Source organism: Catharus ustulatus, chromosome 2 (assembly GCF_009819885.2).
Source record: "Catharus ustulatus isolate bCatUst1 chromosome 2, bCatUst1.pri.v2, whole genome shotgun sequence".
NCBI classification, from domain to species: domain Eukaryota; kingdom Metazoa; phylum Chordata; class Aves; order Passeriformes; family Turdidae; genus Catharus; species Catharus ustulatus.
In genome coordinates this window covers 117,070,260-117,214,438 of record NC_046222.1, presented here as the reverse complement: position 1 = coordinate 117,214,438, position 144,179 = coordinate 117,070,260, and the positions used below count along the sequence as shown (strand labels likewise).

The 144,179-nt window shown below is 40.4% G+C and overlaps 2 protein-coding genes across 4 annotated transcripts; one reads left to right on the top strand and one right to left on the bottom strand.

Annotated features, from left to right (window-relative positions):
* The first annotated feature begins 13,929 nt into the window (after positions 1–13,929).
* RPL8 (ribosomal protein L8) lies at positions 13,930–17,561 on the top strand. The gene is made up of 6 exons (XM_033052028.1): positions 13,930–14,008; positions 14,164–14,307; positions 15,712–15,853; positions 16,016–16,234; positions 17,001–17,116; positions 17,362–17,561. Exons 2-6 carry the CDS (start codon positions 14,170–14,172, stop codon positions 17,518–17,520), a joined length of 774 nt encoding a protein of 257 aa, XP_032907919.1. The 5' UTR covers positions 13,930–14,008; positions 14,164–14,169; the 3' UTR covers positions 17,521–17,561.
* Positions 17,562–27,043: 9,482 nt separating this feature from the next.
* On the bottom strand, positions 27,044–121,828 carry USP9X (ubiquitin specific peptidase 9 X-linked). Of its 3 annotated transcripts, none has more exons than XM_033083869.2 (45): positions 121,522–121,828; positions 97,875–98,128; positions 94,162–94,307; positions 93,780–93,859; positions 89,708–89,820; positions 89,157–89,375; positions 87,955–88,070; positions 87,454–87,705; positions 87,238–87,376; positions 85,522–85,674; positions 82,626–82,730; positions 80,959–81,165; positions 80,029–80,165; positions 74,764–74,897; positions 70,735–70,822; positions 68,783–69,125; positions 67,276–67,371; positions 65,163–65,374; positions 63,413–63,653; positions 63,054–63,203; positions 62,832–62,952; positions 62,236–62,366; positions 61,696–61,974; positions 58,483–58,608; positions 56,336–56,461; positions 53,535–53,701; positions 50,166–50,274; positions 49,424–49,570; positions 49,160–49,306; positions 48,151–48,373; positions 45,673–45,893; positions 45,080–45,270; positions 44,491–44,664; positions 42,477–42,618; positions 41,563–42,313; positions 40,951–41,074; positions 39,519–39,744; positions 38,293–38,422; positions 36,507–36,692; positions 34,616–34,836; positions 33,481–33,569; positions 31,214–31,370; positions 30,610–30,822; positions 30,072–30,167; positions 27,044–28,632 (listed from the first exon to the last, which is right to left on the bottom strand). In XM_033083869.2, exons 2-45 carry the CDS (start codon positions 97,968–97,970, stop codon positions 28,498–28,500), a joined length of 7,659 nt encoding a protein of 2,552 aa, XP_032939760.1. In that variant the 5' UTR covers positions 97,971–98,128; positions 121,522–121,828; the 3' UTR covers positions 27,044–28,497. The 3 variants fall into 3 exon arrangements, with proteins under 3 accessions (XP_032939760.1, XP_032939768.1, XP_032939776.1); XM_033083877.2 differs by having other exon boundaries at positions 48,166–48,373; XM_033083885.2 differs by lacking the exon at positions 58,483–58,608.
* Between the last annotated feature and the right edge of the window lie 22,351 nt (positions 121,829–144,179).

The window sequence follows — 144,179 nt, the reverse complement described above, 5'->3', positions numbered from 1 at the left end:
TAAGGTGTTTTGAGCCTTGAACCAGCTTGTGCCTGGTAGTATTAATAACCCAGGCCAGGGAATGTTTATGTAGCACTGAGCACCATGGCAGCCCTTAGTAAATAATGAAATAAATCCAAGGCTTTGTTTCTGTTTAAATACTGTGCTTGCCTTCTGTGGATACAGACCTGGATCCTGCTCAACAACCTCATTCGGGTGAAACTGGATATTGCACCACTGTTATTCCAGCTCTAATGCATGGCAACTGTACAGACAATGCACTGCCTAATGAAGAACTCAGAGTCCCCCATCTAAATGCTTTTATAAAAAGCCAAAATCCATGGAACCTGCACTAAAAATATCCAGCAGGATTCTTAATTTTTGATATAAATTTATGGAGAAAAGGTAAGAAGCAATTAAGTCCAAATCAACAACTGCAGCATATAAAGACCATTAGGGTCCAAATTCACTGCTCCATTCCAGAATTCCAGACATGCACTGAAAATGCCAGGGCTGGGAAGTTACTCTGGCTGCTGAGGAGGGGATGCCCAAGCATATGAGAACCAACATAGAGTTAGAAATGTGAAGAAAACCCACATTATTTAACTGCTTTAAAGCACTGAGCAGAGAAAAACTGGGAAGACCAGAGTCATTGCATTCTGTGATCTTGGCCTTCCAGACCACACACAGGTGCAGAGGCCAAGGGGGACTGTGCTGTAGAGAGGAGCTGTGTGTTTCCCTTCAGAACAGCCTGGAAGCTGCTCAGGAATCCCAGCACTTAGGACATGTCTCAGGGAAGTCATTCAGCGGTCGTATGTTTTTAATAGAAGCATTTAAAATAATTCCAAGATTGAGGCGTGTACAAGTTAAACTTTGAGTAGAAGCTGAAGAACAAATAGAGCTGTGCTAAATTGGTTTCTGGTACAGCCTGACAATATATTCAAGATGCTACCTAATCCCAAGTGATCTCATAAAAAGTAATCTCCTACCAGCAAGTCAGTCTTAAATTTGTAGGTGAGGTTACTACAGTCTCATCCTGATTGAATCTTTTTTTCATTAGGAATTGCCAAAGTCAAGAAATTCTTTATGGCTAAATTAATCATATTTTATGTGTGATATCTGTAATTATTTTGTATATAAAGAAATATAATCCCTATAAATGCCTAACCAGCATTTATTGTGGAATAATAACACTTATATTAATCAAAATATTAATACTATTTGTCCGTTACTTCATTAATGCAAAGTAAGCTGCACTAAGGGGCCCTGAGATGGGCCAAAATATAAGAAAGGACAAAATTCAACTCCAACAACCAGTGAACAAGGAGTTAAGATTCTAGAAACTGAAGCCTCTACAAATCCAGAGTCAAAAGCCTCAGCCAGTTCTGGAATGGAAATTAAAGGCTGCTTCTACCACCAGGAAATGACAGCAGCCAGGGGAAAATGGGAAGGGATAAAGGAACAGTGAGATGAAAGACAAAGGCTAAAGGACCACCAGGGTGAAAGGTGAATTCACCATCTTCAAATGAAGGCTGAATGCCCTGTGAGTCCTGCCAGTCCATCAGGAGGGGTGAGGTCAGCAGAGCCATTGGTCACAGTCGTGCAGGAGCCCAAGCAGAACAGTCTGGGCAGTTTGGGATGTGTAACTGGAGCTCTGTGTGCTGCCTGTTCATACCACAGCTGTGGCAGAGCCCAGGGCTGCTGGGCCAGCCAGGGGCTGCAGAGCAGTGCCCTGTGCCAGTGAGGGGCTGCAGAGCAGTGCCCTGTGCCAATGAGGGGCTGCAGAGCAGTGCTCTGTGCCACTGAGGGGCTGCAGAGCAGTGCCCTGTGACAATGAGGGGCTGCAGAGCAGTGCCCTGTGCCAGTGAGGGGCTGCAGAGCAGTGCCCTGTGCCAGCCAGGGGCTGCAGAGCAGTGCCCTGTGCCAGCCAGGGGCTGCAGAGCAGTGCTCTGTGCCACTGAGGGGCTGCAAAGCAGTGCCCTGTGCCAGTGAGGGGCTGCAGAGCAGTGCCCTGTGCCAGCCAGGGGCTGCAGAGCAGTGCCCTGTGCCAGTGAGGGGCTGCAGAGCAGTGCCCTGTGCCAGCAGGGAATTCTGCAGCTTGTGCTCCGAGCAGAGCATCACCCATGTGTCTGCCCCCCAGAGCCCAGCAGCCAGGCAGCCTCTGTGGGGTATTTGTGGGGTATTTGTGGGCAGCAGTGTGGAGCTGAAGGTGATGTCTGAGCAGAAATCTCTGGAAGAGGGAAAGGCAGATGCCGCTTTGCATGTCTGGGCTGGTGTGAATTCATCAGGCTCTGGGTTTGAACAGGAGCCAGATACAGCGTACAAGTAACTCCTGTTTGCTGTGCCTGACCTAAATCCAAGTGTTGCTTTGTCAGGTTTTAGCCAACACGTGTTCTGTTTGCCTCCTGTGTGGTAAGGCTGCTGGAGCCTGGGTGTTAGCGCTGGGAGCCTGATGATTCAATCACAAAGTATGAGGGCTGTCCTGCAGCAGCAGGGAGGAAGTGGGGACACGGAGCCTTGCTCTGTGTTTTGTGGTGGTCAAAGGTTTCAGTTCACATCGAGAGAATTCTTATCTGGAAAGTTTCAAAGGGCTAAATATAGACCAACCTCACACGTTAGATGGCAGTGAGTCTGTGAGCAACTCACTTCCCTGCTAACAGTGCTCATGGGGATATAATGCCTTGTTTGGTTGTTTGGTTGTTTATTAAATAGTCGTTTTTCAGGATCGACATCAATCGGAGCCCAGCCCTGCAACTCCACTGCTTCCCATTCCTTGGCAATGGGTCCCCCAGCCAGAACACACAGCCAGCACAAGTGCTGCAGCTGCCCCTGAATCCTTCATCCTCACTCTCTCTGGCCCGGGGGAAGACAGGAGTATTACACAAGAGGTCTTGGGGTGGTAAGATAAACATCTGCTATTTGAGACTCTGCCTTCAACCACCACATTGCCATGAATGACATGTTTTCAGCAGCAGGAAGACAGGAGTTACTCAATAGGAAGACTGAAGACTGCCAGCTCTTCTGAGATTCCTGCCTCTGGCTGGGGCGTGAGGGAAGTCCTCAGGCAGGATCTCTGTGTGAACACCAGATCCCACTCACTGCAGACAGCCATGTCCAGGCTGAACAGAGCAAATGCACTCTACCCACAGATGATCCCAAGGTGCTTTCCTCAGTGGAGGGACAGCCTTGGTGTTGAAGGCAGAGAGGGTGAAGGTGTCTTCAGTGAGAAGACTACACCCAAGTGAGATTGTGTAAATCCACTGCTGTGTAAATCCACTAGGGCCCCAGTCACTGGATGTGAGATTTTTCCAGGCAGTGAAGACAAAGATCCATATTTGAACTCTAACCAAACAAGCAATTAAATAAAAAATAAGCAGTAATGAAAAAGAAAGTTTGCTTACAGGAGGTTTCAAGAGGACATGACAAAAGTGAATTTATGAGAACACAGAATAGTCTACACCTATAAGCAGTTTTCAGCTTTAATGAGGACAGCAGTGCTGCCCTGCTGGGAGGTTTCCAGTGCCCTGAGTGCATAACAGCCCTTAGGAGCCCAATCTGGGACCCCCATCCCAGCACCTTCTGGCCTGGGAGCACCACACTTGGCTCTGGAGCATGGCAGGGACAGCACTGCCCATCTGCTGTGCAGAGCACCCTGCTCCCACTGCTTCCTGATATTATCTAAAAGAATAAAATCAGAATCATCTCAAAAGCAGAGACTCTATGAATGCTGTCATACTTGCAAAGCAAAATTAGAATTAGTGCTGCTGCAGAATGACAGACGTGGAATGATATGCCAAAAACTAATTCTTGAAAGAAAGGAAATAAGTGCCTCCAGTACCTGAACCAAGATCTCAGCATACAATGGCACAGGAGGAGAGGCTGTACAAAATCTTTGGCTATTTAACCACTTGTGCGTGTTCCTGTGGGAAGGGAAATGACAGATTCGTTTTCCTGTGGAGGATTCATTAGTATGCTGTGATTGGTGAGTCAGTATTTTTAGCTTAGTGAGATCAAGATGTATTGTGGTTTAGGCCTCAGAAGTTACTAACTATGGGTAACAAATTAAAAAGGGGGGGAAAAAAGAAAAAAAAAGAGTGTGTTAGGAACAGAAGAGTGATTTTCCAAGCTCTTTTATGAACCATCCTCCTCACTTGTTTAGCATTAAGTACTTATTAACTCCATTTCGGGAAGGTGGTGATTAAACTGGGTCAAATGGAAGTGATTAGCTTGGATTATCCCTGTCATGGAAAAATTCACTGGAAGATCTAAGAGGGAGGAAATTGCCACACAGATCCCAGCAAGTTCTGCTGGAAGGTGGATGGATTTGCTTTTCTGCCTGCAAAAGAGCTTTGGCCCACACAGGATCCCTCTAGATGCCTCAGACTTCCTTTAAATGAAATTGTTTTAACCTTGGAAAGTTCCTCAGGATTGGTTTGTCCCAGCATTGCTCCCACTTGTGTGTGTCACCCCAGGTTCACCTGTGCTGAATTTTGGAAGCATCCCTGGAGACACTAAACCTACCTTTCCTCAGGGGTCTTTAAAGAAAAAAATCCTTTCACTTCTGGTGCTAAAAATTACTAAGGAAATGTTCAGATGGGCAAGGAATAATAATAATAATAATAACAACAATAATGACAATAATTAATACTCTGCAAGGCCAGCACCAGGGTCCAAAATGGAGAAGATAAACCTTGTACTTGAGACTGGGTTGAGAATTGGGCAGACACCTTGGCAAGCCTCTCTCTGCACAGCCTCCTCCATTATGTGACCCTGCCACAGAGAAACAAATATTTTGTGACTGCCACAATTACTAAGAAATGAAGAGTATTTTATTGCAGGGATTGATACACAGAGTTTCCTGCTGGCCAAGGGGTTGTTTCCTCCTGGTGACATCTCCCAGTGCTCCCTGCATGCCTGGGTTTAATGAGGTTTTCAGCTGGCACCATTTCCTCAATCCCTCTGCCACAGCCCTTCAGGCTCAGGTTCTGTGACCTCTGGTGCTGTCCCAGAACTGCCCTGGGGAGCCAGGGCTGAGTGCTCTGTGTGTGCACAAACCAGCGTGTGTGTGCACCAGCGTGTGCTGTGCTCACAGCTGTGTTTGCTTTGTGTTGTGTATAGAAGAAAAGAGGATTATTTATGATCTAATCATGATGAGTTCCCCAAGCAAAACATTTTCTGCTCTGATTTATTGCTCACTTTAGGCCTGCCCCCAAGCATTGTTCTTATATTTGGAGCCAATCACATTTTTTTTCCCATTTGGAAATGGAAATCCTAAATGTAATGGCATATTTAATGAAAAAACCCTGACAGTTGCTTGGAGGGAGGAGGAATTTAACTTTTCTATTTTCCCATTTTATGTTTGTTTTCTTTCTCACCTCTTTCCTTTTATTCTTTGTCTTATCTCTAAAAAAAAAGGAAGGAAACCCACTATTTGGAGAGGTAGGAGCAAGGTTTTGTCCTCATTTTCAGTTAAGAGATTAGAAAAGTTCAAAAGTTTTACCCAGAAAAAGTCCACATGAAAAGTACCTGTCATTTTCTGATTAGCACTGTGATACTATTGATCAAAAGTATCCAGCCACCAAACCTCTGTAAATTAAACATGCTTGTGCACTATATGGAGCCAGCATTTCTTGGCAACTACAAAAGAAATGCTTTTTCTTTTTTAATTCAGGGAGCTTTACAAAGCTTATGCAAGTGGCCTCAGAGCCTGGGTTTCTTTTTATCTCACAAATATCAAAAAAGAGAGGTTCCCCACCCCCAGCCTTCTTTTGCTAAAGGACTTCTCGGAGGACCAACAAAATCAAATTAGTTTTGTAGGCTGCACTTAGAAGATAGAGGAGAATGCAGATTTTTAACAAATTGAGCTTTTCTCCCATGTGTTTCTCAGGAGTTTTGATTCAATCAATCTCAGAAGAGTTTTTACACAGTCTGAATAAAAATTATTTTTAAATCTATTTTTAAACTTTTCTCCCTTCCTCCATTTTCAATTCCCTTCAGTAGCTCAGAATTCCTTTCTGTTTTGAGGCATGAAATCCCTTTAGCTCTATTGCCTACACAGCAAAGGAGAAGAACAAAGCAAGACAATATGAAAAAGAAAACACACACCCTGAAAAAATAATTAAATTTTCTTTCTTCAAAAACCTTATCCATCATTAAGCCATAAGAAGACAACAACAACAAATTATTACCAAAACATACACTTTTTCCCTGTCTTGTGGGTCACATCCATCAAGCAAGAGAGAATCCTGTGCTATTGTGTTTGGTTGCTAAGATGGATGCACAAACTGCCCTGGCTGTAGCCTCCAGGAGTGTTGTCACCAAACAAATGTTGCCATTAAAGTGTTGGTAGGAGGTCCATTAGGAAACAGAAGAGAAAAAAGAGAAAAACTTTTTTTTTTTTTTTTTTTTTTTTTTTTTTTTGGGGGGGGGGTTGTTGCGTGGGAAAACCAACTAATAGCTAAATCTGGAAGTACAGCTGGGTGCTCTTAAATTAGAAATCTTTAGGAGGTCTCCCACACATCCCTGCAAGTTTGCTCAAGAGTTGTGCATTGCTGCAGATATGTTTCACCTCCTCCAGCTTTTCTGTTTCTTGCTAAGCTTCTCCATGGCTTTAAGCCTCTCTCAGTTAAATCTCCAATGTCTCTCTGGCCAGGGTCTCACATCTCTTCCATCTCTCCTTCCAATTCTCTTAGTTCCTTGGTATGGTTTCAATACTGTATCTCAGCTGCTCAAGAGGACAGAAAATTGGCTCGGCAGATTTCTCCCCTTCTCCATCAGCTGCCCCTGTTGTTTATCCCATTAAGAAAAAAAATAAACTCATCCAGATGTATGAGTAAAAAACCACTTATTTTCTTACCCATTCTCTTGCATTACTCTTCCCTGCAGGCAATTTTATTGTTTCACAATACAGGCAGAAGGTAATTTTCCTACAAACAGTGTTGCTTGGCCCTGAATCTGGTGGATTGTCAATTTTCCCCTGTTTGCAGCTGAGAATAATTTTTCAGAAGAGATGTCATACTCCAGTCTGAGAAGACCAGCACGGGGTTTGAGCTCTGCTTTGCAAGGACTCGAGCACAAAAGGCAAAGACTCCAACTCACACCTAGCCCTGGGTCTGAAACCCACACAACTCAATACTTGTAAGCAATGGAATTATCTCACCAGAGAGGTGGGCACTTTTCCAGGATCAGTGATTAGATTAATGTATCAGGGATATAGAAGAGAAGTAGTTCCCCTCTTACGGACAATGCACAAAGCAATTTTCTATAAAAAATGTGAATACTTACCACGCTTACTGTGCAGGCTTTGCGGCTGCTGCACCCAGGGAATTATTATTACCGCGTTTAGTGGGAGGAAAAGAATAACAAGAAAGGAATAATAATCAATTACTGTTCTTCAGTGCTAAGGCTAGAATGAATCTTGGTTTGAAGCTAAAATAAAGAATTCTTGTGCTCATTGTTTCGGGAAAGAACCGCAGAAATCAGAGGCTTTGGGCTCAGGGCCTCTAGAGGTCACCAGAACCTAATTAATGTGAGCTGAGCCCGTCTGTGAAGCTCAAATTGCTTTGTTTTGATTGGGATTTTCCAGCTCTGCGGCTCCGGGTCTCCCCTCTCCCGAGGAATCCAGGCTGTCGCTAGCCGGGAATAGCAGGACCCGCCTGCAGAGCCATTCCCTGCTGGAGAGCTGGGCTGGGCAGACCCAGCTCCGTTTGGGGACAGTCACAGAATTGCCTTTTTCCCTCTGCACGCTGATTTTATCCCGTGATAAATCCCTGGCACAGCCTGAGTCTTGTGCCCCCGGGCAGTGTCTCTGCCTCGCTGTGCCAGCCCAGGGAATTCCAGGGGTATTCCCAAAGCCAGGATGTGAAAACAATGACTCCAAAGGGAGCCCGCGGCTTGGGCACTTGGCAGCGATTCTCCCTCCTAAATCCCGTGCTAATGCCGATCTGCAAGCACAGGAAACCCTGTGAGGAGCGTGGTTTCCTTCCAGGCCAGCCCGGGCTGTATTTCCAGAGAAGGTTTAGAGCTGCAGTTATGATGAAGTGGTTGCCATGCGGTCAGGGACCTCATCTGCTTCATGCGAGAGCAGGAGGGAAAGCTCAAGCAATTTCCCTGGAACTCCCTGCAGGGTTTAGGAATGAGGCAGGCTAGGGAGCTTGGGACACTTGAGGGAGACTCTTTATTTCAGGACAGCAAACGGGAGCTGAACCTTTCAGATAAATTCCTCTGGAGAGGGCAGAGGTGTTTATTTTGGGAGCAGTCAGTGGAACGGAGGCCTGTGGTGTCTCTGGAGAGGGATTTTTCTCTCTGGAAGGCCAGGAGTTGAATGCAGATGAGTGGCCTGAGGGTGATATGATCCTCCTGCTGCGAGGGGATCCTCACAAAGGGCTCCTTTGCCTTTAGACACTGGACACCGCAGGACATTTCCTCGGAATCCAAGGAGTTTTTCTGGATGCAGAGCAGGACATGAGGCTTTGCCCCCTCAGCAGTACAGGAGCTCCTGTCTGTGGCCCGTCCCTTGCCTCAGAGGCAGCAGGAGATTCCCCTGCTCTGCAGTAATAGGATCTCCCCGAGGGTGTTTGCTGGGATTAGCAGGTGTGTTATTTTTGCAGTCTGGAACTGTGATGGTGCAGCTTGGCAGGAGTCCACGTGTCAGTTCCTAATCCCAGACAAGGCCCTGAGAGGTCAGTAAGATCATAAACAGAGGTAAGTGCCCACCTAAAGGAGGTCAGGATTATATTCCTAGTAGCAACCATTCCCAGAGAGAAAACACAGCCATGCTTTATTTCCTTCCCTTTGAAAAGATGCACAGAGTTCAGGACTTCCCTTCTCAGTTCCCTTTCAAGGTGGGGTCCTAGAGAAACCTTGCTGTTCCTTCCCCTTTTCCAAACAGCAATCTCATCACAATTTCTTGGTGCCTGCCATCTGTTGCAAGCAGAACACCACCCCTTTTGCTATTTACAGTGCAATTAACCTTCAGCAAATTACCTTGTGACTGTCATGAACGGATTAATTAAGGCAACACACCCTTGACTTGTTCCCACCGTGCATTTACGTGGGTGCACCCACGGCTCTACCAAAGCCCTTCCAGAATCAGGGGAGCAGTTTTTATCCTTTCTCTACTATCCCAGCAAATCTGCCAGCCAGGGGAGATGTTTGAGGGATGGGTTCCAGCAGCCACAGCGCCATGGAGGTAGCTGTAGGAACAGAAGACCTGGCCTTGCCCAGCAGCACGGGTGCTTCCCCACTGCCCAGTGTTACTGCCCTGGAATAAGGATGTGGGGCCATGGCTCAGCCAGCTCAGCTCAGAGCTGTAGCAGAAGCAGCCAAAGGCTGGATCTGCTGCCAAAATATCAGGCTGTGATGTGCTGCAGCCGTGCTTTGGAAGCACACCCTATTTTGCCTAGCACTATCAGGCTTCCATGTGGATTCCTTTGCCTGGGAGGCATGTGAGGCCAAGGCTTCCGGAGAGCCTCAGACTCCTGGTCTGTGCAGATGTGCAGGATGTGTCTGGGTTATCCATACAACCCTGTGCTTGCTCCAGGCTTGGAGAATCCTCAGGGAGAAAAGCAAATTCTCCCAGCTCCAGCACAGCCTGATTACTGGTAGAAAAATAGGCTTTGGCCAGAGAATTCCAGCACAGTGGCCCTGCCTCTGCTCCTCTTCCCAGCAGCTCTAACTCCTGGCAGAGAGGCAGCAAGACTGGTAAAGGCTGTAATGTCTTAAAGCAAAGCAGCTTCTTGTTGTTTAATCCCAGATGGCAACTAAGTACCAGCAGCTGCTCCTTCACTCGCCCACCTCCTGCTTCTGTGGGATGGGGAGGGGAATTGAAAACAGGCAAAACTCGTGGGTTGAGATAAGAACAGTCCAATACTTGAAAAAAAAATTTTAAATAATGACAGCAATAATAGGAAAAAGAGAGATGAATAAACCCCACGACAGATAGGTGATGCACAGTACACAGTACTGTCCCTGAGCAGTGGTCAGCGCCTCCCAGCCAACTCCCCCCACGAGTTGGCCACGTGTTGGACACAACACTGTGGTGAGGAATATCCCTTTGGGCAGCTTGGATCAGCTATCCTGGCCATGCTCCCTCACAGCTCCTCACTGGCAGAGCACAAGGCACTGAAAAGTCCTGGATTTAGAGTAAGCACTACTTAACACACTGATATTTTAGTTGTTGCTGTCAATATTGTTCTCATATTGAATCCAAAACACAGCACTGTACCAGCTAATGGGAAGAAAATTAACTCTATTCCAGCCAAAAGAGGATAAAAGTGCCAGAGATTATGTCCTGAAGGCAAAAATCTCAGGGCTCAAAGCTGCAGAGAACAGCTGCTGCACAGCAGTGCAGAGGGTGGGCAGTGCAGGGAACACCTGCATTGCTTTTGTTCTGCCATCAGCAGCCCCATGACTCACACTGTCTTACCCAGCATGGGCTTGTCCTGCTGTAGCTCTGGCACTGCCACTTCCTCCTCATGCTGAGGAATATCCCACAGATTGGAGCTGGGAGCTGACATCAGCCCAGGGACTGGGGCCTCTTTTCAAACCACAGCACCATCTCCACTCCCCAAAGTTTAAGAGAATTCTGATCACTGGTAGTGCTCAACACTCGTATTTCTTTGTCACTGAGATTCTTAGGGAATGGCACACAGCCACACTGTTCTGACAAACCTGAGCAGTATTTTTAAATTGCCATCCAATGTAAACCACTTGCTTGCATTTCTTTGGATCCAATAATTTTGAAGGCACAGCTAAAGTAAATAATTAACCTTATTTTGAGCTCAGTCTGTGTTTGGGTGGGCCAGGTAATACAATGTTGTTATTCCTTGATAATGAAAGTGCTAACTAATGTTGTTGTCTCTTATAAAAGAAGAAATCAGTTATTAAATTAGGTGTACATTATCATGAATGCAGTTCTGTCATCTCTTTGCATTTCTTCTCTGATTTTTAAGTGCCATCTAGGCTGGAAAACTTGGAGGCTTTCAGGGCTTTGCATTCATGTGTGCATCCTAAGGAATCTTGAGTGCACAGAGACCTAGATGCATGCTATCCCCAGCCTCCTCCAGTTTTCTCTGATGGAAAAATACTTAAGAGTCAGCTTGGATGATACCAGCACTGGGGCCCTGGGCAGCAGCATGCTCTGATCCCGAGGTGTGCAGAAACACAGCCTGTGGTGACACAAATCGGTGACAACCACTCAGCACTGCTGGAGGAAAGGCTGAAACAGCCTCTGATGTGACGATGGTGAACTCGAACTCTTCTGGAACAGATATTTTCACCCACATTCAGGATACCCAAAAAGCTGCTAGGGAGGAGTTAAGGACGGTCCCAGTTCCAGCCTTACCCTCGGTGTTGCAGCAGTACCTGGGCAGGGAGGCAGCTGCCCAAGCCACGATAGAATCAGGAGGCTGCAGCCTCACAGATGATGGCAGCAGTGTGAAGACTGCACCACGAATTAAATAACAATAAAATGAAAACAAAGTATAGTTGATACAGGATAATTAAACTGATGAATGTACTAAGTCATTACACAACTACTTCTTAAGTGACTGCTAAGTCCTTACTAAGAACATGACAGAGGAGTGACCAATGTAATTTGCTGGGTTTATATTGGGAAATTCAAGTAGTTCCTTAGAGATCTGTCTCTTGTCATATTTAGCAGCAAAAACTAACCAGACTCCTGCTGCCACAGGAACTATAAATCAAAGTCTGGAGATGTTCCTACTCAATGTGAATGTAAACTCCATGTAAACCAAAGCAAGTGGCAGTTTGCCATCCTGCACTGAGCTGTCACATGGGGCCCAGGACAAGCAGCTGTCACCCTGTCTGTGTGAGGAACAGTGACCTCCAGCAGATGGCCAGGGGGACTCCTGGCCGTGCTAATCCCTTTACCTGAGCAGGCTGAATCTGACAAGGATCCCAGCTCTGATCTTGGCATCAAGGGTTTTCACATCTTATGGGAGGGTGAGTTCCACCAGTCCCAGGAGTACCACGGTGGGAAAGCACCTATCAAGATGTGGGGGATGTGTAGGTTCTTCAGCTGAAGGAGAGGAGCAATGGCATGTGTGGGGCTGATGAGCTTTTCCTCATTTCTAATGAGTCAGATAAGGTTAAATAGTCCATCTTCAGTGAATTGGGTCATCAGCAGTGACCTGTTCTGGAAAAGTGGCCTCTGATGCAGAAAACCTGGTGGGCTGTTAAAGAAGTTAAGGCACTTTTCATTTCCCCTTCCAGGGTGTAGCACAAGTTGATTAGGAGCACTAAGACGATTACCTTTGCTTTGCTGTATCTCTCAATTATGCCCTAATTAATATTGATTAAAATCTGGCAAAGGCAGCTTAAAGCACCTGCAGGGTTTTTATCTTCACTTACTTCTTCACCCAAAACCTACAGCTCTTAAACTGCATTATTACAGGTCCAGCTGTAAGTGTGATGTAGGAGCCTCCTCCTGCAAACTGCATCTTTGGTCCAGCTAACTAAGGAAGGATTTGGCATGGCAGCTCTGAGCTCCTTTGAGTTATTTATGTGAGATCCCAAGAGAGTCCAAGGCTGTCAGTCCCCAGGGGTTTAAACTAAATGCCTCTCCCCCTGTACTGGGCACTGGGGAGGTCACACCTCGAGTGCTGTGTTCCATTCTGGGCCCCTCAGATCAGGAAGGACATTGAGGGGCTGGAGTGATACCAGAGAAGGGCAGCAGAGCTGGGGAAGGGTCTGGAGCACAAGTCCTGTGAGGAGAGGCTGAGAGAGCTGGGAATGTTTAGCCTGGAGAAAAGGAGGCTCAGGGGTGACCTTATTGCTTTCTACAACTCCCTGACAGGGAGGGTGCAGCCAGGTGGGGAATAGTTTCTTCTCCCAGGTAACCCGTGATGGGGGAGAGGACATAAAGCTGCTCCAGGGAAGGTTTAGGTTGGACAGTAGGAAGGATTTCTTCACTGGAGGTATGATTAGATATTGGAATGGGCTGCCCAGGGAGGCGGTGCAGTCACTGTCCCTGAGGTGTTTATGGAAAGGCTGGAGGTGGCACTCAGTGCCAGGGTCTGGGTGACACGGTGGTGATCAGTCACAGGTTGGACTCGATGATCTCAGAGGGCTTTTCCAGCATAATCCAATCTGTGATTGTGTGCAGAAAGCCATGGAGAAGTGGAGCCGTGAACTCTGAACCCCCTCCTCTCCCCTTCCTCCCTGGCCCCTCGGAGTGTGTCAAGGAGCATTTAAGACACAGAGAAGCAGGTCCTGGACCACCGGGATGGGAACTGCCTGGGATGGGAACTGCCCCGGGATCAGAACTGCCTGGGATGGGAACTGTCCCGGGATGGGCACTAGGAACTGCTGGGATGGGAACTGTCCCGGGATAGGAACTGCCCCGGGATGGGACTGCCTGGGATGGGAACTGGGAACTGCTGGGATGGGAATCACCCCTTGACGGGAACTGTCCCGGTTCCCGCCTGGATCGGGACCTGCGGGTCTGGAGCGAGGGGAAAACAGCCCCGTTCCCTGCGGGGCTCCTCGTGGAAGCACGCTGCTCTGAGACAGCATCACTACTGTGTAATAGTTTAAATTATCTATTTTCTACTTATGTATATGTTTTGTTTATGTTATCTACTGAAACACATGCTGAGTGTTTCAGACTGGCGTTTGTTTGCCGCCGCTTTTCATTACAATGAAAATGAAAATTACGAAATGAAGCTGTGAGAATCTAGGGAACTTTGCGAGCGCAGCTTTTGTTTGTTTTTCTTTATGCAGTCAGTGCGCTGCCGCGCATTCCGCGGTCACGCCCCAGTTCCAGCCCCTGGCACACCCGCCCTTCCTGTCCCGATCGCTGAGCGCTGCCCTTTGTCCAGACCGGCTCCCCCGCTCCCCGCTGCGCCTCTCGCCGTGCCCGCCCCTCCCGGGGCTCTCCCGGTGTCCCGGGGAGTAGACAGCGGAACCGGAAGCTCCGCCATTTTCTGTGTGACGTCACCACGCCGGAAGCTCCTCGGCGCGCCCGTGACGTCAGCTCTTCCTTCTTTCCCGGGGAGGCCGGAGCCAGGTAGGAGTGTTTCGGCCGCGGTCGTGATGCCGATCGCGATCCGCCGCCATCCGCGCCCGGGCGGCCGCGGGAAGGGGCAGGGCGGGGATGGCGCAGGGACGGAGTGTCGCTACGCGTGTCGCGGGTGTCGCTGAGCTGTCCCCGTGTCCCCGCAGGGCGCCATGGGTCGTGTCATCCGCGGGCAGAGGAAAGGCGCGGGCTCCGTGTTCCGTGCCCACGTGAAGCACAGGAAGGGCCCGGCCAAGCTGCGCGCCGTGGACTTCGCCGAGCGGCACGGCTACATCAAGGGCATCGTCAAGGTATGGGCGGCCCAGGGGGTGCCAGCAGTGCCCGCAGCCCTTTGGCTGGCCCTTATCCCGTCTGAGTTCAGGTTTCTCTAGTCTTAAATAAACCATATTCCTTGAAAAGTTAAACTGTTTTAGGTTTGTGAGAACATCTCAACGGAGATGCTCCGTTGAACTGCTGGCACCCTTAGCCAGCAGTTGGATTTTCTGCTGGAGCTTTGCTAAAAGTAGCAGTGCCACCGTGGTTTTATGTTACCTAATAATTCCCTGTGCCTGGGGAATCATGGCTGGGGAGTTTCCCAGGTAGCTGATTGCATATTAAAAAAATAAATCTTTAAAATGCCAAGAGATGCCATCATTTTAGTCTTGAGCAGAGGAGGAAGGCAGTACCTGTATTTGGGGTGTGGTGGTGGTTCAGGGGTGCTGCAGGTACTTCTGGAGTCAGGGACTTTGGAGTGCCAACAGGTTGGATGCTCTGAGCAGCCCTTCAGCATTCTACAGCCCCGTCATGTTCAGGATGTAGAGAGAATTTTCTGCACCCTCACCGAATTGAGATGATGATAGAACTTGGTGATACATAGGGGATTTGGCCAGGAGGGTTGAAAAATCATCAGTAATGGACACCAAGAGTTTGTGAGCTCTCCTGGAAGGCAGAAACACCTTCAAGGTGTGTCAGTCACTTGTCTGTAGTCTGTAATGTCATGGTTGGGTATCTTAATCCCAGTGTGCTTCAGGAACAGAATGGAAATGTTTTTCCAAGTGTAAAAGAAACAACAAATCTGTGCTTCCTTATTTAGGAGCTTCAAACACTGTGTTTTACCTGATTGCAGAATGTTAGAAATGCTTCCATCCCAAGGAAACATGGACAAGTCCCTGCTTTTGCCCTGCTCTGTGGTTGGGCAAAGTGAAGGTGGATTTCTTAGCATGGAGAGACTGGATACCTGCAGAATGTCAGGAGTAAAACTGTTCAGATGCGATTAGCTACAAGCAGCACACTTAACCAGGCGTTATTTTGTGATCAGTGAATGATTTGGGTTGGAAGGGACCTTAAAGCTCATCCAGTTCCAATCCCCTTGCCATGGGCAGGGACACCTCCCACTATCCCAGCTTGCTCCAAGCCCTGTCCAGCCTGGCTATGGACACTTCCAGGGATGGAGCACTCACAGCTTCCCTGGGCAGTCTGTGCCAGGGCCCCCCACCACACTCAGGGAGGAATTTTCTCTGACAGGATGGGATGTAGGTACTGGAGCTTGTACGGTATCAAATGTGAATCTTGAGCTCGCTCACTCTGGGGAGACCCAGATCCCCCTGAGAAGTGTCTGGCTGAGAATCATCCCAGGGTAACCATCCCCCATTTTTCGAGGCTCTGGAATTCCTGCAGAGGCCATGTCCCCCCTAAAGCAGCTCTGCATCCCCCAGGACATCATCCATGACCCCGGGCGAGGCGCTCCGCTGGCCAAGATTGCCTTCCGCGACCCGTACCGCTTCAAGAAACGCACGGAGCTGTTCATTGCCGCCGAGGGCATCCACACCGGGCAGTTCGTGTACTGCGGCAAGAAAGGTGGGGCTGGGCTGGGCTGGGCTGGGCTGGGCTGGGGGTGTCCCAGCTCCTGGGCCTTGGGATGCTGGAGTACAGACCCCTGCTGCCTCCCATGTTCAGCAGGGCTGTAACCCCAGCCCAGGGCCCCCAGTGAAGCTGTGGCTGCTCTGTGTCTCTTTGCAGCCCAGCTGAACATCGGGAATGTTCTGCCCGTGGGCACCATGCCCGAGGGCACCATCGTGTGCTGCCTGGAGGAGAAGCCCGGTGACCGCGGGAAGCTGGCGCGCGCCTCCGGGAACTACGCCACCGTCATCTCCCACAACCCCGAAACCAAGAAAACCAGAGTGAAGCTGCCCTCAGGCTCCAAGAAAGTAATTTCTTCTGCAAACAGGGCTGTTGTGGGTAAGGAGCAATCACTGAACTTGTCACTGGGCTTCTTGTCACTGAATCTTCCAAGCAAGGCCCCAGTTTTAATAACATGTGTGCAAGCTGGACAGTCTGTGCTCAGGTGGCTGACTTGTATTTTACACCTGCATTACTTCTGTATGTTGCTAACCTGAATTTGTAGAAGGTTTGACCTAGTGGGAGGACAGACAAGTAGATGCTTCTTGTCCTCAGGCTGTAATGGAATTGCTCAGCCTGTAAAATCTGCAGTCCTTGGGGAGGGACTTGCATGGAAAGTGGCATTTTGATTTCCTGCTTTTGGTAGGCTGAGGCAGCCTGTTTGTGTCAGGTGTGTGGAGTGTTCTGGGGGTCTGACAGGGAATGACAAAACCACTGCCAAGAAGCAGAGGCTGCACCAGGTTTGTTGTGCACCTGCTGGCAGCTGAGATGGCTGCTGGTAACACTTGCCTGCCTCTGCATGGAAGACACCAAAGTGAGTAATGTGCTGCTTTACTCCTGTAAAATTGACTCAGTAAATCATGAAACAAGTGGGTATTTGACCTCAAAATTCTTCACAGTCCACTGAGCTCTTTCAATTTTCACTTGAAAATCCTGACGTTGCTCAGGAAGTCATGGCAGTAATCATGGCAGTGCTTTATCAATCCCGTGTGTACTGAATCGGAGAGAAGGCTGTAGCTGAGCTCTGATGTCACTGTTGGTGTTGGCTTTCCTGTGTCCTGTGTGTGCTCTGTTTGGGTGTCACCACTGCTGCCGTTCCCTGCAGGAATCGTGGCTGGTGGAGGCCGCATTGACAAGCCCATCCTGAAGGCCGGCCGTGCCTACCACAAGTACAAGGCCAAGAGGAACTGCTGGCCGCGTGTCCGTGGTGTGGCCATGAACGTGAGTCTGCTTGGAGTCATCCCTGTCCCCTTTGACAATTCAGAAAAGATTTGTGGGATATTGGGACAAGCCTGGGGTACATCCGGGAGGAAAGCTTCCCAGATAAATGTGCAGCCACAGGGTGAATTAGCAGCACTTGATGGTGAAAAGTGAAGTAGTTATTTCTCTGTCCCCTTCTGTCTGTTCATTCGTGTTGACCATCAGTTTCTGTGGTTACATGGCTGTCTTGCTTTCCCCCTGCACAGCCCGTGGAGCATCCCTTCGGAGGAGGCAACCACCAGCACATCGGGAAGCCCTCGACCATCCGCAGGGACGCTCCCGCCGGACGCAAGGTCGGGCTCATCGCCGCGCGCCGCACGGGGCGGCTGCGGGGCACAAAGACTGTGCAGGAGAAGGAGAACTGAGCTCCCACCCTGGGGGCCACACAATAAATTTGTACAACAGAGCTCGTGTGGAGTTCCTAGTGTCTGCTGCTGCAGTGGGGATAAAACTGGGTGATGTTCAACGCTGGAAGTTGTGAGTGGAGAGTCGGGGTGTTTTCCCCTTGCCTTGGAGAGCAGGGATTGTCTCAGGCAGCACTTGCAGTCTGTGAGCTGGTCCTGTGGGCTGGAGTGGATCTCTGTGGCTGCTCTTGTGTCCTGGTGTGATGTTCATGTTGGCCTGGTTCCATGGAAGCTGAGCCTGACAAAGCAATCAAGTAATCCCATGGTTAAACTTGGGAGTCTGGCTGAAAGGATGCTCAGTTTTCTAAGTTCATAACCTCTTCTGTTTTCATCTTTTGAGGGCTTGGGGGAAGCCTGAGAGTTGCAGAACTTAGGAAGTATTTCAGCTGCTCTCTGCAAGGTTTGGGTCTGTCAGGCTGGAGCCAAATGAAAGGTGCCTGAAAATGTGAGGTAATCACACAGACTGCCCCTTGTATTAGTTTTTGGGAAGGGCAGACAGCTTCAAACATGTCCTCTTTGCAGGTTGGTCACGATGGGATAATCCGAGGTGCTGCAGTAACTGGGCAGCAGCACTAACGTCCACTAGGAAGTTGTGTTCTCCATAAGAACAGCTGTCCTGTGAAAAGCCAGCTTTTGTAAGGGAATGGGAAAAGCAACGGGGCTGCCTCTGCTGCTGCTCCAGGCTCTGACAGTCCCCACCCCTGGGGGTGTTCACAGCCACAGGGTCAGTGCACCAAGTCCATGAGTGGGAAATAATTAATACAAATTGTTACAAATAAATAAGTACCATATTACAGGGTTTAATGCAGCTCCAAACACATTTAATGTAAACATACAGGGTGCAATGCCAGAAGTCTCTAACTTCACACAGTTGTATGAGGATTTGAAAGATTTTTTTCTCCACCAAACTCCAGTTGTAACTACTCTTCCAGTACAGTCTCCTGTTACCACTATGCACATGGAACTTGAAAAAGCCACCCTGATCCTAACAAATGACCAGCAGACTCAAATGGCAAAATGCTCCTCCAGCCCCAACATCTCCAGTGCTGAAATTCTGTGAAAAGAAACATGAGGGAAGGAGGAGTAAGATAAGGCAAATAAAAAATGAAACCTAAAGAAACAAACCTTGAATTAAAAATTTAGGCAAACTGAAATATATTTTCCAAACCAAAGGTCTAATTTAAGCTGTAGGATAGAGGTGAATTCCAGTTTACAAGGGAAGTTAAGAAAATTAACAAAATAATAAGAATAAAAAATACCAGTAAAACTATACAGGTGACTCCCTAACAAGTTTAACTTCAGGCTGGGAGGATCTGTGAAAGCATTGAACAGAAAATTAAAACGGGGCTGAAGTTAAGGCAGTCACTGTCCTCTGCATGGGCTGAGCATCAGGCAGCGGCTTCAGCTGAGCAGAGGCTGCCTCCAAATCTGCACTGCAGAAATCAAAAATTAAACAGGCCATGGACACTGCAGAGCAGCAGGAGCTGGGGAGCTGCTGACCACAGGAAAGCACAAACCTGGCTGTGAGGGTGTCCTGGTTTGATTGAAGCAGCTCCAACACAAAAACACGCCCAAATGTAAATAAAGCAAAATAAACACAAACCACCTTCAGTAGAAAGCACACAGTTCCTTCTGTGGTCTTGCCCTTCTACCCCACAACTCATTGTATGGAATCACAAGCTGGTTTGGGGTTGAAAGAACACGAATATCATCTAGTTCCAAATCCCATGCTGTGGGAGTAATTATGTAATGTGTTGTAATTATGCTTTAAATGTGTATCATAATCAGCAACCTCCTGCTCAAACCACCTGTTTTAGCAGCATGACAGAATACCCAGTCGATTTGCTTATATGGTTTATATCCAGGATACTTCATGGAGGAGCATCTCAATTCCCAGCCCTAATACTGTACAGAAGACATGAGCTACTATAGATGCAGTCAAAAACCAAAGACATATTTGTTACTAAAACAATAATAATGATGATGATTATTATATTATTATGAAATAATAATCATTAATAATGATTATATTATCACATAATGATTAGCATAGTTACAGAAATATTGAAATTAAGCAAACTGTTTTAAAGATGTTAATTCCTGCAGAATTCACAGTATAAAGCTTTGTTTGCTAAAAGAAAAAAAAAAATTAAAAATTTTAAAACAAGGTATGTACCAGTGAAGCACTAAAGCCTTCCTTTAGAAGGGCTTCAAATTTCCATCTACTCAAAGACCAAACAGCGTTTTCTTTACACGTTTTAAAGCACAAAGTGCTACCTAAACATAGACAGGTATCACAAATTCCCTCCCCAGGACAGAACCCTCATTAACATCACTGTCCCCTTCCAACACCTCTGCACCCAGAGGGTCACTGTCACTGCCCTGGGCTTTCCACAGCACCATCTCCCATCCTGACTGCCCAGCCTTGAGAAACCAGAAAGGAGCAGTCCTGGAGGATCCACAGCCTGGTACACACTGGTGCAGGCAGGGAAGAACTGCAGGAGGAGATGGAAGGAAACAGTGTGAGGTAAAAAAAAGGCCAGAGCAAACCCAAGGGAATTTCTGCAAAAAGAAGAGAGGGAAGCAAGCAAGATAATGATCCTGACTATTACGCTGAAGTTACCAGGTAAGTATCTATCAAATCCAAGGGAAATGCTTAGGGCTGTATTTTCAGCTAATATAAAAACCTCAGGAGCCCAAATTCTAAAAGATTTCAGGGAGTCAGGTGATCAATAAATCATTACAGCCTCCACAAAAGTTAAATTTAAAAATGGCTTTTTTTTTGTCCTGTGGCATTAACAAATTATCAGAGAGAAATGTGAGAACAGAAACATTCGTGGGAGTTGTTTTACATTTTTGCTGTGTTCATCAAAAGCTTTCTTCTCCCAGTTTACAGCAACCCCCCACCCCCAATGATCTGTTAGGATACATCCAAAGTGTATCCTAAATTCTCAGTTTTGCCACCATGTTGATGTCCAGAGAGTTCACACTCACGTCCACTCAGATGGTTGAACATACCAAGGATAAACTGGTGTTACAGAATCACAGAACTGCCAGGGTTGGAGGGACCTCTGGAGATCACCCAGTCCATCCCCCTGCCAGGGTACAGGAATGCATCCAAGTGGGTTTCGAATGTCTCCAAAGGGGGAGACTCCACAGCTGTTCCAGAGCTGTTCCTACTTCACTGTAAAGATCTTCCTCATGCCAAGCTGGAACCTCTTGTGTCACCTGCTTCCATAATGTTTTTTTTTTTTCATTTAATGTTAGTACCAAAAATTCCCAGAAATTTGCCAGTGTTTTCCACTTCCATTTGCATATCTTCAAGAGTAAATTTGGAGAACCAGAGGTTTCCAGTAGCTCTCCATTGCACCCACCTCACATTCCTTTGGGAGATGCCCTGGCTCTGGCAGGCACAGCCCAGGTCACAGCAGCTCCCCAGCAGCTGCAGCGGCTCCTCTCGGCCTGGAATGTGTCAGGACATCTGTCCTGGAGCAGCTGCCACTCCCAGAGCCTCTGGCCCTCACAGGCACAAAGGTGATACCAGAATTCCCAGTTTGTCTCCAGCCACTGCAGCACCATCCAACCAGTCTGTGGGTGCTACAGGAGGTGCAAAGGCAGCAGCAAACCTGGATCAACTCGAGGACACCCCAGCTTTATTTCCCTGTCTTCATCACAGCCAGTCTCCTCCACCAGCAACTTGGTTATATTGTATTTTAATAAATTCAACACAAGAGGCCTCCACTAGCCCGTTCTTCAATTAAGTCCACATTTTATTTATGGTTTGCTGTTGGTACTTCAATCAGATTTATATATACATAATCTAAAACCTACATCAAAACCATGTTGACTGCTCTGAAGACCGAGAGAAGTGACACGATTGAAGTTTTCTTCCACAGCTCTATGGTAAGTCTACATTCCCACAGCAGGTTTTTGGTTCAGGTTGCAGAAGTGTTCAGAAAGCCAATGCCAGGTCTCTCAGACTCGGAGTGGAAGGGTTACAGTTCTCTTTCAGCATTTCAGTCTTACACACAACCACAGTAGCAATCAGTAACATTTTTTTGTTCTAGATAAACACCTGGGTTGACCTGCAGAATCCTGGCTTTTCACATTCCCACATCTCTCCCTTCCTAAACCCTCACCAACACAGCTGGAAAACCAAGTCCCTCCCTGTAATTGCTGCATTATTTGAACATTAATTGTGAGAGGATTTGATGCTACTTCACATGGGAGGCAGCACGAGAGGCTGAGGAGAAAGTGTGTGTGAGTCCTCACGGTGCCACCTGAAAAACACAGGGACCTCAAACGATTCCATTTATCCCCAGGGAGGCAGGGACTGCCCGTGCCTGCCCAGCAAACAGCCCCAGCAGGGATTTGTGCACCTCAGCCTGGCCAGGGCAGCTCTCACTCGGCCGGAGCCGCCGGCAATGAACGACAAGAGGTAGAAAATATTCACAGAAGTAGCTTGCGAAGGCCCTCGCTCAGCACACTCCCTGACTTTATTTGCTCAGAGGATTAGACTTGGTACAGATCTTAGAGAAGAAGAATAGAAAATGCTTTACATGCTACTTAATCTGAAGTTCCTGCTCGGAACAGTTCTGTGCCCGGGGTGCAGGACCTGTGGTGCAGGACAGGTCCCACCAGGAAGGCTCACGAGCTGCTGCACAGGGCTGTGTGGGGCCAGGCAAAGCACATTTCCAGTTCCCCAGGGATTTCACACAGCATGACCTCTCCCTTCAGCACAATATTCCCATTTCTGCTATTTCACCTGTCCTTAGTCACGCACAGGGCAGGCAGATAGAATTGGTGAGTATCAGTAAGTCCTGAAGAACTGATCTTCACATTTCTAAGCTTTGGAATTTGCTTCCAGAAGACCTTCTGAGGACTTTAAAGCACCTACCAGATATTTAAATACAATCAAGTATATTAAGTGTCCAAGTTTTCAATCAGCCTTCTTTTCCAGAGTAGATTCCAGCAAAACCTACTGTTTTTATTCACCTGTAGAATAATGGTTCCATACAGAAAATTAAGGGAAAAAATACCCCAAACAACAACCAACCAAAGAAACCCAATAAGCTACAAGCTATTAGAATTCCAGACTGCCATCAGTAGCACAAAGCTTTCCTATCCCACATAAATGAGAAGATTTAAGAGATGACAAAGCCCACCTGGTCAAGGCTGTGGTTGCTGCTACTGCACTGTGAAAGGCTCCAGGCTGCCTGGCAAATGTGGGGTTTTTTGGGGTTTTTGTTGCAGCAGCAAACAGCAGGACAGTGGGTGTAGGTAAAAACAGGAGGTAAACAACCATCATGGCAAGTGAAGGGATTTGATTCCAAGAAAATACAAAAATATTGAATATAAAAATGATCCTTGCAATCCAGAGTGAAAAACTCTGTAAAAAAGAATCACAAGAAATGATGGACAGGAATTTAAGAGTGAGGGACAAGAACTGAGCAGCATTTCAATAAATAAAGCTACAAAAAAGGCCAATACCTTTAAAAGCTGCACCTACAGAGGTATCACTACAGCAAAGGAACAGGACTGCTCACTTAATGGCTCAGGTGAAACCACACTTGGAAAGCATTCTTCCAGCCCTGGGCATTGTATGAAAACAGCAACAGCACATCACCACAACAGAAATGTGGATCAGGGAACAGCTTATAGGAGAAAACCAAACATTTAAAGGTTTTGCTCTGGTGTAGATTAAAGGGGACATCACTGCAAATGCAGACTGTGCAGCTCACACCACTTTGGGCAAAATACACCAACTTACTGGAACAGCACTTGCAAATTAAGAACAATTAACATTATCAGACATTTTGAATACTACAGAAACAGAGAAGGGAGCGATCTTATTTTCCTGCACTGGATGTTTTGCTATGGTCAGATTGTGGATGAAGTCATAGAACCTTTTTCCTCTTGTTTTTGTTACTCAAGGTTATCTAATGGTTAAGAACTAGAAGACATTTTTTGCACATTATTTTGATCACTGAACAATGACCCTGTCATTTCAGAATTGTGCTGATATGATTTAAGGCTATATTAAATTCTTCCAAGGAAACAGCCTGTAGGTCAGTTTTATTATCAAAAAAGTGGGTTCAAGGAGGTCTAAAGCTAAAAAATACAGAGTTGGGTACTTAAAAATCTGATGGAAAGTTAGCCCTTATTCAGGAGTGTTTTTTCTCCTTCAGAAACTGGTTCCCCTAGTGCTTGTTTTGATTTGTCTGCAAACAAGAGCTCTGCCTTCTGTGCCACCCACTGACTGAGCTGGCTTGACCCCAATGCATCAGCAACTTCCACTCTTACAGTGCTGAAATCCATGAATCCACCACAACTTCATCAGAAGATCGGAGTGCAGGATGGGGATGTCTGAATTTAATGGCTGGACTCTCTTGTCAACACACTTCAGACACAGCCTACCCCAAAACAGCCACTGTAGGGGTGGGACTGTGCACTTGGTCTTGTGAAAAAATGACACAGGAATGGTCACTGGACACAAAACCAGCCCAGGGGAGACTTTTATACCTTAGAAATAACAGGAAATTTATGGTAAGAACATTAGGAAGTTCCAGTGTGAAAAGCAAAAGTTCTTGGGCTTGGTTAAAGCCCTTCCTCCAGTCTGGAACAGAAGGCAAGTCTCAGCCAAATGACTGTGCTGGCATAGCAACCCACACAAGGCAGGGACAGGGACACCCTGGAATGGCACAGAGGGCACACACACATCACTCTGATCCCAGCTGCCAGCAGGAGAAAATGCACTGAGCTCTAGAGAGGTTTGGTGTCATCTCCCTCACCAGAACAGAAGGGGAGCAGGAATCTGCAGGAGGAAGCAGCTGGGATCCTCTCACTTGGCCTTCTGCCACTGCAGCTCCTCGGTGCAGCGCTCGGTTTGCACAGGACACTTCTACTGCTCCCAGAACACCTCTTCTGTCTGGCTCTAGCCAAGGCAGGTGCAGACTTTACTCCCAAGACCTCATGGCTGTGGCAAAGTGGCATCATGAACATGATGGAGAGCATGAAGAGTAAGACAGCCAAAATCACTGTTGTCCTGATTATGCTGTGCTGGAGCAGAGCCACAAATGGGAAATTCCCACACCTGTGCTAAGAAATGTGAGGTTGGCATCTGCATCTCACCTTCCCAAAAATAAAGGTGTGTCCTTCATCACAGGGGAGAGAATTTGCTTTCAATGTGGATTTGAAAGTGTGGGCTAACAAGGTTTAACTAAGATATTTAAATGCTTAATTTACTTAATTTACTCTGCAAATTTCCCAACATGCCACTTCTTCCTCTAATTTATACAGTCTGTCTTTAGCTTTCATTTTTAGTTAAATCCATTGCACTGAAAGTTTCCCTGCAATGCCCAGTAACTGGAACTCACAGCAACACAAACATGGAGCCACTTTACCCTGACACAGTTCATCAGCCTATTCATTTCTGGCAAAAGACTTAAGAGGTAGACAAAATTTATTGAAACCAAAAATGAAGTAAATTGCTACAGCAGCCAATTTTTGCCCATTTTAACTTTGGCAGAATGGCTAATCTCATTCTCTCCTGGATCTCAGGAAATATACAGGAAGTTTTGGAACCGTGTTTTTTCATTATACATATGCTAAAACACACAAGCTAGGCACAACAGAGTGGCTGAGAAGGCATAATAGCAAATATAACACAAATCTCTCATGTTGTCTAAAGTTTCACTCAAAAAAAAAAAAAAAAAGAAATGTCAATGGGGAAATTTAATTTCTTTCTGGCTCAATTTCAGCAAGATACACAAGCTTGAAAAACAGAACTCAAATTTTCAGAGCTGGTAGTCAGCAGGGAAAATAATGTGAAAAATTCCAAGTCAAGCAGAGTCCTGTTCTGCTTGTCCATTCCCAAAGTTCAGGTCCTGCAGGACAAACAAGCTTTGACTGAACCCTGAGCCATCTCCTTCTTGTCAAAGGGGTAACACAGGTGCAGGTGACCAACTCTGTGACCAAAACATAGTACATTTACTGATACACAAACAGTGACTCAATTCTTTTTATATATGGCTGTACTATTTTTAACACTGACAGTAGCAAGTGTTAAAAGCTTAATTTAGTCACTAAACAACCACAATCCAAATGTACAAGATGGAGAAATTCTGCTCAGTAAGGTTATGGATTTTCCCCCAAGGTCAAACTAAACACTAACCCCGACTCAACATCACCTATGGATTTTCAGTTTCTATGTATTCCATATTACACTGCCAGGAACATGAGGAATTGCTTTACTATTTATTGGTTCATTTTATGGAAGACCAGAGATTCCCTAGAAACTGTTCTAAACAGAAAACAGGACTGAAATCAGTAATGGGGGAATTAAATCTTTAGGCACTTTGAGGGCTACTGCTTTAGAGTGTGCCATCACCAACGAGGTATCACCAGGTGCATCGCCTGAAAGTCACCTGCCAAAATGCTGCGACAGAAACGTGCATATCAAACTTTTTGCTTGTACAATATTTGTTAAGAAGTACAATTCAAAATGGTTTTGCCCAGAGTGAAGAAAACATTGCACCTTACACTGGAGCTGCCTGTTTAAAAAGCAACAGCTGCAGCAAACAAGATGGGTTTATCCTTCTTCATGTCACAAAGATGCACAGTATCCTCAGTTTGCTGCCTGGAAAACAACTGCCACTGCAGCCATTCCCAATTCTGGGGCAGGGCTGGGTATGGCTGGAGAAAGCCACAGCCTTAAAGTGTCACAGGTTTGACATGTCTCTACAATCATTGCACTATTAAAAGCAAACACATTTGGCAAGGCTGAACTAGCACATTATATATTTTACCTATATAGTACAAAATACGTAATAATCGCCTCTGAGATAACTTGTTTAACAATTACTGGTCCAAATAAATATTTCAACTTGAGAACTCAGGGTAGAATTTTTTTAGTTAAAACCTCCAACAAGCATCCCCAAACATAAATGGGAACACGTTATCCAAATTTACTAAATCCAGGTAAAATGGTATTACTAAAAAACTATGAAAAAAATCTGAAATAACTTGAGCACTAGGAAAAACATGGAAGCATAAAAGTGATCATCGCTACACAGCATATTCAAAAATCTTCTGTGTCCCTCCCTTGTTACACTAAATGCCTAAGAATGCACTTGGACTGAATTTTCCATTGCTCATTTCAAAACTACAGACCTTTAATTTGATAAGCAGCTTTGTTTCTATCAACTCATTTGTAAAAAACACCATCAAGCTTGTGCTCTTAAATATATATATGTATATATAAAAACATACAAAAAGTACAAGATAAATCACATTAAGAAACTTTTACAGTGTAATTGTCCTGATTATTTTATTCTTGAGGGCCAAATTTTTTTTTTGTGCACAGAATCTCAATGTGACTGTTGTTCCAGAATTCAGCATAGTGCCACTGCACAGAATTCACCTTTCTGTGCAGTCCATTAAAAAACAAAACCCCAAAAAACAACACACACCACAGGACAAAACATTCTTCTTAAATCAAATTCTATTTGTGAATTCAGCAAAATAATTTCTATAAAATAAAACAGCAAAATATTTAAATAGTATAGGGTGGGCTGTATCTGTTTTGCAGGGGTATTTGGTTTTTAGACAGGTTCCAAAAAAATTACACACATTCAAGTTACCAATTTTCATTTAAATACAGTATTTACTGATGCGTTTCTTTAAGTCTTTAAACAAATGTTTATTCTGGAATAGAGATACCTCAGAATTGTATTTGACTAACCAGTAGTTTCTTTTATATTTAAACCCTGCTTCTAATGTTAAGATTTTCTGTATAATGGATAAAGAGCTAAGACAATTCTCGCTTTCAAGTAGAACTGTGAACGAGCAGAAAACCAGCAAGTTAACTTGGTGCAGTGGCACTCACAAGTACTCTGTGATTTTGTTGACTTCCACTTCACTGGGATGCAGTAGAAGGAAAGTGTTAGAAGTTTATCTAATAAGCTCTACCAAAGAAACAAAACAAGCACACCAAATACAGTCTATTATGCTCCAGGCATCCTGGCATAGCAAATTTTTGCATATTTGTTTTAAATCTTTTAAATTCCTATTACTGAAAACTAAGTGTTCTTTATCCCACCCAGAGAGAGAACTGTCAAACATCAGATGTGAGGAACATATGTGAAACTGAAAACCACTTGTTTGTCACATTTTCCCTCCCCATTTTATAGTCTAGGTGTAAGAAGAAAAAGTTCTGAGCAATACAGTTGTCACATTGGGACAACTGCTGTCACTTTTTTTTTTTTTCCCCTCATTGGCTACACTAACTTGGTGTGAAGCCATGCTAAATGTTACAGCATAACTATAGCTTCAAAGTGATTAACCTAATACCAGAATGAAAAAGGCAATGAAAAAAGATCTAGAAACAATGTTACATCACCAATTTTCCACATCAACCAAATAATTAAAAGGTTACCAGCCATTACGTTGCTCATAGTAAAATCGACTCCAGTGGCAAAGAATTAACATGAAACTATTTTTGTGGTTGACATGGATAGGCTTTTTCGTAAAGGAGTTGATCCAACTGCCGTGAGGCAGGCAACACTGGTTGCAGAGCGCAGCAGATATATCAAGAAATTATTTTTTTGTTTTTGTAGATCTGTGAGTCTCATCAAGACAAAAAAAAATGTTTCTTGCTCAAGAATTAACAGTCAAACATTAATATACTATATACACCTTTGCCATTTACACATTAGCATCAGGCCATTTATTACAAAACACTATACACTTTCCACTGCAGGCGGGTTATATATTGACAGCAATTTTCTGCAGATAAGACAGTGAATAGACTCTCCACTCCATGTTGATTAGGAATAGTTTTTCTAGTTTTAAATATTAGCCAGACACAGAGAAAAGTTGGACTGTAAGGCCTGGGTGCACAGTCTTGATGGAGCAAGTTAATTGATTATGTGCATTTCACTAATCTTTTGTCTGAGGCGGGGAAACTTCTTCACTGCCTTCGTAGTTTTCTTGTGCTCGTTGGCCAGTTCGCTGAGGGTTGTTCATATGATGTGCTGCCGGGCCCGTATATGGCTGTCCATGCACGTGGTTATTCTGCAACAAAGCACACACATTTCAAAGGGATTTAAACCTCTGGGCTGTCTCCTGACTCCCTGCTTCCCACTCAGACCACTGGGAAGTCTCAAGCACACCAACTTCTAGGGTACCTACAGCAGCATGAACACACAACCCAGCTGCTTCATTCCTCTGATTCACGCCTTTCACTTACCTTGCCGATTAACACACAAAGGAAACAAATTTCAACTTGTAAAGATAAAAGCATCAGTTGAAACACTAATCTCAGATTTTGAATCACAAACAGTTACATGCAAAGCAAAAGCAGCAAGAAAGGAAAAAAGGAGACCAAGAGAGGTTGCCTATGTGCTGCCACAATAAACTGTGCATGTATTTTATTAACAGATTCAACTAGCTTGACTTCCTTCTCTAAAACAATGGAAAAAGCAAACCTGTGTTTATGCAGCATACTTTAATTTTTAAGGGGGAAATCTCAATGTTACAGAACTGAATGAAATCTAGACCAGCAGCTTTCTGCAAATGCTCCACCCCAATTAAAAAAGTCATAAACAGATCTGGCAAACAAAACCATCTTATTTATCTACTGTTCTGCAGAGTTTGTGGAGAAACCAAGGGTTTGAGGATTGTGTGTGTGTTAGTGAGAAATGCTATCTCTTGCAAGAAAGTGAACACATGACAAGGACAATGGTGAGGTTACAGAATGTGTCTGAACTTGGAAGCTCAGGAAGGAGTGGGAAAATCTGCATGACTTACCAACTGCTCTGCTGAGAACATCAAGTAAGGAAAGCAAGATGGAGGGGAAAATGGATTTGGGCAGGAAAGGAAATTAAATTAGCAGACTTGGAATATACAGAATGAATTGGAACAAAAAAATGGCAACTAACTGAGGGATCTAATAATTTAGTCAATTTAATAAGAACACCCTGGTTATGATTTCTTCCAGATCTGGCTTTCCACTGGAAAGTATCAACAAAGCAGCCATTTAACATAAAAACAGATTTGGATTTTATATGTACTTAAGATTTAGAGATCAGTGTTCATAGCATGAGTTAAATGGCAACACAGCCATTTGCTTTTTTTCCAAGAGCCTTACAGTTATCCAAATTCAGGCCTTGAGACTTGATTTTATATTTGAAAACAAGAAAGCAACTCACAAAATATTATCAACATCAATAAATACTACAGAATGAAATTCAGTATGCACTAGGCTGTGATGGCATCAATCCCTCTGCTCTTTCTGTGGATGATTAATCCCTGATCTGATAAAATTCTCATCTGAAGCTCTGATAGTGAAACTGCTCCTGGTGTAATGGAGGTGTACCTTTATCTTTATTCCTCCAAACATGGTATTTGACAATAATATGCTTCTGGTTAAATGTCTATAATTTAAGTCACCACAAATGCTAAAAAAAGCAAACCTGAAACTCGGAATAAATAGTTCAATTGAGAACTTTTACCTGTTGATACTGGGAACCAGGTGAATGGGGGTACAGCGGGGCATCTTCAGGTGGAGAAGACTCATGTTCATCTGGGGCATCAGGATCATCTGGTTCCTAAAGTATGAAACAGCCAATTTAATTTACTTTTTAAAAACATATTACAATTATTCTAGCCTGAACCAGTCCTATGTGCAAATGATTGTTTCAGACATGCTAGAGTAATGTTTTAGACATTTAGAGAAAAATTCCACCCCATCCTGTCACCTATAGCTTGTATTGTACTAAATAAAAATCCCCTCTATCAACATAATACTGAAAGTACAGACCCATTCACAATCTACTTCAAAAGGACAATTTCAATTTTGTATTGTTAATTCTTTAAGTGACAGGTGTCTATAGGAACAGCAATAAAATCTGAAAAGTAAAAATATAAATCCATACTCATAAAGGAACAATTAAATGTATTACCTCTTAAATGAGTGTAGACTGTTGCTAAGGTTAATTATTTACAGAAGCACTTTACTCAGTTTCTTAATTGCAAATATTAATTCTTTACCTCCTCTGGGCAGAGTTCACAAGCCTTTGCAAGAGTCATTCTAGCACTGTGTGACCTCTCTAGGAAGTAGCCATTTGATGTCTCATTGCTCTGTATTGGTGGAGACCAATTATTGTAGGTGTATTGGGGATTGCCAGTGTAGGGTCTACGCTCCAGCTCATCTCCAAGCCATTCCACTGCCCAGGTCCATTTTCTCTTCAAATCTCCATTGCTCTGCAGATGAAAAATGAACAATTCACAATTATTTCTGCTGTTGTTGAAAACAGAAGTATTTTTCCTTTCCTGTACATCAGTTGTCAGAGACCACCAACTTATCTGCTGCTGTTTAAACGAATCACAAATATCTTTTTTTTCCCCAAAGAAAACTTCAAGTTTGAAATTAAGTCTGCATATTTGCAGCTGCATCATAGCTGCAAATGAGTGTGAATTTAACCAGATTGCTTTCAATCCCTTATAATTATTTTCTCATACAGAAGGTTTGAATGAGATGTCCCTGAAAGCTGTAATTTAATCAAGGTGTTAAAAACTGAAAAATGGTGGGTTTTGGTTTTTTTAAACACAGAAGTGGGAAAAAAGCAGCAAGAAACAGAATAAAAGGTATCACCTGAAGGATCTGGTAAGCTACAGGGCAGTTCCCAAAGAGAGCTACCATGCACTTTATACACTGGTAAGCTCTTTTCTGATAATGATTCTTCGAGCGCTGAATGGTGTCAAAGAGTCCATCCCTGTCATCTGGGATTCCCTTAAGTGCATTGTGAATCCTAGAAAAAAACAAACCAAAACAATGACAAAACTTAAGTGTCAAAGAGTTTTAGCATTTGAATTAAGGGTCTATATACAATGTAATTACAAAAGGGATGGTTGATGTTCTGATTTCTGGTGTTTTTTTAATATCAGAAAATTAACCTGACATGCTGTATATATAACTTAGTTTAAAAATTACTAAACATGCTATAAATTTTTCTGAACAATATAAATAAAAAATGCAAGTGTGATTAATTCTAGTCACAGTAATCAACTTTAACAGTTTAATTTTATTACTGAAGTGTCTACTGCATTTACAAATCAGCCCTGTTAACCCAGTAGGTCCTTACAGAATTGGAACAGTGAAATCCTCAACCGAGTGGTTACTTACACTCATTTGTGCTGCTCAAAGACACCCTTTTACATGCAGCTCCTCTGAAGGGGAATGAATGGTACTTATCTGTGCATGGGATAAGGAACTTGGGCATTCCCTGGAACTAAGTCCAGTAGCTGTGCCTTCTGCTCCTGAACAGGGCAGAAGAATTAATTGCTACCCTGAAACTGTGCAAAAACTGAGAACTGACATACTTTTGGCTTTGAAAAAAATCACAGGGGGCACAGAACTGGTGTCTCATAGAGCTACACTTATGGTAGAGAAAGCAACTGCCCTCTCTCCTCACAGCCCAGGCTCAATCTGTGAAGCAATGATGAGCTTTAGTTCAGTTAATTTAATTTAATGGCACTTGTACCATTCCAAACTTGGTACTCGAACCTGTCAAATCAAGAGAAATTTAACAGAGTGTGTCTGATGCCAAGGGCCAGCAGCAGTGATCTTTCAGCACCAGAGGACAAATTGCCCCAAGGGATGTACATTGTCCAAGGTCAGATTAGACTCATTTTCCAGGAATTACAAGACACCATCTACAATGGACAATTTCACTGTTTTTGTGGTGGTTTGCTGGGTACAGTGCTGCTCCTGACACTGCAATGGAACATGGAGTGATGTACTTCTCCAGGGAAGCCACACCACAACATTACACCTCCTTCATACCATGCTATTCCAAATACAGCATTATCCTCAACAACAACTTCCATGATTTCCCACCTGCAGTTCAACCCTAAAAATCCATTATTTTACTTCATATGTATTAGAGTATGCCCATCCTCCAGAATTCTGTGGACTTACCTCATGGAATTATTTGTTTATCAAGAAGATAATATAAACTAACTGCATTATATATGCATAGGAAATCCCATAAAGAAAATTACAAAATCCCTACAACTCAGTCATCATATCTTGCAGTGTGGTTAAGCCAGACCACCATCTCCTTTGAGTCCCTCCTAAAATAAGCCCAGGCAATTGGTAACATCTGAAATGAGCAGTCTGCTTCCACACCTAAGGACAGGAATCTGCTCCCATACCCAAAAAGTCTGCTCTCACTAAAAGTATTTGAAATGTCCTATAAGACACAGTAGGAAATGATGCAGTAAATCCCACACTACCTGTAACTGCTTATTATGAAACAGTGACATTTTGCAACACTGACAGGTAGCACATTGATGACATTTGTGTTATCTCACCTACTACTTTTGTATTAAATTTCTGAAAAATTCTCACAAATAGTATTTGCAGTAATTACAATTTTTAATAATCTTCAAAAGCCTTATTCTGTAGGTTTTAAACTGGATTAATATGTAATACACTGAAGCTACAATAGGTAGAGAATACCCATATGTGAAGTATTCTTTTCTGCCACATTCATACTTTATGCCTGTCTTGGTACCACTCCTACATCTGATGTGCTCCTGAGCAAGCCCAGGCTGTCCCTGACCCACCTCAAGGGGATGTTTCTATGAATCAATCTGAGCACTTCACAGGGAAGATCAATTGAGGTTAACCTAAACAGCACATTCTCTTGTATGTGACTTCAGGAGAAATCCTGGCTTTATAGCAAACTTCTCAATAGTAAGGAAGGTGAAAAATTGTGCTTATCTCAGAATTTCAAATAAAAACACAAAAAATTGCTTTATTTGTGAATTTTGATTTAATACCTATTGAAAACAAACCTATTGAAAGGACTAGCAATAGAACAATATTGAATTGTAAAAGGACAGGTAAATACTGACCTGTGAGTTTGCCAAGAGTCCTCAATTAACAGGATTTGCAGAAGCAGATCCAAATAAGGTCGAAGCTCGTATGTGTATGAATATGCAACCTAAAAAGTGAAGATGTCGAGAACACAAGAAAGCATTCCTTGAGGCAGGCAGCTTACACAGTGAAATACAAGAACACAATTCATTTGAAGTTTAATGTAACTCAAAGGATATTTCAAGATACAATACTTCTTTTCTAGAAAGCGTTGGCTGTGCAGGAATTTTGAGGGCTACAATTTTGTTTAATTTTTGTTTTTAAATACAGTCAGTTCTGTAAAGAATAAAATGTTTATGACTTTCTGACAGTTTATCTTAAGCCTGAAGCATGATATGATGAAGAAAATACCTTAAAACACCTTTAGAAAAGCAAAATTTAGTAATGGTTCTTTTCACTGATATTGCTACTTTTAGGCAGCGTGTACAAAGGCTGTCTTCACAAGTTATCCTAAAATGTAAAATACGCGGCTAACAAAGTGTCAATAAAGTGATTTTTATTATGATTCTTTCAAGTGTCAAAGAAAGGGACATTGAAAAATGTGATGTTACATGAAAAACATGAAAAAAAGTGCAAATATAAAGATGGGCTAACTGAAGTAAAGAACTTTATTTGGAGTGGAAAGTGTAACTGACCTTACAGAGATTAAAATGAAAAGACAGTATCAAAGACTCTTTGCTGAGTCTAAAGCAAAGTATGTTCCGAGGACTTGCAAAAAAAACCCTTACAAACATACTTGAAATAAATGCAAGGGAGATGTCAGGAAATTATTCCAACTTCCTATGTCATATAAAATCTCTTTTATGGATAATGACAGAAAGCTTTAGCAGATGCTCTTGAAATACACAAAGACCACCTTGCTGTACTTTCCACCCTTAACACATAATTCCTGATGTGTTAAAGGCTGATTGCTTCCCTAAATTCATAAAGCACTTCCCACAGCACTCCAATGTGATGTACAGATCTAAGACTGTAAATACTGACAGAGGATGCCATCTTGAGGAAAGTTTATTTATCAAGCACCTGTTCAGTATTTAATAAAACATTCTTCCATAGAAATGCAGAATCATTCATGTTTTTATTCCCATCTTTCTCCTAGCTTTTTATTTTTACCTGCCAAAGTAGTTCACTGAGGACTGTGGAAGAGAACTGAGGATTCTCCCAACAGCAGAAACGAAGCAACTTGATGGTCTCTTCAGAGTTGCTGCAATCTTCAATAATTTTCTTTACATAACTAGTTCTCACAAACAGAATGTCTGCTACGTTCTGCTGAAGTGCCATTATAGGTTGAGATAAATTAGGATCACCATAAGGGTTGGCAAGTGGAGGATTACCTGGAACAAAGAGTTACTAGAGATTAAAAGGTGCTGAAGTACCTTCAGTGCATACACTTCAAAATACAAACTGGAGTAACTCATCAAAAAACATAGATGGGGAAAAAAACACAAGCCCTCCTTAGCAGCTGACTTTCTTTAGAAAAAAATAGTATGAAATAACTTAATTTTTATGTTTGTGAAGCTTGACACTTGCTGCCTTAGAGAGCTACTTCTCCCTCTCTGACAAGATTATGCAGTGACAATCAAAGCAGAACAGCTGGAGACATGTTCACATGCAAGAAGAGAAATCATTGAGATTCAAAGAGAAATCCTTATCTCCTGCATTTATCTACTTCACTGCTTATGTAACACAGCCCAAGTCATATTTTAAGGACACAATATCTGTTTACTTCACAAGACAATGCAAAAGTGTGTGGGGGAACATCTATGTTAGAACAGTCCCATCTGAATCTCTGGAGTGCAGAGAATAAATATACTTTTGTAATTAATGTATCTTATTTAGTTAGCTTCATTTTGTGTAGTGAAAGAATGTTGATTTGCTCCTGATGTTCCTAAATTTAGCAGTGTTTTGAATCATCGTTTGAAGATGCCCAGAAGACTAGGGAAAACTTTTCTAGCTTCATAAGCTAAAGCAAAACATCACTTTTTTATGCAAATAGTAATCATAATTAGCAGTCAAAAGTAAAGTTCATATAAATAATCTTTTTTAGTACAATATTATGAATATAGTAAATATACAACTATTTTTCACTGGCAGAGTATCTTTGCACTTTAGGCTTCAAGTAATGCACTGGAAAAAAACCCCAACCAAAACTGCCACATGATTCTGAAGCTTATTACAGCACAGTAAAATTTTCAGTTCATTAATCTCACTATAGCATTGTCTAGCCTATTGACTTTATAGCCTGACACATCAAGCTGTAATGAGTTTGCCATTAAATAGCTTCTCTACAGATTTCTAATTAGGTTTTCTAAAATATGCTTAGCAGAATGTGTACAGACACAGGCTATAAAGTCCACATGGCCCAATACCCTGTCACCATTCCTCAAAAATAACTGCACTCTATTCAGCTACTGGAAATGTTAACGATTTACATTGTGGTTAATCAATTTCTACCTGATGCTTTATCTTTTATAAATTGAAGTGCTGGCTTCTGTTTGCTGTGTTGAGTGTGAATGAGCATCAAATCCTATTCAAGAGCTACCCAAAACAATGCAATATGTCTTCAGTGGTAAGTACTAACAGTTATCTCAAAACCTGCTGGGGTGTTTTTCCTGTACAGATTATTTCCGTAGTCTATTTTTTGATCACTTACTCAGGATAAAAACACCTTTGGACAACTCTTGACAATGGGCTTAAACTATTCTAAAAGCATTACTATTTTGTAATGAACAGTCTCCTACTTTACTAATTATTTCCCTACATTTTGAAGGAATATGCCAAGCAGCATAAAATACAGAACAGATTTCTGTCTTGGTCTTTTAGTATAACAAGTTAGTTTTGCTTATGACAAACAGACTTGTTTCTTTAAATAAAAGGAGCTGCTAAACATAAAAGGAAAACATGTTTCCAGCTGATTCACTTTATAAAAAATAGCTAAACATGCACAAAAAGACATTTACTGATTCAGTCAGAGGAACTAAAACAAAGTTTAAATTCACTGTACCATTGATAGAAGACTGCATCCGCGATGAGACGTTGCAACAGCGGATCAGCTGTGACACCACCGTGTACAGCTTCCCCAGCTCAGCATACTGGTATTTAATTGGAGGGCCTGGACCTTCATCCAGAGCCACAAGCATGAAGGTTGCAGGAACATTTAGTTTCAGAAGTTGTGTCTTCTCTGCAACACCTTTATGGGGCAGGGAGGAAACAAAAAAATCTTGTTTCTGGCACTGAAAATATTTTTAGACTTTTAAAAAAGAAAAATAACAAGAGTTTACATGACTTGCAACTTTTTCCTTCTTGATTCCATTAAATCCTCATTTATGCCCTCCAGGGAAAAAATAATCAAATCAATAAAGATGCACAAGAAAATCATATACAGATGAAAAATCACATAGAAAGAGAGTTGTAAATTACTGCAATTTCTTCACAGTTCTCACTGGCACTTAAGCAGTGCACAAGCAACATCTGTGTTAACAGCAAAGCCTCAGAGAAGTCTTTCAGACAATAAATGAATCCTTTTATTGTGAGGCCCAAAATAGAAAAAACAACTCCACAATGTATTTTGTTATTTTTCTACCATGTTCTAGATACATCCATCACAAACTCGAGACACTTTTAACTGTGCCACAATGTAATAAATGTAAATTAAGTGACAAAATAAATAAGAAAACCTGCAAAACCCCAACCAATCAAAACATCCAAACCTACACCTGCAAGAATACCTTGCACATGCTATGCAAGTACTCACCAGGAAATTCACTACGTCGCTTCTTGCATTCTGTTTCTTATTTTGCTTAAAAGTAATTATTTTTCACACATTTCCAAGTCGTTTCTTATTCTGAAATACAACTAGACCTTACCTTCCATCTTTCTGATAAGGAGGAGTATAAGTGCTTTTTTAATGGCATTTTGTCTGATTATGCTAGATAGTTTTATAGTTGCATCCTCTGTAGAACTGACCTCTTGCTTTGATGTAAACAATCTACTATTAGATTTCTCAAAATGTCAGACAATTTAATCTCTTTCACATAATGCAGGAATGATGCTACTGTGGTTTTTGTTGGATGAACTGTACATCCATACAGAAGCCTTCAGGTAACAGTAGTAAAACAAGGACAACTGCTTATTTTGTGTTAGTATTTTCAGGTTTATCTCTGCAGGGTAGATTGTGATAACGATCAGACCCACAAATAAATTTATATTTTCCCATCCGGCCTCTGAGTGCTCTCCTACTCAGAACTGCACTGACTATAAAAAGCTAGCAAAGAAGAAAAGAGAAGTTGGAGCAGAAGAATTGCATCTCTCTTCTCTGCCACGACACTAATTCTACTCTGGAGTCATGACACACACCTGCCAGACAGAGAATGCTTTGGTAGGCAAAGTATATGAAAGCAACATACATCACAGGTGTAATTAAATTAACACAATTGTCTAGATTAATTTTAGAGACAGGAAATTACATTCCTTTAAAATTGTCTACTTATGCATGAGCTGATAAACAGCAACAGTGAAGTATTTAATAAAATTTCACCCCCACCCTCTCTCAGCAGGACACTGTTTTACTGCTCCAAGCTTCTCATGTTTATCTTCCATGGATGATAGGAAGACTGAAACCCCAAACTCCAAAGAGGAAGAAACAGATGCGAGGGAGCATTTAGATGACATACAACTATAACAATCTGCCTAAGGATGGAAAACTGGATCCTCCTGCTGTTATCTCTGTAACTGGATCATCAATAAAGCCCCAGTTTATTACAGTTCATCAGAAAAAGCAATTTGCTTACCTAGATTGGCATACATCACAAACAGATTGAAATACTGCTGCAAGTGGCGCCCGTGTTCGGATACTTCCCTTCTTAGAAGATTCAGTACCGCCCTCAGTAAGTGATCACTCAAACTTAAGTTATCGTAAGCCTACAGAAAGAAACAAGTTCTACTGTTAGTAGCTGAATCTATCATATCTTTATTTAGTTTCTACTTTTTACTATGACAGAAAACAGAACTGGTTAGAAGGTATGGGATTTATGCAAGTTCCAAAGTACCAGCATCTGGTCAGTCTTCTGTATCTTACACAGAGCAAAAGACACAGACAGGAAGCAAGACTCCCATCACTCACTACCATGTCAGTCAAAGAAATTAGCAGTTACAGAAACTTTTAACTGGGCTTTTTTTTCCAATAGCAGATAGGTTTCAATACTCAAGAAACACACATGCAATTCCACTGTTAACTTTGTAGCTTTGTTAACTTGTAGACTAAGACAACCAAATCACCTCTACAGGTGTATTTCAAATATCTTGCAGTACAGAACATTTCCTAAGCCTGTGGAGATTTAACTGAATTCTTAACAAATTCTTTTGCTGGACACAGTAGTGAAAACATTCTGAGAAGGTAAGTGGGACCACGTAAGCAAAGACATTAAAACATGACAAAGCAAAGGCTCAAAAATGTTGATCTTTTTAAATAGAGTCCAAATAAAACCACTGTTATCACAAGTATCACAATAAGATGTAGACTTTTTTGTTATTTCTTGTCAATTCCAAGTGTGTGAAATCACAATTCACTGTCTACTCCTACACTAAGTTACAATTCTTGACAATTTTACTGTTGCAAGATACATGGGATTAAAACCTAGGGAGCTCCTGCAGGTTTTCAGTTTAGTGTGTTTGTTTGTTTGTGGGGGTTTGTTTGTTTTACTGTTGTGAATAAAAACAAGGGTTCACTTCCCTAGACATTACTTCACTAAAATAACCACTGCTTTTTTTGCATATTTCACACTCCCAGCTCAAAGGTGCCACTGAGCCTTCACAGAGATTTACAAATGAGGGGAAACTGAACCCTTGACAGCAGCTCTCTAACTGGTTGCGTTACACCCAATTTCATAGCGCAAAATGGGTCATACAGCTTTATAGCCAACACTGATGCATCTGCTCCAGAGTTACTTTACATTAAATGCTTATAGTGAGAAAGTAAGAATAAGTTTCAAAAGCTTTTCATCAGAAAATTGAATACCTGACTGGAAGGTCCAGGAGAGGCAAAAGGTGATTGACATGGTCCGTCTTGCAAAGAAAAATGTGCAATAAATACTATAAGTTTTGCAAATGCACCCCTCACTTCTGCACTGGGGCATTCCAGGAGATACTCAGAGAAGCGGTTTGAAACATTAAAAAGGACATTGTGTGCAAACCAAAAGCGTACATTCTTGCTGTGACGGAGCAGGATGCACAGGGCATCATACCTGAAACAGGAGATGACACAGTTATGACCAAATGCAGACATTAGTGAATTTTGGCAGACAAGTTCTCTGACAGAGTTTGAAAAAAATATGTGTTAAAGGTGATCCCCAAACATTTTTGTTCATAAAATTATTCTAACCAGGTAATTTGTAGTTCTTATAGTGATACTCTTATGAGCAATCAGAAATGGAAGATGTCCTTCAATTAAAAAGCTAACATTTAACTGTAGCATTTTACTTCTATCACCTGTAAGAATTAAGATAGCATTGCACCCCCTAACTACTCCTCAATGTAGGTCCCGTTTCAGCAGCCACCATCCTCTCTGTACTGGAACTGGGGAGAGGGTGAGCAGCAGAGAGCACACATGGATTTCATAAGCTGTGTATACAACACATAACTCACTATGTAACCTAACAAGAACTTACAGTCTCATTTAGAGATCTTTAAAAAAACCCACAAAATGAAAAACCAATACCCAAAGACTAAAACATGTATTTCAGAGAGGGTCTTGTGTTACTCTGTCCTTTCACCAGGAATATTTGAATTCTTCTTGATCTCTTAAATTAAAATGAGTAACTTAAGCTACCCTGGAAGCTGCTGCTGGGTGTATGAATCTGCCATTACTACACAACTACTTAAAAGTTCCTGGTAAACTACTGGTCATGAATACCAGATTTTCTCTCCAATTTGACCAGTACTAACCCACACTAGGGAGAGGTCGCTAGCAGAGAATAACCCAGTTGAAGGACTAAAACAAGTAAGATGGGACTGTTTGTCACAATGTGGATTTGAATTACAGGCCCCATAGTAATGTACATAAAGTACTCTGCCAACAGTGTCTCAGAGACTATATACATTTCATAAACAGAATTCAAAATTAAGCTGTAAAAATGGTTTGTAAAGAACATTGTTTAAAACTACTAAAACAATGCAAAAACCATTCTGAATTTGTCAGAAAACTTAACCTGTTAGTGCTACTGACAGCTTCCATTCTTTTATTCTTTTTGAAAGACAGAGTTAAGCTCTGTTTCAAAATGAAATTTGAAGCTATTCAGATCAGCAGGATATTTTAAGGCTCAAATTCTTCCCAGTACTTTCTATTCAAATTTTCCCCCCTTTTCACGTGCATCTTCACCATGTAACTAAATGGTATCTTTTAAGAGACATCAAACTTCCAAAATTGTAATTGTTGTTAAAAAACAAAATACCAATCACTAGCAGGGCCACGGACTATTTTCTTTGTATGAAATCCTGTGGTGAAGAGAAATCTAGCAGCAAGCTGAATACTAATCATAGTTATTTCTTCTGCTTCAGGCAACAGATGATCTTGTCCTAAAGAAAAATCAGAATACTCACATGTAGACAAAGTAAAAGCAATTTTTAATAATTTAAATTATTTCAGATTACTGTTTTGCCTCACATGATGTTTCAATTTTAGAAGAAACTTGATCAAAAAGCCTCTAGCTTCTATATTGTATCATATGAAAATGTAAGCTTTAATACAGGTACCTGGAGGCTAACGTGCATCTTTTACAAATTCAACATCTCACCTTTGAGAGCCCTCAAACTCAAGCACTTGATTTACAACAGCAACTGAGTAATAACTGAGAGTTTATCAAAGTATTTTTTGCTATATATTCTGGCAAGTTATCACTGATGAACAACTCAACAAGAAGTGTTGAACTGCAGAAGTCCAGAAGGACAAGAGTATTCAAAGCAGGACACACCAAATTTTTGCTGGCTTGATAAATCCTTGGCCACACAAACCAAAACTCTTCTTGCAAGAAACGAATCCATAATTATCACACTACCATACTAACCTGGAGGAGGGTTTAGGTAGACACTATTACAAGTAAGCAACTTCTTGATGAACTGGAAATATTCCAGGCTGTACTGCATCCGATTGTGCATGAACTGCACGTTCTGCTTCCGCACACTTCGCTCGATGGCTGAGGGCATTTTAATCTGGTGGGGTTTAGTGGTGATAGCAATCTCTGAAATATATTTAATTAGTTCATTGTCTTTGTCTATCGTGTCCATGCGTTCATAAAAAAGAATGTAAGCATTCCACCACCTCTTCTGGCGCCTGTAGGACATTCGCTTCATCATGTGATCAAACACTTCGCCCATGTACTCTCCCCCAAAACACTGATTTTTCATCTCTTCATCGTCATCCATTTTACACTCTGTCACATCTCCATCATCAAATTTGTACCACCGGTTCTTCTCACCATCTCCACCATTCCTCTGGATAATGTAAGAGTAGTAATGTCCGCCGCTGGCCTGGCCGCTGTGCACGAGTACACCCACGAGTCTGTATTTTGTGCTCCCAGAGTGTTCATTCTCTGACTGCTCATTTTGTATTATCTGATTTTCAGGGTTCACGTCATCCCCTTCCAATTTTGCTACACCTGCCACTGTGTAAGGCTCCATGTCCAGTTCTCGTGGAAATTCAAAATAATCATTGAATTTGATTGCACATTCCCTTTCCCAGTCATAATCAAATCGTTTCAACTGGATTGCAAGAACTGGAGGCAACTTCTTAATCAGCAAGCGTTTCACTGTATCCACCTAAAAAACAACATGAACAGTTACCAGCTCTCAAATTTCCATTCATATTCTCTCTCCAAATACCAAACGGAGGAATAAAAGGATGACTTTTCTCCCCAAACATGTACTTATACAACTGTAACATCACAGTTGTACACAAATTTAATATATAAGGAATCATTACCTTTTTGTTGCATTTTTCACAATGATATGCATTTGCACCTTCCAATAAATCTCCTTTGACGTACTGTTCCAAAGAATCAAGAAGGTTTTGGTGATTCCTTATATCTACATTCAGAGTTGTGAAGGATTCCTCACACTCATACCTAGCAATGAACAGGTAAATGTATGAGAAAGGCAGGAATGTGTTCAACTTTTTATGTTTTACATGTGCTACAGTGTGTGAGCAGTGAAAGAACTGAATTCTTTTTTACTGCAGTTTTCCTACAGTAACTTTACAGTATCTGTACATTGTATTTTTATGGCCAGGAATTAGACTGATAAACACAAATACTGTAATCACACCTAAAGACAATAGGTGAATATAGATGCCAATTCAGCTAAAAAAACAAACAAAAAGCCTTTTTATTTTCTGTCTAAAAGACCCTGAATCACCACCTTCATAAAACCTCTTTGAATGTTTATGGCTGGCTTTGACACTGGGTTCTAAATACAATCAACAAATAAATCTCTAGCAGTGAACCAGCAATGCTTGAGAGACAACCAGTTGATACATCCTGGAAGCAATTTTTTGTTTTTAAAGATAAAGAAGTAATGAATAAATTTTAAAAGCCGCATCCATTCCAGTGTGACACTGAAAGGCTTGTTTCCCTGATAAGCAATCAAGCATTCAAAGGTTGAATAAGTAAATATTTAGAAACACTTCAACCAACAGCAATATTCATTCATCCAATAAATAACTTATTAAAAAATATAGAAAGGCTGTTAATTTGCTACACACAAATCCACAGTTCAACTACTATCAGTTTTCTCCTCCCTGAACTACAACCAGGGTAACATTTTTATTAATAAGTAATATTATGCAAATTCAGTAGAGTTTGAAAAACACAGAAAATACTTCAGGATAGTACATATTATCAGGAACCAATGGTAACTCACATTGATTCTGGTCTGGATCTGCCACTTAATTACCCATTGTATATAAAGTAAAATCAGTAAAATTGCAGTACTTCAACTCACTTCTAGTCACTCATTGTAACCTATGAAATCTGAGATGTTCAGTTTACAAATTCTCCTTATTCATACATGAGGGTAATTGAAGTTGAAAGATTACCACAATAAAATCCATTCGTATCATTTTCTCCAGTACTTTAATTGCTAACTGAAGCTAAAGGAAATGGTCAGCTTTCAAAATAAAGAGAATTTGCAATGGCAATGTACAAAGACATGTATGGCTAAAGAAACCCACATGATCTAAACAGTAAGAAGGCCAACTGATAGTGACAGAAATATACACAATAATAAAAAAAAGCCAAATGCCAAAAAGAGTAATTTTATCATTAGGCCACCCTGAATTTTGCATGCAATTTTAACCATCCATTGCAAAAAGAGAGATAGACTAAGAAGTCTGGGTAATTACAACTTCACAATACTGAGTTCTATTTCTTCATTAACAACCATAATTGAAACAGTGAGCTACAGACCTGCAGTCTGATTTGGCATGGGCTGGTTTCTTACATACCTTCTACAAAGCTGAATTTCACTATTCACATTTAAAGTTAACTACAAATACGGCAGAAACTTTAAGAAAAAGATTATCTTTCTACACCACTGTCCTTAATTACAGGTTACATGGTGAGTATGAACAGTTTTACTCATTGGAACTGAAGATTCCTACTTGGCTCAGCTCTAAATACACATTATTGAAAACCAAAGATAGCAACAATTGCTGGCCAGGTATTAAAATCTTGTACATTGCATTTGGTTCCTATAATTGTTTTCACTTTTAATATGAAAAAGCATGATCTTTTCCTGCCTTGATCAATACACAATGCTTCACATACAATCTGTGAAGTAGAAGCAATAATGATTAAGTACTTGTAGACAAATGAATGTTCAGTTGTAGAAAAAATAAGGTAGCACAATCTATTAGCTTAAAAAAACCCCACAAAAAGCCCACTCTTGAGTCTAATTACTTTTATAAGGACACAAACAAGATTAAAATCTTGAACACTTACCGATGTGGGCATCCTTGACAAATCTTCTGATCAGCAAAGGACCCTCCTAAAACTTTACTTAACATTGCTGGATGGCCCAAAGCTTTTAAAGCTTCATCTAAACTGTCCACCAAAGAATTAAAAAATTCTAAAGCATCATGTTGTTCACGTAGATTTACAGGTTCACCCCAGAGTCTGAAAATGAAAGCACATTTTATCAAATATTTTTTGTTTTGCTCACCAAAAATTTCTTTTGGAAAAAAATTTTACTCAAGCTTCTAACCCCTCCTCAAAGAGCCAAACTACTGTTTTTTGATGTACTACATGACCTGTTGTTCTATCCCTGACACTTTCTGGTAAGTAAAAACAAACTCTTGTGTACAACTTCATACTTAATTCAAAGTCTCACTATAAAAAACTGCTACAAAGAACCACCCTGCTTTATTAAACTTTAGGTTATTAACAGACATCTACAGAATGGTGAAAAGGCAGATAAAGCTGCACAACTTCTGTTAATTTACACTTTACATCATTGCCATTCTACTATGATTAGTTTTTTTGCACTTCAGGGATCCAGTGAACAAACATCATTACTCAATTTTCTACTTACCTAAACTGTTTCCAAAACCCTCTTGGTACATAGTACTGTAGCCTGGAAGCTGCTAAATGGCCAAAAATTACTTGGAGATGCCTCAAAACTCCAATATTGTACTCTTTTCTATCTTCAGTTTTGCTCAGTGCTGGTTTATCTTCAAACTGATGAGGATAACCAAACACATCATCTCGTGGGTCAACATTGCTCTGAAAAGTAGAAAATTTGCACAATTCACTTTCATATGTAGCCATCTTACAGTTAGTTTTATCCCATCCCATTAGTTTAATTTGACAAACTAAGGTGTTTCATACTCAGCTGAAAACCCAAATACTGTCTTTGTTTGCATTAACAGTTGTGGTGGCAGAAATAGGATGCAGTACTTTCCAGTAGAATTGCCTGAGGAGGAATTCTGTAAACCCTGCCACGTGGATTTTCTGAAGTGCCCCTCTGGCAGTGAATCTATTCAAGTATGAAATATTATCCTATTTTCCCCACAGATTACCAGTGGAAATCAAAGTAATTGATTTGCAACTGAAATTTATCATAACCTTTTAATAAAAAATGAATTACAATTTTAAGATTAGGTAATTTTATATAATTAAATTTACCTCATTGTCCTGCTTTTCATCCCCAGACATGTCATCATCTACATCACTGCCTGTGCCTTCAATTGCAAGAATCCCATTCCTGATGGCTGGAATCATGTACAGCTGCTGAATGACAGAATTCATGTAACAAGTGGCACCAGCATTTTTCAGTCCCACAAATCCCTTTGGCGGTCGAGGCCCAACAGGTGGCAGATACTCCCATTCTGTGAGCGCTTCACAAGCTAAGAGAAAACAGCAGAATGGGGTCAGGGAACTGTTTTGTTATAAAATAAAGAGGCCATCAATGCAGTACAAAGGGCAGTTACATAAAATTATTATTAGTCTGTATCATACTGCAATTTAATACAAAACAATGTTCCATCAGAAAACTTAATTGCTGAAATTAACACAACTTCTATGAAGGAGAGTTCTCTCTGTAATATTAATGTTGTAACATTTTCTTCTACTGCATAACTAAAGAGGAGGTCAGGCAAAAATTTAGTCTATTTATATATGAAACAGAAGTCTTGCCTCAATACCAGTAAGCTTCTTAGCTGAAGAATTCAGTTGAATGAATATAGACTATATAATGAATTTATAAGCCTTTCAAAAATTTACAATCCTTCAAAAAATTCTAGTATTTCAATTAAGCCTCACTTTTTCTTGCCAGGATGGGAAACAGTTTCAGTAAATGCTATCTATATAACTTGATATATATTTTCTCCTCCTGAGTCTCCTCTCTCAGGTCTGTCACATCTCTTGAAGAACATTTATGATCGCCTAAGCTAACCTGTTTTTCTACAGTTTTAACACAAAAAATTATGACAGAAAACAGCATGCATATTTATTTACAAGCAGATTTGGTATATAAATCCCAGAGCATGCACAGTTCATACATGTGTTCTCTCTTAGCACAGAGATCTGGTGTTCTATTGTGCTTATCAAACACCTGAATGGAAGGGAATGCCATGAAATCCCCCTAATTGTGAGGTGATAAGAAATACACTACTTCCCAACAGAAAAGGGTGAAGAAAGAAGGATGAGGCAGAGGGGGAAACAGTAAAAGCTGCCCTTTTAATTTATTCATCTGAGATGGAACTGAACAGGAAGAGACTGCAAAACCTCAAATGACTCACTGATAGCACCATTCAAGCAATGGTGGTGGCAAAACTACTCTGAGAGGTAGTGGACAATTTCCCCTTTTGGATACTATTTTAGTTGCTTATAGTTTTGCTAAACTCTGTGAGTTTAAACATGTGTTAAATCACACAATGGTTTGGGTTGGAAGGACTTTTAAAAACCATCTAGTTCAACCCCCTGCCATGGGCCAGGATATCCTCCACTAGACCAGACAGCTCAGGGTCCCATCCAACCTGCCCTGGAACACTTCCTGGGATGAGGCATCCACAACTGGGCAATCTGTTCCAGTGTCTCAGCATTCTCATAGTGAAGAATTTCTTCCTTGTGTCCAATCCAAATCTATTCTCAGTTTAAAATCATTGCCTCTTGTCCTGTAACTACAGGCCCTGGCACAAAACTTTTTCTCCATCTTCCTTACAAGCCACGTTTGTAATGAAGGTCACAATAAGGTACCACTGGAGTCTTCCCTTCTCCAGGCTGAACAACCCCAACTCTCCCAGCCTTTCTCACCATATGAGCTTGGGTTTCCTTGGTTTGATGGTGTTTGGATTTTGTTTGGTGGTTGTTGATTTTTTTTTCCTTTCCCTGTTAATATTACAGCAGAATGGTTCCAGTGTCCCTTTAGGGCTGGATAAAATATGCTATGAAATGTTTCTTTATGACAACAATAATCTGTGCTAAAAACAAGTCTTTGCCATCCTTGTGAAAATTAGCCCAAGTTTCACTTGACTATTGGCTTCTGAAGCACTAACATTTGCAAGTTTTTGAACAGACTGCAATCACTAGAATCTTTCTCCACTGAGAGGGAGAAAATTCTTTCAGTGCAGAACTGTGCTGAGACAAGGCCAAAATGGAGCCTGAAAAAGGACTATGACAAGCAGAGAATGAGTTCAGAACTAAAAAGAGAAGCGGGACAGAGGACCTGTGTCTGTGTGTGACAATGATGACAAATCAGGTGAGACTGGTTCTAAAACTAAGCTGAAGATACCTGGTGAGGCTCTGGGATTGGTTAGCAAGAGCCTGAAATGATGAGACAGAAGATACAGACAGAATGAGGTTCCTGGGAGCTGGTATGGACAAAGGAGAGCAGTCAGAGATTGGGACAGGAAGGGTCAGGCTGTGCAAGTGACTGGGGCTGGAATTTAGATGTGACCATGGAATGCAAGTCAGTACATTTACTGCATAAAGAAAAACAAATAAAGGCTACGCTGGCAAACTGATTTTGCAACATTAAAAGCAGCCACAAACAAACCATGAACTCAAAAACTCAGTATGTGGTTCAGTGGATAATACAGACAAGACCTACACGTGATATATACATTAAAGAGTAGAAAATAGATAATTTAAAGTATTACATACTAGTGATTGCTGTACCTATGTAATACATTTCAGTCAACGTGTCTACTATCTGCTTGAGATTTCGCACACATCCAACTGCTAGTGCAACGAGGAGCTCAAAGCCAGCATTAATAGTAGCTGGTGAACTACAGACTGGTATGGCCTGCTCAGCAGGCAATTCTCCATTTCTCATGTATTGTAGATAAACATTGGATGCTGGAAAGATGAAATCATCTATCAACTCCTGAAAAAAAGACAATAAATCACCTGTTACCATGGCATTATTTTGTAAGAGAGTAAGGGTTATTACATAAATGAATGTCTGAGAACCAGAGAGGTACTTAAAAAAAAACAAATCCAAGAGTAAAAAATGAGACCAATAATGAGCTTTTAAATTTAGAACAGAAGAACTCCATTCTAAAGTGGTTCCCTGCAAACCCACCCCCCCCACTGAAAGTTAAAAATAAATCTGTAGTTCTTGATCGGTAAAAAATTTATTTTGCACAACCAGTATTATCTACAAAGTTCTTTATCAATTAGTGCTGAAAAACCAATACTCCTGCTCTGTAATATCAGAGATACAAAGAAAACATGTGTTATTAAGGAGACACTCAGATGTGATGCATTTGTTCCAACCTGCCCTAAGCATTAATAACACTAATTAAGAACATGTGCAGGGGGGGAATGAAGGAAAGCAATCCTGTACAGGACTATCCTGTATCTAGCTCACTGTCTTTGTGTGATGTTTGTCAAGTACTGGAATACAGTAAGAACAAGAATGTTAAATACACTTTATGAATGAAGCATGCAATTTAAAAAACTATTTTAAAAGAAAACATTAAGCTCCAATCAAAAGCATTTTTATGGATACAGCCCACAAGATGTGAAGCCTCTTTTTACTTATTTATAGGTAAAACAAGTAACAACAAAACCCCAAAAATTCACACACCCCCCCAAAAAACCCCCCAAGATCGTAAAACATCACAAAGATAAAAAAATCCCCTCCAGAGATCAAAAAACTCGAACTTACTTTAATGAGATTAGCACCTCCTTTTTCACAACCAATATGGTATTTCTTCTCAGGTGTCTGGAACGCTAACAATTCTTTCGTTACTCCAAGGTGACCCTCTAAGATTGTTTCTTCAACACCTGTTTCTCCCGTTCTTTTTACTTCATCCTGCCGTTTAAGAGAAAGGTAGGTACTCCAAATAGCAAACATTAAGCTCAGAACTGCAGTTTACAACAAAGCAACAAAAAACCTAATTATCAGGAATAAACTGATCCTGTAACTTACCCTGATTCTCTTAAGCCAGTCAATCTCATTATTGAGAAGAACTTCAGCATTGGGTACATTAATATTACTGTTGTAAGCATAATTAAGAAGATGTCTTAAGAGGGTGAAGTAGTCTCCAGAATGCTTAGCTCTCTCTCTTGCAGTGCTCTGTGTAATCCAAAAGCAAATGAAAATTTATACATGCTTCTACTTACAGTGCAACACCAACGCATTTCCCCTAAATCTCAGAGTAAACATAAAAGAAAACAAGTCTAACATAATTTTTAACCTTTTAGAAGTTTAAAATTGTATTTAGCTGCTAATGAATGACTTCTCAACTATTTCAGTAGCAATTTCTACACCTGAATGGGAAAAAGAAAAACAAACCAAAACTTTTGATCAAATGTTCAAGAGAGCCATGAGCATGGGGAGCTGAAAAGCCCTGGCAAAACCAATAGGAGAAGGCACTAATTGTAGGTATCTCTCTAATCTGCCAAGGATTTTTACTTAAAGGTTAGTAATCACCAAAGAGTAAATCCAGACATTAAAGCCTATTGTTCATGTTCTTATCAGAAAATGCAAGAGTCCCTTTTCCCGTGATCCAGCTCAAATGGAAATCACCTATGCTGCTTGCCTGTAGGTCATAAGCAATCTATATTTTAGTGAATGTTATTAATAGCAATTTGTATTTTCTTGCAGGTATTTTGTCCTTTTACTTTTTACAGACATGCCCATACTGAAGAATTAATCCCTGAAAACTTACCCCTAGAACAGTAAACAGCAGGGTAATGAAGAAAAGGAGAGGTCTCTGTCCCATGCAACATCTGGTAGCCATTAAAAAGAATTGCTCCTGTGCCATCTGACGAACAGTTCTGGAAATAATTTAATAGAAACATTAAATTCAATCTCCCTATCCAAACAGAACATTAATTAAATTTGTGTTTATCTCCTTAATGCCATTTTCTAAAATTGAACATAATGTAAGAAACAGGAATAGTTTAATTATTCACTACCCATTGTATTATTTCTCCTTGCAGTGAAATTTCAGATGCATGAATTATATTACAAAACCTGTTCCACAAATCAAATATTTAAAGGTAAAAGAAAAAGAAACTTAGAAACACCTAACCACTACACCTTTGCAACTGACAGCAAATATTGCATAACACAACAATTTGCAATCCTAAATACTCTTTTTTTCCTAATCAAGCACCAGTTGTACCTGGTAAGACAAACCAGAACTACTCCAGTAAAACTGCTTTTATGTGTCACTGCAGCAGTTTGCTGAGCATCTTTGAAGTGATCAAAATTTATCATTAGTAAGATGTGAGACATGATGACCCTCCTGAAAACTCAAGTGGCTATAATTAAAGGAAATTTTCCAACTCAGAACTTAATTTAATCACTAGAACAATGTAGGAATGGATAAGCTTCAGTTTAAAAAAATAATACTTAAGGCTAATTATTTTCTTTCAAGTTGTAGGATTAATTATCTGAGCATTATGCCTTGTAAAAACTGTTAGGAACAACTCTTTTTGTGTGGGAAGAGACTACAAATGAATGCTGAATTAATGATTTCATGAAAGTATCTCAACATATGAAAATCTGAGTTTTGCAGTGAGTTCTGCAGGGTCTGGTGGCTGTCTTCATTTTGTGCCCACGAAGTCAGGGTGGAAAGCAGAGCAAAGAATCCCATTTCCTTCAGAGCTTTTTCATGTGTGGTTAACTGTGGTTTCAAAGCCACATAAGGATGACCTTGAGGTCAGAGCAAAGATGCACCTGGCTGAGCACCCATCTCTGCTACCATGCACAAAGCAAAGTGCACAAGAAGAAGGAATCATGCAGTGAGACCTCTCCAGAATGTTCTCTCAGCTCCTAACAATCTGTGCTTCGAGTACCAAGAGCAGTATTTCAAAACCCTCACTGGACAAGTTCATGAAAGAACCCCTCAAACCATTTCCAAACTGAAGGTTTGCCTGGTTAAATGCTATGCTCGACAAGGTCTTACACAAAGAAACACAGCTCTCCATTTGTTCTCCCTTTGCTACTTCTGATTTTTAAGGGTCTCTGCAGTATTCTCCTTGCACCATTCATCTCTCAGAATGAAGTGCCCCCAGCTATTCAGCTGTTCCTCAGATGGAACTCATTGCAGAGCTCTGATCTCCCTTGTCACCCTTCTCTGATCTTTGCGAGTTCTCCTACTCTGCTCTGAGTTGCAGCAGACTGTGGAGTGGGGCTGGTCTATTTTGTTCTTAACAATAATTGATATTTTATGGGGTCTGATTGCTGAGCCAACGTTTTTGCAGAACAGCTCACAGAAAGTTATTTTAAGACACAATCCCTCAATTGCTTGGGACACATTATACAGATACTCCTCAGGTCTGTGTACTTGAAGGCAGAATGAAATAGATAAAGGTGATATTTTCCTACAGTGAGAAATGTGACCAATGTGACAGCCTCACACTATTATGCTTCTGAGGAGTGTGCAGTGTTTGAACACAAGTATCCCATTTCTGTGAAGTTGTAACCATCTAAGAGCTCTTAAGAAATCATGAGAGGAATGCAGCTGCCTGAGCACAGGCATCTCATGCTGTTTGACACATGATGACAGCACAGAGCTGGCACACAGGACATGAGCTGCACAATGAACTCACACTCAGCAGGAGGAACACCTGGAGGTCAAGCACCTCCCTTAAGGCTGGCCACCTGAATCCTGTCCTGGAGAGCCCCAGGACACAGGTTTCTGTTCAGTTAATAGAAAGTCTTTTCAATGGGTGTAAGTGCCATTGCTTTACACCAGCACAAAGAATTTTAATGTATTTAGGCCACATACATGTGGCCACCAAACACTTTACAGAAATCAACAGAATACTTCCAGAATTATTTAGGACTAACTGTTCAGCTATCTTCTCTTAACTAAGCCAGTCTTGCATTCAGAGGACAACACCATAAAATCAATTACCTTGTAGGAGAAAAACTGTTCTAACATTTAGCATTAAACATTTTGCAGTCTCAGTTTTTGTTTCTCAATTTAGAGGTAGCATGGTTATGCTCAGAGGAAACAGAAGCCCCAGTCAAACTCTAAAACTCTAAAAAACAAACATCTGATCTTTTCTAGAAAGATCCTATTTGTGAGATCTGAACTTGGTCATCTTCTTTGTCTTTTATGGTGCACCAAAAATATTTTCTCTACATGCATATTTCTGTTCACATTGTCCTCTGATTGAGCATAGGAGATTTGAGAACAATAGTTGTGGAAAGATATTCAGAGTTCTGTCTGGTATTTGCTAAACTTTCTCTGAACTGCAAACACTGATTTGTTTCCACATTAATTCAGAACAGAAACTTTTTAGCAGCTTAGTTCAGCTTCACCATCTTCATTTACACAGCAGTCTTCTGTTTCCACTCATGTTTATGCTATTCTATCATGTAACAATGAACACTTGCACCATTCTAAGTGAGATTATCATATTTATCACAGGTTTTACAGGCATATAAGAGAAAAAAGCTCAGTCATAGGTTCTTGTACTGACAGTATGAACCACTTTTCCTTACAATGAGTGATACAAGCAAGCTTCAATGAAACTGAAAATTCAACACCCTTTACCACAGGCTGTAAACTAATAAAGTTTGTGGTATAACACTCCACAGTTTCACCCATGTGTGTCAAGAGTTCACTGTAAAGAGATGCTCTGATGATACTATTGATCCTTTTGTTAAAGCAAATATCCCTAAACATAAGACTTTTCAACCTGTTTATCTAAAAAAGTAAAAAACTCCAAAACACAAATTCTGACCCCATTAATCCCAGAGTACCATAATCTGACTCCCTTTGAAACGTACTGAAAGGCTTAAGACACTACTAATTCTGGATCTCTGTAATTTCTCAATTAAAAGTTAGAATATTCATGAAACAACAGTATCTTAAAACAATAAAATTAACTCTTTAGTAACAGATCAAAACACTGGCAACAAAGTTTAATAACACATAACAACTTTCCACTAGGATGGTTTCTGAAAACACCCACCCCAATACTTCACAGCACAATTTCAGATGGGCTGAAGCCATGGTTCTGCATTAGGTTTTATATTAATTTTGAATTATAAAATAATAGATGTGACCAAAACTTACTTGCTGTGACAGTGCAATAGTAAATCAATAATAAATGTCTGCCACGCCTTCTCTTTACTGAGTGCATCCAGTGCTGTTGGAATCAAAGCAAAGCACAGGGTCATCACCTCTAGTGCTTCACAGCAAACTTGTTCATCTTCCATGTCTGGTTCATTTCCTGCATTTGTCTGTGAAAACAAACAAGAGTGCACGAAGTGGGTACAGAAAACAATCCCAAGAAACCCAACTGGCTCCAAGGTATATCACTAAACACAAACACAAACCACAGCTTTGTACACTAAGTGATATCACTGCCAAGTATTTTATGCACCCAGATCCAAGTCAAAGCACTGTGTGGGATGACTTGAGGATTGTACTTCTCAAAGGAGGATTGCAAGAGTGAACTTAGGGAAACAGAAGTTCAATAGGAAACTTGTAGGCAACAGTTACACCAGCTAGTAGTGTTGGGAGTTTTTCTTGGTTTGAATCTGGGGTTTTGTTTGTTTGCGATTTTGTTCTATCTTTACCACTCAAACGATAGCATTTAAAGCTTGGAAAACTCTCACTGCTTTGTTAAAGTGAGAAAGGCCAAAGTGCTGTATAATTAATTCATCAGTGCAGTTTTACAAGGTTTTGACACTCACAACTTATTTGACCAAAAGTTTTTTAATACTGCTAGAATTTATTAATCACTTTGCTATTTTTCAGAAACATGAAAGAGTTGTTCAAGTTTTAAACATTGCTGTGGTGATTTTTGACACAGAAAATAATATTACCTCTAATTGGTACATACATTACTTCTTAAACTGAACATTTGAATTAATTGAGTTGATTTTGGTACATTTTTTCAAAATAAATACTTTGAGAATAATGGTAAACCCTCTCCTTCATCTAGAAGTAATTGTGTTCAAGAAATTTAAAAAAAAACTGAATATGAGCAGGTCTCAATTTGTCATTTATAAATCACGAGTCCAGGTTAGCCACATTAACTAGAGGCATTAAATATTTGTTTTACATATGGAAAGGTATCAAGATTAATTAGGCAGAAAGAAGGGATTACAACACAGAAGACAGAACTAATTGTGAACAGGCCAAAATATGCCTCACTCTGGCAACAAACACTACTTTGTCTATGCACAACAACTAAAAAATCAGAGGCAGTCACTGCACTGCAGCAGGAGGATGTGGCAGTTCTGACACAACTCAAGATCAGAAAGCAAATGCAGAATGCCTTCAGCAAGTCCAGAACTGCACCTGCTCTGCACTGAAACCCTGGTTCCAAAGGAAAGTTATTTCTGCACAGTTGCAGGGACCCAGGAGAAAGGCAAAATGCATTTTATACTCAATGAAGTACTTCTCTGCACTCAGGCACCCAGAGCCAGGGGGTCTGTACATTGTTTTATTCAATCTTTATAAAGCCATCATAAAAATTGCTTCCTATGATCTATAACCAGATATGGTTCTCATAAACTGTGTCTTCCATGATAGTCCTCTACTTGGATACTCTCCTCTCTTTTAGTGTTATAATAACAAAGTGTACTTTATTTCCCCCTCTTGTTACTTCTGCAATTCCCTCCTCTTTTGAATTTCCATTTTTCCCCCTTTAATTTTTATTTCCCTTTTGCAATAGCCACCACTTGTTACAAATGTCCATGTAAGTGTCAATATGAAAAAAAAGAAAAAAAAACAAAAATGAAAACCCCAGAAAATCATATGAAAAATGATCAGTAATGCACAGCTTAAATTTCACCTCTCTTAAAACTTCCACTACCTCAAAGTATTTTTTCAGAACTACATAATTTTTACCCAGAAAAATGTTAATTAAGTCCATTTAGGTCTGTTTTCTTTCAGGTATACTTTCTCTTGTGCACGACTGCTCTTAAAGCATCTGATGTATAGATATAAGAGCTTACCATCATGTGCCTGGACTGTCACATGAACTAAACCATGTTCTATACGCAAGTATCACCCAAAACCACCCCCAAACCCCAATTTATTTCAGGAAGAACTCATGCTCACAGCAGTAGAAGCAGATGCCACTATAACTATAACCCTATGAAAGCTAATGGAGAGGTGTTTATTTTGCTGTAGTAAATAGCCTTCTTTCAACTGATCATCTAAACTCAACAGCAAATACACCAAGAATTAAACCTCCCTACATATTCCTTTTCCTTTTACTCAGGCTAGTATTGATGAGTACTAAACCTGGGTTTTAAGACAAAAAAAGGAAGATGGTTTTTTAAAATCACTATCAAAATACAGATATAATTGTAGATAACATTACTTAAACACAAGGTGTGTGATAATGTACTGACACAAAACTCTCAACTCCTAACTAGCTGTGTAAACCACATGTGAAGCAATGAATAAAAGAAGAAAAGCCATACAGAATTAACAATTTCATCTTTTTTTCCCATGCTTCTCACATCACTCTGCACTTCTTTCTCATTCTAGACTGCACATATGCTTTGAATCACTTCTGTAGAACAGACCTTTTAAGTTTGAAGACTTAGACAAATTAGCATTGCAGGAAATGCTTATTCCTTATTTAGATGCAGAAGCTAACAGGGCTGAAAACATGTTACAGCAGTTACAGAACTGGTGCATTTTTGAAATGACACCAGATTCAATGTACAATTCAACAATTACTGAGAAAAGGAATTTGGAACAGAAAATTAAGCTCTGTTATGGCAATGACATGTACTAGATTCTGAAATACATCACTGTATCCACATAAAAGCTCATCACACTCTAAACCTAACCAACATCCCCTTTTGTACAGAAACAATTTTACAGAAAAGCAGTTGTTCAGGGATTCTTACCTTTTCATAGATTTTACTAATTTCCTCATTCGAGCTGAAAACCAGCTGAACTGACCCACAACCTGATGCCCAAACAATTTTTTGCACTGCCCTGATAACACAGATGTCAGGGATGTATTTTGAAGCCTGAAAAAAAGAGAAATTAACTAAAGCAACATTAAAATACAGCTGCAAATAACATTACAATGGATTCTAAATTCCCACAAATGTATTTCACAGAAAATTTAAGATTTAAAATGTTAAAGATTTTTTTCTCTTAAATAGAAAACAGATGATGTACCTTGAAGAGTATTTATACTTCACTTATGTAAAATTCCATTTTTTAAAGTAGGATGTAGGCAACTCTGATTCTAAGGCTTAGTAGAAACTACCAATTTCAATGCTAAAAGCTTCTTTATTTAGGGAAAAAACCCAAGAAACCACCAAGCACTCATCTGGAAGGCAGCCAGACTCTTAAGCAATGTAAAACCTGAACTTATTTTAGGGTTTCTCCCCATGGTGTGCCAGCTGATAGCCAGCTTGAACACACTGATGTTATCAAGGATGTGATCATTATATGAAGGGATTGCTTCATGTTCAAGACACAGAGGGTTGAACATGAATAAGAACACAGCTCATGTATTTAATGAATGCACAGTCACTCTTCAGTACTTTGTGCATGGTCTGAGTTAACATCCAGTAGTTTTTACTGATATACACACATTACAAAACATACTAGAACTGCTATTATTCATGGTTCATGTCAATTTCAAAAAAAAAAAAAATTACCAAACTTATCTGAAGTCTATATGCAAAACAGAATGGTCCAAAAAATAGGTAATCTCTAAAAAGCAAATGGCAGACAGTTCTCAAGGATTTCAAGTTTCATTTTTCTAATGCTCAGACAATGAAAAAAGGGGACTCTAAGAAGCTGAGCTGGTTAAGTATCTGCATCAGGAAACCTGAACAATGTGCATTCTTGTACTGACATGAACATTAACAGTATTTACAAGAAAAATAAAAGGCATTTTATCTTTGTCACAAGCAAAGCAACCTTACAGCAACAGTTCTACAAGAAAAGTAACAGGGTTTTATTTACCTCATTGTAGTTTCAAAATCTTAAATATCACCATTTTTTAAAAAGGTGAATGATTCCTCTCTGGCCTATGGAAACTATGTCACATAAATTATTTAAAAAATTGTGACATCATTTGAAAAGAGTCTTTTCATCAAAACATGAAAAGGATAAAAAACCTTTCAAAGGCAAATGACAATACATATGAAATTTAGATCTACAGCAGTATTCATAATTTCAGAAAATTACAGACAAATCCTCCACAGCAATACTGTAAAACACATTCAGATTATGTTTGCATTGATGTGTTTGGTGAAAGAAAAATAGTTTGTTTATTTATTTATTAGCAGGCCTCTAAGAAAGACAAAGGCAGAATTTAAAAACCTTTCCTCACATCTCACTTCAAAAGATATTTCTTCTATAGAAGAAATTTGATTAAGTCAGAGTTCAATTGGCTGATTTTACACCTATGGATGTAAAGCCACCACTGATGGAAGGCAGATGGCTCAGTCTTGCAGTGCAGCACATTGTGCTTTCTTTACACACTGCCCTTTGTTCTCAAGGGATAGTGCACTTGTCAACACCAAGATGGGAATACAATAATATCTTCTATCTAGATACCTCAGAAATATTTTGGATAGTTTTGCAGATATGCTATACAGTACAGAAACACTGCATTTATGGCTTCCACCCTGGAAACCGAGGGATCCAGAAGCACATGGAAGAGGAAGATAAAGCAGTTGTGATTTTAGCTCCTGGTGAATTCAGCTGAATTCACTAACGTGTTCACTAACATGACTCCTGATTCCAGATCCAAACGGGCTTTGGCCACACCACACACATAAGACCACTATGTTTGCAAAGCACATTGTTTAGCTTTAGCCTTACTGAAGTTTTCATTTGTGTCATTAAATGCATCTTCAATATATAAAGATACACTGGCAATGATTTGAGATTTTTCTCTTTTATATGACCATTACCTAAAACATTTTAAAAGGAAAACCTGTGTCTCACAAAGCAACAAATTCAAGGATTAAGAAAATAGAAAAGATGCTATAAGGAAAAAGATGATACAAGAAAGGAATTCACCAACCTCATCAGATATTTGCTGTGCAAGACGTATTGCTACATTTCTCAGCATGCACTCTGAAGTTGGATTAGGAATGTTTTGTAGGGCATTTTGTAGCACCACTGCCTGGTCATGCGTAGCCTGGTTTATCTGGAAGAAAGTATTTCTCATACTTACTTTTACATGGGAAAAAAGAGCAAAAAGATATGAAGAGCTAAAGTTACTTGGAAAGGTTTGGTAGAAGTAGGTAAGATCTTGGAAGGAAAACTACTTAGTGCAAAGGCCAACATAAATAAACCTCATTTTCAAACAGATACCATCACATCTGAAGACACTATGCTGCAGTGTGTGATCACAGAGTACAAGTAGTTAAAAGGAAAGGCACTTGCTCAAAACTTAGCAGGTTTGGGGGCTTGTTTATGGATCAGACTACTTCAAGTTAATAGAATTGTTTTCTGTTACAATGTCTCCTTCCCTTTCAGTAGATGCGGGAAAGAAAGGGTTTGGTAAAACACTGGATCTCCCTCTGGATTAGACAAGAGTGCCCAGACAGAATACAGCTGCAGTTTTTATTATACTGAAGTACATTTTAAACATTTGATTAAAGTTACTCTCAAAGAATTCTATTCTAAATTATCCCTCCTGTTTTTTGTAATATTTTCAAAACAGAAACAGCAAGACAAGTTTTTATCTTTTTTTTGTATTGGTTTGAGCATAGACCCCTCTCTCCTTAGTCAGCCAGAAATTCATAATTTTGACAAAACCTGAAATGGTTGTTTCCTTCTCACAAACAAAAGATGGTGTGCTGTGGCTACAAGTTAAAACAGAAGAGTTTCTTCATTTTCGTGTACCAGTTTGTTCAAAAAGCCCATCTCAAATGCTGCTCAAAAGACACACTGTGAGGCTGCTGTGTAAGGTCTAGTACTGGTCACTTCCCTTGTTTTGTCAGTTTGATTCAGGGAGCAAAGTTACAGAGCCTCCACTGAAGACTAACAGAGCTTCCACAGTCAGCTACTGGATGGAAGTGATCAACAGCAATGTATCTGAGGTAAATCAGTTCTGTGTACCAGAACACTGCATTTAACATTATTAATTCAACCTTCTATGAAAACAAGGAAGAAAGTAGTAATTTTAAAGGTACTAGTGACAGCAACAGACCAGTAACTGAAAAATTACAGACACAAAACCTTGGCTGCCTCCTTCTCTCACATACTGATGGAAAGCCAAGACAGAAAGTTATGTTTTGGTACTTATGCTTTAGGTAAGAGAAATGAAAGGTTTTAACAAATCTCACCTGCATCCCAGGGGAATAAAAAATACCAAAGTCCTTCAAAGAGGATGATGGTGACAGCAAGAACCACCATGTTTTTTCCAACAAATCAGTTATTATTAAATCAGATGTTTCCAACTCTAAATAGTGAAAGTCAGCAATTGTGGACAAATGTCACTACCTCCTAAGAACAGCCTAAGACTGTTTCAAACAATACTTCCAGACTCAACTGATGCAATGTGTGCTCCAAACTGGCCTTTAAGTAACTATTGTAAGAAAACAGGGCAGTAAAACTCAGCCATTTTAAACAGACAAAAGACAGGGTAGAAAACATGTCTGCCTTAATATATTCCTATTATACTCTAACATAAGACATAAAAAGGAATCTTCACTTCATTGTAATCATTAAGAGTTCAGATTTACTTGAAAAAGAATTAATTATGTATCTTCCAAGAGATGGCAGCTAACCAGAACAGAGATTTAAGGAGAATGTATTTCTCTGATTCAGAGATGGATCTGGGTGAACACTATGGAATGAAGTGCTCTGAAGTGGGGCTCTCTTTGTGTTTCTGAATATAGGTTGACAGATGTAGCAACTATTTGGGATGGAACCTCACAAATAGGGAATTCCCATTTACCACAGAATATGCTGAGTTGGAAGGGCCCCACAAGGATCATCAAGTCCTACTCCTGGCACAGCACAGAACCATCCCCAGGAGTCACACCATGTGCTTGAGAGCATTGTCCAAACACTCCTTGAGCTCTGTCAGGCTGGTGCTGTGACCACTGCCCTGGGGAGCCTGTTCAGTGCTCAACTCCCCTCTGGGGGAAGAACTTTTTCCTGATACCCAACCCAAACCTGCCCTGACACACCTTCAGGCCGTTCCCTCAGTGCTGTCACTGTCACTCAGAGCAGAGATCAGTGCCTGCCCCTCTGCCCCTCACCAGGAAGTTGTGACTGTACTGAGGTCTCCCCTCAGTCTCCTCCAGGTTGAACAGACCCAGTGCCCTCAGCTTCCCCTCAAGGCCCTTCACCAGCCCTGTTGCCTTCCCTTGGATGGCCTTTAAGAGCTTCATATCCTTCTTATACTGTGGTGCCCAAAACTGCCCCCAGCACACAAGGTGAGGCTGACGCAACCCACAGCAGAGTGGGACAATCTCCTCCCTTGCCCAGCTGGCCATGCTGGGCCTGATGTCCCTCAGGACAGGGATGTCCCTCCTGGCTGCCAGGGCACTGCTGGCTCATATTCAACTGGCCATCAAAGGAGGACAGCCAGGTCCCTTTCTGTGTCACCATTTTCCAGCATCTCATTCCTCAGTCCACCCATCGTAGGTGCAGAATCTGGCACTAGCCCTTATTGAACTCCATACAGCTCGTGATTGCCCAATCCTCTAATTTGCTGAAATCTTTGCAGGGCCTCCCTGCCCTCCAGGGAATCAAGCTCCTCTCAGTTCTGTATTATCTGCAAATCTGCTCAGCATCTCTTCCAGTCCTGCATCCAGGTCATTTATGAACATGTTGAGCACAGGACTGAGGATGGAGCCTTGCACAACCCTACCTGTGACAGATCACCAGTCAGATGTCACCACCCATTGTAACCCTCTGTGCCCAACCTGTGAGCCAGCTGCTCACACATCACATGGTGTGTTTATCCTGTTGTGGGGTGGACATTTTGCCCAGAAGGATAAATAGAGTTAAAAAGGAGAAATTACCTGTACTGACAATCATGCAAACCACTGAAATTCATATACAGATACACCTAACTTTTTACAGTCACCAATAAAGAGGATTTGTTTAGTAAGTTGATTTCTTTTTTAGAATTGCAAAATATCGTCTGAAAGAACTGTGAGTTCTTGATATGCAACACACTCAAAGAATAGACTACCAATGAAAAGTTAAGAGATGGCTCCACACATTATAAAACACAGAGCAGATTGCTATTTGCAGCAAGGAAGATTTATATTACCGGTGAAATTGTACTTGTGCCTTCCACAACTGGCTGACAAGCTTCTGCCACAGCTCGAACATGGCCATATCCAATTGCTGTTAGCAACAATTTGGCTATTTTTAGAGCATTAAGGTAGGCACCCCTTCGAGTTTCCATATCTGCATTTGGCAGGAAGTTATTTCTGGTCAGCATGCTCAGCACAAGAGGCAAACCACCACTTTTCAGGAAGTTGTACTGGAAGTCACTGGCATCTTCTCCCAGAGGTGCACTGGCAGGCATTAACAAGGCATAAACTACCTGTAGAAGAAAACAGAGAGTTATCTAATGGAAACGCACCAGCTTGAATATAGATGACTGAACATGAGATTTTTTAGCAATACTACATAAGCATTGCTTTGATAGCACTGGTCATACACATGTTTATTCCAGAAAAATAGTTAAGTATTTTCAATTGTTAATTTCAAACCGGAACTTGATCTTAGGCTTCCATAATGTTACATGGAGGATTGCCACAGAGAAAATTGACAATTTTTAAAGAGTAGGCAAAGCATCACAAACCTCTGTTAGGTACAGCACTTGTGAGGCAGAAGGACCAAAGAACAGAGAATCAAGGGATGGACTAAGGCTGCTTTCCCCTAGCTTTGCATGATCTAAACAAATTGCTCTTAGTTTCTCGACCGTAGTGTTATCTGCAATAAAAACACAACTTATAAGCATTTTGCAGCAAAGTTACTACATAACAAGCCAGTACTATTTACAATTATAAATCTGAAAAAAATGAAGTGTATCAGAACAGTTGCAAAAACTTACAGACAAATTCAGACTAGAGTGTCCTCCAATGATTATTACAGTCAAAAGTGATCCTATTAAAGCAGTTCTACAAAACCACTTTAAAATACAATGCTCCCCATTTTCACTACACTATGGCACTCAACCCCAGTACCAACTGCAAACCATGCAACTTCACACAACAGACAAGAAATAACTACTTGGGAATCTTTTACAGCTCTAATTAGGATAACTGTAATGAATTGCAGTATCAATAAACTACTAGAAAGTAAAAAATACTCCCCTGTCTTCACTTTTATGTATCAGGTGAGAAATTATTATACAGCATATTACAAGATAAAAAAAAGGACAAAGCTAAGTTTTACCTGGTGGCATGAGCTTCATAAGAACACGAGCTCCATCTCTAAGAGGTGGCATATTTAGACTACTGCCCAAGTCTGCAACTTGCCAAAGAAAAGAGATGTACCGAGGATGCAGTGACATGATCTTAAAATAAGCAAATAAAAAAAAAAGACATATAAAAATTGTTAGCCGAAGATAAAGTGTAAAAAAACTTGTTTAAACTGTTAATTTCAGAAAATGCTTACCACTCCAGGCAAACAGCTTTCAACTTCTGGATTTGGACCATCACTGTAGTGATTGCCGTGGTTGCCCGGAGAACCAGTTGAAGAGTCAGAAGAACTATCTGGACTTGAGGGCATATTAGAATTTATCTGTGTAAGCTTAGCTGTAATTAGCTGAAAAACACAATCATAGTTTTAATACTCTCCAAAAATTAAGATTCTTTACCAAATAAGCATCTTAAATAATGTTAATGGCATAATATAAGAAGAAAGAATGGAATTACTTCACAAAAATAAATGATGCCATGCATGGCATTTTTCAAGCATTTACAAAAGGGAAGGAACATCTGAATTGATGTAAACACCCAGCCCGCCAAACTCACCGTTTTATCTTTGAGATTCAGCTGCCCAATTAATTTTCTGTCATCTGCAGGATCTACCAGCTCACCCCCAATGAACAGCTCTACTTTTGTGTGTGCACTGTTGGCTTTAATGCGATTGAGGATGCAACGCCGCACTTGGCCAATCGTGTCATTGGTGTGAGACCAAATATCCAAATCTTCCACCTGCCGGCCTTGGTTTGGAAAACGAACTACAAGTGTGATATGTTTACCACGGAAAGCTCTGAAAAGAAACAAACCAGCAAAAGTTATTTTTTGCTCTCATTAAATAAATTCTTTTCCTTCCTTTTTAAGCAGGAGGTATTTCACATCAAATCTTTACATGGCATTCTCCAGTGTAAGATTTTGTGAAAGACCCAGCAACTATGGCAACAACACAAACAGAATCTTTCAAGAAGCCACACTCAATACAAATGCATTAATCATATGGTCAAATTTACAGTCAAGTTACTGACAGAGATTTTAGAAGTCTCTTATAAAGTTTTAGATCTTTTCGCTATCTTGTAACTTCCTGATCAAAATGTGCAAAGCTTAATCAGATTGGCAATGACATTTTGCTCTTTTAGAAAAGCAACTCAAGCTTCAAATACACCAAGATGAGAAAAAGCCATCAGGCTGCCGAGCCTTAATGCCTTCTGTCAAAAGCTGTTTTAAGTTTTATACTAGAATTCCAGTTTTTAAAATCACAATTGTTTTAAAAAGGTTAAAGTGGTCAAAAAAGGAAGAAACGGTTTCACATTAGCAGTGATCACACACCCCACAATGGCAGGGAGCTCATTAGGAAAGATGTGCCCAGATAAGCCCAACAAACTAATCCCATGTAACAAAAGGCAAAACTCCTCATAAAGCTCCTTGCTAACAAGGCCTGTGAAAGATTAGTCTAATCAAACAAGCAGCCCATACAAAAAAAGATATACCCACAATCAACAAGAAAACTTTGTTAGGACTAATCAATCAATCACAATCAATATATGCAGTAAAAAACCTGTAGCAACTGCAAATTACTGACAAATCATAAAGAAACAGCAATTGCTTCAATTTTTTTGGAAAAAAAGCGCATTTAAAGTAAGTGGATGAAAAACCTCCACTGTGTTTGAAAATATGTTAGTTGCATCATAAATCCACAGAGACTCCAAGGATTTAAGATTAAGATTTCACTCAAGGACAAGTATAAGAAGAGTGAAAGTATACAGAAAATAAATATACTTCAAAGTACTGCGCTCTTCTTCCCCTTCCTGTGAGGAGCTTACAGAATGTTTCACTTAGAGATAATTAAAAATTAAACCTAGTAAAGTAAGATTGAGATCTCTGTGAACAATTCAGGAAAGTGAATACATACATTTACAGCATGGTTTTGTATAATAAGACTGTAAGAAACAAAAAAGCTTTGCCAATGCTAACGTAAGGAACAGTACTGCTTTTAATTAATTATCTGAAATAAAGAACTATATCCAAAACAACTGAGCCTCAAGGTACCTTGTGCTAGTTACAGAAAAAAACACCAAGGTCACTCTTAGACCTGCTGTCCCTTTCATATATACTTGTATTTGCCTGATCTTTCATTTTTAAGAAAAAACACCAGTACCATGTATTAGCAAAGAAAAGGGAATTCCAAGATGCCATGAAACAATTTCCTGACTAGAAACCATTCAGAATGCAAAAATCCCAAGGATAATAGTAGTATTTTAGTTTAACAGAAATCAAAATCATGATACTGCTTTTTCACACATACCTTGACATAGGTAGAATAGTTCTCTCTTCGTGGTAATCACTGTCACATTCATTTATATACTCCCTTAAAACAGTCAGCACTCTCACCATCCTTATTGCTTCTTGTCTTGCACAGTTGATACTGTCTTTATCTCCATCCAACACACATAATGTATCATAGGAGGCTTTTAGACGATCAAAACAGGACTGAATGAAGTCTTCATGAATCACTACCTAATTACATTAAGAAATTGGTGTAATTACAAGACCTATTAGAATCCATCTTTTCAGAAGGATGACCAAATGGTAGAGAAAAAAAATCCCCCAAACCAAAACAGGTAAATTACTCAATAAAGCTGTTTTATTCCAGTAACTCCCATCAATAAATAGCTCTGATTTAGTGTGCACTTCAATAATCTCACGTCATCAGTAGCTATGACCATATTATATGCAAACAGAAAAAGTGAAAGTTTGGACAGAGAACACTGAACTGGACTTTCACTTTCTCCTCTTCTCAGACTATGCTAAAGAATTCTTGTGTGCATGTAAATCCAACACTTCTGGAAGTGTCAGAGCTAAGCATGTGCAGATGGACAGATTGATGAGTGCTGAGTAAGCCCAGACCTACAGCAAGACAGAAGCCTCCAGCCATCTGCCACTGCAGGAAGATACAGCTTGAATGGTTGTGAATTCACCTCCCAGAGCAGCTGTGCTGGAACTAGCAGCTATGTAGATTATGAAAGTGTTTTTGAAGACAAGTAGAATATCAGAGTTTTAAGAAATACACCAGGCAAGTTATCAACTGGAGACTGTCCAAAGGACAATATCCCTCCACTAAATTTGTGCAGCCACACAATTACAGGATGGTTTGGGTTGGAAGGACCTCAGAGATCATCCAGTTCCAACCTCCCTCCCATGGGCAACAACCTAGGCCAGGTTGCTCAGACTTGCATCCAACCTGGCCTTGAACACTTCCAAAGGTGGGGCACCCAGAGCTTCTCTGGCAACCTGCGCCAGTGACTCAATATCCTCACAGGAATAATTTCTTCCTAATATCAAATTGAAAGCCACCCTCTTTCATTTTAAAGTTTCCCCTTGTCCTGTCAGTACATGTCCTTGTCTAAAGTCCCTTCCCAGCTTTCTTGCAGCACCCTGTAAGTACTGGAAGACCTCTATGGCCTCCTGAAAGTCTTCTTTTCTCCATGTCTTAACAGCAGAGATGCTCCAGCCCCTTGATTATTTCCATGGTCTCTTCTGGACTTGCACCAGCAGGTCCTTCCCACGTTAGGGGTCCCAGAGCTGGATGCAGCACTGCAGGTGGGGTCTCACCAGAACAGACAATAGGGGTAGAACCCACTTCCTCGACCTGCTGTTGCTGAGGGAGCCCAGGACACAGGTGGTTTTCTGGGCTGCCAGTGCATGTTGGGCTTCTTGCCAACCAACACCTCCAAGTCTTTCTCTGCATGGCTGCTCTTGAGCTGCTCATCCCCCAGCCTGTATTTGTGCCTGGGATTGCCCCAACCCTGTTGCAGAACCTTGCACTTGGCTTTGCTGAACTTCACAAAGTCCTCAAGTGTCCACTTCTCAAGCCTGTCAAGGACCCTGTGGATGACATCCCTCTCCCTGACCTTACATAAACCCAGTATCTCTTCTCTGTCCACTGAACCACAGCTCCCAGCAAATATTACTGCAGAGAGATAGTATCTCATTTGCTAGATCTCAGCTAGCTTGACCATTACACAGAAACTCAGTGACCCTTTGTAAGGGACATGCCAGCAAAAAGGGAATACATTAGCTTGTGGCAACATCCCACAGACCCAGCCACTGAACAGACTCCTCGAGTAAGTGCCCCAATCCACAGTGCAACATAAGGTTTTCCTCATATGACATTAACTGTTTTCTGAGCAGCAAGAGCAAATACAGCAGATGAATTTAACATGAAAAATTAATGAGAGTTTGGTCTGTAAATATGAGAAAAAACTTCAGTTCTACATCTGCCCAGAATGTAATGGTTGGACTCACTCTCCAAAACACGGAAACTATTTCCTGTTTTCCTTTCAACTATAAAAATATCACCAAACTGATGTTTAAGACTTTTTTTATTCTATTCCAGTCCTCTTGTTGGTTTTTCTTACCTGATTAACTTGTAACCTTGGGCCAAGATTAGTATAGATCTCTTTAAGAAGGTCTATTGCTCTGTTTGCGATGTCATCATTTCCCTGAATCACAACCTAGCACAATTGAAAAAAAACTAATTAGCATCTCTTAAAACTTGCTGGTAGAAAACCAAAAACCAAAACTACTACCTAAGTATCTCGACATAGCAGTATGCCTAATTATCCTAAGAGGTGAAAGGGACTATAATGCTTAGTTACAAAATACAATCAGTACAACTTACACTTAAGATGATTAGATGAGCAAAAAATTAATAACTAGTTTTGAAGTTCAGAGATGGCAAAAAAGGTTGATGTTCTATAAACAGAGTAAAAGTAGGGTTTATATGCTCATGTTTACATAATATTTCAAATTTTCACTTGTTCTGGAGAATAACAACTTCTTCAGATGCTTCAGGCAGAATTTCCAAGTATTTAAATGGCTGTGAATGAGTGGAAGGGGGACAAGCAAATGAATTCTGCTTCTAACCTGATAACCTAAATTTCAATTACTAGTCACCAGGTCTGACAGCAGGTTTTACAGACAGCCCCTGCAGGGTACTGAGCTGAAGCTTCATGAGTTTTCTCCGGTTGATCAGAGTAAGTTGATTCCCAAAACTAAAACAGGCTAACACTCTGTGGGTATTCTGTTCACAAATATCATGTGAACTTATATGTATAAAAATTGGGATCTACTATCATCACCTGGATTAAAATACCCAACTCTTCAACAAGCTACAACCAAAATTATTGAAGACTGCTGCTATACACATTTTACAAACACACAGCCATGATAATCATGCCACAGTGCACCACTAATGCTGCTCTAACTGGGCTCTCTAATGCAATTCTTGAGAACTAGAAATACTCTGAAAAAATTAGGTTACAGTTTAGATAGTGATGGTTTTCACCAATAAATCTGGCAAGCTTCAGGAAGCTTCAACCTTCCAATGAAAAGGGAGGTTCTATATATAGAGAATAAGTGGTTATATGGAATCTACAGATCCTAGAAAATCACCATGTTTTAGCCAAAAGGTTGTGGTTATAAGAGGAAGAATCAAACCAGTAATCACTTGGTCTGATCTAGAATCACTCCAGTTTGCCACACCAGAAGGAATGCCATGGAATCGCTGATGAAGTGCATGAAACAAAGCTAATTGTAATGTGCATGTGATAAAAAGAGAAATCTGCAGATAATTCACCTGGAAGGACCTTTTCTTCTCAACAATATAAGCAAAATTTTAATTCCATGTGCACACATAAATATACTTATGTTTCAAATAATTTTCCATGAAACATCAGTCTGCAAAGTTACCAACTTGCATACTTGCTGGGAAGACAGTGGAGTCAAAAGCCACGCATTCAGTTGGAAAAAGTAGATTTTTGTAATTTCAGTCCATTACTAATAAATTACACATTCCTAAAAACATAGAGAGACTGAGAAAGTCTTAGCAGTTAACCTTTCAGATGCTTCCTTCAATTAACTCACCCTCCAAAGGTAGTCTAATCCTATTAATTCCAGATCATCCATCATATAGGCTCGTCTCTTTGCTACTAGCTTTCCTTCTCGACAGTTCACAGCTTTGAAGAAACGTTCAAAACATTTCATTCCATTTTCTGTTAATAGGGAAGGATCCAGCTGAAGCACATTATTTTCAAAGAAGTCCTTATTAATGTCAGGGTCTAAGTCTGGTTCATCCCCCATTAGTTTGGAATACCATTTAAAACAGGCTTCGCGATCACAAAGATAAACCGCATTTTCAGCTAAACACTTCCATATTTGCTTCGCCTGAGGGGCACAGAGCCACAGCTGACCATCCTTCAATAAAAATCTTGAGCAAAACAAAGAGACAATTAACAGCACTGTCTAAGAGACATCCAGAGTTATAATTCAGTAAAAAGTACAGCACAAAGTTGGATATGCACATTATACATGTATGTATCACAAGTAAGAAAACTTCATTTACAGCATCAGTCCACTCATAATTAGCCCCATGATATCTCAGTAATTTTGAATGGATCAAGACCTTTTATTCCAAACAAAAAAAGAACACAATTCAGTAAAAAAGTGCCCTACTCAAAAATACCAAGCATTGTTTACATTTTATATATACAGAAATGCACATTTACCAATGTAAACTATTTAGATTAAAAATCAGGACACAACATACGAGAATAAATTAATTCTGCAATCATTCACTATGTTTTAACACTTGCTTTAGAAAAATTGCAAAAAAGGTATCAATAACATGGAGCAGAAACAGAACCTGAAATCAATGAACTGGAAATCTTTCCTTTTATTTAAGCAAGTTTTTAATTTGTGTTCAACTATTATGAAACAATTATTAAGAACTTCAATTCTGAGAGCTAACACTAAGGATGATTTAGGAGGAACAAATGATAATCAAAGTTCTTTAGGTTAATTTTTCTCATTGAAAAATTATTTTATGTAAATGAAATCAGGGACTGAGTTATGGAACTGCTTTCCAGAAATTGTTACATACATACTCTACATCTGACATCCATGGGACTTAATAAATTTCATCACAAAATTTCATTCATGTACATTAACAAATAGTGAACTTAAATGTAAGGAAGTTACAATTTTTATCACGCAGGAGTGATACATTAAGCGTGCTATCCATATGTAATTGTATAATTTCATTAAACAGTTAACACTTCAGTTTAGTTAATGAGAATTTTTGGTAAAATTTTAAAAAGTAAAATAAAATCTCCTTTAAAAAACAAGGAAAAGATAGTTTAAAACTTGACAGTTCAAGTACTATTATTCATCTTTAAAAAAAGGTTAAAACCAAGTAGGAAAAAGCTGAGAGACATTTAGCCTAAAAAGCATCAACATTCTGCAGCTCTATCATGAGCAGAGATTCCTTGTTTTTTTATTTTACTCCAAAAGGAGCTGGCCAAAATCATCCAAATAATTTTTTATTGCACTTTTTTCTGGGACTCAGTTGCTGCCAACACAACATCAGTAACTGACAAAAGTGTATGTCAGTATATGATTGTGGATTTAAAACTGGTGTGATACAAGTAAGGACACATGGCCATACCCCTACTTGGAAAATTTTATATTTTAAACTAAGTACCCCAATAGGAAGGTAACTGTATCCACCACACACTATATTTAGTCAGTAAGGTTCTGCACAATGACAGGATAAAATACAAATCTTAGTGCAGAATAAGAGCCTTAGATTCCAAAGAGTCTGATAAACTTTATTTGAATATTCCAACGGTAGCATAAAAGCCCTCCAGGAAAAATTAAAACCAAACCAAAAACATTCACTGTATTTTGCATCTGAGTTTTGAAAGAACTTAACAGAACAAATTAAAACTATAGAAGCAAAAAAAATGCAACGGTTTTTTCTTTAAAAAGCATTCAAAGTATTCTTACAGAAGTTAAACAAATGTTAAGTTAAAACTCACCGTAAGAAGTTAAGTCTCTCCTGAACTTCCTGCACGTGACTGTATCGGCTTCCTGGTCTCACAGTTTGAGGATCATATTCACCATGCTCTGCAAATAAAATGTTTTATTAGACAACACACTCAGAAAAGTGATGCTGACTGCAGAAGAGAGCATGTCTTTGAAGACTTGTTACTCTATATAATCCAAATCTAGCGCATTTTCAGAGAGGTGTATGAATGGAGTCCAGCAGTCAGCTACCAGTTAATGCTTCTTCTAAGCTGAGCACAGGCAAAGACTACTGAGGTCTATAATCAAATCAACCAACAATTATGTACAGATACATGTGCTGACTGAAAGTGTTTAAGAACAATTAAGAACTTGCACTCTACTTATCCAAATAAATTATTCCTATTTTCAAGTAGTCAGTTTGAAGTCAGAAGTCAGTTGAAAACATAAATATACCAAGCATATAACTCAATTATTCAGTGCTATTTTTTCTGAGGATGCTTTAGTTTTGTTACACAGCATCTTTTCCAAAATTTCATTTTTTTTATTTTTCAGGCCTTTTCCTCTCCAGAGGAAATAATGACTCAGTTTCTTTATCACTTTTATACACAGCTGTGCACACGTCACTCAGAGGAAGAAAGTATAAGACAACTCTGTTTACTGCAAGTTTCCAAACATAAACCCCAACTGCCTGTAATACTGACAAGCTTGAAACAGAGGAAGTCTTTTGAAAGTAAGACATGAAGTCAGACTTTTGTCTAAGTTCAGTAAAATATTTTCTTAACAAAGAGCAATTTTGTTCATAGGAACATGGTTTTGGTGTGGTTTTGTTTGGTGTTAGCTGTTGTTTAGATTTTTTCAATTAAAGAGATACAATCTAGATCTGCACTTGCATTACCTTCATCTGTACTAGCAATATTTCATCAAGACACATATTCATTATGATAGCTACATTATAAACTAATTAATGCTGTATTTCTTATTTGCAAAGGTGTACACATTGCCTTTAACTAAGGTGACCCAGTCATGGTGGAGAACATCTCATGACAACATCAAAACTAATACTGAAATTTATCTTCAGAGTTGAAATTTGCTAAATCCTATTACATCAGGCAGGAGAGAAAAAGAAGTATATCAGTGTTTCAAAATAAAGAGAAAAACAATTGTCATAAATACTACTCCCTATATCCAGGTGTTGTGGGTGAGTTTTTTGTTTGATTTTGATTTGTTGAGGGAGAGGTGGTGGTGTTCATTTATTATCACTGTGGGGACTACCTGGGCTTTTTCTTCCTGCCTAGAGTTTAATTCACAGAGACAACACCAACAGTGGCAATGACAGGAGAACTCAAACCAGTTGCAGAAAAGGCAGTGTGGATGTACTTCAGAATTCTGAAAAACTCTCACCCACAAAAAAAGTCCCACTTGCCTAAATCTTTTCTATATCACATTCTTTCTACATCTTCCAGATTTATTTTCTACTCTGTACATCCCACAGCAAGTTAAAGTGTGACCTCCTTAAACATTCCTCTTACATGATGGAGCCAAAAACAATTGGTCAAAAGTTTAAGTAGAATTAGTGATAAACACACAGAGAAGATCATATGGTACAGTTTCTACAAATCCATTTCATTAACAGTTTGGATTTTTTATTACTGCAGAAAAACAGAAATAAAGGAGAACTGATGAGAAAGCTTTTAAAATTTTCAAAAGATCTCTGATAAATCATTGACAAGATGAAACTGTGACCTCCTTCAGGACTACAAAATCCAAGAGCAGCTGTTTCTTCTCATGGAGGACTTTGCAGAGCTGAAGGAAAGGATGAGTTCAATAGAAGGAAAATCACAGAGCATGGAAAAAATTCAGAAACATATATTAGGCTTCTCTTTAACCTTAAAAAGGCAAACATATAAAAGGGAAGTATCCCAGAAAACACTATGCACTGGTGAACAGAAGAACAGGAACACTGTTTTCCATCACCAAACACAACTAGGGAAGATTTCAAGGAAAACAAACATATGGCAAATTCAAAATTAATTTTAAATTATCCAAATTACATAGTAATTGCAGTCTTAAGTGCCAAGAATATCTGTCAACAACTGGATTTTTTATTTCTATGACATCTGTTTGACCTGTGCTGTTTGGATCTTTGTCTTCAATTTTCCCCCTCTGTCTCATTCACCTTCTCCAGCCAAGCTTAATTCTACAGCTTCCAGTTCTTTCTGTCTTCACATGCATAATCTTCTTTCTTCCCCTTTTATTTCTTCCCTTTCATTTATATGGCCCCCTGGCATATTTTCTCTCCCTCCATGAAGGCATGGAAGACAAACTTCACAGTACTCTATGTTCTGCTCTATTTAGCATATAAAATTGAAAATTAAAGTTTTTGCACAGGAACTGTGGATTTCAGTCTGAGCACAGTATCTGGAACATGAGGAAGATCTCCTGGTTGCCCTTAATAATGTAATAAAACACTTAATAAAAACCCCACACTATTATTCATCTGCTTTTGTACTCTGATACAAATGAGAACTTCTGCAGCAGCTTCACCTCAAGATAGAGCAATTTAATTGCTTTGTAATTAGATTAAATTTAAACCCTTTACACAGTTGTAATTCCTATTACATTGAAGACATTTGTATCACTGCTTAACTGAGTCTCTATAGATGGGGAGGGGCAGGGCAATGTGGGTTTTTGGGAAAGGAGAAGAATCATGCAAGACATCAGTTCTGCCCTCAACAATGGGATAGGTACACAGTATTTTCAAAAATTACCTTTTGGTTTGAGAATAAAAAAATAAGGTACATTAAAAATAGTTCCTACACTAATAGTGAGAACAGACCAAATAACTTAGTATTATTTTAACATTTTAATTAGTGCAATGCTATCATTAATTAAGGGACTTAAATTAGGGTAAACCACACCATGTATTCTTGAATAGAGAAACACAGCTGCAGTAAGTAGATTTAACTGAATGTTGTTCTCACTGGCCCAAACCTTGCTGAAGTGACCATCTACACAGAGCACCACTATTTACACAAGTCCTCAAGTATGTATTCTGGAGATCTCTTATATAAAATACATATATATATATATATATGTATGTATATTTAACACTCCAAAACACAGAAGTCCAAAAGGCTACTTTTCTGTACACTGGTAGATAGATACAAGCTTTCCAATGTGCAAATATCCTGTCCTCTCTGAATTACTTATATGTAATCCCTCTAGAACATACTGAGTCACTTTTGAGAGGCAGCAGAAAGGCTGCCAGACTGCTCTGAGGCTGGGGTAGAACAGTCCTTGGTTCCAGTCAGTAAAGTCAGTGGTGGGGAAGGAGGAGTGTAAATCTCCTCCTTTCACTTCTATTGGCTTAATTTTATATTTAAAGAACTGTGGTCCAGTGTACTGAGTTTCCTGGTCCACTATTCTCCTTCACTTCCATGCTCCTACCTCAGTAGCTAAAAGTCAACCCAGAGTAAGAGGGTAAATTCATCAGCAAAGAGCTGGATTTAGCCTAAAATACAAAAATACTAACACAATGTGCTGCCCAAGTGCTGCTAATAACAAATATGGCAAGAAAGCCTGAACAGAAGCTACACAGGAAAAAGAAATGGTATCCCTGTGGTTTGAAGTCCTTCTCCATGACAAATTCCAAATATTGGCTGCAAACTGAAGTGATTTAAAACACTTCTCAGAGCAGCCTTCAATATTCAAAACTTGAAATTTTATAACTAGAATCTTACACAAAAATAACTACCCTAGCCTAAGTAGGGCAATATGATTTTTATCAATCTGCAGATAAGCAATGGCTGCCATTTTCTCATATTCTGCTGCAAAACACACATTTTCAGTTATAAAAAAGGAAAAAATTAGTATTTTAAGCTTTTCTTACTCATTCAGTCACCACAAAGACTATTAACCTTAACAGATTCTAGAAAATTAAACAAATAAACTTCATCATTATGATGGGAATTTACTTTTAACTCTACTTTCAACTGGAGTTTTCCTACACTCCAGGAAGTAACTTAGATGTTAAAACTCACCTTTAGCATACTGCCTCATGCTTTCCATATAGGCAGAGAGGTTTTCTGCAACCAGTGTAACGAGGGCGTGATTGTGCTGAAGTTGATTGATTAAGTCATGCCGGTAAAACACGTGGGGACTTCGCTGTGTTTGACTGAAATTCAAATACAAGTGTTAGAGGAAAAGAAAGAAGCTTTGCACCAAATAGTTCAGAAATCAATTTAAGAGACACATCTTTGATGCAAGATCCAAATTTTCCTACAACCTCTCGAACAGAACACAGATTAAGTTTTTGACAATATTTTTCTATCTTCTGACGTATCAACAGTTCCTGTCAGTTACTAAAGCAGTTAATTTATGAAGATTACATGGTTACAGTATGTATGGAAAACATCAAAGCAATGTGAGTAGCTCAGTGTGCTGGAGGGAGAATATCTGCAGCAAGACAGAGATGAATAAACACCTGCCCAAAATGCACAGTAGAGACCCTCACCTACAGTGTAACTACAATATGCATAACCCTGCTTTCTCCCACAGCCATCTGATATTCTTTCCTATATTTAACATTAAAACACCAAGTAAAAATCAATACCATAGTCAAAGTAGACTAGCCAATAACTACACCAATTATTTCAATACTTAAAAAACCCAAAAACAGTATTGATTTTTTCTAACAATAACTATGTGTAAAAATGTTGGTACAAGCAAAAAAAGCTGTTACACAGAGCATATAACCTAAAAACCCTCAGAAAATATCAAATAAGGAAACATCTCAAATAAATAATTAGATTATAAGTTAAGTGTATTATCAAGACCTGACAAAAAATGCTGCTCTTAAACAACACCAGAAATATGCAGATGACAAAAGCAAACTGTAAAAGAAAACACAGAGCTTGTGTCCAAGACCCACATGCCATGAACACTATCAAATTCTAGAGCATGGGGACTCATCACCTCTGCAGAACACTCTCAAATGTCTCAGCTGTGCAGCTGTAGATCAGAGCACTGACCCTGACTGCATAAACCAGAACTGCTCCTACATGGTAAAGAGAGAAAAAAAGAAAACAAGTGGGTGTCAGTCAGGGGGAAGAGCAGCATTCCTCACTGCCACTCAGCCGAACCCATAGCCGGCCCTAAAGAAAGATGTGATTTCATAATTGTTCTCCTTTTTTTCAACACTGAAACAAGTAGACCTCAGAATTAGCTAGGTGGATTACAAGTAGGAATTCTCATCCTTCCTGGGAAAGAGGGTGTCCATATTACAAGGCCTACAGCACTTCACAGTACTGCCACAGCTTTAGAGAACAGAGGGAAAAGCAAGAAATCCCAGTTCCAGCAGCAGTGGACAGTGATCTTTGCAGCTGATAACCCCATTTCACTGTAGATGTAATAGCAAAAGATAAATTGATTCATTGGCCAAAGATCAGTGTCTATCTGGGTTTAAAAGACAGAAGCCATCAACACCCTGCCAATAATTTGTTATCTGCAACCAACAGAATTTGGACTGCTAAGCACTGTGGCTTTCAGAAGATTAGATTTCATAACATGCAGAATTTTCTAAAATAGTTTGAAAGGGGCACTTCAAACACAAATTGTGTTAAAAACACTCAAATACCCAGACATTTCTCAGACAGAAAACAAAATGGATGGAAGCATGAAAAAAGAAAACACATAGGCCTTCACATATGCAGAACATTCTCTGTTTTCACTTCAAGAAACTTTCTAATTCTGTTTCATTCCATCTTCACCAACCTCCTTACTCAGAATAAGGCAGCAGCAAATCCAGCAAAGGACTGGATGTCTATTTTAATGGTTACCCAAGATGTTACCTCTAGACAGAGAACTGCATTCACAAAGGGCAACAGAAAATAAGAACACTAATTATCTGGGAAATACCTATGATCAAACAACTAAGGGAACTAATAGAACCAAGATGGGGTGTTTTGTGGAATCCAAGATCTTGGAGTGTGTATTTATATTCATAATATTATGAATTTGTATCAATCTCATACAGTACAGTAAAACCAAAGTTTTATCAGCAGAAGGCTACAGAGTTCTGTGTTAGATATTTTTTATTTCTCTTCCTTCTCAGCCACATGCACACACAGTACATTTGCACACAGACCCATACTGGTTAACAACAACTTAGAAAAGTTTAATACCTGAAAAAACAAGAGTTATGAGTTGTGAGTTATAACAGTGATCATGAACAACACTTCCAGTGCTATTTTGATCCATTGCTAGGATGGACTCAAAGGCAAAATGATGGTCTTCAGGCACAGGAAAAAAAGCTAATCTGAAAAGAGCTTTTAGCATGTTTTCTAGTATTAAGACAAAGTCTATGTGCAACTAAAATTTTCCTTAAGCATCTAAGGGTTAGGCTAATATGATGCTGCCATTGGGACACAATCATTTAACCTTTAATATTATTACACATTAGTTACTAATGTGCAATAACTGAGGAGTTTGAAAAATTGATGTTAACAGGAAAACTCCTATTTTCATTGTGTTTACACTAAATGGATACCAAAAGTCAATCTGTAGAAAGAAAAAACAGCATTTTGAAAGGGATGACAAAGTATTTTGGATTATGAGAAAGGACATATCTAGAATGCTTATTTGTTAGAAAAATACTGGCAAACTGGCAAAGGCAAAATTCCAAACAATTTAAATTAATTAAAAAGAATTATTTATCTGTAATTATCTATAATTCTACTAATTGTCTGCACATGTAACTCACCCAATACTACATCTGTAACTCAGCTTTTGAAGCTGACAGTTGTGCTAACTGAACAAATGCTATGTACCACTAAAAGAGTGCAGATTATTCAGATGAAAAATCCAAATCACAGTGACCGATCCTCACAAATTTTACTACCTAGGCTAAAAAGTGACTTGAAGCATCATTGTTGCTTTAAAGCACTATGAAACATCTAAACTCTCAGTGTTCAGTTAATTCTCCTGGGCAAGTAATTTAAGAGACTGCTCTTTTACTGCTCAGATAGCTACAGGTCAAACTTAAGCATCTGATATTGGTCTACAGGAGACTCTACCACCCAACGCAGAGAGAATTAAGATGATTATTACTAAAGGTCAATATTTTGAGTAATAAAGTTGCTAAAGCATAAAATTCCTAAGCATTAATAAGCATATTTGCCCCCATAAGAGTCCTGGTATTTATATTAACATTATTTTCTGTTGCAATTCTGGGTAAACTGAACTTCCTGACACATGTAGCATTTCTTTGTGGTCAGGGAGCTAAATTTTGCCACAGCAATTGTATAACCAATTCATCACTGTTCAACTGCATGAATAACTAGCAACAATTAAAACCTCCCCCTCAAAAGAATTTCTACAGTGCCAATGGCATAAGATAATTTATACAGATTTTTGCCAACAATCAGCAGCACTTGCTGATCTGGACTGAACTTTCCACTGCCAGTGCCAGTCAGCTGAGCCACCCCAAAAGAGCAGCATAAAGAATATGTGCTCTGTGATATGTTTTTAAGGCAGATTCACAAACACCTATTTGGACCTATTTTCACTCCAAATTCCAGAAGGATGTTAAATTTTTAAGTCAGTTAAGGCAAGCTGATAGGAAGAGGTATTGTATGCATGCATTACAGTTTCCAAATTGTATCAATATTAAGAATTATGAGAAAATTCTGAGGACTGGGAAGTCACTGATTATTTTAAAATTATGTTTTCACTCAGTAAATTTCCCAGTCACCTGGGCAGTAATACCACCTGATTAAAACAACTCCCTCAACAGTATCTTGCTAACAAAGGGGTTTTAAGTTCCTTGATTAAAACTTGCAATTCCAAGTTCACTTTCCTGCCATATTTGTTTTCAGATTCTGCATAAAAATAAGGTGCTATTACATACTGCAATGCAGACTGCCCTGAAATCTGAGGAAGATATGGTCAGATTGAAAAAAAAAAAGAGCAGAGACATTCAAACCATTTAACTGTACACAGACCATACAGGAAACCTACGCTTCCACAATCATAAGAAGTTCGGTTCCCCCCAAGATGACTTCAGAGCAGAAACCTAAATCAGTGCCTTGAATGCTTGAAGTGCTTCAGTAATTACTTAAAGCAAAGCATCTTTGTTAAGGCACTGTGCTAAAAGCATTCAACTTGAATAACCAGGTAGCTTGGTCTGCCTGGATCCTACAGCATGAAAAAGATTAAGCATTCCAAGACCAGAAAACAGACTTTTCTGTGAATTAGCAGGTAACTTTGTGACCTTTTTGAATAACCTCAAACAATCATTACTGTAAAACTGTAAGGAATTAAAATATACTGAAAATTTGAGAAGTATATTGCAAACTAAATGAATAAAGAAAACTTCAAAAGTCAGGAATGCAACATTATCACAGCTCCTGAAAACAGTATCAGTAAGAAAACAGTGTTGCGCAAACTGAGGCTTATCTTCCTCAACTTTCCCTGATTTGCTCCTTCTTGTAAGCTGACTGTATAGCAACATTGATTTGAATACTTTATCTGCTAACAAGAATAAAACAAAGCAATTGCACAACACTGATAAGCCAACTATATTTTTCAGGAGTTTGTAAAAATTCTGACATGGATACGAATACTCTTAGGGGCTCAGTCCTTCTTAGTGAGAAGATATTTAAAATAATTAAAACAATAATGTGTACTTTAACAAGCCCAAACTGATAATGGCTTCTCATTATTTCTTCCTTTCAGAAACAAACACCAAATGAAGCCCCCACAAAACAAACAAACAAACAAACCTCCTCAACCCAATAAAACAAATTCCAGACATTTCTGATCTATTCCATTTAGGAGAGAAAATCAGTACAGAATTTCTCCCAGATCACAAAGTTACCTTTGATTTTAAGCACGAACTAGATGACCTGCAAGAATTTATAATCAAAGAACAAGGATGGGTGGCTATGCTGGTGTATGTATGTGTATGCATACAGTCATGCATATAGGCATGTAAAACATATTTATGCTTCATAAGCTAATTCCATTGTTAGGCAGGAAAGTCCATTAATAACTGAAAAAGAAACACAGATTTTCCCCTAGATTACCATAAAAATTATTAAAAATACATATGAAGAAGTTAATGCTCTCTTACCAAACTTAGGTGTCTGACTTTTTAGACACTATTTATACACACTAGAACAAAGTAAAGACCATCTTCCAACATGGGTTAGGGTGTTACCTACACTTTCCAGACCTCTTGCAAAAAAATTAAATTCCAACCCATCCAACTTTTAACAGACAAAATTTTGCCTGAATCCCATTCTTACCTCAAGTTCTGTGGTGCTTCACCAAACAAACTGCAAATTTCTCTAATTTGTTTCAGTGCAGGAATGACCCATTTGTCATTTGTGCGAAGTTCTTCTATAAAACGATCTATCCACTGGATCTTTTGTGTATCTCGATCCTTAAAGAACAGCAGTTTATAATCAAAATCAAGCACACTGCAGAACTACTCTAATTCCCCTTCTTTGTTTCCAAGACAGAACACACAAAGTCAAATACTGGATCACCAGAGTTCTGAAGCATGAAAGCGTAACAGAAGTAACTGAGCAGCTACCAGTGTTAAAAACTCCTTGCACTCAAGCACTCAGTACTTATTTAACAAGTGTTTAAATAATTTGCTCTCTCTTCTTTCATTTGTTTCTACTCACTGTCATAAAATATCAAGAAACAATGAGAAACTGTTTCTTAACAAGATGGATAATGGATTCATTTCAAACCATAATTAATTACTGCTCTGACAGACTTCCACAGAAGTTTGGGTGGGGAAGGAGAGTGTATAATAGTATGAAAAGGTCCTTTCTAATATTATACAAGCAGATAAGGACTTACTGGCACAAAAAATCCTCAACAAAACCAACTGAAACAAACTAGCATGAAGTTTGGGAAAAAGCAAGGGGGGGTTGCTTTTCCTTTCTCCCTGTTTATTTTGGTAGGGTTCTTTTCCAATTCTTCCAGCGTGCTAATTACAGTACATCACCAACTGCAACAAGACAGGCAAACTGGCGTACTGCACTCTCTCCCACTAAAGCACCAACAGTGTTTAAATTAAAGTATGTCCTGTAACATTTTAAAAGTACAAGGATGTTGGAAGAACCATATAAATTTAGGTACTAACACTTTTGTTAAATTATCAAATACCTTGAATTTTTCATGGGGAATGGAAGGAAACTCTGATTTCATACTGGATTACTCACCTGTGAACAGCTGTAATCTAAGATTTTTATATGGGCACTAAGAGCCTGGTCCATAATATCAACTGGCACATCATCACTGTGAGCCAAATTCCACAAAAGGTTCAGCACTTTGTGTGCCATCACACCATCCTTGTCATCCTCTGCAAGGCGACGAATTAACTCAAGCAGTTTCTCCCGCTGTTTCTTGCTTGCATTTGTCCAACTTGCCTACGACAATATATAAAAAAATAATTATAGAAGTCTTTCTTTTAAAAATTCCACACATAACCTGCACTGTTAACAAACAATGTAACAATAAAGCGATGCAACTACATAAAGAACTTTCACATTAATTCCTGTCATTAATAATAAATTACAAATTAGAGCAATACATAAGCCAGACACAACTGAAGAGCTCTTGCAGTACTTGCAACCACAGCTTACTCAACTTGAGGCTTAAAAAAAGATGACTCTTTGTTTAAAGATCACAGATGTGCTTGGAATAGTTAACAATCAGAGCAGACTCAGCTGTTTCTTTCAAATGCTTTCACAAAACTCCTGAACTTACACTTAAAAGATTTCTTAAATAACTTAAAATTCACTACACATAAGTAAAACTTTAATATCACTCGTGCCTCTGAGTCTGACTGAAGCACAAGGCCCTTTTTCCTGGATAAGTTTTCTACATAATATCACTTCATATTCATCCCTCAAGGTCAGACACAACAGTTTATACACAGAACCTCTGAGCACTGGGTTAAGTATCTGAACTACAGAACATTAGACCCACATTCACCAAACTACAGGACCACACTAAACAAAGTACAAATTGCATGTAAGCCAAATTATGACTAGAATGCGTTTATCTAAAAAGAGAAAACAGAGTTCCAAAGCTGGCTTGCATTTTCTAGTACAGCAGATCATGTCCTGAAAGTGAAACAGTAAACCAAGCCAGGGAGCACCACTACTGGAAGCTGCAAATGTTAAATGTTGTACATAAAAGCCAATGAATAACATAAACTTTCAGAATCAAGTTGTTTTGTCATTTCAAACAAATCACTATGTGTTTATAAACATTCAACTTTATCTTCCTGAGACTGTTTCATTTTGTACGTAAGCTAAACAGAGAAAAGTTATTACATGATAAAAGAGGAAGTTGGGGGAGCAGGGAACGGAAGTCCTTGATCTCCTCTACTTAAAAGATCAAAAGTAGCACTGCCCAGTAAACCCGACAAAACCTACTCTAGTGCCAGGAGAAAAACATAATTTACTAAATCACCAAACACTTCATAATTTGCAAAAAATGCAAAAAGGTATTTATGATAAATAACTTATTTTATTTGGAAAATTCTACATTCATTCCTAGGATAGCTAAATATAACCACAGGCTTCACAGACCTGCATTTATCCTCAAGTGTTTAAACCAGAAAACAAAATTGTCTACTAAACAAACATAAGCAGCCTTTGTTTCAGACAGGACGTAAACAGAAAATCTCACAAGGAGTGCTCATTAAAGAACAGCCTTTCTAGAATTAAATATTGCAGACTATTGCTACACATTAAGAAGTCTTAACATACAGAAACTGAGCAAAACTGAAAGAAATAGAAAGAAAGACACTTGAAAAAGCCACAAATTCACACACACCCTCACAACCCATTTCCTGAAAACAGTCAAAACACAGAATTACCTTAAAACAATCAAACAGGTGATCAAGCTGTTCAGGAGAGAAATCCCAAGCTAATTTTGCGAGGAGATCATGTACATTTTTTACAATGGCTTCGTGTTTTCCTGCCTGTAAGGAAGAAAAAAAAAGAATCCATCAACAATTCATATTAAGTCAAGCATCAAGACATAATTTTTACAGGAAGACTGTTAGAGGTGGCCAGCAAGAAAAGTTGATGCTGTGGGAGCAGCACAGCAAACTGAATACTACACTGGGAATTCACAATATTTAGATTTCCCTTTAAAGTGTAAGTATTTAAGTGTGCTTTGCCTGCACACACAAGTATTTATTTAGAACATAAATACCACAGCATCAAAATATTTATTTTTTTTGTTCCTGCTACAAAATCAAGCTGGGACAGTGGACAATAAAATCTAAAAGGCTATTTTTACCTACAAACTGATATTTTAATGTTGTTTTGTAGGGGGTTTGATGGTTTAGGGGTTTTTTTAATAAGAAATTACTCAAGACCTACTTCTGAATTTCACTGAGGTGTTTTAAGGTGTAAACCAATTTTTAGTATTTCCACATAGTTTCTCAGGTTGAATTATTTCCTTTGTGTTAGTGGATTCACAGACAATTAAAGCCTTCTATTGCAAAGAACTTGTTACCAGACAATGTTTTTAAGTGCAGCAGCTTTTAAACTTACAAATCCACCAACGAAACAACTAAGAACAAGATGCTGAGTCCTATACTAGACATAGTTTTAACTGAGAGTTTGGTGTACACCACAATTTTAACATTTAAGGAGGAAGAAAACAGGGGGGAAAAAAGCTAGTTCTATTTCACTCTGACTATGAAGAAAATTTTCTGCCCAGGCTGGAAAACACATCCCATACTTTACATCTGCACTCAAAACCAACAGATTTGGACTATGAGAATCAATAGATGATTTACTGTAGAAAATTTTCCTCTAAGTGAGAAATAAAAAATGCAAAACAAATACCTAGAATACACATTCTGATGTAATTAATCTTGTACACTATTAAAAATATATGTGTAAGAACTTTTGAAATTCAATTCCTACTAAAAACTTCCATCAATAATTTAAAACCAAAACTAAAAAAAAATAAAACCAGACTAAAAGCTTTGTTACATACTGTGCCTTAAATTCTTTATAAGATGCCATAAATTTTTGTTTAAAAAAAAGTCATTTTAAGTAATAATGTTCATTTTCACATTATGGGTCAGATTACAAGAAGGGGAATTACTAAACCCTTCATTCCACTTGACTTTGGAAAACATCTTGTCATCTTTTTCCTCTTACCAGACCATTTCCTGGATATAAAAAAACTGAGAGCATACAGAGTAGAAAGAACATCTATAATATAACAAATAAAAGGAGAAGTATGGCCAGCTACTGGGGGGAGCAAGAAGAGCAAGAATATAATGAAGGTAACAACCTTGATTTGGGAGGTTTTTAACAGATATGGGGAAGCTGTTAAGCACTGAAGGATCTGGGGAAGCAGAACCAGACTGGGAGGAGGTAAGGAACCTGGTGTGTGACCTGCCAGCTTGCTGCACAGGAATGGGGAAATGTCTGTGAAGTTCCAGCCAGTTAAATACTCCAGAGAGTCATGAGACTGCAACCTCTGCCATTCTGTATTTTGTACAGCTGGATCTTTCCCTGCAACTCCAGAGGCTGCAACTTAACGCTTGCATTTAGAGACTTCCAACATTATTCCTTTAATCAAATACACTCCTATATTGTGAGCACTGGCTTTGTAAGACATGAAAACACTTCAGTAAAATTAAAACTTAGGTTGCCTTTGAAAGGCAAAAGCAGCATCATTGCAGTACTTCTAGTAATACTAAAGAGTCTCAGGTGCATGCTCACCCTCTAAACCCAGGCAGCAACCCAAGTGCTTGAGCCTGAAAGCAAAACCTCCCCACTGGTGCACTGAGGCTGAGCTAAAATAGCCTGTTATATAAAGCTACACAGTAAATCAACTCCCCACTACTGAATTTCATGCCCCAGCTGCTCTCAGGAGCAGTCATTTAATAAGAACTTCTAAACACTATGGTACACTATAGGGAGTAGTGAAGTCAGTGAAAACCATTCTGTATTAGCAGATTTTAGTATTCTTAATTTTTAGTTCCATTATAATCCCATGGCATCTACCTGAATAAGAGTTACTTTCACACAAAAAAGTACAGGGCAAAATTACAGCCAGAGCAGTGCAGTAACCACCTACTTTAAAGCCTAAGAAGTAGAGCAGAGCAAGCTGGGTGTTTAAGGGCATTGAACAATTCTTCAGAAATGACTCCTATTTATTCTTAGTATTTTTTTTTCAACTATTAGGGTGGACTACCTCCATTTTTAAGGGTTGCACCACATATTCACATTTTTCTGGAAGGTCAGAAAGTTTGACTTACACTAGCTTATCCTCATGTCCTATTTCCAAGCACTAGGAGCAAGGTAATTGCTTGGAAGACATTTTTTTTCAAATTTCAGATTTTTTCTCCTCTTATTAAAAGTGATGCTCAGGAAAAACACAACTGTAGGGAATTCAGAGACTAGCAACACATATTTCTTCATGCATTTTAAAATACTACACTATCATGTATCATGTCTCTGCACAATGTTGAAGGTTCCTTAACACTTTAAAAGGATCATCTCTGCACAATGTTCTGGACTGTTCCCTCAGGCTTTACATATACATGTAGCTAAGCCCTTCCACTGGAGACATTTGAGATGACAATTTTAAGCTCCAAGACCCCCAAAATGAACACCATTTCACCTCAATTTTTTCTTCAGCTTTGTCTAACACAGAGCAGAAGCAGCCCAGGCTCTTTTCTCAACATGACATACAAGGAGATTTCTCCTATGCAGCAGCAGACAAGCAGTTGAATTATTTACCTGTGCAGCCCAAATGTTGTCAAGATCCTGCAAAGTGAGAGCTTTCTCTTTGATGACAAATCGGAGAATTTTCTCAAGTTTTTCTACATATTGAGGTTGATGAAGACTATCTCTTAATACAATTGATAAAATGTTGTTCTGCTGGATCCATTCCTGAATATAAAAAGAAAGTAGTGCCATCTCAAATTATTCAGGTGCCATCATTGATATTTAAACTACAAAATAAAAATCCAACCTATTGCAGATTAAAAAAGATGCAGCACAACAGGAAGGCTTTTATCTTTAGTTTCCTCTCTCAATTAAAAAAACTCCACCATTTAAAATAATACAGTATATTACTGGATTATTACTGGAATCTTCTTCACTGTGTTATCTTAGGACGGATTTTTTTCCAGGCATATTATAATCATGAACTTAGAGCATAAAAATGTTCCAACAATTTCAAAAATAAGAAGCCAATATGAAGAAGAGTTAACTCTCCTATTCAACAAACAAAATTTTTATCTTCCAATTCACAATCATTAAGTATCAAAACCAGATCATTTAAAACACTTCTAATTGTACTGGTACACTTAGAGCACATCCCGTAACAAGGACTTAAGCAAGGACTGAAATATAAAAAAGATTATTTAAGTACTGCCACTTTTAGGAGTTCTGAAATATTTCTAACTGAACCAAAGGCAAATATTCAAGTCATATTTAAGGAGATGCAATTTTCTCAGTGGTGTCACTGACACAGTCAGACCATTTTGTTCCAAGTGAAGCAAAGCAGGATGTGCTCTGAGCACTGAAAGAGAAAACAAACATCCACAGCATCGTAATTTCCACAGTGTCCTTGATTAGACTTATAATATTCAAATGCTGGTCTCATGAAATAATGAGATCTAGACGTTTTCAGTTAAAACCATTGGTCTTGTATGAGATGCCAAACTGTAGAAAATATGCAAAAAAGAGACTATTTTTCTCCTATTGTTTTAAAAAGTCAAAACTGCCATTATTCTTTCTTGTCAGATATCCTTTTGTAGATTGCAAACCTCACAACAGGTGGTCAGTCAGAAAGATAGGGCAGAACAGCATAAAAATCACTTAACACAACTGGATTTCACAAAGATTAAGAGAAAATACTTCTTATTTTAGTTTTATAATTGCTCATTTTCATATTCCATATGCATGCATTCAAGCAACAGTATTCAAAATACAAAGTATTGATTAGAATAAAAATGTAGTATCTAGAATTTTCTGTACCAAAGCATCCAGCTTCTGAAATGTGAGAAGCAGAGTAATCACTTAAAACTCCAATGGGAAAAAGCTGAAGCACCAAACCCAGACTATATCCTTATTTTAATGACCATTAAATTTCGAATTACTGTGGCACTGAAGTTTCAAATGAATCACACTTGTTTTATCTAGGTTTCTCTGGGTATTTTAAAACCCTATATTAAACCTACAGTATTCAAGGATTTGGTTTTGTGCCATGTTTTTAGCAGCACTGAAAAGTATTTCTCAACAGCAGCTTTGACTCAAATACAGCATTTTTCCACAGAAAGGTTACTACGAAAGTGCTTTATTACAATTACATGATACCTAATGTTTCTAACACTGTATGTGAAAAAAAATAGTGTGCGCTGGATCCACAATACAGAGCTACTTCTACAGTTGGAGTACAAAGGAGAAACAAAATCTGTGCAATGAACTTCACTGAAAAGGAGCACTTACTGCCATTCTTTCAGCTGTGAGCCACTCTTCCTCTTCAGGATTTCCATGTCGATGAGTGTAGTATGACACACTGGATATTACTTTGTTGACTTCATTTAGTGCATTCATTTTACCATTGAATGAGGAAATTTGTAACAACCTGTGAGAAAAATTTAATGTAAGAAGTGTGGAAAAAAATGTTGCCAGTGGCATATTATATTAGGAGTAGCATCTTACCTAAGAATCATTTTTAACCTAAATATTTCTAAATTTTTTACAGTTTCTTCCTGTCCTGGAACTCTTGAAGCTAAGTTCTTTAGAGATTTGATTATCATTGACAGAGCATCATTTTTGGCTTCATTCTTTGCTTCTTTTTTCAGTTCATCATCTGTTAAATTTTCTAAAAACTGTGGAACCATTTCTATAATTGGAAGGAAGTATTTCTTCACTGTATGTAATGTTAAAAATTCAAAACATTGTCCAAATGGCCTAAAAAACAAAGAAAAAAAAGGAAAGTGTCATAATCAGTAGTCTTGCAATATTATGATAATAAGATGCAATTAAAGAAACTCATATCTACTTAGAAGCACACAAAATGGTGAAGGTAGACACAGTCAGCTAAAGAGATGGAGTGAAAGGAAGTGCTTCAATAAAATTTTAAGCTTTCTGCTAACATGTATTTTATACTGAGCCCAACTTTTGCAAATGCTTAAACCATTATTCAGAAAAAAAACTTACTTGATGAGAGCTGCAATGATCTGAACATTCAATGCTGATCCACTCATGAATCGATCATGCAAGATCTGAAATCCATTTAATGTGCCAAACTTGTTGATAAGATCTACTAGCCAACCCTGTAATAAAACAAACAGTTATTTTCTGATATTTACAAAATACCATCTAGAAATACTTTCAAGTACCTGTTAATAACAATATTTGCTTTTTAAAATCTTTATACAACAGTTTACATATTCAGTTTTAAGGAAATGCTCAGAAACAGGTAAAAAGATCTTTTCTGTTATCTGTCAGAGTAGGTGCTGTATATGAGCTACTCAAAGGCATTTATTAAATACATAGGAATAAAACTGACTATAATTTAGGTCCAGCTTTGGCTGCTAAATTACTAAATAAAGTCTGACAGTTCTGGTATTTTTTCTTTGCCCTGAATGTGATAATGACACATAGAAAGAGATTAAGAATGCAAAGTAACATTCTTCTAAACACAACTAGCAGTGCAAGGCAAGTCCAAGGACACTGGAATTTTTTATCCTTGGTTCTTACAAATCAGTAGTCAGTAGTTCCACTAAAGAAAAAAAATTTAAATTAAAAAAAGAACCAGGATGGACTGCTAATCTTCACTTCAGTTAAAAAACCCCAAAAACAACAAAAACAAAACTCCAAGAAACCACAGCTACAAAAACAAACAACAAAAAACCCAAACAAGTAAAACACCCAAACCTTCAACATCCCCCCAAAACAAAACCAAACCAAAGCCACCAAACAAACCACAATGACAGTAGTATCTCATGTCCAATTAAAAACATTTCTTCCACAATTGGAAACAGTAAGGGAGAAAAAAATCCTACTTTATCACAATCTCCTCTTCATAATGTGTCACCTACAAAATTTCATGCTAAGTGAGATGGTAAACCCATCAACTGGCAAATGCAAGCAAGCCAATTAACACAGTAGGAATGGAATTCCAACAGAGTTGCGCCAGCTTACCACAGAAACACGTGACACAGTTTGACTGTGGTGAAGACAGGAAGAGTTAGAAGGGGAAATGTACATTAAATCAGGAGTCACAAGCAGCAGAACATCTTAGTGATAGACAGACTGAAGAGTGCTTTTGCCTGCCTAAAAACACTTCTCTACAGGTGCTGAGTCATTAGGAAATATTGCACAGAATAAAATACACAGGTCTGGAAAGGCTCTCATACTTTTGGTGATCGTGGGTCAGGAGGACGGGCATAAAGTTCATCTTCAGCGAGCTGGACTCCTGCAGGAACTGTTTCTGAGGGACGAGTACCATTGTATAGATGGAATTTGCAGTGAGGATTTAAGGCCATGGCAAGAAGTTCAAGAAGGGGAAACCAATCTTGGGACAGCTTGGCCACACAGAGTTCCACTAGCCGATGAGTGTTGTTAATAATACATCTCTGTTAATGAAAAAAAGAACAAGTAAGAATGTGGCAGGGGACTGCACAACAAATATGAACTATAAACTCAGAACATGCACGGTTCTGGTCCTCCCCAAATAATCTCTCATGTTTTACTTCCTTCCAAAACACTGGAGGCAATAAAGTAAAACACTGACAGAAAGATGACTCCCCATTGCCTGTTCAGATCCATGCATACCAGAGTTCTCATAACTCACTACTGAGTTTCAAAGACTAGACCCGGTTTTTACAGTCCCCCCCTAATCACAAAGGCAGTCTCCTTCCTTATTTAAATGACCATGCTCTTTAGAAATATAACATTAAAAACTCACATGAATCTCGAACTTCCAGCCACTCACTGCCTCGTCTGTAAGGATTTTTGTGAAGGATATTGTTAACCCATCCCGAAAAAATCGCTGGCATGCTTCACTTTTGACATCAAGGCCTATTTAAAATAAGAAAGAACAACAAACTATTAGACATGGAATTAGTTGTTACATGAACATTTTAAATGTTGAAAGCAGAGACTTGGTGCACTGGTGTTGATCAGTTCTCAGTAGCTCATACAGGGCTGTGTTTTGATTTGGGCTGGAAACAGTGCTGGTAACACAGCAATGTTTTCTTTACTGCTGAGCAGCACTCTCATATCCGAGGCTTTCCTGCTTCTCACAGCATCCTGCCAGGAAGTAAGCTGGGTGTGCACAAGGATTTGGGAGTGGATACAGTCAGGACAGCTGAGCCCAAGGACCACAAGGATATCCCAAACCATACAGAGCTGAGGAAGAATGAAGGGGGAGATGTTAGAAGTGATATTGTTTGTCCCCCCAAGTCACTGCTACATGTGATGGAACCCTGTTGTCCTGGGGATGGCTGAACACCTGCCCAGCTATGGGAAGTGGTGCATGAATTCCTTGGTTTGCTTTGCTAGCACACTTTTGTTTTATCTGTTAAACTGTCTTATATGTTTTTTAACTTTTGCCTCTCTGATTCTCTCCCCCATCCCAGTGGAGGGGCAATGAGCAAGTGGCTGTGTGGGTCTTAGTTGCTGGTTGGGGTTAAATCACAACATTTGGACTTCAAAGGTTTGGTGTTTAAAGTTTCAAAACTGATTTTAAACAAGTCTTGGATAAAAACAAACTTACATGAGCTTAAATGGACAAAAAAAACTTGATGGATTAATGTTCTAGTAAAGCCACCTCAAAAAATTACATTCCTTTCCATAATTTTTAATTGTTTTTAAAAACATGTGATCTGGGTTGGCTTTTTCCCCCATGTTTACTAAATACTTTGATATATATATACTAGCAAAAATAACAGTAAGTACAATCTTTATCTTCCATTCTTCTTTATGTTCTCTCTTATCTACTTGCTAACAGCATAACCAGAGAATGAAGAGGAGTAAAAACAACTATTTCAAGGAAATGCAGAAGATACAGCTTCAATAGTGGTCCCACAGAAATGCAGATGAATCATCTTGAGAGAGATAAAGATGGTATTTAGATGTTATTGAAAACAACTCCCGTTACTGGGCTGGCCTAACTTTTGGATGTGCATGTGCCCATGCACACACAGATTTAATTTTTGTCACTAGGGTCTCCCTCTCTTTCCCATTCCGTGCAATTCATCAAAAACACAGATTTGAGAAAAAGTCTGAAGGCTTATATTGTGTAGTGAAATGTCATTTCACTTCAAGTAAGTTATAAATTCCAGAATTTGCCTTGCATCTTGCTTGCATGTGTCACATTGGAAAGTTCTGGCAGCATGTTCAAAACTGAGTGTAAATGTTAAGAGCAATAAAATCTTTTGAAAAAAAGAGTGGAGAATATTCTTGCCTATAAAAAACAAAACATTAAAATAAACCATTTCTTACTCTTTTAAAATTTATAGTATCTAATTCACTATGACATTTATTTCTGGTGCGAATCTCATTACTGAAAATACTCTGTAAGTATTCCAGATTTATTGTGAAGATAAACATCAGTCCAGCTATTAAATGTTATTTTTCAAATAGGTTTTCTTCTATTAGCAAATAACTCCAGACTATCTGTTGATAGTATCATGGCTCATTGTTTAACAAAGAATTATAGATAAATGCCTACACTTAAAAAGAGAATTTTCCATAGCTGGGTGCATCTGCCAGGAACAATGCAAGTTACAGTTTAACAGGATTCATGTTACTTTGTCAAATTTGCTCCTTTCACTTGAGGGTGGTAATGCTGACACTCATTCCATATACGTAATTTCAATTAGTTCAGTTATGTCCCTTTCCATTGTAATTCTTGAAAAGATTTAAAGATGATACAAATATCACTCATTTTACAGCCAGGGTCACAAAGAAGTAGTGACCCTGCAGTCACTCCAGAATGCTGATGGCCATTGGCTGTGTTAGGAACAAAAGCTACTAAAGAGCCCTAACCACAAGAAAATGGTGCTTGACAAAAACATGTAGTGGGGTCTTTCTAAGTTTTGTTGCTACACAATTTAAATAAGATACAGGCAGCAATACAGAGTTTATGTAATTCAAAAGCTGGCTATTTTTCAATCTGTCCTTTCAGCTCCTCCTTCTGGAAACAGATCTTGTCAGAAGATGAAAAATTCCCACAGACAGGTAGCAAGGAATCCAATTTTAGATGTTACTGAGATAATGAAGCAGTTTAATCTATTAAGAAATATACACAACAGAACCATTTTTATTGCTTCTCTATATAAATCCCACTCTCAAACAGTGTCTGCCAAGCTCTGAGCTACCAAAACAGTGTCAGTTACACCAAGTTACACCCTATCATATTCCCTGGGAACTGGAAGTTATTTAAAAGGAACCATGTTAGCCACCACGTAACTTCAAGTAGCAAAAAACCCTCCAAAAATCCAGGATGCAGTTGTAAAGATAACACAGTAAACAACTAGGGGCTTTCCTTGTTTTCTCCTTATCCAATAACCCTTGCATACACACATAGGAATTCATCTAGAGGGCAACACAGAAGTACTTTCTAGAATTGCACACCAACAACTTCATTAAAAAAAAAGTGCAAAAGCATATGAATATGTTTCCAATGTTTTTCACAACTTTGAGAGGAAAAATAAGCTTTTCTTTTGGGGAACTTTCAACTAAGCCTGATGCTTTGAGGAAGTACACTGATGTCAGAAGAAGCTAGAAATGTCATTCTGCTCTTATTACTTCACTGCATTGACAGCTTTTAGGTTTGGGGTTGTTTTTTTTCTTTTTAAAGATGACTTAACAGCTGGCAGAACATACATCTCCTCTCTCACATATCACAAGCAGGTAATTTCTTTTTACTGCACTGTTCCAACAATGCAGACACAAAGGTGGCTGCACTTTCTCTTGAAAAGCTGGTATTTTTTTTCCTTCAGAACAGATGTGATGCCTGAACATCCTACACTTGCTTGAGGATTCTTGCCAGACCCAGCTACACTCAAAGCCACCAATTCCAAGTACAACTTCAGCTGATAAATCAAGTGTTGGCAACAATATGTCATTATCCTGTGCTGGATCACAAGGATGCACCCTAACTTTAGTGTCTTCACTGAGTGGTCCAAAGCAAAAAGAGACTTAAGACAACACAGAATATCGTGACTACAATTAGCTTTTTCATCTTAAAGCTGCCTAAGACAAACATTTATTACCATGGAAATGAAGATGCCCTGGGCCAGCATCTATGCAGAAGAAAGAGCAGGCACTTTGTATGATGCTATATTCAAAACACAGAGCTGGTAAATGTAGACATCCTAAAAATTTGCTGTGACTCTTCCTATTACTCAAACACAAGCAACCTCCCAGGAGAACAGAACTTTCCAGAACACTTGGCAAACCTGTCAATCTCCCCAGTACAATTTAACAAACACATACACTGTCCCGATATGGAACCCTCTTTCTCCCAAGTCAGACACCAGCAAGCACTGGTAGGACTATTAGTCTAAGCCATGTTTAGACTAATAGTTTAACTTTTCTCTGATATTCTTATAAGTATACATGTGCCAAATCTGAACAAAAATTATCGCAAGATATCTGAAAGCTAGACTAGAAACTTATTAAAAAATAAAAACAACTAAAATTCTTTGAGTTTTAGCATCTGCTATGAAGACCAAACCCACTAGGTCTGATATCAAAGTGAATACAGAAAACAGGTATGACAGGAATGACAGGATTTTTATATCTCTGAGCTTATTTAACTTCCCTACTCGTGCTAAGGCACCTATTTCTAACTACATTAATGGCTTTTTTAAAGTTCTCATCCGTGAAGATTTTGCATAGCACTCTGAAACAATCTTCACGACCAGGGTTGTAACAGAAATTAGTGACAACTTTTAAGCCTTCACCAGGAATTCAAAAGAAGAAGAAAAACCATTGCACACCAGTTCAATAATCAAATGTCTTTCAGTTACCTTTTTTACTTAGGTCAATAGCAGCTTCTAGAAGAACTTCTAATTCCCCCTTCGGCAACACAGGAACAACCCATCGAGGCCTATATTCAAAAACAAACAAACCCAAGTTCAATTGGGATTCTGAAAAATCACAAATCCTTGCCCCATTGTAATGCTTTTAAATATAGGCTCAGTACATAGATTTTTAAATGCCCTGACAAGTATTACACTAACCAACCCAAACAAAAAAGCATTCTGCTTTAAGCTTCTTTCTCTTTACAACTTTACCCAATTAAAAAAGCATTTCAAGAAATCCAGTGAAACAAAGATACAAACATTCTGATTCCACTATGGAGATGTTTGCACAAATCACCTACACCTTGTCCAAAAAGTGTGAAAATACCTGTTGATCATGTCATCCAACTTTGCCAGGTCTGTGTGTGGAAATGCAGGCTCCTCATCTTCAAGCTGGGGTGGAGCATCAGCTTGACCCTGCTCATCAGGCGGGGTAGCTGGGGAGTTCTCATTGGAAGAATCAGGTGAAGAAGTCTAAAATTGGGATGGAAAATACTTTAAGTACTACCTGCACTTGTGTTCCCCTTGTTTTGGCAGTTTTCTGCCATAATGTATCCCAAAGAATAATCTCAAGTACATATCAATATAAAAAAAAATCAGATTTATTAACAAAAAACAGAACATAAAATGTGCTATATTTTTCTCGATCTTCGCAATTGTAAAACCAAGCTACTTTCCCAGTGAGGAAAGTGGGGTTTCCGGGTAACAGCTTCTGCTGTCAGCAGATCATTTTGCAGAAGGTGAAATAAACACACTGAAGCTCCAGTTTTAACAAATCTTGTCCAGGAAAGTTGATTACTTTAAGTAGAGAGATAATTTTCAACAAAGCGCAGAAGATAACAATCACGAAAAACACTTTCTTCAAGAGTTTGCTAAAAATGAGTGACTCACTACTATAACCATCTACTAATCAACCTTGAAGAACATGATTGTTACATCCACTTTGACAGGCCATATAAAACACAATGCATCTTGTAAATGTTGCTTATTATTCATACACAGAAATAGTATGAACTGACAATAAAAGCAAGACTTAAGAAGACAAAACCTCAAGAACATTTTTCACCTGCCATATCACATCTGGTTGGCAGGGAGTGTTATTTTCTTCACAGCAGCCTGTAGATTGCTGGGGTTTGGATTTGTGATCAAAACAGTACTGGTAACACACCAATGTTTTGTCTGCTGGTGAACAGTGCTGACACAGATTCAAGGTCTGTTCTCCTCTTTGATAACTCCTGTCAGAACTTAGATATAGGCAGGAGACACCATGAGGTGGAAGCAGGAAAGGCCACCTGGGATGTTGTCAGAGTAGGAAGAAATGTAATGAGGAAAGCCAGGGCTCACTTAATTAAATCTGGCTTAGGATGTCAAGGGTAACAACAAGGACTTCCTCAAACACATCTCAATCAAAATAAATACATGGGGAAAACGTGGTCCTGTTGCTGCCTCAGCCAGGAGGCCGCGGAGGAGGTTTGGAGGAAGGAAGTTTCCTTTGCTTGAGAAGATTGGGTAGAGACAATGTAATTAAACTTCATATCCACAGGTCCATGGGCCCTGATGGGGATGTACCCACAAGTGCTGAGAGAACTGCTGGAACCATAGTGAGGCAGGAGAGGTGCCTGAAGGCTGGAAGAAAGCAAATGTCACCCCAGTCTTCAATAAGGGTAAGATGGAGAACCCAGGGAACTACAGGCCAGTCAGCCACACTTCAGTCCCTGGAAAGGTGACAGAACAGTTCACTCAAGGGCACCTCTACCCACAGGGAAGACAAGAAGATGATCAGGTGAGGTCAGCATGGATTCACTAGAGGTAAAAATCATGCTCGACCACCCTGACTGCCTTCTACAATGAAACAACTGCCTGGATGGATGAGGGGAGAGCAGGGGATGTTGTCTGCCTCACTTCAGCAAGGCTCTGACACTGTCTCTCACAGCAGCTGCATTCATGAACTCAAGAAGCAAGGCCAGGGTGAGTGGACAGTGAGGTGGATTGAGAACTGGCAGATCCCAGAGGTTGGTAATTGGTGGCACAGGGTCCAGTTGGAGGCCTGTCACCAGTGGTGGCCCCCAAAGTTCAATACTTGGCCCAGGACTGTTCAATGTATCCATCAATGATCCAGGTGAGGAGCAAATGCTTCCTCAGCGAGTTCTCTGGTGACACAAGGCTGGGAGGAGGGGCCAATACCCCAGAGAGCCCTGCAGCCCCTGGGAGGGGCCTCAGCAAGATGGAGAGGTGGGCAGAGAACCTCCTGAAACCCAGCAAAGGCAAATGCAGGGTCCTGCACTGGGGAAGAACCCCAGGCACCAGGACAGGCTGGGACTGACCTGCTGGGAAGCAGCTCTGGGGAGAAGGACCTGGGGCTCCTGGTGGACAATGAGCTGTCCCTGAGCCAGCACCGTGTCCCTGTGGCCAAGAAAGCCAATGGGATCCTGGGGTGCACTAGGAGGAGCAGTGCCAGCAGGTCAGGGAGGTGACCCTGCCCCTCTGCTCAGCCCTGTGAGGATCACCTGGGTGCTGTGTCCAGTTCTGGGGCTCGTAAGTACAGGAGAGATGTAGAGTTCCTGGAGCAGGTACAGCAGAGAGTAGCAAAGATAATGAAGGAACTGAAGCATTGCAGTGAGGAAAGGCTGAGGGGCCTGGGCCTATTTAACATGGAGACAGCTTAGAGGGGACCTCATCAATATCTGCAGAAAGGAGTCAGAGGACGGACCAGACTCTGTCCAGTGATGCCCAGCAACAGCACAAGAGGCAATGGGCAAAAACTGAAACACAGAAGTTCCACCTGAACATGAATAAAAACTTAACAGTGAGGCTGACTAAGCACTGGAATGGATTTCCTGAGAGGTTATGCAGTCTCCTTTCCTGGAGATATATTGTCTGGTCACAATCCCCAGTAAGGTGGTCTAGGGAACTCTGCTTGAGCAGGGAGCCTGGATTAGATGACCACCAGTTGTCCCTTCACACCTTGCCCATCCTCTGATTATTGCTTTGTCCCCAGCAGTTAGCAGGGCAAGAGGCTGGGAGGGGACACAGCCGGGAGAGCTGACCTGAAATGACCCAAAAGACACTCCATGTCACAGAGCCTCACACTTGGCAATAAAACAAAGAGGTTTTTTTTCCCAAGGCAGCTGTTGCTTGGGGACTGGTTGGGCATCCATCAGCTGGTAGTGAGTGATGGCACTTGCATCACTTGTTTCCCCCTACCCCTTCATTTATTAAACTGCATTCATCTCAGCCCAAACAGTTTCTCACTTTTTCCTTCCATTCTCTTCCCCATCCCACTGAGGCAGAAGGAGTCAGCAACAGTGGAGACTTCCTTGGCAGTTAAGGGCCAGCTCACCACACATATCCAAGTACAATCACTAAACCTCATGGTATTAAAAAAATATCATTTTTATACTGAATCAAATAACAAAGCATGACTCTTCTCTTAAATGGTTTTGGCTTTACATGATATTGTTTAAAAGCAACTTTTCTGGTATTTTTTCCCCAACAAAAAAGTATCATTACACTGTGATGTAATACATGAAAGCTTTTGCTTTTCTTCTGAAAGCAAGGAACATGAGAAGCTGTTCAGGAAGTCGAGTACAATGAACAGAGACCCGGATGCAGCTGCTCTGGAAGGGCTGATACCTGAGTGAGCTGCTTTATCCAGAAAGTGCTTTTGCAGAACAGAGCAGAAACCCAACTCGCAGGTGTAATGTGGTTTTACCAATCTGTGGCAGGTTCTACAATGTGGTTCTGAGGAAGCTTTTGGTATTAATCCAGGAAAGCTTCTTATCCAAAACAGGTATGCTTGAAAGAATTATGCCACTGCCTGAAAAGGGAGCATTTTTTGCAATGCCATGCTCTCTAACCATACTTACTTAGCCAATACTACTGCCTTCATCCCTAAAAACACTGTTGTACTTCCAGACACACACAAAAATGTCTAACTTAATAAGAAATCTCCATAAATATACAAATTCAAATAATTCAGGAACACTACTTCCAAATAACAAATTTCTTTATTTTTAGATGAATTGATTGTTAACACCATACCTGATTCTGCTGGAGGGGAGGCTGGGACTGTCCATCAGGAGCCTGGCCCTGGCTATCATTCCCTCCTACCGGAGAGCCACGAGTCGTGGCTGTCATACTCGACACAGGGCAGATCTTTGCAATTTTGTCTGCTTATGTAGTTGATGTGAGAGAAGAAATTATAGTCCACTTAGTAAAGTTGAAGTACCAGCATATGCTTGCCTTAAAAAGCTCCAACTCAAGAACATGCCATCTTGCAGAGACCATTGCATAACCTGGAGGGGGAAAAAAAAGACAATTCTTGTATTAACATATGCATGGAAACACAACCCACACCTGGAAAAGAACATTACAGAAACATACAGAAAATCTTCTGTTTTAGACTTAGTGTTTCTTTTTATTGACTACAACTGAAAAAGTCACATTTGAAATATTTCACATTATTTTAATGCTCTAAGTAAAAATTGCATTTATAATCACCTTTATATCATTGAGAAACTCACACAATTCCAAATGTGTGGCTGTTTACTCTGTATTCAGAGTAAATGTGTGCAGCTGTTTACTCTGACTCTTTTGTGCCTGAATTCCTATAGTAGATTCTCCATCTGAATTCATGGTGCTTCTCAAGGTCTATGTAGAAATGACCTGATTAAGAGCCTAAAAAGCCAAATTTGTAATCTTTTCCAATACTCTACTCCTGACACTAACTAAAGATGTCAGAGGGAGTTAAGAGACTGATTCTACCTCAGCTGAGACTAATACAGATCCTGCAGCCAAACCCCTCTTAGCACATCAGTATTCACCCAGGGAATTTGACCTGCATTCCCTTTATCCAGCATGTGCCTATGAAAGCCTGGGTCCACTGGCCCTTCAGCCCCACTAGGAAGCCCATCACATCCCCACCAAGTGGTTTAGCAGACTGTATGAAGAAAATTGTGACATCAGATTTGTTGAACTTGTAATGGTACATCAACAGTTCCATATTCACTGTGTTTCAACTTCACTGTGTTATATACAGACAAAGAAGTGCCACTAAGTTATAACAGCAATTCCACTCTGTACCACCATGCCCTGTATAACTACAGAAGCTGAAATTTAATTTCCCAGGCAACTCAGACTTCTAAACACCACATAAAACAAAAACAGTTCTCAGAAAGTTTAAAAGCCAAGTAAGGTGATAGAAAGAATTGTATGAGCTTCCAGCAAGATGCATTTGGCAGTGCTGAGTTCCTGATCCAACCACCAAAACCTCAAGTTAACAACTGGAGTGAAATTTCTCTTTTAACACTATGCATATTCCTAAGTGTTTTATTATGATGCCTCATCTCAAGTTTCAATGCTGTTATCTTTCTCCAAGACATTTAAAAATCTTTTCTTATATTGTGTGAATTTGCAAGGCATTACATATACTATAAAAATTGATTGAATACACTCTAACTCCTCTGCCCAGTCTCCAATATTAACAGAAACAACAAACTTAAGAGATTTCTAATATTGTCACTAGAATAATGTTCACTTTTGAATAAAACTGTATTGTTTCAAAACACTCAACTGCAATCCATCTCTAACTTTCATAATTCATATTCATAAGGCTTAGTAAGCCTACTAAGTCCAGAACAAATGCATTACCAACTCAAAACTTTCTTTAGGAAGAAACTGATTTTTGAAATGCAATTTTTAAAATTAATGTATTTGGTATTTAATCCATGCTTTTAAAAAATGCCCTCCTATTTAATTGTTTTCTACTGATGTTTATAAAGATCACTATGTGAAAAGTACCAGCAAGAGTGAGTTTCCTGCCACATATATATACATACACACACACTGCAGTCTACTGCAGTTCAATGCAGTCAGTTCCCCTGCACTACCTGATGGAGGTTTAAACCAGTGAAATCAAACTGCTGCCAACTCACACTGCACTCTTCTGCAGCCCTAAGCCAACCACCAAAACAAACCTTCTCTAATCACCACCATTCTTCCTTAACAGGGCTGGGTCACACAACAGCCACATCAAAAACTTGGGCTGGCACAAGGAGTGAGGCAGCAAAGAAGCAGGAAAAGGGTAAAACAGCTCATTTCAGCAGCAACCCTAGTCCAGGCTGGTTTAAATAGCAGGCAGAAGTGTCCATTGGCAGCTGCAGTTCCACAACAGCTGATGCCAAGGACAAGCTCCTTGATTTCATCTCTTCCCTATTCTAATGCTTTGGGCTGAATTATCGTGAAATGAGCTGCTTCAGAGTACTAAAGGAAACAACAACAACAAAACCCCACCAAATGTACCAAGACAGATTATTTTTCAGTTTCTTTAATTATCTGAAGTGCATTGAAAGGCCAGAGAGTACTCACCCTAAAGCCAGCCAGGGAACCAGGGCAAACTGCAGCTCTCTGGTCAGACTGACTGACATTAGTGTGAATTTACCTGCAGGTTTTGCCTCTGTGCAAAGCATTGTAAATTCCATTCTGCTCAAGGCAAGTAACAAAACCAGGAGATACAAGAAAGCTACTACTGAAAAAGCCAATTTACTCAAAATCTTGCAAATTCATAGATTGAAACAAAATCTACAAATAATATTATGTATTTTGTAGATGCCAGTAAATACAAAACATTTACATGAAGGAATAATCTAATTTTTTTCCTTCCTCTTACTTAGGAATTGTTTGCTTAAGAGTCTAATTATAATTCTCCATGTATATTACTTAAATTAACATTCTCAGGAAAGTGTGTTTCAGGGTTTCCACAGAATTTCACTTGTCTTAGTCATGTGCATTAGACAAGGCCAACTTCCTAAGCAAATTCATCACTTCTCCCTCCAAATTAGTTTGATGTCCTCAAGACACACAATAGTAACTTCAAGTTCTGCTGCAGCTAACTAAAACCACTCCAGCCCCAATAAATCATCTGACTGCTTCTTGTAGTGTCTGTATGTTCTCAATTGCAGGGATATCCTTGTTCAGGTATTTTCCTTTCAATTACAGCATATATAAACATACTTACATAAATGCAATCATAATCCAATTCACGCAATTTAAACAGTATTAGAAGGCAAGGTTTACCAGACCTGTTTTCAGCCACTCATTTACCATTTATGCTTCAGAGAAAACATCAAACTGCATGCCCACGGAGAACACACCACTGCTTTAATCTCTCTAGAACTAATTAACCATGAAACTTTGAATTTGCATCACTTCTTTAACTCAGACTATTCGATTTCAGTTTTTTAGAGTTACAACACACCAAGGCACAATTTGGCTCAGCTGAAGAATAGCCTTCATAACCTATTTATAATTAAACAAATGTAAACTGATTGGTTTTAAGTGTACAGACAGCCCAATAGAACAATTCAAACTGCCTGTATCTAGCTGAATTCTAATGGATACTCAATGTTAGTTTTTATATACATCTCATTTTTACTATTTCAGATTTTGGATTCAGCACACTATCCCAGAATCAACAGAATATGCCAAGCTGGAAAGGCCCCACAAGGATCATCAAGTCCCACTCCTGGCACAGCACAGAACCAACCCCAGGAGTCACAACATGTACCCAAGAGCACTGACCAAATGCTTCTTGAGCTCTGTCAGGCTGATGCTGTGACCACTGTCCTGGGGATTCTGTTCAGTGCCCAATCCCACTCTGGGGGAAGAACCTTTTCCTGATACCCAACCCAAAGCTGCCCTGACACAGCTTCAGGCCATTCCCTCTGTCCTGTCACTGTCACACAGAGCAGAGATCTGTGCCTGCCCCTCCTCTGCCCCTCACCAGGAAGTTGTGACTGCACTGAGCTCTCCCCTCAGTCTCCTCCAGGCTGAAGAGATCAAGTGCTCTCAGCCCCTCCTCACAGAGCTTCCCCTCATGGCCTCCACCATCCTCGTGGCTCTTCTCACATCGCTGGGCACCAGTTTAGGGTGAGGCTGTCCCAGCCCAGAGCAGGACAATCCCTCCCTTGCCCAGCTGGCCATGCTGGGCCTTACATCCCTCAGGACATGGATGTCCCTCCTGGCTGCCAGGGCACTGCTGACCCACATGCAACTCTCCATTAACCAGGACTCCCATGCCCCTTTCTGCAGCACTGCCTTCCAGTACCTCATTCCCCAGTCTGTTCCACACATCCAGGGTTGCCATATACCAGGTACAAGCCACATTAAAAGAAATTACCACCTTTACCCAAAGCTTTGAATGGATGTTTTAACACAGGATCAAGACGGAGACAGAATCCTTTTAAGGGACAAACTCACTCCTCCACTGCTAATCAAGCACTGTATGAGGCTATGAAGACTGAGTCGAATCCCACTGACACTTGCTTTTGCTGCCAACTGAGAAAATTCCTATTTGACATATTCTTCTCATCTCCTTATGTCACCCTGATCCACCACTAAATCAGCTTTTGCTCCAGCTGACTCTTTGGAATCTCAGTAGCCCCAAAAAAGACAACTGTAGGTTTTTGACTCTGTATGGTCCCCATTCAGAAGGCACCATCCAGTGCAAGCAGCACTCCAGGAGAGCCCCTGCTGCCCACACAGAGAACACCAGGCACAGCACTCTCCTCCAGGAGGGGCCTCTGCTCCCAGGCTCAACCCTCCAGTGCAGCTGCACACCTGAACCTCAGCTCTGCTTCCACAGTCTGCAATCTTACTCACGCCTATGTGGCAGAATAGGTCAATTTTGTTTTGGAGAGAAATCAAGCACCTTTTCAAAAGCCAGGGGAAAAACATCAGATGTGGGTTCCTGGATAAGTGGTAGATAAGAAGCAAATATGTACACAATACTCTGTTACAGGATAACATGCCACAGTAAATAAAAGGATGGCATCTTAGTGTGCAATGATAAAGGAACAAACACAATTTTCTAATACAGCTCACTTCTGGAATGGTCTTCTTTTGAGTTACTCCAAGTCTCCTCCTCAAAAGTAACTGAAATACCCCAACACATACAGCCCTTTCCCCTGAATTAACTACTTAAAATACAGTCTCAGAAAAAAACAAATGCAAGGTGCCAGATGACAGAGGCAGAACTCAAAACACATTTTATTATTCATGAGCATTACCTAAGCCCTATTTAGGGGGACAGACCTATTTTTCCTTTAACTTAAATATTCTGGTTATACACAAGTGAGGACATATGTCACAAAATCTACTTTGCCATGCAGTAACAATGAATGCCAGAGTAAAAGTCTGCTTAACACGTAGCAACAGAGCTTTCTACCAACCATACAGCAATTTATTTACAGAATGATGTTCCCATGAAACAGGAGCTCACAGATGTGCTTCATCACAAGTGCTGCACTGCAAAAAGGCTCAACAACAGCAATACTAATTTGGGGTTGAAAGGTATCACTGATTTGTTTCATACAGGATTCTAGGAACTGCCTTCTTAAAACCTTAATAAATACTGAGTCATCACAAGGATTATGATGTGATTCTAGTTTAAAAATTCTAGACTTCTACCCTATTCCTTTATTTCAACCAAAACGACTTCTCAACTGGAAACACCTCCCCCAAATCTGTAACACTGACCTAATTCAGTAGTTACAATATATAAACACCCCCACACATTTTCCATTTTCTTTCCTCCTTGTGCCTCGTATCTTTCAGCAAGGAGGAAATTATTTACATAATCAGAATAGAGAACTGAAGGTCGCAGCATTTCACTCAGTAACACTGACACGCACTGAAAGTGAAATGCATTCAATGATTAATGCAAAACCTGTCGTTAAGCTGCCATTCAGTAGAGCAAGAAGTATCTAACTTTCAACATTTAAAAAGTATCTGATAAGCAGCAATCAGAAAATGTTATCTCAAATAGCATATATTACAAAAAAGAAAACCTTTTCAATTCCTTCTCTTCCTAAAGAAGTGAGTGTATATGAGACTTAGTCAACTGCATCAGGTTCCAACACTAGTTCAAAGCAATAAATGTCTTAATGCTACAGTACAAGACTGAATTTGAATAACTGTAATGGTTACAAACTGAAACTATTCTCATTGAAAAATACTTCAAGTAACCTTTTTTGGTGATCATTCCATGTCATATACCTGAAATTAAGTCAATTGGTAGCATAAGTTTCTGGAACATTGAGAAGATTCATGTAAACATATAATTCTATTTGCCCTCAAATTCACATAACAAAAATACTTCAGTTATTTCAGGACTCCTCTCTTTTTAATTTCAAACTTGGTGCTGGGACTAAGCTCAGCTAAGATACATCTACTTAACAGTATCCAATTCCACCTTGCACAAGGTGCTCCTACATGCAGCACTCACATGACTTTAAACAAGCAGTAAGAGCACAGAAAGTGAACTTCCAGACTTGGAGCCCAAGAAATTCTAATCAAAACAAACAGTGTACACGCCAAGGCTGACAACAGGATTTGGTTCTGCACATCAAGGCAACAAAGCTGACAATACTCAAAATGTATTACCTTGTTTCACAGCACCACAGAATGGTTTGGGTTGGAAGGGACCATAGCGATCATCCAGTTCCAACCCACTGTCACAGACAGGACACCTTCCACTAGACCAGGCTGTTCCTTTGATCCAACCTGGCCTTGAACACTTCCAGGGATGGGGCATCCACAGCTTCTCTGGGCAACCTGTGCCATGTTTCACTACAGGAAGTAATTTCTACCTAACGTGTACTCCAAACCTACTCTCAATTTAAAGCCATTGTCCCTGTCCTATGACTACACACCTTTGCTGTAAGTCCCTCTCCTGCTTTCTTGAAAACTCCCTCTCAATACTAGGAAGGGTTCTATGGTCTCCCCAGAGCCTTCTCCAGGCTGAACAGCCCCAAGCCTGCCAGTGTGTCTTCAGAGGAGAGGTGCTTCCATGAGGAATAACTTCCCAAAAGACTTAAATTAAAAAGGAAACCCTCCTTTATGTCAAAGGACTTTCTTCCTTCAAAGCAGTAACTGCTGTAGGCCAAGCCCTGAAAGGGAACTGGAGAGCAGCAGCAGGTGTCTTTCTCCAGATGACATTCACCTGCCAATAATTCTTGGGATATGTAACAGCCAGCCAGTGCACCCCTGGTTACTGACAGCACATGATGATTTTTCACAAACAATGTAATGAATGGACAGGCCTTCAGATCACACACTTAGTTCTGGCTCCCAGATGGAAAAGCAGTTTCAGCTCCTGTTCTGAAGAAGTGCTTTGCTCATGTGACAGTAAAGAGAGATGAATCCAAACAAACAGCACTCAGTCAATGCCTTACACAAAAACCCACCAAATGTTAAGACATTTAACTGAGTTCCCCTCAGGGAGCTGTGGCCCTGCTCTCATGCTTTTCCACAGGTGCTCAGATAAAGTGCTGAGCAGGACTGGGCCTCCCATCCTGTACAACCATTCCTTCAATGCTCAGGAGCTTTCACTGGGAGTTACACTGGTTCAACTGGTATCAAAATACATCCTCAAGGATATTCAGTGTATCTCAGTGACAGAAAGAAGAGGGATATAAATGTAGAGCCCCTGAAATTCTACTATTTAAATTACTGGTCTAAACATTTCCCAGCAGTGAAGAAACTACATTCAAGGCACTGGTAAGCAGCTAAATAACATGGGGTTTTATGGTGAGAGATGAAAATTTTAGTTGTGATAGTAAAAAACCCCAGACTTTTTAAGAACAGAATCCAGTAAATCCTAAAAGCACTGGTAAACGCATACACTAGAACCTAAGAAAAACAAACTTACTAAGTGACTTCTAGCTAGTAAATTCAAAAATTTATTTTAAAATGCTTATATGTTTTGAACCACGACTTTCATTTACTATAAAGCCCTTTCCTTGAATTCCCAACGAACATGCAAAGAAGTGGGTAAGACTTCCTTTTACCTTGTGTTAATAGAACAAGCTACAACAGGAAACACCTTCAAAACTAAAACAACAAAAAATATCAAAGAACATTAGTATATAATTTGTTTCAATCAGACCTAATTCACACTGTTATATTTTTTTCCAATTATGCTATGGTTTATTTATGCATGAAGCTTTTCTTCTGCAATCCAAAAATGTGCTCTTGGCAATAGAGGCAACTAGGATTAAGTTGATACTTCAGGTCCATCTGCAAACCCAGTCCTTTTCCAGCAGCCATGAAACAGTTCAGGCACAGCAAAGGAATACATTTGAGGCTGGTAATTCATCATCTATGGAGCAATTGTTATTGTATCATTGTATCTATCACTACTTCAAGAAAATAGTATTTTTAAAGTTTGTGCTGATGACTGATTAAATGCTCTTGGTCCCTTACTCCTGGTTGGTAAATCCATAGTTTGGGCCTGGATTCATCCAATTCAAAAGCCGATGTAACAACTACACCTCTGCAATCTATGGAGCAAAGTTCACCATCCAATCCACTTGAGCACAGAACAGTCCCAGCGTTCTGGGAACGCATTTGGCATCTTCCCTTTTCGCTTGGTACAAAGAACACTTTTACCAAACATGTTACTCTTTATCATTTGTGCTTTAGGAGTTATGTTTAAAGATGGTTTCCCTCTATGTACGTTACTTTCAACTGAAAGTGTATCTATATATAGGTGGTAGTGGTATCAGCTGCTTTTCTTAGCTCTGTGTGCTAATTCAAGCAGTCAAATGTTTTCTTGCATCACAAGTCATAAAACCTGCAAAAGACACATTTTAGATGTATTGGATCTGTTCTTGAAGTCCACAGCTTAAAAGCTCCTAGCTTGAAATAATGCCTCACTGTATTTATAATTTAGGGTTTCAGAACCAAGGAGGAGATGCCATATCGTGTGTAGGAAATGCTGTACCCTCTTCTCAAAAGCTGGAGGAAAAGGTAGGCTCTCCTGCTCTTCCTGATTTTGTGTGCCTAACTGGCAGTTCTGATTTTTCTGAAAGGAAAGTGCCAGTTAAAAATACAGTTTGTGTAGTTCTTGTCTGCTGATTTCTCCATTCTCTTCCTTCTTTGATAAGCTCAAAAGTCAAAGAGAATAGAAACAGCAATCTTAAAAGGACATCTTTATTCTCTAACTGTAAGGGAGTAGATAAATAGTTGCAAACCCCAGAACAGCCAGGCTACCTTGGCAATGATGATCTCTCATGTTCTCTAATGGGCTCAGATATTTGATTCATCCCACTGCACTCTCATCTCACTAGGGCAGCAAACTGGTGTGGAGGGAGAACTTCTTGGCTACTTACTTTTTTTCTAGATGTAAAAGGCTGGAATTCACAAGTTTCTTATCAGTTTTGTGACCAAAATTATATGTTTCTATTAAAAAGACAGTGCTAAGGTTTATTCTTGCTACAAACATACAATTGTGGTGCTCACAGGCAGCTGCTTTTGTAAAAGAACTGTGCTTTTTGTCAAGTTCACCAATATATACAAAGTCTTCTGTATGTGCTTTTTCTAGGTAAATGACTTGATGGCTGTGTTAGTGCACATTTTATTGTGCCAACCTTACCAGATAACTCATATTACTCTGTGTCTTCTCAGTGCTTGTCACCCCATTCATTTGGGTGCCATGTACCAGATTTATTAGTCATTTTACAGTTTTATCTATGTAATTGGTAATATATTAACAGTATGAATTTGTGAATTGCTAGGTAAAAGGTTTGGCTAGGAATGTGTTCCTGCTTGTTAAAACCATGTTAATAGTTCTGGTTTCACTCAGTAAAGGTTCATTCTTTTTAACTCTATTTTTTTCCTATAAATTTTATCAGACAAGCATGTTACAATGCAGTAGAGAAATTCAGGCAGTCTCTAACATCTTTTGATTCTCCTTTTCTACTCTTCTCTGGTGAGGACCCACTTGGGAGTGCTGTGTATAGTTCTGGTGTCCCCAATGTAAGGACATGGAACTGTTGGAGCAAGGAAGTCACAAAGTTAGTAAGAGCAGTGGAGCATCTTCCTAACAAAGACAGGCTGAGAAAGTTGGGGCTGGTCAGCCTGGAGAGGAGAAGGTTGAGTGGAGACCTCACAGCAATTTCCCGGTATCTGAAGGGGGGGTGGGTCTGCAGGGAAACTGGAGAACAACTCTTCAGCAGGAAGTGACAGGAAAAGGAGTAATGGGCACGAACTGAAAGAGGGGAAATTTCAGTTAAGTATTAGGTGGCAATTTTTCAGTTTGAGGATGACACTGGAACATGCTGCCCAGGAAGGTTGCAGATGCTCAACCCTGGCAGTGTTTAAGGCTCTTTTCTTCTTTCATCATCAAATGCTTGGACCTTTAACTTGGTAAAAACATTGGGGTTTGTATCAAATATTGTGAGGTAGTGGTAAAGCCACTGATAGTACACATCCCAAACTTCGGCTTTGTAATTTATGCAAGAAGGTTTTATTGTTATTTTAGGTTGCATTAGATTCTACAATGTCTCTCTAAGTCAGGTCCTACTGTTAACTAGAGAAGAGCATGGGTCTTGTAAATTCCAAAAGACATCTACAGAGTATCTCACTTCTTTTTTATGAGTGGGGGTCAAACCCTTCATAATTAACAACCCTAGCTCTAGCAGAGGATAAACAGAAGACAAACCTCTGAAACTTCCCTGGATGTTGTTTTCCTCTTTTGTTGCAGGGCTCACAAAAAAAGCTCTTTTTTTTTTAACACAATTTCATAGGCAGGATTGATGAAGCTAAAATGATGAAATATCTACTTCCTCCTCCAATTACAGGAATATTCAGGAACAGAATTATTTTGTTCATCTGCATGGGACCTCCAACAATCATCTAGTCCAACTGCCTGAAGATTACAGATAATACTAACTGCAGACAAAAATCCAAAAACCTTAATTAGAAAAGTTTAAATCAAAACACTCCCTTTGAGGTACTAGAGCCATTTAATACTGTTCACAACTCCAATTCTTCCTACAGAACAGAGTAAAAAAAGGAAATAACCCTTCAACATTCCACCCTTGGAAGACTGTGCCAAACCATACTGATGTCCAAATCCCCATTCACGTTCAGTGCCATCCCTAGCCTTGGTTTCTTCTAGAGATCCACAAACAACTGTGGATTTTGTAACTTCTGATGAAATTCATGCATTTTACCAGGCCACTGGTAAGTGCTGAATGGCTTTTGCTACCTTCATTCTTTCTCAAGTATGTGAAGGAAGGATAATGGCATTGTGCAGATTTGTCCCACTTGCAGCTTTAAAACATGGCCTTATTTATAGTATATATACTGCACTTAAGGCTTTGCAAAGCTCAGGACTATAAATATTTGAAATGCTGGCTAAAGCAATTCAGCCCATAAATTAGGGATATTACTACGATGTTGTTTTTACATGTTACTTGCACACGATTTCTTAAACCCTGCTTATGCACAGCACCTGATGTGTCACTGTGGTGTGCAGCACCCAATGCCAATACTGCAGCTGGACTGTAAAGATTCTGGTAGAGAAGTGGAGTTTAAAACTGGCCTGCAAAAAATCAGGAATCTCCCTTCATGTTCCCTATGGAAAACCTAATGGCGTCTCTAAACTGTGTTAAACACTGAACTAAAGAAAATCAATTAATTGGTAGTAGTCTTTACATCTAGTATTCTGTGACATTACCAACATATTATGGAAATTTTCACACAAAGCATAAAATCAACATAACTTACTGCTTGGTTAATTGTAAATAATTAAAGCATGATACAGCACCTACAATAGGTATTGAGTTGGAAGCAGATTACATTCTTGAATCATGACAAAAGAAACTTTTTGAAATACCTAGATATTTTTAAATGTTTTAAATTAAAATATCTAAGCATTCCTGTTACTGTACTAGCATTAATTTCACTTTTTTTAAAACTGTGCTTTTCATGTAATATTTAATCAGCACAAACTAAGCACAAGCACCCAAACTCTATCATCATTATTGACAAGTGTAATTCAAATATCTCTAATACAGAAGAAAGTGAGACCAGCATTAAAATTCCCATTTCAATAAGCTTCTTCACAACTGTTTAACAAACTTAGTCAAACTTCCAACTAGTTTCAACGTACCAACTGCCTACTCAGCCTGGCGATTTTTGTACTGTTCCATGCCAGATAACTGCAAGTAAACATTTTGACATTTTCTGCTGCCTTACAACCATTTCAGTGAGAAGATACTTAGCCTGAAAAATCCAGCTTGCACAAACTCCTTAGAGGTGTTACAAGATGATAGCTCATGTCTTTTAATATTGTCTGCCTTAAACATGCTCCATTCCAAGCAAATTCATACAAGTCCACCTTCCTAGGCAGACTGAATGCTCCAGAAATCCCTGAAAACCATCTACCTGCTCCAGACAACTTGTGTAACAAGTCCCCTTAAAAATCTTGGCCCCTCTACAGGGAATTAAGAAGTGGCAACAGAACAGCAGTTTTGTCTACTGCCTTCATGTTCCTTCTGCCAACACAAAGGCTGTAGTTTGATATGAATGCAGAAAGATAAATAGCAGACAAGGTTGGAAAGGCACAAGAAGCCCCCAGAAAGTACAGAAGAAAGCAAGAGTGGAAATAGGAGAATTATTTCCACTATGTTCAGTCCCCCCCCACCGAACCAAGAAGTGACACCACTGTCCCAGAAACACAGTGTTCCTGTATCCATAAAGCCTATTTAAAAGCATGTCATAACCTTTACTGAGAAATGCAGGAGAAAACAATCAACTATTATCACATCCTAAGGACTGAGGATGGGTTTAAGAATTCTGTTGCAGCTATCTAAAAACCAGAAAGTCATTCAAAACAACCACAACTCACCACACACAAAATTAAAAATCCACAACACATACTGCTGCTGTACTGAAATAATGCCATGAATTGCCAATCCCATAAACCCCCTTGCTAAGGAGCCTTCCCTTCAGTCACAAAACAGCCTACAAAGATTCCACTCCAGAGCTGAGGCTACCAACAGGCCAGGAGAGACAAGAACATTGGACCTGTTCTTCTCAGGGACAGTGCTTAAACCAGCACCACGTGAGTGACAGACTCTAATAAGGCAGTCTGGCCACCACAGTGTGTGCATGGATCTATTCTGCTTCTACTGTTTGAATCCCAGTGTGACACTGCAATCTCATCCCCCAGTACAATAAATTTTAGAAAATAAATCTCATATTTCTGCATGCGGACAAGTCTTAGCTCAGTGTAAAGCCTCTCTGTTTGAAATCAGGGAAGTCTGCACTGTGACAAGAAGGGAAGGAGGGTGATACTGCTGGCTTCCATCCTAACCACTTTTTCACCACTATGGAATTAGCCCTTGCATCACCACATCACCAGCCAGATCAAGCAGCCAATCTGGCTGAAAGGTAACTGGAGGATAGGAATAAAATCATTTTAGTTTTCAGCTGCATCATATGCCGTATGAACACTAACAATGGCAGGAGAAACAGGAAGAACTCATAACCATGAATAGAACCAACTTTTTCAGCATCACTGCAAATCTCTCATGAAATTACACCCCAGAAGATGAGAGAATGGGAAGAAAACAGAACACAGATCGTTACAATTAGCACACATTTAACTAACATACAACCAAGGTTCACGTACATTATAGTACAGATGAGTCTTTATAATACAGAGAAGTCATAAAGACCAAAATTCTTCCCAGGCATAACAGATATCACAGGAAAGTGCACAGAGAAAGCTGTTCAGTAGATGATAAATGCCAGGAATGTCAGTCCACCAACAGCACAAGTTCAGTCATGAAAGAAATATTAAGCTGCCACAGCAAATGCCAAGTGCAAGAAGTCTGAGAAGGTGAAGGTAACAAACTGTCCTGGAAATTATGATAAAGCCAGTGGAATACTCAGCAGATTGCAGTGAGTCAGGAAAATTATCTGGCACTAATACTTTGAATAATCTCACTACAAGCAGACAACTTAAGGACAAAGCTACAGCAAGTAACACTGAAGTTGTAAATAACAGAGGTGGCAAAAATTTTACTTCCGATGATCAAAAAACAAAAACAAAAAACCCAAAACAAACAAACAAACAAACCCCCAAAAATAAACCAAAAAAAGCCAGAGTTACGAAACCATAAGCAAAACTACTATTCAAGTATTACCTGGAAACTCAGATAAAAAAATAATAATAATAAAAATAAAACTAGAAATGACAGAGTATGAGTAGCCGAGTACAGCACCTACACCACTGTGACATTCAACATCCTAAGACTTTTTCACAAGTTTTCATTTCACAAAATTTTGTGTCTGCATGAGAGACAGACACAACATGCTCTCTGTATTTGTCAAAGGCTCAATTTGTCATTTTTCTCCTACCTAATTGGAATTTTCAGAGTAATCTGGTTTCCACTGCAATTTCATTTCCATCAAACTAAGTCCCCTGGGTCAACAGTAATCAACTGAGGCACCAGGAAGAAGAATTGTCTGTACCTTATTTGACACAGAAGTTTAATGATGTTCTATAAGGAAAGAAACAGAACCTCAGAAATCAAAGGGAAATCTCTGGCTTATAAGACAGCTATATAGAACTCCCCAAAGAACATGTGTCTTGTACAAAAACATTGCTGGAGAACACACCAGTCTTTTTCAGATTAACCTTTTTGTCCTCCCTTCATTCTTCTGGGTATTGAAAGAAAGAGAAAAGTGAGAAAGTGAGGAGGTACAACAGCAACTTAAGCCAACAAAACTACATAGCACCTGAATATCTAACAAAAATCCACTGAAAAGTTACAACAGGAGGTAGGTTTGACAGTCTCTGTGTCTCAGTTCTTCATCAATAACACAGACAACACAAGCTTTTTGATTAATATTTGGGTAATGTATAGGAGGAGAATGGAAAGAACCTAAAGAGCCTATCAGGCTTATTAACAGAGGAATAATTCTACTCAGTGTTTAGACTGATGTCACACACGCGTTTACAGAAAGAATTCCACACATAAAATATACATAAAATACTGAATGACAATCCAATTCCACCTGACTGAATGAGTCAAGGATCCAGTAGGATGAAGAGTTCCTAATTATGGGGGGTGGGAAAACACCAGTTTAATGACAAGCTTCATTCTCCTAGTTCCCCATTTTCCATGTTTATGTAAACTTAGAGAAACCTCAAGTTCAAGACTAAGTGCAAGGCCCTACATACGGGTCAGAGCAATCCCAAACACAAGCACAGGCCAGGTAAAGGATGGAACAAGAGCAGCTTTGAGAAGGACTTGGGGGTGCTGAGGGACAAGAAGCACAACATGACCCAGGCAATGTGCACTCACAGGCCAGAAAGCCAAACGTGTCCTGGGCTGCATTCAATGCTGTGTGGGCAGCAGGGTGAAGGAGGGGATTCTGTTCCCCTACTCTGCTTTGGTGACATCCCACCCACACTGCTGTGTCCAGCCCTGGGGTCCCCTGCACAAGAAAGACTTGGACCTGCTGGAGCTGGTCCAGAGGGGATAAGGAAAGGACCAGAGGGCCAGAGCAACTCTGCCATAAATCCAGGCTGAGTGAGCTGGGGTTGCTCAGCCTGGAGAAGGGAAGGCTATGGGGAGACTTTAGAGCACTTTTCAGTACATAAAGGCGACTTAGAAAAAAGCTGGAGAGGGACTTCTGACAAGGGCATGTACAGAAAGGACAAGGAGAAATGGCTTTAAGCTGGAACAGGGTACGTTTAGATGAGGGGATAGCAAGAAAACCTTTACTGTGAAGGTGGTGAAGCACTCGAACAGTTTGCCCAGAGTTGTGGATGTCACACTGTTGGAAGTGTTCAAGGCCAGGATGGATCACAGGATCCATTCCCCTAAATGGTTCTTAAATGCTTATAAAATGCTTATATAGGCCATGATTTGTAATTTTTTTCCCAAGGCTCTTTGCATCATTTGTTCTTCACCACGCACAATTTTAAAGTAACTTCACTGAGCCATCTGACAATTTGATTGAAAAACTAATAATGGATGTGTTTTTAAAAATAAGCATTTAGTTCTGTTGAGAAATCCATTCTGAAATACAAGCCCCACATCCTGATAAAGTAATATGAAGAAAAACTTTTCCATTTATCAAGTATCTCTGCAAGAACAAGCCACCTCAAACATTAATCTCGTATTTACAAATGCAGCAAGGCAAAGAAAAAACTCAACTGATTATATGCACCCTGTGACAAGTTGTTGTCTGTAATGCAGACACTCTCATTCACAGTTAGGCAGTGTCTCCAAGCATCACCAATCCTGGGGAAACAGAACATCAGCTATTCAGCAGAGACAACTCTCCTTCAAAGCAGATTACTAACACCTGACCAAACAGGCAAGTAGGAGCAAACCTACATTTTCTTATAAAGAGAAAATCATCATAAAAATAATGAAAATATCTTAAAAGGAAACAAACACTTTGGCAGCCTATGTAAGACACAAAGTTTTTTATAGCTACAGAAATGTATCCCCAAAGTAACTTCTTCACAATTGCTATCAAAGTAAAAATCATTGCAACTGAACTGTTTAAATGTCAACATGGTTATTCAGGCTTCTCCTCCCCCCCTCCATTTCTGGAACAAAATTCTAAGACAAGAACTTAAATTGATTAAACTGATTATGTCAAATACATGGAATAAAGAATTCTAGTGCACAACTGCAATTTAGACTAACTAACTAGACTTAACTAACTGTTAGACTAACTGAAAGTAAAACTAAAGTATCAGTCTTCATTTTAAGTGTGAACTACTACTTGTTTATTGTATTTTCACACCCACAAAGAATTGCAGTGACTCATCAACACTGCCAAATCCTCAAACTGTATTTCAGGTGTAGCATAGTGTAAGCACATACTTGAAAGCACGAAGCAGGAGAGATTTTGATCCTGCTGGCCTACATAATGTCCATAACCTGCACAACACCTCAGCCCTCAGGGTGATACTTGTACCTGGGTAAATGGGACACAAACAATGCATTGAGTATTAATACAAAATTTCAACTTCAGAAAAAGATCATTTTCTGAAGTACCATCTAAGGGTCAACCAACACAGTGCAGTGGAACCTCCAAATTAAACTCTTACATTGGCTCTTACCTGTCAATAATGAAACTAAATTAACCACTATCCTCCTCCAGCTGCCTCCAGGCAACACACCCCGAGTTCTACTGGTCCTAAATATTCATACCATTAGCAGGAAAGTGATAGAAAACAAAAGGAACACTCATGACAGAATGAATTACCAAACCCTCCTTCATCTAGTCAAAAATTTCAGAATGGTGCAGATCAGTGGAAAATTCCAGTCATACACCTGCTAACCAGAGGCTGGGACTGATTGGGGTTTTTTCATTACATGTTAGCTTGCAGCAAGGTTTCACTACCACTGAACTCACTGATCATCTCACCAAACACCACTCGACTGAGGGCTGCGGCATCCATCCAAAAAAACAACAAAAAAATCCCAACCTTATTTTTCCAATCCTATACAAGGAAGGAAAGGGGAAAAAATGGATTTCCAAATGGCACAAAGGGAATTCATGTTTTCAGCTACAGTTTTACTCGACATATAACCAACTGTCAACCACAGCAACCTGGCTGAACTGCCACAAGAACACAAGCTGTTAGAATTTATGCTCCTGCTAATCACCAAAACTAACACAGGGACATCCCGACACAGCAAGAGAACTGCAAAGCACTTTAGAAATCTGACATTACCACCTCACCTAGAGAAAAAAGTCAGTACAACCTCTTTAAAAAGTCCCACTGTATGAGTGTGTGCACACATATCTATATACACACACCACTACAAGCATTCAAGGAAAAGCAGGGATTTTAAAGTCCCACTGTGGTTAATAAAACACTGTGTGAAAGACAGGTCAAGACATGGAGAGCTGTGCAAAACTGGAACCTGAAACTGTAGAACCAGCCACTTGAGTTACATCTTCAAGCTCCAGAGGACTTATGTCACAATTTAAGATGGAAAAAAAAGGGAAATCCTCACAGTTAAAAGATTCAAGAAAACACATTAAAAGAAAACATCAGAAATTATCAAACAATTAATATTATATTTCTAAATCAGAAATCTACAAAGTCTAAAACATAGTTTAAACTATAGTTTAAGCTTTTAGTTTATCAAAATTTTACTACTTTATGGGCCTATTCACCTATAAATTAAGTTAAACAGATACATCTTTCTTATTTAAGTTTCAAATTCAGGGACTTGTCCTGTTGAATTTTACTAAAAAACACACTGAAATACTTTATTGCTAAAACAACAGAAGAACAAACAACTCAAGGCTCATTTACCAAGATACCAGTATGTTTAAACAACAGTGTTCATTCCTATCTTATATTTTAAAAAGACACTTTTCTTCTCCTCACTGCCACATTTATTTCTGGACAAAAACTGAAGTTCCACCCACAGCCAACACAGGACTGTCCCCACTATCCCACACCACAGTGGCAGTGAGGACACTCTCCTCCAACCAAAAAAGCCTCTCTGGTAACAGAGAGATCATAACTGACACACAGCACTACTGATTTTTCTGACTGAACACATTTCTAAACAATCTTTTTTTCCTTCTTTCACCATTTCATGTTGCTACAGTTAAGATCATCCCAACACAAAACCAAACCTTCTCTTCTTCCCACACCTAGTCCTGCTGAAGCTAAAAAAAAAGATTAAGCAGCAATTAAATGATTTAAGCACTGAACCCTATGGAATTTGGAACGTGCATTTTTCTGTCATTCCATGTTGCCATTAGACAGTTAGAAAAAAGTGCTACTTGTCTTAAAGGCTCTTCTAGGAACAATTTTCTATTACTTGAGTTTTGGGTATTTTACATGAAAGCTTAATGAAAAGACAGCCCTGAAATTCCCTCTGCATACTTTTCATTACTTTAAAGCAGTAATTTGAACGCTTCTGTTAAAAAAAAGAAGTCTTTTGCAATTTATAACAGAGAGGATATGAGGAAACTCATGCAACAAGGATGTCTTGCCTTCAACACAGTCTTGAATCCCAGCTCAAAAATGGAATTTGGAAAAAAAGCACATCTCTAAGAAATGATGCAATGTGGAATTCCCCTCTTCTGAGTAAATCCACAGCTAAATGCTAACTACCAAACAGTAGGATTTGCTGAAATGCAAAGATCTAAATGCAAGAAAATCACATTTTTCTGTTGGCAGTTACATGGGTAAGGAAAACTAAGTCACTAAACAGGGTTACATAGTGGTTTTGTACGCAGATCCAGGATGCTACAAATAAAAGTTTCCCACAGTAACATTCCTGACAGTTACCCATTACTTCCAAAGTGTCTTCAATCTGACTTAATGAGAGAATTGATAATACCAGCATTCTAAACACCCCTAGATCTTAAATCTACATCCCATGGATCTCTTTCAGAGCTGTACTGACACAAAGTTAACCAAAAGCAAGTAATAATTCTCACAGTCAACAGTAACTAATCCTTTAAGAAAATCATATATCAACAATGTTCTTTTAAAAAGCAAGTTTGGGAACACACCTATATCCCAGTGGTTTTCACTTCCGGCATTATAATTTATTTGAAAACACATCAACAACTTGTAACCAAAATGCCTTAACAATAAGCAGACTGAATTCAACTCTCAATTAAGTAAATAATGGTTTCTTATAAAATAAAGCAAATATTAGAAAATTCAGAAGAAACTGGTTGTGCTGTTAAGCTCCCTCAAGAAAAAAACCAAAACCCAAAAATAAAAGAATAGCAAAACAATTTAATATTAAGTCACAACCAGTTACTTTAGACCTTATTTACTTTCCTCCTATCACAGGACAGTTATTCTAACGGTGGGGACAGTTATTAACAGCCCTTCTGTAATGTTACCAACACCCCATTTTAAATTACTTTACCAACCCAGATCTACAAAACGTGCTCAATGCACCAATGGGCTCAGGTGGGCAATGTAATGAATCAGAAAGGCAGCAGGTGACATTTTGAGAGTGCAAGGTAATGACAGAACAGTTTTCTGCCCTGTCTACCTACTGGAGAATCTAAACAAAACACCTAAATCCCCAAGTGCAGAGGAAACCTCTCTTAACCATATTCTCAAGTAATGTTCTAGCCTTAAGCATAAGAGAACCAGCCAATACAACATAACTGTTCTAAAAAGGAAACTCATAATGAATTATGGTTTCATAATAAGAGTGTGAGAACTTTCAGATGTTCCTACATTAGTAAGAGAACAAAAAACTTGACTTCATACACGGAAAAAAAGTCACTTTGTTTTTCTAACACAGAATCTGAAGCAGCTCAGACTTCCCAGACAGAAAAATTCCAAGTCTCACTGCATGCAAATAGAAGACCTTCTTTGCCTCCTTCACCTCTGCTATGGAATATCAGAGGCAATGCTCAGTTATGTTAAAAATAAAAGTAATGCTGTGTATTTAGAGATGCCAGATAACGTGTGTGACATGAGACACATCTACAGGAACAGCGCACAACGCTGCCAGCTTTGCAAAAGACAAGGACTACAATGAAAGACAGACTGTGTTCCCAAAACGTGTTCCCAAAACATACCCTGAAGTACAGCTTTAAACTTACAATTCTGATTTTCAACAGGGGTGATATGGATAATAAAACTGGGTGCAGCTACACAGAGGATGAAGACACATCCACGTAAGAAAACCTTGTAGGTGCACAAGAGAAACCACATCGACCTGTTCAGATTACTCTTAACGCTCACACCAGGCCAACAACTGCCTACAGCACACAAAGCCTTCACATTTACAACTCTTCAAATGAACACAAAATCCAGCAAAGTTTCTTACATCTTCACACTGGTCTCTTCAAGTGCTGGATAAGCAAGGCTCTTGTGATCACAACAGAAAGAATTAAAGTAAGTACTGCAGTTTCAAGGCTCTTACAGGATTTGGATTGTCTTTAAAAAAAAGTAAAATCGTGCTTTAAGTTAAAAACAGTAATACACCTTTGAATCATTTACTTCCCAAATGAGGCTATCTTGATCTGGATGTTTTCAAAATATACCTATTTTTGATCTCTTAGAATAGATAAACAGTATGGTTTTTAAAAAAAAAAAGAGTAAACACATACACACACATATATATTCATATACACATGTACAGATAGATCTCTAACTCAGAGTACTGCCTAACACAAAAGTATTTTCCATTCAAATATCTGAAATAAGTTATGAACTTGTCTAAACCAGAGAAGGAAGGGCAGGAATACTTTCCATGGAATTTAATATATTTTCAATACACACCTGACAGAAACAGAACTTCAAAGCCATTTCAAAATAAATTGTTCAAACTACTAAATAAATAAATTCCTATCCATTTTTACCCAAGGCTGTATTCATACTAGAAGGTCCTAAACTAATTTTAATTTCAAATATAAGATGTCTTGGAACAAAGGTATTACAGGTACCTTTATTTCCTCAGAAGTCAATTTAATTTTGCAAAATAGACACTAATCACTGTTTTAGTTTATTTTGAGTCTCTCATCTAAGAATTTCAGTCTATTAATACAATGCATAAACCTAAAAGTGTGCCTTTAGAACACACAGAGCAGTTGCACTGGTCTATTTCTGAGTACAAAGGCACCACAATGTGGGGAATAAAATGTTTATGGAAGGGTGACAGTTTTCCAGAGAGACCGAAAACAGTTTTGCTACCACTGTCTTTATTGATTACCACCTCAAGATGTAGTCTTCCTGTCAATTCCATGGGCAGAGAAATTGCCACAAAGGCAAATGCTGCAAGACATGAAGCAGCAGCCAGGTAAGATTAAGACAGAAGCTTCCCAAAAGAAACACCCTGAACACCAACCACACAAAAGAAAAAGTACAATACTCACCGGAGAGGGGAAAGTTACTATGATACAACCTTACATTTATTTCTGGCTAATTTTCCCTGCCCATAAACATGCTGATAATTTGAGTTTCTTTCACTGTAGCTTTATGATTATGTTTTTGGGTTTTGTACACAGCTATCATTAAGCATCGTTGTTGTCTGAGGTATTGCAACAGAATAATCAATACATGTATTCTACATGCCTCCCTGAAATTCTTGGTATCAGCTGCTGTAGTTTGCTGGTTCAAAGAATAAACATTACTTCAAGTCCAAGAACCAAAAGTATTATTTTAGAAAACTAAACCAAAAAGCCCAAATAAACAAACAAACTCCCTTATGTATTACTTGGATTTTGCTGAAAAAAATATGCAACTCGATGAGCAACATTTTTGGTGAGAAGGTCTGAAAATTTCTCAAGTAAAATATGAAAAAAAAAAAATTCCCAAGTACAATATGAATAATAAAGTCAGCTGCCTACAGTTTTCAGTCACTCCTAAATCCTTCTTACTAGGGACACTGTTTCTATTCCATAATCAATAAAGGTCAATCCCCCAAACACCCATCAATACCCCCCTCCTAAATGTAACAGTTTTATCACCATTTGTCAGGCATCCCAGAAGCTGCTGAAAAGCACAGGTTATGTGGTCTGTCACAGCAAGTGTTGCCACAAGTATACCGAAGAATAGATAACAGTATCCCAATTCAACAACTTTTTATAAAAATACAGGCCCCAGTTCTGCAAGTAGGTCAGCAAATGCAGGCCTTGTGCTGGCTTTGAGCCTGCGACTTCAGAGGGTCTTTGGGCTGATACAAACGTCCAGTGATATGAACACAGCTGCAGAACTGTGAATATAAACCGAGTTGTACAGATAACATGAAAACAGCTGAGACAGACACAATATGTCTGCAGCGAGTCTGAAGTCCTGTGAACATTTAATAAGAACAATTCTTTTCTGAAAGGTTCTTTTTCTCCTGTACAAGCTACTGCAAATCTTCAAAATACCTAACTGGACTTCTGAAGGAGCAAGCTAAAGAATTAAACATGGCATCTTAAAAACTACCCCAGCATTTCTGGATGCCTCTGCAAGGAAAAAAAAATCACCCAAGAACAAGTAAGTAATTCTCAAAACCAATTCCCACTGTATACAAACAAAGCTGCACAAAGTGGGACGGCACATGCTAACACAGTGGTAACTAACACACAAAACCCCCAACAAGCCATCCAACTGGTGAAATCCCGTTTTCTCGAGGACAATAACAGAGAGTATCTGTGGCCAAACTACACGCAACTACCCCTGTCGGGCAAGGGAAGAGAGCTGTCCTGCCTAAAATAAATCGCTACAGACATGCCTTAAGACACAACTCCGAGGAAAAGCGGCGCGGTGAACTGCAGGAATTAGATGAAAAAGCCACGAACGTTTTTCGTACATGGCAGCCGGGGCGCTGGAAGCTGAGGCCAGAGGAGTGGCCTACGTGTTAACAGTGTTTACAGCGGGCGTGAACGAGCTGCTGCTGCTGGATTTCATTGAGACCGTCGGGAAAGCGCCTCGGCAGGGCCTGATTTCCAGGCGTCGCCCGGGCCTACGCGGCCCCAATCACTCCACCTCAGTAATGGCGTTCGGTGCGAAGGGAAGCGAGAACCAGGGGAGGCGATGCCGGTGCAGCGCTGCGGGGACGCACCGGGCCCTCCTCACCGGGGGGGCCCGGCCAGAGGGGCCCCGGCGGGGCGGTCAGAGCCCCCCGAGGGCGCCGGGCGCTCCTCCCCGCCGGCAGCCGGGGATGAGGAGCCGTCAGCCATTTTCCCTCGCCCTCCAAAACACGGCGGTGCGGGGCCGACACGCCGGGGCTCCGAGGGAGGCGCTGCCGCCGCCTCACGCCCCGCGGGTCTCGGGGAGCTCCGTCCTCCCCCCCAGCCGCGCCCCGGCCCGCGAAGCCCCATCCCCGGGGAGCACAAACAGCTGCCCGGCCCCGCCCGGGCACAGCTCCGCACTCACCCCCGCACCGCTTCCCCTCGTCCCGCGGCGGCTGCTGCGGCGGCCCGGAGCCCTCCTGGGCGCTGCCTCATGCCCGGCGGCCGGCGGGGCAGTGTCTCATGCCAGGCCGCGGCTCTGAGGGGGCGGCTCCGCTTCCCCCGGTTCCCCCTCGGTTGCGCAGCGGCGGGAAGCGGGAGGGTAAATCCGGAGCCGCTGCCCGCGCTCCGGGTGCCGGCCCTGAGCGCTTCTCTCTCTCTGGGGCGTTTTTCCTGCGTCACCAGCTGCTGCCCGGCGGCGGCGGCGGCGGCCCTGCCTGGGCTCGGGCTGGGGCTGGGCCGGGGCCTGCGCGCTCCGCTCCGCCCCGTCCGGGCACCGGGCGCACGCGGGGGGGGTGGGCGGACGCGCGCCCGGGGCTCGGCCGGGCGGGGGTGGCGGGGCCGGGCCGGGCGGCGGGAGCTCCGCGCTCAGGGCTCGGCGGAGCGGGGGAGGCAGCGCGGAGGGAGGCGGCGGCGGCTCCTCGCGCTCCCAGCGGCGGCGGCGCAGCCGCGTCTGGCGGGGCCCCGTGGGCAAGATGGCGGCGCCGGCAGCGCCTTCCGCACCCGGCCCAGCGCTCGGCGGTTCGGCCACCCGAGCGCGGCGCCGGCGCGCTGCCCCTGTGCCCGCCCGGGGCCGCCTCTCACGGGCGGCCCCCTGGTGTGTCCGTGTGTGGAGCGGGAGCGGCGGTGAGGGGGGGGATGAGGACTATGGGGGACACACACACACACACACACACACACATACACACGGCCGGCGGCGCGCGGGCGCGCGCGGGGCCTGTTTCGCGTCGGTTGGGCGCGCGCGCGCACTCCATTGTGGCCCGCGCCGCCGGGCGCGCGCCGGGGCCCGGATGATGACGTCAGGGCGGTGCCGGTGGTGACGTCAGCGCGGCCGCCTCCCGCGGCGCTGGGGACGCGGCGGGAGCGGGGCCGGGTCCCTCAGCACCCACGGAGTGGAGCCCGGTTCGGCGGCACCGGCGCTGTTTAAAAGCCACGCGGAGCTTTTGTTCCTCTTGCAGGCTCCCCAGGCAGCGGTCACGGCACCGAGCCTGGCGGAGCTCAGGGCGCGTTTGGACAGCGCGCTCAGGGCACATGCTGTGACCCGTGGTGTGTCCTGAGCTGGGCCTGGAGTTGGAGTCGATGATCTCTGGGTCCTTTCTAGCTCTGAATATTCCGTGATTCTTTGGTTCTTTTTCCTTTCTTTGATACGTCTGCATTTACATGGCCACAGTATGAGCTCGGTAGAACCCCAGTCTGTGTACGTGTTTTATGTAGCGACCGGGAGGACTTCAAGCCTGGGTTTAAAACCTGGAAAAACGGGAGAGGATGCCTTGTAGCAGGACAGAAATTTGGCACATACGGGGAACTCGAACTTCAGGAGTACCTGAAGGGGTGCTTAGTTTTGTTAGTCTATAGTCCAAGATCAAAGTCTCATTTTAATATCATTCAAGAATTTCGGAGCAGAAGTGTAAGATAAGGTATTGAGCTGAAAACACAAGAGGAATTTAGGCTCCGCAGGTCGTAATTTGTTCGAGAGGCTCAAGCCAACAGCCTGAAGTCTTGTGCAAAATGTTTTATCTTTTGGACCATGCAGTCACAAAAGACAAAAACCAATTGCTCATTGCAGGAGTTGGAACAACATTGGATGGGTGATTTCAGTAAAAGCCTGGAGCTCAAAACCAAGAGATTTTAAGTTCTGATATTTCCTAAGGTAGCAGAGCTGTTAGTTGTTTTTGCTGATCATTAGATGGTATTATTTGGGATGGAAATCTGAAGTATGTTGCTGTGTTAGCCGCTCAGTAAACAGAACAAGGGATGTGCAGCTGCTTCATCACAGTGCAAATGCAACAGTTTGTTTACTGAAGGAATAGCTTTATGTGCATTTTCTTTAACAACAAAAACAAGTCATAACCATGGTGAAAGTCTCCAAGTGTAAGTCTTTCGTGTTTGGGTTAGAAAACATGTAATCACATCAAAACAGCCCTTTTATCTGTGTGATTTTCATGCTTCTGGGCATGTTATCGTGGCCTCTTTTTTTATCCCTTATCGACTACTTTCAGCTTTTCCTCCTATTTCCCATTTATGCACTTGGTTTTCCAGGGAAAGCATTTAAAATAGCCGCACATATAATGCTTGTACCTTCCCTCACCAACACAGTATTCTCCCTCAAGTCCTTCACTGTGATAACTTACAGAGGCACAGCAATACCTCAAGCAATTGTAGTTGCCTATATTTTGGCATTTATCCTTAAAAATAAATGGCTGTGTTTGTTGATGGTCATTTCTTTTTATTGTTAAGTGGATCCTCGTTTTAATGACAGGTCAAATACTGTGTTCCTTCTGACTGCTGTGGCTTTTTTTAGCAGAGCCAAAGAGTGACACATCAGTGGATTTTTATAATGTAGGCAATTGTCCACCAAGAAATTGACTGTCAGTTCACATAAAAGTCGACAACAAAAAAAAATATGAACAGTAGTTGTGGAAACAATGGTGATACAACTTGTAGGAAGTATTCCCTCTTGTGAAGAAGCATTCCTTCAGCCAAGAGAAAGAGTGGAAGCTTTGATTATTTTAATTGAAACCTTAGGCTTGGAACAGATGAAGAACCAATTCCTCCTCAACTCCCCAGGACCTTTGGTAGTACTTTTCAGGTTTTAGATTCTACTTCATGTACAATTTGCGGAAGCGCAGCAATACTAGAGGAATTTTGCATTTCCATGGGGAAAAAGCCAGAACTATTGCTGTTTATATCTGAGCTCCTGCCAGGTTGAAAGGTGTATTCTGGAGTGCCTTGGCACACCAGCAGTTGCTTGAAGCCGTGCTAATCAAAGGTCACAATAGGCTGGAGCACACAGCTATTTATGGCACCAAATAAAAGAAGGTATTGGGTCTGCAATGGCCCTGTGTAATTCCTGAGCCAGCAAACTGCACACAGACTTCTGGCTGTGGAATTCTTCCTCCCCAAACAAGACCCTATGTCTGCCCCTCTTTGCTCAGGCTTCTGAGGACATTGCTGTGGCTCACCTTGTGGTATTCTTCTGCCTGAGAAGGTTCCCACACCCCAACACTGCAAATGAATGCTACCAGTTTGTGCAGCAGCTGTGGAAGCAAAAGTATACAAGCAAGATAATTTGCTGATTAAAGAATACCCATGAGATGAAGACAGAAGTCAGTAGGCATTCACAAATCTAAGTGCTCCAAAGTAAGCATCCACACAGAGAACTGTGACAGGATTCTGGTTAATTCCCTGCTGTACACAACTGTTGATATGATTAGGAATTGTTGGTGTGATTATAAATGCTTTTCTGATGTCTTTAATTCAGTGTGAAAATGTGGGGAAGGGAAGCATTTCCCTGAAGGTTTCCCTGTTCCAGCACTGCAGCTAGCCCATCAAACAAAAAGTGAAACCAGTTGTGAACTAGCTGAAAATGAAAAACAAAACATTCTGGCAAGGGAATAATTTAGAAAATCTCTATGTTAATGGGTGTGTTTATCCCCCATTCTTAAACCCTGACTGATGCTGCACTGCTCCATGAGTAGACAAAAATGAAATTTGTAATGCTGCTGATGCAGAGTAAAGCTGTGGAGTTTTGCAGTGGGGTAGCAAAAGGAGGAAAAACAGATGGAAGAAAGCAGAATTTTTCCACAGACCCACAAAAGATCTCTTTTTTCTCCTGGTTCAGCCCCTTAGATGCTGCATCACACACTGTCCATCAGCTCTCAGAAAACAACAGGTCGTATGGCAGTACTTACTGTACATATAAATTAACATTCAAAATTAGGGGGAAAAAAATCCCATTATAATGATGTATCAGAAAGTTGTAAAGACTCTCCTGGAGTGATGCTCTATCTCTTTTATGTTGCAAATAAAGGTCAAGTATAGACATTTCATTTTAGTTTCTCCTGAGTTTCTCCTGACTGCTTTAATTAACATTCCTCACACCAGTGTAAGACTTCTCTTCACAGTGGTACCTTCCCATCTTTCAACTTCTGTTTTCTGATTGTAAGAGATATTAACAGTGATGTTGAAATGGGCATTATCTTAGTCTTAAAAGACTCAATGAAGCAGTTAAATCCACTTTGTCCTCCATACTTACAGGTACAAAGGAATGGTTGCTTAGGCAGAAATCATAGAAATTTTATAGGAAGAAGATTTTATAGGGACTTGTGCTCTCTAATGTTGAGGAAAGGATGTTATCTGATTTGGAACAATGCTTGTGATAAGAGAAACGTGGTGTGGCATTTTCATGTTATTCATTTAGTTGTACACATATGGGTTAAATGAGCAACATGAACAGAAATTCTCAGTGTGCCTACCAAATGCTTAGAAGATGTTGCAGAGACCATTTGTCAAAAAGTCTGCTTATAGGACTAAAAGAATATCTTGTCTATCTTTTGGAGAGGGAGCAATTCAAAATATTTTTCCTGTCTAGTTCATTCCTAGCTGAACTGTCCTCAGATAAACCATGTGGTGTCCATGTGAAAAGCATCCATCTCGTAGGACTTGGACAGAATTCAAAGAATTGATTTGACAACCATATGGTCCTCTTCATCCACATGAACCTTGAAGAAGTTTGACTTCCTTCCAGCCTTAAGAGTAGAGTGAGGGAAGAAGGGAAACTGTTCTTAAAACTTGTCAATGTTGTTCCTAAATGTGCTAAATGAGGACATTGTTCCAAAAAACAGCAGAAAATTCTGTAGATTTGTGAACTACTGCAATTTCCTCAGCTTTTCTGAATTCCTGCCTGCACACAGAGTGTTTGTCATGGCACTGGTAGGGATTTGAGGGAGCCTGTTGTTCACAAACCCCATCCAGTACACGTCACACGATGGCCATTTTCTCCTCAGTAGGGTTTGCAAACACAGGCGTTGCTATGGGTGCAGCAGAAAGGAAGCAGCTTGTTTTCCTAGGGCTGAACATCCTACACCCTTCCAGCCCTGATGTCCCTCCAACCCTGAATGACAGTAATTTCATGATTATAAGCTGCACCATTTTGTCTAAAATTTTGGTCCGAACCCAAAGTGCGGCTTATAATCAGGTGTGGCTTATATATGGACAAAGAATGAAAAGTTGCTGTTTTATTTTGGAGGACAGGTGTCTGCTGAGAAAGGCAGGAGCTTCTCTTTGAAATGGAGAATGTAAAACCCCTCCTTCCAAATTATAATTTTGAAATCAAGGGGCTTTCAGGCAAAGATATGGGAATTAGGAATAACAGTTCTTTACTAGGGAAATTAAAATAGAAATACAGTACTACAAAGAAACAAACTCCAAACCCTGACACAGTCAGAGTACAACCTGACACCCGTCAGGCAGGGTGTTGGCAGCAGTCCCATTCCATGGTGGCTGCATCCTCCTGCAGTGACAGATGTGGCTCAGTTGGAGCAGTGCTCCTGTACAAGGTGCAGTTTCCCTCCGGAGCTCCAGTGGTGATGTGGAGAAATCCGGTTTTCCTCTGGAGTCCAGTGGAGAAAGGGGCTCCCTTAGTGTCCCAAAACCTCTGTTTTTATCTTGGTAAGAAATGTTGGGCTCTTCCCCCCGGCTGGAGCAACTTCCAATGGGATGCAGTAATTTTATCAGTCCCACAGTGGGACTCAATGGCCATGAGCAGAAAATGACTGGCTGGAGGAAGGTTGGGGTGTGAAAAGATAAAGAACAATGCCCTGCCTGGTTTCAATGGATGGCCCATTAGCAGAATATCTGCCGTTGAGATAAGGATCACTGCCCCCACCCTCAACAGATGGTGATAGAACAGATACCTTTTATCACACTCAGTAGTGTAACCCAAGACAGTTGTTGACACCCAGACATGTGGCTTATAATTGTGAAATTACTGTACATTCCTCATGTGCTGGAGTGCCTGGTTTATGTTGGTTATGCTGGGCTGCTCAGGAGCTTAATTAGCTAACAGCAAGCAGGATAATAACCAAGTTGTATTTCCCTTTCCAACAGTGGGCATATCTTTGGCATTTCTTCCTCCTCTTGCTAGCAGTCTTCCTAAAATTTTGTAGGAATCAGTATCTCTTTGTAAGCCCTTTTTCCTCAATCAGGGTTTACTGAAATTGGCTGAAAGAATCAAGGGGAACCAACAGGCAGAGGCAGAGCCAGACAACGGAATCACGTGAAACCAGTGTCATTAAGAAACCGTGAAAAGTTTCAAAACTTCAAAACAGGGTAGTCTGAAAGGAGAAGGGTTGCCACTACACTTTTGGAATGGAAAAAAGAAAAAAAAGGTGTGATCAGAAACAATAGGAAAATATTATTTAAGGGTAAACCACAGATTTTGAAACAAAGATGTGAATATGATTTGAACAAAAACACATCCATTTCAGATCTTGTATCAATGGTTTTATCTGAGCTTTATAAAAATAGCTTCCGAGAAATGCTTCAATCTAAAAATATTCACAGGAAGAAAGTTTGCAATTTTGTAAAGCGAGGGTGGGTTCTTTGTATGTGACTAAAGATTTTCTTTCTTCAGTCTAAAGAGGAATTTTATAGAGTAGCATGCAGACTAGTAGGATTTTGGAACCTTTAGTTATGTGTTTTCACTCCACTTTTTCATTTTTTACTTTGTCCAGAAGTTTTTTCTCAACTGTCTGTATTTTATTGCCAGTTACCTGCAAAAATGATTCTCATTGTCTAAAAAAAACCATTATTTCTCTTTTGATGAAATGGTACAGTAAGCAAATGTCAGTTTGCATGGATGATTTGTAAAGACTGAATTTTTATAACTGCTATTGCTGTTCCATTATGTCCCTGTGACAGGTCACTTCAGAACATAATGCAGATTAACTGCATGCCATGCTGTATTTTATGTAGCCCTGTAGCCTTTCTGAGAGATTACATTAAAATATGTTGGATGAATGTGAAGTAACTCATACTAGGACTTTTGCAGCAGCAGGGTTATTTTGGCTGGAAGGTTCACAGTAGCAATAATGTTTGAGCAATAGCTGTGTCTTTGTAGCCAGAATGGTATTAGGCAGTAAGCAAGCCAGAACTTGTAAAGAGGGGCAATATCTTTTATTAGATCTGAAAACAGGCTTGTATGCATCAAAGCTTGTCTGTTTTTACTAGATATATCAGTTGGTCTACTGAAACAATATTTAAGTAGATCCTTTATCATCCAGAGGCAATCTGCTTTTTTTCAGCACACTAGTGCTTTTCCATTTATTTTTTTCTATACCATTCTTTAGGGAAGGTAAATGTAATTCAGAATCTAAATATGTGGAAACAACATCAATGAACAAAAGCTGAAGTTTATGCTGTAAAAAGAGCATTATTCCTGTGGATTGACTTTTTTTGAATATCAAGCAAAATGCTCTTTAGAAGTTAAATTGACTTGTCACTACTTCTGTAGTTTGCGCTGCTCTCAGTTACAAATTGAGACCAAATGGACAAATCTGATATCTACAAGTTAATTTTCTTTTTGAAATCTAAACTACTATAGTTCTGGAGTTCTTCTTTTAACCTTATTGCTAGTTATTTCCTAGGTTAAAATGAGAATCAAATTTCATATCATGATATCCCTTTAATTACCTGCTTTTTCCTTGTGTTTGTACTTTTAGATGCACATGTAGTAAGACATGGTTAGTTGTAATTCTCATTTTTATATCTATAACATAAAATCTTAACATCTTTAACAGAAATATAAAACAAAACAAAAATGGACAAAATAATGTATTTTAACTTCCCAGAGACAAGGTAATTATTCCTTTATTTTCTGAAATGACAGAAAAAATCTAAAGTCATCCATGTTTTGTGCTTATTTTTTCCCCTGAATAAGATGGACCAAATTGCCAGCAGTTCTTAAGGATTTTAATTTGTGACTACACATCATTACAAAAGTCTAATTCCTTATTCCTCTCAGATGGAGAATCCAACTGAAGTCCACAGATAATGCCACTAATAGTATTAATTTCACCAAGTAATAGTAGACTTTGAAGTTTTCCTTGAGCCTTAATTCGAGGAATGTTATGAGTATCAAAACCATATGGCTGAAAGACTGTGGCCGACTGCACAGCTCCAGCCTCCACTTACTGGGCTAAATCCATCATAAGTCTGTCTCTATTTCAAAGGAGAGTGAGGCTCCTAACATGGTAAATAATCCTCATTCCAGCTGTATCCATCTCTCTGGGTTGTAACCCCTACAAATGAGGCACCTTGTCAGAGGTGGCTCCCTGGCATCTCTGGGCAGACCATGGGGAAAGGCAGCACCCCCTGAGCACAGCCTGCCCCATTCCACCTTTGCCCTCCAGAGCTGCTTTCCTTTCTCCAGTGGCTGCAGAGAAAAAGTAACTTTCAGCCTGGCAATGTTAGGTGAAATGAAATTTGGATTCTCAGCAAGTGGGTTGTCTGCCCAGAAGTGAGCTTTGCAGGTGCAAGCAAGGTGAGCAATGGCCCACTTAGCCAGGAGGAGCCCTGTGGCAGGTTTGTGGGGCCAGGTTTTGGTACTGAGGGGCTACAGGGGTGGCTTCTGCACCTGCAGCTCCTGGAAGGCACAGGGATGCACAGACCCACCTGCAGGGCACAGAGGGCACAGGGATGCACAGATCCACGTGCAGGGCACAGAGGGCACAGGGATGCACAGACCCACCTGCAGGGCACAGAGGGCACAGGGATGCACAGATCCACGTGCAGGGCACAGAGGGCACAGGGATGCACAGATCCACCTGCAGTGCACAGAGGGCACAGGGGTGCAGAGATCCACCTGCAGTGCACAGAGGGCACAGGGATGCACAGATCCACAGTGCACAGAGGGCACAGGGATGCACAGATCCACCTGCAGGGCACAGAGGGCACAGGGATGCACAGATCCACCTGCAGTGCACAGAGGGCACAGGGATGCACAGATCCACAGTGCACAGAGGGCACAGGGATGCACAGACCCACCTGCAGCCCAATGGAGGACCCCATGCTGGAATAGTTGGATATCCAGAGGAGGCTGAGACCCCACTGGAGCAGGCTCCTGGCAGGAGCTGTGACCCTGTGGAGGCAGGAGTCCCTGCTGGAGCAGGTTTGCTGGCAGGACTTGTGACCCCCTTGGGGGACCCATGCTGGAGCAGATTGTTGCCAAGAGACTGAACCCCGAGGGAGGGCCTCACACTGGAGCAATTCATACAGAACTGCAGCCCATGAAAAGAATCCATGTTGGAGCAGGGAAGAGTTTGAGAAGTCCTCCCTCTGAGGAGGAAGAAGTGGCAGAGAAAATGTGCAGTGAACTGACTGCAGTGCCCATTTCCTGTCCCTCTGTGCTGCTCTGGGGAGGAGGTAGAGAAGATCAGGAGTAAAGCTGAGCCCAGGAAAAAGAAAGGGTGAGGGGAAAGTGCTTTTTAAGTTTTGGGTTTATTTCTCATTACCCTGCTCTGATTTGATTAGTGATAAATTTAATTAATTTCCTGAAGTTGAGCCTGTTTTGCCTGTGACAGTAACTGGTGAGTGATCTCCCCCGTCCTCATCTCACACATAAAACTTCTGGTGTATTTTCTCTGCCCTGCCCAGCTGAGGAGGGGAGTGACAGAGTGGCTTTGGTGGGGCCAGGGTGAGCCCACCACAGTTTCCCTCAGACAGCACACAGATGGTCACAAACCTGGGTCACAGGCAGAGAAATGTGCTGCCCACAGCACCAGAGGTGCTCAGGGAGCAGATACAGTGACTGCTGCCTGCAGTGGGCTTCGAGGCAACCACTGATCTGTTTTACCAGACATAGATGAGGTGCCACAGCAGCCAAAGAGAGAGAAAGATGGGGTGAGAAAAGAGATGTGACAATGAGAGTCTGACCACAAACAATTCCTTCCAGGAATGGTTTCTTTAACTTATCCTAAACAATGGGCTACACTGTCCAAGTATTACCTACATAGTACTTGAAAACCCTCAATCTAATAGCAAACAGCTGTTTGTTTGAACCACATTTATGCCCTTTGCTTAGTGTTTGTGGACATTTGTGTGATTCCAGCTTTGGTCAGCTGCTCTTCTGGCTGATCTGTGAGTGTCTGTCCTGCACGTGAAGATCCTCACTGCTCAACTTCACTATTGCTCATTTCCATCCTTGAAAGGCTTAATTTGTTTTATCAGGGAGTAGAAATTACAAGACAACCATTGCTTCATGGGTAAATTGAAAATTCTGTGTCCAAATTGTTCTTGGGAACCACATATAAATTAATTCTTCAAAGAATTGCTTTACAATATTCACATGGACTCTGGGAATGCAGAGCTTATCACACTGCACACATTTTTCAGGTGCAGAATCTTGGAGTTGCCCTAAGAGTGCTGAATTTAAATGCTGATGGTGCTTGTAAGAGCAAGTAAATTTCATCAAGATCATACCTGGGTTTTTTTCAATTTCTACATGTGGCTGATCTGTTTTTGCATACCTTTAATGGTGTGCAAAGCTCATCCTTCAAAGTTATACAGATGCCTCAATGGAAAAATTTAGTATGAAGTATTTTAAGTCGTGTCAGTGTATCTTACTATCTGAGATAAGTATCTGATTAATTCAAAACTTAATTCTCTGGAAAAGAGTTTTCTCAAACTCTGATTATTTTCTGGAAGGAATATTGTTTTCTAACTATTTAATCTCATAGTGAAAAACCAAAAAGGGAGATGAGAAATTGAAGATTGCTATTGTGACACTACTGAAGTTAACTTGGAGCACGTTTGCAGACTTCATGCTGTCTTCATATTATACAGAGACAGCAACAGAAGCAGAGAAACAAGAAAGGTATTGTAACCTTCCTCATTTCCCTTTCTTGTGTTTGTGAAAGATCATCTAAATTTCTGATTAATAATATTTACACTCATATTGGCTGGATACAAAAATGTAAAGTAAGAAAAAGTTGCTGGTTTTCAATGAATGTTGTTTGGAATATCTCCAATTTTGTAAACCAGGACATGACACACTGAATTTTAAACATTCTAGAAAGCTCTGTTATTCTTGCTAAATCCTTGATTTCTTTATCTGATGAAGGAAAAATACAAGCTAAAAGTTGTAGCTTATATAAAATCTGAAGCTTAATAAATGTTACAATTACCTACCTAACTGTTTCCCACATAGCTGTAATACACCAGCATATTTTCCTCTCTTCTGACACATCTCTTATGGAAGTTTCTCTCACTAAAACCTACTGGGGAGTGAAGGGAAAAAAATTACTTACCATTAAGTGTATTACTCAGCTTCTATGAATGCAAAATTTTAAAGCCAACTGTCTTGTACACACAAAAAAAAGAGTATTTTTCTTGCCTAAGTAAACACCACATATTCACTTAGGGAACAATTGCATATTAGTGTAGAAATATCATTTAAAACACATAGCAAACAAAAATGTATAATCAGCCTTGCAGCTTGTCACAAAGCACTCACTGCCTGATCAGCTCACCCAAGATGTGGAAAATTTCAAAGAGAAAAAGCAACTTCTCCTCCCAGTTCTCACTGCACTAATTAGCTCTGACTTGCTATTCCTTCCATGTATGCTGAGAACTTTGACTTCACAGAGATCCCTACCACTGCAAGATGAAATAATCTGTAAATTCTGTTCTTTTGTACAGCAGAAATGGGTCATGTATTCAGCACAGGCAAATTAGAGTTAAAAGATTGATCCTATGGTAATCAAAATATGAGCTATCAGTGTCAATTCTGTTAGAAGTATTAAATTAATATATAAAAGTGTTTAATGCAGTGGTAAAACCACACAGCTGTTCACATAGGAATAAATGTGAAAAAACCCACACAGTAGTCAGTCTCTCCCTGTCATACATGTGGTATGCAGTGTACTGCTAAATTATGGACATACTGTGCATGCTTAATTAAAAACTAAGAAATAACTGTGAAGTATAGTATGGCTTTTCCAGCACCTTAACAAAGCATAGATATATTGATTGTGGAACATCAGATAAAGGTAGTGTGGGTTATTTTGCTGCAGCTATGAGGCTTGTAGGGAGAAGAAATAATTTCCTAGCATGCCAATTGTCATAGCTGAAGAATTCAGAAAAGATCTCAGACACACAAAGCCATTGTTCTGAAATAAAAGCAACAGATTTCAAAGATCTGGGGGTTGGACTGGATGATCTGTAAAGATCCCATCCAACACAAACTATTCCATGATTCTATGAGTCTGTAAGATAAAGATGAATGGAGGCTTGTGGCTCAGAGCTTAGCTGGCTATGTACCAATTTGATTATTTGGGTTAGTTATAGTGCTTAATAGTGCAGGTGATGGGTCCCTGTGAAAAATGGGGCTCCTCACTGCAGGAGAGAGGAGGGTGCATGAGATATGGAGAAATTTCAGGCATGCTCCCTCCTGGGGCAAAAAACAGAGAGACTTGTACTCTATAACCTGTACAGCATGGAGAGGTTAGCAGTGGACAAGAGAGTTCATAACACGTCAAAAATCTATCTCTGAAAAGCCTCTTATTTCTGGGATTGTGCAGAGTTATAATTGAGTCCAGAGTTACCAGGCTCATCCTGAGGAGGTTTCCCCTGAGGGTCCAGACTGAAGGATTAGGATGAAATGACCCTTTTGAGAAACAACCACTGACTGCCAAGTAGGTGTTCCTTCCCCTATGGGCATTTTGTGTGAATTCTTCCTGAGTCACAATGGTTATTTATTTGCCTTTCTTGCAGTCGTGCTCTGGAGGAAACATATCACATTCTTGGACACTCAGGGATGGGATCCAAGATTGTTCTGCTGTAGTTGGTATTTCCTCTGCACTGGTGATGGGCAGGAGCTGCTGGGTTTCACATTGTTTGACTGGGAGCAGTCTGGATGTGACTGGCTTGCTTCAGACTGTCAGTTTTCTTCTGCTCACACACTTGGTGAGACTGAAGAGTGGTTTGAAGGCAAGGATGGACAGCTCTGTCCATCTTACCAAGCAAAAGCTCCTCCTTTGCAGAACGTTAGAAGTTAATGATTTTCTACATCAATTAGAAGAAAGAATAGTATGCAACAGTGAGAAGTGTATCACCAACTGGAACTCCTCACACTGAGTGTTTCTTTAAAATAAAACTTACTACTTTAAAGAGCTATTCCTGCTCAAGAGTGAAAGTAAAACAAAAGAGTTTGCTTAAAACCACCAGCTTTACTCCTGCTCTATTTTTGTCAGTGGTAAAACTTATGAGAACAGTATGTAACATGAAAAAAGTTCACCTTCCCAATAAGAAATGAGATAATGCAGGAGAAAAGCAGGTAACAAATGCCAAGGGTAGATATCTCTAATGCAACCAGAAAGAAGGATTGTTTCATTTTTTTTTTATTTTATCCTGGAAAATTCATTCCAAGATCATAAAAGGAAATACACCAGGTTTTGCCTTTTTATTAACGAAAGCATTAAAAAAGCATAATGTGATGGACTTGCAGATTACAAGATTGCCTCTCTTAAAACATACAAGCTCAAAATCTTGGGTACTAGGGAGGAACTGAAGAACAAACAAACAAAAAAACACAGCATGCCTCTACATGCTGGAGCAGGTTTCTGAGAATCCTGGTTTGAAAGTGGATGAACATTTGAAAGATCTAAGAAGTTGTATTAACAGATGGGATTTGGCTTGGAGAGGGGAATAGTATTATGAAAATATAAATGTTTTAATATTTTATGCTGTGTTAGGAGTGCATTCTAGTTCAAACAAAAATTCAAATGGTCTTCAATAAATGTACAACAAACACATCATGAAATCAAATTCAAACAATAGTTACAATTTTTTAAAAAAATCATTCTCTGGATTCATTAATTGCCTCAAGGAAGGCTGTTTTATACATAAAGATGTTTCTCATTCTTAAAGACCAGTTTAAAATGTTACATTGGGAAAAGCTGCTAAATAAAGAAAAAGTACTAGAAAAGAAAAGGTTCATTTCTTTCTTTGCTGACAAGGAGGATATGGTATAAAGAACATTGTCTAAGACCTAGAAAATTGAGTTTCTGAGAGTCTGACTGCTAGGATCATTCAGTCCCCAAAGCCCGTGGGAAGATTATTCAGCCATGAGTAGTCTGTGTCACTGTTTTCATATCTTATCTGTGAGGAGCCAGCTCGACTCATGAGCGTTTGCAAAAACTGGAATGTGCTACAGGGATGCCAGAGTGACTCTTGAGTCTGCAATAGTTCTGCCACTGGGTTTTTCTGTCTGTGTCAGGCTCAGGCTGTCCTAGGTAGTGGAGGGCTGGTGGCACAAGGAATAGATCATGTGGATAATGTTAGTGCTATTAATCCTCTTTTTATTATAACCTAAACCCCATATTATTAGCTGACAAGTGGTGAATGGTTCCTAATCTGTTAATCTAGCATAATTTAAAGGGATGATAAAAATAGTGCCTTGCTTTACAGGTATTCAGTTATGGAAATACAATTTATCTAGTGCACAAAGATTTGGGTGGATAATTCCAGGCTTACATTTCATACATCCCAGTTCTTAGAACTGATGCCTTTTGAAATACAATATGAAGATGCTGTGATTCTATAACATGTCATATTTGGTGGTTTTACTGAATCATTGTGGTAAATATTGATTTAGGCAGCTAAGTCTCCCAAGATAAAATTAGACACTGAGGAACAAACTCTGCCTACGAAAACAAAATCAGTTTAATAGTGTCTGTATTAAAGGTATAGAATGGTAGTTTTCTGATGCTTTATTAAATATTTTTATTCTGTTTGGAGGCTGGACATTTCAGAAGTTTTCTTAGGAAGCTTAGCACTGCAATGATGGCTGAGCTAAGTCCCTGGCTCTTCAGGAGTTCTACTGCTTTGATGTGTCAGATGTGAATTCCTGGGTACAATCTGGAGGACAGAGGTTTGGGTTCTGCATCAGGACCATGCTGCCCATCAAATCTACCAGCCATGTCCTGGACATGCCTGAGAACACCACTGACAGAAAATCAGGACAAGATTGCTATAAACTTGTTCTAGAGGGGTTACTTTTCATCCATGAATGAGTAAATATTTTAAATTGTCATAGGTGAGCACTTAAATACATTATTGGCCTTTGCTGAATAGTTTTATTAGTGACATTTTATACTCTCTATTATGAGCAGTATAAATATGATTTCTATTTTTTGACTATGATAAAGGTCTTTTCTTCAAGAATAACCATCTTTAGCATATGTTAGAAATGGGGTGACAAGTTAGGATAAGAACCAACAATTCTCAGTTTCTGTATGTGGTGAAAAACTAACAGGCATCTTTGCTTTTAGCCTACTTTTGTCTGCCTACAAAGAACTTTGCTTGTCAAGAATTGTAGGTACCTACTCTCCAAGTGGAAAGAATAGCTGGCCTCCAGCCTCCCACAGGGAGAGCTGAGAATTAAAAAGATCCTTTAGAGAACCTAAGAATGGCTTTAGCCCCTTCAGCAGCTGAATAAGGTTTTATAATAGAAGTGCAAACGCACGTGCTGCAACTCTCAGTGAAAAGCTGTCATGATACCACAGTATTTGCAATCCAAACCTCAGCTTTTCCAGGCATTCTCCTGCACTTTATAAGTGCCAAATAATTTCTAGAATGGCTCTTGATAATTCTTGACAAATAATTGAAAATTATAATCTCCCGTTACAAATCTGAATTAAATGGGTGTGCTGGGAGCTTTCCCCTCAGTGCACAGTGTGCAGCAGAATGGGCAGGGGCTGTTGGAACGAGCTACAAAATTGTTACAGTGAACATCACACACTATAAGCAGGTGTGCACCTGGCTGCCTTGGCTTGGTCCAGCTCCTGCTGTGCTGGAGGTGGGGACCTTTGTAAATGCACATGACAACAGCTCCTGCCAGTGCCAAACTCCTCAGCACCAGCAGCAACAACTTCTGAGCTTCTTTGTTGCCCAGAAGAAACAGTCACTGCTTGGGACACGTAGGTTTGTACTTCCAAGGCAGCATCAGCCTCTGGATGGGGGTGCAGGTCATGGAGCTGAGAATCCCTCCCAGAGTGCTGTGAAAGCCTCTACCCCAATACCACTCATCTTTCCAAGGAAATCTCATTGCCCAATTCTTCCTGCATATTCTCCCCTTCCTCTGGTCCTGCCAGCTTCTCTTTGCACTTGCCCTTTTCTTCTCTGACCTTCCATGACACAATTACCTCTCCCATGCCATTCATCATAACTTTATCTCCCGTTCTCTTCCTTGCCCCTTGCCTTGCACCCTTCTGCCTCTACTCTGTATGGTCCATTGGGAGATGCCTTTTCTCTCTTTGGGTTCCCTTTCTTCACTCAGCTGCCCTGGACCTTTAGTTTCTGATGTTCTTCTGTCCCCCTGTGCCAAGAGAGGGACAGTACTGGAAAGGTGTTCCTGTTTGAGAGGACAAGGAACAGTTTGCTTTCAGAATGCTGTGATTTTAGGACTAAGGCATTCAAAGTGTACATATTCTATAGAGTCAGGAGTACATTTAACTCCATTGCATGCTCCTTCCTTGTTTTCTGTCCTGACAGTTTGAACTGGGCGAAATTTCCATTTATGCACATTGTGTTATGCCATATGTTCTCTGCCTGGTCTAGCTGCAGTCTCTCCCTGGGCATGTGCACATGCAGCCAGAAGTTGAGGGAGCATAACCCAGTTTCCTGCTTGTCCACCCCAGGGAGAAGAGAGCAGAAACAGTGACCAGAGTGACTGCACAGAGGGTTCAGTCAATTCCCAGCCTCACCCCTTCCCACTCCTCCCCTGCCCCAGGAACTCCCCAGCTGTCTTTGTGCTTACTTCTGCCTTCCCTGTGACATCTTCTTACAGTCTCAGTTCCTCTTTTGCATGCTGGAGAGAATGGTATCTGCAGTCCTCTATTTTCTCTTTTGATGGACTGGGCATGCCTGGGCTCCTTCAGAGCTCTTATCCTGCCAAGGCAGTGAAAGACGATGCATTCATTGCTTCCCCTTGTTCACGCCATCCTTAACAACAACAACAACAACAACAACAACATCAAAAACAAAATCCTTTCCATCCCAGCCTGGTTCCTCTGTGCAGTTCTCAGCTGACTTGCTGTAGGCCTGTATTTGTCATTTGTGAGATTGACTGCACAAAAACTGTAGGTGTAAATTTAATAAAAGTACATCTGTAAACATTACAGCACTCAGCACCATGGTTTTTATAAAATGTAAAGTAAAGCTGGTTGTCTGTATCATAGGTTCAGGGTGGTAGCTAGCTGGACTTTATTTCAAGGTTATGTTCCTTGATCCTCTTCCAGGTGAGACACTAAAGAAAAATACTCATGAAATTTCTGAAAGGAAGAGAAGAGGCATCTCAGGCTGGTGTGGTGCCCTATTGTAACACTCTAACAGGATTTTTCAGAGCTAGATGGAAGCATGATAAATTGGTGACAAGAAGGGTCAGTCAGTTGCAGGGGGGGGAAAAACCCCCACAGAGTTTGCCCTCCTGGCTGCATTCATGGACTGGATGACATTCCTGCTGCATGACAAATGTGCAGGCATCATCTTCCCAAGCTGGAAGGAGATACAGCAAGAATGTGGGAGAAACCAGATGAAGCCAAGAGCATGATGGAATGATTTAGGAAATTAACTCCTTCTTTAGGAACAGAACTAGGCTAGTGATAGATATCTATAAGGGGAGTGGTGGTGAGGGAACCAGAGATGGGAAGCATGGAGAGGAGGCAGGACAGCAAGACAAGGGATGCAGACACCCAAAAAGACTTGTGTAAGTTTGTCTCCAAAGGCTTACATGATTTTTTACAAGCCTTTAACATAGACATTGCTGAACCCTCATTTCTCAAGTCTCCATGCTCTTGGTTTTGTCCTCTTTCTGTCTTTTCTGGACTGTCTTTGATGCTTTGGTGTTAGAGGAGGGAAGCAGCCCAGTTTATGGCTTCTACCTTGCAGTATTGCTGCTCAACATCTTTACTGCTCTATCAGTGCTGACAGTTTGTGCTGTCAATAGTCAGAGGAGCCATTTCTGGCACAATAATGGTAAACAACTGTAGTGATGTGACAAAAAAATGAGGTTTCTGGAACCTTTGTTCCATGCCCTCTTGAGAATCTCTGCATGGCTTCCTGACCATCTGCCTGCATGAGCTTGGCAGAGCCCAGGTGAGCTGTGGGGTTAAAAATCACACAGAATAAAATTAAACATCCCAGCTCCCAAGAAGTAGAGCCTAAGGAGCAGTCTACAGCAGATGTAGAGTGCTGAAGAAGCTTCAGCTGCTTTTGAGCCTATTCTATTTCCACAGTATGTAATGGATAAGTGGGAAGGCAGCTTACAGTGGATATGGAGTCATCATTAAAGCCAGGCTTGCAAGTTCAGCTTGTGTACATCTCTGCACAAGGGAGGGCAGCAGCTTTTTTGGTAGCTGAGTTCAGCTGTCTCACACATCCTTATCTCACCCCTCCTCCCACTCCTGCATCCTGAGCTGTGCTCCTCCAGAGGAAGCTGGGAGAGGAGGGAGGTTGATCATTAGGATTTCTAGATTTCTTAGTGTCAGAATCTCTCCAGAATCTGCCTTGAGCAGCAGCCCTTGCTGAGCAGCCTCTCTCCAAAGTGTCTTGGGAAAGCTTGAGACATGGAAGCAAAGCTATGGGCATGCATGGAAACACACCAGGTTATGCCATCTGCACTAAAGGATGCTTCAGGATGCTCAAGAGTTTGGTAATTTCAGAATCATGGCTGTCCTTGACAAAGCAAGCCTGGAAAAGGAGCATCAGTTTTGTCTGTGTCTTCCCTGAGAAGCTCAGTTCACTCAGTGTGTGATGTTCCCTGAGGCTCTGAACGAGTCCAGCATGCACATGCAAATGGCTCCTACTTTCAATCTGATGTAAATTCTGGAAGATGTCTACCCAAGCAATAGACAACTGAAAATTAAGTTATAATGGACAGTTTCAGGTAATCATAATGTAAATGTCTGTACTACTTGGCACATATCTACAAGTAACATTTACATTGTAAGCTAACTGAATCAAAGTGCCTACTGGAAAAAAGCTTGGAAACAGGCAAGAAGTCCCTGGGATCTGCACCAAGCTGGACTAGTGGAACAAGAGAAGGTTTTCTTAAGCTTATTGGCAATTGGCCCTAAAATAAAAAGCTACAATCAATAGATTTGAACAGTTTACAGACCACGATAGAAAAATAAGCAAAACTTTCAATGGCTGTGGGCTCAATTTCTTTGTTTACCACAAGGCTCTATCTTGAACAGTCACATTTCAGCTCTATTTTTAGGCAACATTCATGAAGAGGAACCACAAGATCCAGAGCTCCTATGAGCTGTGCGTTTCCCAGGGAGACCTCAGGAAGCAGCTGATGTCTTGTTTGCTCTTCCAAAGAGGGTGGCTCTGAGCTCCCTCTTTCCTGCCACAGCTTCCTGAGACAGGCAAAGGAGGCCATTTCTTCCTCACACCCCATGTGATGTGTCAGGGGCATCCTGAAGGATGGACAGTGCTGCCAGCACTGACTCTGTGCCACATAATCCCAGAAACAACCTGCCAAGAGCTGCTGGATGAAACAGAAATTGCATGTTAAAAACCAAGCCCACAGTTTAATCATTCCTGAGGTAATGTACATAAGAAGGAAATGAAAGTTCTCTCCAGAAGAGTGATATATTTGCTTATTGTCTGAGGAACTAAATACTGTGAAAAGGAAAACAGAGTCTGTAAAGTGTTTCAGCTGGTTTTTGTGCAGCTCAGAGGGCAAAGCCTTGCTTTTACTGACTATTGACATAATGATAGAAACCACCCCTTGGTGCAAGACTGAACTTAAAGTGGAAGAGTTGATATGATTACACCATAAAACTCAGTCATACTGAAAATGAAAGCAAAACCCATGAAGGATTTACATGAATCCTTAAAGTGATATTAACTTCAAGAAAAATCCACTTCACTTTTTCAGCAAGCATTTCTGGAGCAGGAGGATTTAGTGCTGAGGAAGCACACAGTTTATTTAAACTTCCCCTTCAGCAGCTGTAGAGGGGTTGGGAACATCCCCAGGTCCCCTCAGGGGCTCCTGGATGAAGGTGATGGGTTTGGTTCAGGACCACAGGGGAGGTTCAACTCTCATCACCCTGTAAGAGGAATAATCTGGGAATAGCTGCTGGGATGTTTATATTGCATAGCTAACACAAATCAATTTAGCAAACACTGCTTTTCCCTTTCCCCCTAAATGTGTTCATGGATCCTGTGCAGCAGTTACAGACGTCAGGCAGAGCAGCTGTTTCCCTCATAATTTCCCATTTTCAGTCACATTTGACAAAACTGTGGCTTTTCTCTCCTCTTGGAAAGGCTAATGTCTGATGTCTGCTCAAATTTACTGAGTAAATTAAACATCAGGTGGTGTCCCTGTGTACATTTGGGAGTGTAAAAAGTGGCAAAATAGGGTTTTTTTGGCATGCTCTAGACTAAGACCAATCAGTCCTATAGCATCCACCTCTGTGCTGCCCAAAAGCAGACAAAGGGCTTCTCTCTGAAAGGCAACACATTTACCTTTGGACAGGTGAATCTCCCACCTTTTAGCTTTTATTCCATTTGCCCCCTTCAAGGACAGACCAAAGATGAAGATTTGCTAATGAGATCAGATTATAATTTTAACCTGTTAAATAAAGTTTGTACAAATACAATATAATGGTTATGATTACAACATATAATTATAATTATTATCAATATGTGAAAATGGAGCTGGAATAATTTCTAGTCTCATCATGTCTCAATGCTGAGTCTTTATAATGAAGATAAATTGCATTTAGATATTTTCATGGATGGTTTAGCCTAGTCAAGGCAATTTGTTGGTTTTTTCTCCTTGAAATAATAAATTTCTGTTTGTACCTCTTACCTCTAAACTGAGTAAATATAATATAAATGTCCATGAAACCTCTGGAATTACATAACAGTCAAAATTCAATGACTACAGATTTGCATTTGTTAAATTCTTTTTGCATTGAGGTTTATCATTTAATGTGAACTCCTGGTGATCCCAAAATAATTTACAGCTTCAATAGGGCATTAAAGCAGACATATCCCAGGAAAAAGAAGAAAAAGCACCTCACAGTAAAATAAAACAACCACTGTGCTACTAGAAAAATGCTATCAACTACAATTAAACTTAGTATTATGTATGTAGATGTAATTTTTGCAAAAATATGGGCAGCCCCTACCTATTTTCATCCTTATTTGGTTATAACACATTTATAACTGGTGTAGACCCACAGATGTATTTTCCCTTTCCTGGTGGTGCTGTAGCTTGTCTGGTTTTGCACCTGACAAGCCAAAAGCATTTACATTCTAACCTTGTCCAGAAAGAAGATTGTACCAATTTATCTCAATCTTTTCTAAATTGGAGTAGTTAAATTGATACATGTGTGTGCGTGTGCAGCTGATGGTGTTGATCTACACTTCTCTTCCAATTAATCTCCCTGGCAGTTGCAGCACATCCTGCCTACCAACCAGTGCCTGAGTGTGCTTGGGAGGAGTTCAAAGACTGCAGCTAGGAAAGGACTGGGCTGCAAACAAAAGCAGAACAGAAACTGGAGTCCCAGTGTGTTTTGCTTATTGCTCAGACCTCCTTTGTAGTGCGACGTCTCCCCGTGCCCCAGATTAGGAGCTTTGTCACCAGGGACTGTCTGAAGCCTGCTTGATAGACCACATTTTCTAATGCTGTGAAAATACATTGCCCTTTCCAGAGGTGCAGTGCAGAAATAATTATTTGCTCTTATAGGACTCAAGCTTAATAACCTCCTTTAGACTTAGTCATTCTCACCTTTCTCAGGATTTAATTTGACCAACGTTCAAGCACACAGGTTCTGATGCTCTCAACACTCTTAAGGGGTTCCTCTCACCACCAGCATCTTGTCCCTGTCCCTGGGCTCCCTGTTTCATCATGCTATTGTAAATATTTGTGCAGTTTTTCAAGGCAAGAAAGAAAGAAGTTGCCTTTAACTGTATTTACTTTTCCATGTGGATATAGAACCAATTTTGCCAGAGAGAGGAGGAGGCAGCATGGCTCAGAATGATGGCTGGGAGCAAGGGCAGAGGAGGACACCACCTTTCAGTGGCTGTGCTGATTTGGAGCATTTGTCAAGCTCACCCTTCAGTTCAGCCTTTTATTTCACAGGATGCCTTCTCCTAAGGAATTCTTCACTGATATTTGTCATGTTGACTAAGCAAATCCAGTGCTGTCTCACCCTGGGAGCTGTGTGTGTGGGGCTGACTCCCACTGCCTGGGATGCCACGTTGGAGTCCAAGTGGGCACAAAGACTTTGCTGAAAGACAGGAGCAAACCCAAAGCTTATTTGTGCTTACCTGGCCCTGTAATTAAACCACTAGGACACTCAAGTCTTAATCCAATTGAAAGTTCTTTGATTACAGCATTTTAAATTGTGCCTTCATTACAAACTCAGCAGGCCCAATTATTTTGCAATTATGAGCATTAATAAGTGGTATAGGAAAATCAGGACAGCCTGGAGGATTTGTTAGGATGGCAACTGCTCTTGAGAAGGATGTGGATGTGTTGCTCAGGAGTGATCAGAAGCTGCTGCCAGGCAACGAGGGACCTGAGAGGAACCTCCTGGGATGAGGGCAGGACCTAGATCATCTCATCTTCCAGAGGGAGATGAGATTGCAAGGGCCTCCCACCACTGCAGAGAGCAGCCCCAGGGAAGCAGAGCAGGAGAGGTGCTCTTTTCCTCAGGGCTGCCAGAGAATCAAGCACTGCCAAATGACTTTGGGTAAAGCTCTTTAAAGTTGTCTTTATCGCATAGC

Excerpts from the sequence above, each read along its gene's own strand:
- USP9X (XM_033083869.2), bottom strand. The coding sequence starts at position 97,970 with ATGACAGCCACGACTCGTGGCTCTCCGGTAGGAGGGAATGATAGCCAG. Across the intron at positions 65,375-67,275 it reads CAAGGTTACAAGTTAATCAG|GTAGTGATTCATGAAGACTT; the intron begins GTAAGAAAAACC and ends TAATGTAATTAG. Across the intron at positions 53,702-56,335 it reads TTAGTAAAATCTATGAAAAG|ACAAATGCAGGAAATGAACC; the intron begins GTAAGAATCCCT and ends TTGTTTTCACAG.
- RPL8 (XM_033052028.1), top strand. The coding sequence starts at position 14,170 with ATGGGTCGTGTCATCCGCGGGCAGAGGAAAGGCGCGGGCTCCGTGTTC. Across the intron at positions 15,854-16,015 it reads CGTGTACTGCGGCAAGAAAG|CCCAGCTGAACATCGGGAAT; the intron begins GTGGGGCTGGGC and ends GTCTCTTTGCAG. Across the intron at positions 17,117-17,361 it reads TCCGTGGTGTGGCCATGAAC|CCCGTGGAGCATCCCTTCGG; the intron begins GTGAGTCTGCTT and ends CCCCCTGCACAG.